General features: G+C 26.8%; 5 protein-coding genes and 1 long non-coding RNA gene across 8 annotated transcripts; 2 read left to right on the plus strand and 4 right to left on the minus strand.

Annotated features, from left to right (window-relative positions):
• Positions 1 to 30874: 30874 nt before the first annotated feature.
• Positions 30875 to 44413, minus strand: LOC135923438 (phosphorylase b kinase gamma catalytic chain, skeletal muscle/heart isoform-like). Its single transcript, XM_065458177.1, has 10 exons — positions 44184 to 44413; positions 43905 to 44080; positions 43750 to 43804; positions 43620 to 43682; positions 36401 to 36473; positions 35771 to 35864; positions 32474 to 32721; positions 32217 to 32300; positions 32114 to 32161; positions 30875 to 31605 (listed from the first exon to the last, which is right to left on the minus strand). Exons 1-10 carry the CDS (start codon positions 44318 to 44320, stop codon positions 31315 to 31317), a joined length of 1269 nt encoding a protein of 422 aa, XP_065314249.1. The 5' UTR covers positions 44321 to 44413; the 3' UTR covers positions 30875 to 31314.
• A 4651-nt stretch (positions 44414 to 49064) lies between these two features.
• LOC135924211 (uncharacterized) lies at positions 49065 to 49415 on the minus strand. Its single transcript, XM_065459258.1, has one exon. It carries the CDS (start codon positions 49413 to 49415, stop codon positions 49065 to 49067), a length of 351 nt encoding a protein of 116 aa, XP_065315330.1.
• A 3231-nt stretch (positions 49416 to 52646) lies between these two features.
• Positions 52647 to 56949, plus strand: LOC135924772 (uncharacterized). The gene is made up of 3 exons (XR_010571399.1): positions 52647 to 52739; positions 52794 to 52951; positions 56654 to 56949. It is a non-coding gene; the product is annotated as an uncharacterized LOC135924772 (long non-coding RNA).
• A 13223-nt stretch (positions 56950 to 70172) lies between these two features.
• Positions 70173 to 91157, plus strand: LOC135923694 (transcription termination factor 2-like). The gene is made up of 3 exons (XM_065458589.1): positions 70173 to 70600; positions 76857 to 77062; positions 88863 to 91157. Exons 1-3 carry the CDS (start codon positions 70234 to 70236, stop codon positions 91014 to 91016), a joined length of 2727 nt encoding a protein of 908 aa, XP_065314661.1. The 5' UTR covers positions 70173 to 70233; the 3' UTR covers positions 91017 to 91157.
• Positions 88135 to 100899, minus strand: LOC135923695 (low molecular weight phosphotyrosine protein phosphatase-like). 3 transcript variants are annotated; one of them, XM_065458591.1, is made up of 7 exons: positions 100819 to 100899; positions 100702 to 100772; positions 100547 to 100660; positions 100442 to 100503; positions 100302 to 100404; positions 91270 to 91341; positions 88135 to 88745 (listed from the first exon to the last, which is right to left on the minus strand). In XM_065458591.1, the coding sequence occupies exons 1-7, from the start codon at positions 100853 to 100855 to the stop codon at positions 88689 to 88691; spliced, it is 516 nt and encodes a 171-aa protein (XP_065314663.1). In that variant the 5' UTR covers positions 100856 to 100899; the 3' UTR covers positions 88135 to 88688. The 3 variants fall into 3 exon arrangements, with proteins under 3 accessions (XP_065314663.1, XP_065314662.1, XP_065314665.1); XM_065458590.1 differs by having other exon boundaries at positions 100544 to 100660; XM_065458593.1 differs by lacking the exons at positions 100302 to 100404; positions 100442 to 100503.
• A 20872-nt stretch (positions 100900 to 121771) lies between these two features.
• LOC135924212 (putative uncharacterized protein DDB_G0282133) lies at positions 121772 to 133850 on the minus strand. Its single transcript, XM_065459259.1, has 3 exons — positions 133771 to 133850; positions 131072 to 132887; positions 121772 to 121887 (listed from the first exon to the last, which is right to left on the minus strand). Exons 2-3 carry the CDS (start codon positions 132873 to 132875, stop codon positions 121772 to 121774), a joined length of 1920 nt encoding a protein of 639 aa, XP_065315331.1. The 5' UTR covers positions 132876 to 132887; positions 133771 to 133850.
• Positions 133851 to 144179: the final 10329 nt, after the last annotated feature.

The following is a 144179-nucleotide window of genomic DNA, read 5'->3' on the forward strand; positions in this document are numbered from 1 at the left end:
TTCCTTTTATTTTTGACGAACTTTGAACGTGAACGCGTTCCTTTTTTATAACGAATGCGTTAGAATTTAACGATCGTTCAATTTTAAAAATATTTTTATTTTTATTTATTTTAAAAATTTAATATTTCCGAATTTTTTTTAAAAAATGTATTATTTCTATCTTTTAATCGGCTGTGTATTTCCTTTTCACATTTCAAATTTTTTAACACATAGTTTATTAATTTGAATATTATTGTTTATATTTTAATTTAATAGATTAGCATAAGCAAGGATATTATTATTTAATCCTCATCATCTGATTCTGAAAATCCAAAATCAGATGAATTATCATTACTATACCCAAATATAATAAATGTTTTACATTGACATCCTATATTGAAGGAACTAATCCAATGCTTACCAAGTGTAAAATGTGGCCAAAAAGTATTATATTGTCAAAATCTTCAGGTTCAAATTTAAAACGACATTTGATTTTAATATTAATTATTGGATTTTATATGATATAACTAAGTTAAATCATTAAATTTGAAGAAATAATGCATTTGGGATATTTGACCCCAACAATAAGGATAGTTATTTTAAAATTAAAAAAATTAGTGGCCTCAAATATGGTCAACTATTGATAGACGCCGTATTAAATGGGATTAATAAAAGGTATTAAACCTATCACCCTCAATTACTTACATATATTTTATTTTTTTAAAGATTTGAACATATATATAAAGATCAATATGTTCTTTCTGCAATTATACATCCAGCATTCAAACTTCAATGGCCATAGATAAAACTTCCACAGAACGAACCTATTAAAAATAAACTTATTTTTTTTATTGAAAAAAATGCTTTGAAAACCCTGGAGAACTGTTAATTTCGAGATATCCTTTTTTTTGTCGAGAGTAGAGAATAGATTGGAGGAGGATAACTTATCTCAATTTTTTGCAAATAACAAAATACCATGTTTTTAATTAATTCTCCACGTTAAAAGAGCTGTTTTTTTAAGTATAATACCTCATTCCCCTCATCTGCCCCTGTAGAGCGCATTTTTAGGCTAATGCCGTATTAACTGCCAAGTGTTCCTGTCTATCAGATAAATATTTTGAAAACAATTGTTATTAAAATTTAATAAGAAAAATTTAAAAATATTTTTTTATTCGCTATATTATATTTTATTTATAATTATATTATCAATATAACTATTTAAAAAATATAAGTTTATTTATATTAAATTAAATTTTAAAAAAATTTATCATAAAATTTTGAACGGTTTTCTTAACGTGAACGCGTTCCTTTTTTTTGAATATGAACTTGAAGTGAAAGCGTTCGATTTTTGTCAATGAACGTTGAACGCGAACGCGTTCGATTTTTTAGAAATGTTTACAGCACTAAGATAAATTGATTGTTTCAAATATCTTACATCAGGCATAATATTTATAAATAAATATATAATATAATATAATAACAAATTTTCATCAGTATTTAATTTTCTAAAAGAAAAAAGGGAAAATTTAATATATCATAACAACTTTTTTTTTCCTTGAGATTTTTTTTCCCGCAGTTTTTTTTCCCGTCAGGTTTTTTTCTTCAGTATTTTTCAGTCGAGTTTCATAAATTTAAACTTTATCATTCTTTCTATATAAAATATTATGTTGAAATTTTATGATATGAAAGTAAAATATTTACCAATCTATTTTGCTTTAGGGTGGTAGGTGCAGAAATTAAAAGGTAAAATAAGTAATCGGAAAAAAAGCTTGTGGAAAATAATCTCTACTAAAAAAACTGAGGAATAAAATCTTAAGGTAAAAAACTTGACAGAAAAAAACTGCAGAAATAAAAATTGCGGAAAATATATATTAAGGATAAAAAAGATACAGTCCGCTGGCTATCCTGCCACTTTAGAACCCTCGGGTATTTTTATTGATGGGAGACGACCCGATGGAATTACACAAATTTCTTGGGAGAATGACCGATTTCTTGCGTGGGATTTCTCCTGCGTTGATACCCTCTCATCCTCCAACATCAATACGGGCATTTTAAAATACACAGAAGATTTTTAACGAACATATATGGATATTCCTGATGAATATAAATTCGTACCCGTTGTCACTACAACCCAGAGCCTTAAGAACTAAATCAGGAGACCCAAAAGAAGGGGTCTATTTACGTCAACGCATAAAAATTCAGATTATAAATTCTAATTTCATATGTTTTATGGGTTCATTCCCCGAGCAGCCGAAATAATCTAGACCTTTTTCCGCTTCCCTTATTATTTAGTATTTTTTTCTTCTTTCTCAAATTAAGAAATCTATGTAGCTTTTTTCTCCCCTCATACTCACGATTCTGATATATAAAAAATTTATTTTTTCCTTCCTCAATTACAAATTTCTGTATGAATTAAATTGATTTTTCCCGTAAATTTACCTATTATAATTCCTCAAAAAACGTCAATCAAATTTAACCAATAGAGTTCTTTTAAAAAATATTTGTCCAATAATCATCGTAGCAAGCCAATAGTAATTCCCATGTGATTTATAATATGGCGAATATACTCAACACAATATCCATATCAAATCTGCCACTGCAGGTAAAATATTCTTTTTTCAACAAATTTTATTTAGATAATATTAAAATATTTGTTGCTGAACACTAAAATAAACACTTTGTATTTCAGTTTATCCAAAGAATAGGCAAGTTTAAATTCTTCAATTATTTTATTTTTGATGTGTAAACTTTCATTAGAGTCTATGACATCTGGGCTGAATCAAGGAGAGTTGGCTTCAAAAATTATTTTATTTTTAATGAGATCACAAATACCAAGGTAAAAATTCATATATATATTAGAATGAATAAAAATTATTTATATAAAACCATACAATCAGTTAAAATAACTCTTAATTCCATTTACATAATACTTGAAAACGTTTTAAAGGATCATGCTGGGTGAATTAATTATTTTTTGTTAATGGAATAATATATTTTTATCAATAAGAAGAATTAGGGAGATAGAATAATCTAATATTAGCTATAATTTATTTTATAGGTTAAAATTCTAAGATTTTTTTAAATAGATTAATATATTCTTAAATAATCAATCTATCAGAAAAATTATTTGTGACAAAAATGGAAATATAACCTCTAATTCAGGTGACAAAATATTTTAATGATTGAAAATGGTTTAACATTTCAATCAGAGATCTTCATGGGGAGGCTTGCGGTCCTTGGGGTGCTAAGTATAATACATTTACTAATGTGCTTGGGCCAGGACTCGGTTTTTGATGAAAAGCCTAAAAATAATTTATTTAAATTAAGCCTATTAAACTGTGACTAACTTAAAAATATATTACATATTTTTTCTTCTAATGATAATAAATTTCAGTATTGCAAAACAAAGTGATTTCCTAAATACACTTAAATCTTGTTTATTTTCATTTAAAGCAATAAATTAAATTTTTGAATATGGGCTTGGGAGAAAAATTTTTAAAACTTATGATGGGCTTGGGTTTGAATTTTTATTAAATATTGAATGGGCCTGCAAATTATTTTTACTGCTGACCTGGGCTGGAGGCTGATAAATAAATCAAGGCCCGTGAAGGTCTCTAATTTCAATAACTGAATTATTTCATTTCCCATCTAACTTTATTTGAACTTAAAGGAATGGGCAAACCATAGATATGCCTCATTTAAATCATTTACAAAAATAATTGCTGGATTCAAGAAATTGTTGGACACAAGGAAATAAAGAAAGCCATTGTGAAATGTATGTATGGAGGAAATATGAATCCATTTTTTTAGCATAAATAACAAAAAAAATGCTTGTTGTGACCTTGCCTTAAATTAGGAGATATTTTAGTGATTTTTTAGAACCCGTTATCAAAAATATAAGTTACTAGCTGATAGCCCGTCAAGAATGACGGCAAAATTTTTTTCTTTATTCAATGATGGATGAATAATAAATTTTACATTTTACCATTTTTTGTTGATGAATGAATCAGAAATTTTCCTATCTTATGAGATGTGATTCAGAAATTTATATTTATTTAGATGAGGAGTTATTTTAAACCTAGATGATAACCCGTCAAGAATGATGGGGAATAAGAATTTTATTCAATGATGGATGAATAATAAATTTTACTTTAATTGATGATGAATGAATCAGAAATTTTCCTATCTTATTAGGTTCTAGCAAGAATATATTTTTTATATTATAAATTACAAATACAAATGAATAAAAATTTAGTTTAAAAGATTTTTTATTGTGCACCTGCACATAAATTAAAATTACTAACCATATACTTCATAAACATATTTTATAAAAAATAATGGAAAATTTAGAATAACCTCTCATCTAAATAAATATAAATTTCTGAATCACATCTCATAAGATAGGGAAATTTCTGATTCATTCACAACTAAATAAAGGTAAAATTTATTATTCATCCATCTTTGATTAAAGAAGAAAATTCTGATTCCCCGTCATTCTTGACGGGCTATCAGCTAGTAATTAATAATAATCATTATTTGTTTTCTTTTTCTCTGTTAATTTTTTAATTTATATTTTTGATTTGTAATATTTTTTATTTATTTTTAACAATTAATGTTCATTATTTCGTAATTAGAATGTAAATAAATTATCAATTGTAGTTACACAAATAATTAGTGAATAAATTATCATATCAATTAAAATAACACTATCTACAAGAAATAAATAATAATTTTTCTAACTGATTAACCTCCTAAAACTTATAGTACCTAATAGTATTAGAGCATTCATTTGGATAAATTTTAAAATGTTAAAATTTTCCTTAAAGTTTATAAAATTAATTAAATTAATTTAATATGGAAGTTGTATTTAGAATTAAACAGTATCTTATTTTCTTATATCTTACTTTACTTCCTTCTATTTTACTCTTTACTAAATCAAACTATTTACAAAAGATATGGGTAAGTTCCACTCGCTTGTTTAGTTTCATCAAAAATCGGCATAATTATATGAAGGGTAGGCCTTTATATAATTCACGTTCAATTATTTTGGGCAGGTCATAACCAACCTGCTAGATAAGATAAATATGCAAGTTTGTACTAGAATACATATATACAGTGGCCCCTACACTTTTTGAGCGAATGAAGCAGAATACCCCCATGAAAAGTACCCCCACATATAAATTTCAAAAATAATTTTTTTTTTAAATTAATAATTTAGATAAATTAGGGGAAGAGAAAGCGAAAGAATTTATAATTTCATCAGCATTTAATTGTTTAAATAAAAAAATTTCCATTGATAATTGGTTAAATTATTGAGAAAAGAATCTTTCATGGTACTGCGCAGTCTTGTTTTAATTAATTTAATTTTACTCATGACTCTTTCGGCAGTACATGAGGTTGTAGGAATGGTTAATAAATATTTATATAAAATTCTTAAATTAGGGAAAGCAGAAAAATTTAAAAGTAAACGATAAGGTAAAATAAATGAATAGTTTTTCCAATCTGTATCGTAAATTCCTGAATTATCATCATTATCAGAAGAAGCTAAATAATGTGTTGAAGTTATTAAAAAAAAAGATATATTTTTTTTATGTTATGATTTGAATATTTAAATGATAGATGAATATTAAAGTTATCTGTAATGAACTTACATTTATTTTAAATTTTGCATAAACAAATTTTTTTTTTGAACAAAACCCATTATTATTAACGAACGTCTATGTACGAATAATATTATAGATTATTGTTATTTTGCATAGAAAATGTTTTGTTTTTGCATAGCAAATATTTTATATATAAACTCGTAATTTTTTATAAAATACAATCAATCCGATAATCAATTCAATAATCAATCTGTATTACTGTGTGTATTTGAAAATAAATAACTTGTAATCTTTTAAAAGGTATTATTAAATTTATATTGAATATATTTATCTAACAATTATTTATACCAAAAACTTCAAAACACGACATAATGTATTGGTAAAAATATTTTAATTAAATAAATTTACAATTCTCAGAATCTGGCAAATCTTTATATTCTTGAACCTCTAGGTCATGAGTAATAATTACATTCCTATTTTGGCCATCTTATAAATATTTCTAAACTTCAACATTTCTTCGAAAATTTGACTTGAATTTAAATTGTAAAATTCACAGATATCCTCGATATCTTCTTTAATAACTGATTTTTCTACCATTCCCTTTGGCGTAAAAAATGATGTTTGATGTAAAAATTTCATTGAATCATCATTAAATATTTCGTTAAACTGCATAATAATTATATCGAGTGCAGCAAACACCTATTTTAAAACTAAAATAAATTTCTATATTTAATGATGAAAGTATATATACATCTCCTTTTTGGATTGTAATGTTTGAAGTCTAGAACTTTCAAAATCAAAAGGTAGATTTTTCTCCTTCATAAAATCTTGCGCCTTTGAAAAAACATCCAAAAATTCAGTGTTATTATCTATTAGATTAAAAAATAATTAAGACAATAATTTATATTATACTTCTCAAATTAATCAAGCAATCTTTTGCCAATTGAATTTGATTTATTGCATACCCTATATCCTTCGAAATGGTTTGCAATTTTGTACAAGCCAAACTTGTTATCAACAATATTTTATCCAAAACACAAAGTGATAAGATAAAATCAAATTTTTATATTCTAAAGACTATAGCACTAGCCATAGTGGAAGTGGCAGGATCTTCAGAATCCTTTAAATTTGTTAAAGCTGCCCTCAAAGCATCATAAGTTGAAAAAAATTTACAATAGCTTTTGACGATAGCCAGCTTCTAAATAAAAAAAAACATTTAAAATTTAAATAAATAAGGAACTATTACCGAGTGGTATTCTTGACGCGTAGAAATCGTTGCGATTTTTCAGATCATTACACTGATATTTTTTGAGTACCTCATATCTTTTTACACCATTAATATAGACATAAATCTCATCTAGTATTCCTAGAACATTTCGAAGTTCTTTAATTGATTGGCTTAATTGAACAACGATTAAATTTAATCGATGACAATAACACCAAATAAAAGCTACCTTTGGCTCCTCTGCTCTAATCAAGGCTTGCACACCATTAATACTTCCATTCATGGTTGAGGCGCCATCATAACTTAGCCCAACTAGATATTCAAGGGGTAAATTCATCGAGAAAAGTTTGGATATTATATTATGCTTTATATCGAGACCTGTGGTATTTCCCGTACAATATGTGTCAATCAGTCTTTCAACAGGCTTCGGCGTCTCACTATTTTCAACATATCTTATATCAAAGCTATTGCTTCTGATTTCGAAACATCTTATGTTGCCATCAACTATGATTGAAAAGCACCTGTTAAATGTAATCTCATTTTGAATATTTTTTATACATATTTTTCATGGTTTCAATGAGAATATTTATGTTATGATAATAGGTTTGAATATAATTTCGTTTTTAATCAATTATTTTTTTTATCCTTTTTTCTTTCTTCATTTTGCTGTATAAACATTTTTAGTATAGGTTCAGAATCTGCAATAAGCTTAATAAGGGCCATCATATTGCCTTCTTGTTGCCTGTTCCCCCAGAAGGCTTGGTTACGAGATATTAAATAAAATTTACTAAACATCGACCAAAATTTCCGTCAATATATTAAATTAAATATTAAGTGGTGGGGGGGGGGGTCTTATTATTACATTTATAAACCAGAAATCACATGATCATGATGGATATAAAAAAAAAGTACCCCCCGATAATTTTATTTAACTATAAATTAAAAAAGATTGAATATTAAATCTATTTTGTAAAATATAACTACGGATAAACAAATTTTATTAGTAAGATAAAATAGAAGCATACATATATAGTATTTATATACAATGTAGAAAAATCAATATAATATTCATATCATGTAGAAAACAAATCTGTCAACACAACAACCAATTTATTAAGCACAAAGATTTTCGGATTTTAAATCTTTTAACGACTATATTTGGTAACCATATGGGCTCCAACTAGAAAAGAGTCGATCACATGGGGTTGAAGATCGTTGTATTGATAATATGTCTCTCGTCATTTTAGATAAAACGGGAAAACAATCTCCGTGTAGTTTCCACCATTCTAATGGGTTTTTATTCGACGTGATTCTCGCTTCTTTAAATATGTTTCAACTACAGAAATTGGCAAAACATTCTGTTTAACCAAATTTGATTGTATTCATGTTAATTGATTGATACATCATAATTTATTTTATAATCATCGAACATTTTATTAAAATTATTTAAATAAATTATCCGCAAATTAATGATGTATTTTGTTAATGTTGTTAACATAAACTAAAAAATATATATAATATAAGTCAAAGTAATAATCTTTATAAATATTTATAAACTTGAAATACTATAGTGTAGTATTCATTAGTTAACTGAGAATGATTGGAATCAGATATTTATCCTTCATTTAATAATGGATAAATTACAAATTTGCCTATCTAATGAGAAATGAACCAAAAATTTATTTTTATTTTGATGAAAGGTGGTTACTAAATTTCCATTATTTAAAAATCGTTAATAGAGTATTAGTACCTTGTATATGAACAAATAATTGTAGGGAAATAATAAATCACCAATATGCAATCTAAAATAAGGTATGCAAAACTCACATCTAGCAATATTTTACAAATATTGTGGTAAAAATTTTAGGCAAAAAGTCAAATTTATGATTTCGACATCAAACGAAGGAGAAATATCTGGTTCACCCGTCATTCTTGACGGGATAGCTACTAGTTCATTATAATTATATATGTGTTATAAATTGCATATAAAAATAAATATTTTCTTTGTCCATCATAAAACAATTTCGGAAGTTAATTTTGTATGAAGTTATTCGAATAAAAATAGCCGTTATTAACAACAATTTTAGAAATATAAAATGTTTCTTCATTATTCCACTAGGGAATTTTATTAAATAGAAATAATTTGAATTCGATTCGAAAGTAATTGTGTTATTCGTATTCTTAAAATACGAATCGAATCAAATATTTTTATCGAAAATATATAGTAAAAGAAAGCATTAATAAAAACAATTTGTCAATAAAAAATATTTTTTATCCATTTATCTTACCCGATATATTATAATATACAATTACAATTTAAAAAAAAATACCTTAAAAAAAGATTCACTTGTCCATTTATTTTTTAAACATCTATCTTATCCGATATAATTATATAATACAATTACAATTATTTAAATAGTGTTTAATAAAGATTTACACATATTTTCATTTTTTGAGTTTTTAATTTTGCAAATTTTTTTCCTCTAGATTTTTAGTTTTTTTTCCGTCAGATTTTTTTCCCCTTTTCCATAGTCTTTTCGGTAGGGTTATTTTCTCCACGGATTTTTTTCCGGGATTTATTTTTGTTAGTATAGACTTAAAAGTAAAATAATACACTATAATATATAATTAGTTTAAATTAAAACTTATTTATAAATACATAAGAACAACAAAATTACGGGCCTTTCTGACCTCGGGCCTCGCATAACCAAATTCAAAATATATTTGTGTTTTTTATTTAAAATAAATTATCAAAATTTAAAATATTTTTACATCTAAAATGTTATTTATTACACACACAACACAATACCCTATAATTTTGACGCATTAATATATATTTGAAATTATATAAATAATTAGTATTATGACGATGTTTAAGTCCTAAATCAATTGAAAAATAATTCTAAAGTTTTTAAAAGGTACGCTCATAAAATATTTATAAAAGTAAGTGTTTACGAGAAACATTTAAATAACAAGTTTTCGATAAATTTAATAGTATTTTTAAAAATTATACATTATTATGTAGTATATAAACGAGATAAAAAATTAAATAAAATCAAGAAAATTTAAAATAATAAAAAAGATCTTATTGTTCATGAAATTTTAATTAGTTACAAATTACTTATTGAATTCCCAGATTCATGTAAAATATAATTGCGGGAATATAACTATCCATATATCTATTTTAATAAAAATTACCCCATTTTTCCCAGATCTCCTGAATAAGCTATGGCGATGACATATAATGAAATTTAGTCAATTTGAATTATAATATATTTTATAAAATTTATATTTTATCCTGTATAGATAGATAAACTACAGATAATAATATGCATGTTTCATAATGGATATATAATTTAAACTAATTATTCGATTTATTTCCGATCACTTAATTCATGCCCTTCACGCTTTATGAAATTATTTGTTAGGCTTAGGTTCCATAACTATTTTAGTCACTTTCAAATTCTAAACTGGCTATTTCTCTTTTACCTACCATGCATTTCTCCTATCAAACCTTTTTAACCCTTTTCCATACCTATTTCTGTCCCTTTCTCTTGTTTTTCCTAGAACTCGATATTAATAATGCCGGCCTACTAGTGGCATCATTTTTTACCATCCTAGGGGGGGGGGGCTCAAATAACAAATTTTTGTGGAGGGCCTTTCGGAGGGGTTTCTTTAAATATCTAATATTCTTTTTATATAGAGATCTGCATATCTCTAAATTTTCCTTATATGGCGTAAAAAGTTATTAATCTTTCCCCCTTATTTACTCATTTTTAAATATAATTCAAAAATTTGCCTTATTCATCCTTAATCGTGCCCATCTTCTTTTAATATCTACCCATCAACGAATTTTAACCATAAAGTTCTTTTAATTTCTTCTTTTACCTAGTTGAAATTTTGTCAATTTGCGTTTCTCTTCAGTTTTAAAGCCTTTCTATTTTATTTCAAATTTTTAAATTTTTTTTATTTATCTTTGCCTGTACTTAATAATTCTAACAACAGTGAATAAAAGAATTTTTTTATCATTTATATAAAAGTTAAACTGTTACATATCCACAAGCTGTAGAGCTTTCAAAGTTTTTATTTTTATCCAGAGAAAACACACCAGGAGCGGGAGCAGGAATTTTTTCCTTTTAGGGATGGAGTGAAGGAGCACCCATCGCTCTTTTAAATTTAATGTATAAATTAAATTATTTTTAAATATTATAAATTTATTTATTTATTAATTAAAATTCAATAAAATGATTTTATTTTATTTAAATTTATGCAATATTAAATGTTAAGCTGAGTTTTATATTGGTTTTTCATCTAATCAGTTAAAATATTAAACATCAAGTTTTTCTTTCTTTTTATATTTAAAATTTCTTGGAAAATCTTGTAAGTAATATTAATATTCATTTTATAGATGTATGATAAAAATAGTTTTTGATATTATGAATCCAGTCATCATAGAAGAAGAAATCGAAATAAAAAATAAATTATCTATTTAAATAACTTTATTGAAGATTTTCAAATGTTTATAATGATAAAAATATCATTGTTGCTCTTATCCATCCAGCCTTCAAATTAAATTGGGAATGGATAAAATGTGCACAGAATATGGAACTAAAATACAAATTAATTAATTTTTTAAGAAAACGAATTCCTGATGCAAAAATAGCTACTAGTTCATGGGAACCTGCAATAATTTGGAAGATTTGATCATCAGATTGGACAAATATTTTTATATAAAAAAATTACCATTTTTGATAAATTTCCAAAAAATATTTTTATAAAATGCAATACCCCGCTTCCTTCTAGTGCTCCTGCTGAGCGCCTGTTTAGTATTGCTAAACAAGTTTTCGGGGAGAAGCGGGGATGTATGTTAGATTCAAATTTAAAAAATTTATTACTTTTAAAAGCTAATAAAAGATTATATTTTGATATTTCATTTAATATAAATAAAACTTTTTTGATAAAAAAATATGATTTTGTTTCGTGTACTTTCTAAATTAAATAAAAATCAGGAGCGGCTATGGAGTGGCATTCCATTACTTAGAGCGGGAGCTAGCTCTTTTTGAGAAGGTAGGAGAGGAATCAAGCTACTTTAAAAAAAAAGCGTTAACAACTGTTTTTATCATTTAAAAAATCTATCATTTTTATTGAAACCATTTCAAATTAAAAATCAGAAAATTTGGTAAATAAAATAATTTTATTTCTTTATTTACACATGGATATGCCACAAGTTTATTTCTTAATATTATTCTTTTATTTATTACAATCTATGTCATAGAACCTAGACAAGAGAGATTGAGGCAAAACCTCCCTCTGCCCATATAAAATATGATTGGGTAAAAGACATCATAGCACTTTTATATTGGTATCTAGACGGAAGTTTTCATTTTTCTTAAACTGATAACACCCTTTCTTAATTTTCTAATTATAAAATCATCTTGGAAATTTCCTTCTATTAAAAAAGTATATGAATACCATAAATACATTTCATTTTAAAATCAAGTTTGCTGGTCAAATGAAATCTCTAAACATATATGCATGCTAATTAGATTTTTTAAATTATATATATATATTTTTTTTAAAAAAAAAATTTTTATCTATCATTATTTTTCTTTAGTTTATAAATTATCGTACTTTTTATAAAAATATTTTAATATTTAGTCAAAAACTGAATAAAATTTTTAAATATAAAAAAAAAATTCACATAAAAATTTATACAAATTATTCAAAACACTCCCCAAAAATTATAATTCTTATAAGATTGGCATTTGACCTTTTCTATTTTCAATTCTAGAAATAAAAGCGCACATATTGGTATTGCTTTACCAAACAATCGCTCAACATAAGCTCTTGCTTGAGGGTTAAAAAATCATGATCGTTTTTAATTTTAAAGTAATCAATCTATCTTATTTTGGTATCACCTTTTCAAAGTTGCCACAATTCGACTAATCGAGTCTAAAATTTTGCAATATGAAAAAAATCTTTTTTTATATAATGATAAGAATTTCTATTTTTTAGATATTTCTTTTATTAAATCTTTTTATAAAATGCTTTAGTGCTTCTAGATTCTTCATTGTATTTTGATATCAATTTTAGTAATTTTTATATTTTGCTAATAACATTTTTATTTAAAAAGTTTGCGATTGAAGATTAAACGAAATATATAGTATTTATTAAGCCTAAACTTTAGAGGTAGTGCTTTCAATAGTTTGAGAACAGGATTAGACTGAATCTTGATATGAGATTCAGATTCGTATCAAATTTTTGAAATTATACTCGATTCAAAATATAATTAATTAGATTTAAACTACATATCTATTAAATAAACTGAAAAGAGCAAATAATATCCATAAAGATCATGGAATCATAAGATTCAAAAATATTTTGACCGAGGAAAAAGAAACCTTAATGTATTTATATATAATAGATTTGAATTGCAATTTAAAATCTAAAATACTCGACCTTTATTTTTATTTCACTTATAATTGGTTTTTGTTTTGTTTATTGACTGTAAAAACTGGATGAGGAAAATGTAAGGGCTAATCAAGTTTTAGATTATGGTGCACTCAGATGTTCTGTATTTCTTTAATTTTCCTTCTAGCATGATCTTGACAATTTTTTTTATTTAGCCAAGAATGCTTTTTCTTTTAAACTATCTACCAAACGGGTTGAAGCACTAAAAGTACTAAATTTGTACTAATTTACTGTTATAAATAACAGAGTCAATGCTTCTAGAAGTTTAGCTTACTTCACGCTTAAGGCATGATATCATTTATTTTATCTGACTTGTAATTTGATTAATATATTTGTACTAGTGAAATTGATTGAGAATTAATAACCAAATATTAATGCACGCCGGATATTTAAAACTTCTATATTCTCCATTCTAGCATGATGCTAATCTTGATATTCCTTTACCAACTACCAAACATAATAAACAATAAGAATACTAATAAAACACTACTTAACGGTTTGGTATAAGTTTCAGATAGTGTTTGTAAAAGTTTGGTATATTTTGCGCTTAAAAGCGTGTCTTCATTGTTTTCATTTTGTTTATAACTCGGTTTCTTTTTTGTGCAAAATTGATCGAGGAATTAATAAAACCAGATAATTAGTTCTTATATATTTTTTATTCTAGCATAATTTGGCTATTTTTTTAATTTTGCTAATAACTTTTTTGCTTTATATTGTCTACCAAACAGATTAAAATTATATAAAATTAAGCATTAAACTATGATATTCAGAATAAACCTTTCAGTATCTATTTAAATGTAATGTTGACCATAATTTTGCTACTAACAAAGTTTTTTTGGTTCGCATTATGGGCACTAATAAAGTATAAAAAATTAGTGGAGGAGACTGGGGATCTTATGAGCCCGAGGTTCTTGCGAACTTTGGGGTTTTCTTCTAGAGTACTCAACTCCAATGGTTAATTTTTTAACCAAAAAAATATGCATATGCTGCTATAATTTATTTGATTATCAGATCACATTAAAATTTATACACAATATATGATTTATACCCTCAATAGCAACTTTTTTAAATCCTGTAATTTATCAAAAATCAAAAATGATAAAGATTTTCATTATTAAGTAACTATCTTATATAAAAGATTAAATCCTATTCTATATAAAATTATTTCTTATTTGAACAAAAAATATGTTTAAAAGTATAAAATTAAATTTTAAAGCTATTGAGAGGTTATTTTTCAGAAATCATACTAGCTTTTTGAGCTAAATTTTTAGAATTTAATTTTTCTTATTGAATATGGTAAGAAACTATATTAGAAAAAAGAAACAACTAACAAATGTTGAAATCATGAATATATTTAATTAAATCCATCCTTGCTAGTCGTTATGGAGAAAACAAACTTAAGTTAGGCAATAGTAAAAGTAAATCTAGATTATTGAAATAAAAAGATTTTAAGTTATCTATATCATGACAAATATTCAAGTAAATATTATAAATTGTCTAATAATCGCATCTAAAATATTTATGGGTCTTTGTTCCATGTAAATTAGGCACATGGATTCGTTGCAATTTTAATCCATTCTTTAATTGTTTAAATTGTGAAAAAATTTCATAAATTTTTTATAATTATTTTCCATTATGACTAATTTATCAATAAAGAAATTGTAATAATATATATCATTTTTATATTTTTTACAGCTCAAAGTGCCTCATGGGTAAGCTCATCCTTCTGGTGTAGCTCATCCTTCCCAAAAATAAATTTCGGATATGTATAGCATAAAAGTAAATAAGTGGAATAGAATGAGATATTATTTATTCAATATTATCAAGTGATTTTAATTTTATTGACGTTTGCTTTTAAGGCTCGTATGCTCCCCTGTCTTTCCTATAAATTTTAGAATTAGTGCTTCCAAATACTCAGTCAACTTTAACAAGTATCATAAAGATATTTAATATTTTAAAAAGCAAAATAAAAATAATCACTGGAAAATGAATAAATCTAATTATAATTTTTATATGAGCGAAGTCTCCCCACCCCTCCACCTCCCAAATTAATAACCCTCCTTCCCTTGGATTCTAAAAATATGCATTAAATGTATCCAAAAAATAATTAAAAATTGAATTTATTTGTCTTATGATATAAATTTAAAATATTGTGATATTTTATTAAGCATCTCTAGGAAATTGTTGCACTATAAGCATTGCATTATATCTTATTTAACTATGATAAGGTCTACTACGGCGTTTCCTGTTAGCAATGGATGATAAATTATGACTTCTCATATTTAATTGACTCTCGACTCTAATGTTAGTGCTACTTGGCCACCCTGCATATGTATCCAAACGCTTCTTTAATATCATTTGAAGATTTTATTTTATTTAAAATTCCAAAGTTTCCAATAATCTATAACGGGTGGGGAAGAAGCGCCTTAGGGTAAAAATGTATACATATTTATGACATATACAATATAAATTTCTAACTACATTTATCATAAATCAATATATAGCATTTACAAATATAAATTTATTTAATTAAACACTCCAGAAAATATAATATTTTAAATATTTTTGTAAATATTTAAAATGTATTGCCAGGTAATTAATTTATTTCGATTTTTTAAGTAAAAAACCAGGGCCACATTGGGCCAAATAACGTAGGTACATAGGATCACAGACAAGATCATGTAAAAATATATATTTCAACAATAAAGTATCCCCGTATTAATAATCATGTTCACGGGAACATTAAAAATCTAAAATTCTATGATATAATAAAAAAATATATATAAGATATTGCATTAAAAAGTTATATTATATTTTCATTTAAATTCTTTTATAAAAAAATTTGTAAAATAAAAAAAAAATTATATTAAAATGACAGGTTATATACATTATATAATTTATAAAGTAACTTGCAGCATAATTAGTTATTTTAAAATAATGTAGTAAAGTATCTAAAAATAACACTACTTATCTGGATTTAGATAGCAACTGATATAATTTAGCTGAGTTCACTCTAAATTTTTATATTTTTAAAAAGTCCTGTTACTATGCTCCGTCTTCCGATTAGCCTTGGTTATATATTTAACAATTACCTAGATTGCATTAAAACATATAATAAGCAATGAAATAATCATTGATAACTTGAGAAAAGATCTTTGAAACTTATTTAATCATAATTATAAAAAATCGTTTTAAATTAAAATAAAGGGTTAGGGTACAATAGTGAAAGGCGATTTAAAATTGATTTTAATCAAAGATTAACTAAAAAACTATATTTTAAATCTTATTTAAAAAAATCGTTGTCATAATATTAAATAATGAGCTATTATATTTATATGGTAAATTCAATGTATTAAAAATTAACCCGTCTTTTTAAGAGTTTGACCAGTTTTTTCAAAATATTCATTTTATCCACTACAAAGTATATAAAAATTAATCACATTAAATCTATGGTATAGTCATTTCAATTTAGCAGAAAAGTATAATAATTTTATACTTTGCATATAATAATATATTTTTTATATATAAATTTATGACACTAAAGTATAAATTATTCAAAAACTAAAAAAAAATAAATATATAGAATGTTATTAATCTTTCTAAATGCTTTTTTTAAAGAAATCTTATTATGTAAACGGATAAAAACTTTGATCACTAAAATGACGATTTGTAATGGCTCTTATATCCAATGTATTATATAAATACACTTTAATAGTCATTATTAATTTATTATTTCACATTGAAAAATGTATTTTTTGATACCTTATCAAATTACGACAACACTTTATACCTTTTTTTTAAAAAAAAAGATAGGGTTGACATTTTATACAGGATATTGTTTCATTTTAAGAGTGACGTCCCTATAATTTGTTTTTATAAATGAAATTCAAAATATTTTTAAAAAAATAATTCAATAAATAAAATTTATATTTATAAAAATAAGTTAGTTATATAAGCACCACCTTACTCCTCTTTTTAAATCGATAAATATTTATACTGCAATAGTTATTAGCGCATAAGTTAGGATATGTTAAAGGATTATGTCAATACAACTTTATTTTTAATTTTTCTATTAAGTTATGCGTGGGCTTACATTCCAAATTCAATGAAAATCCCAGATAGATATTCACAATCTTTCCTTAAAAAATCAACATTGGACAATTCCTTGGACATAGATTCACAATACCTAGATTACGATTCTATACGTCATAAATTTGATTCATACGTTACCGAGAACAACCCGAATAAAAACTTTGTAAAAAATTATGGCAGAATTTTTAGAAATGAGTACAAAGATTCGATAGATAAAGGATTATCTTATTCTGATTACGGTTATCTCAGATACGGTAAAAGTTTAAAGAATAAAGTTTATAACAGAATAGGTGATGCCTTAGTTTCACAGTCAAACAATTCTAACATAATTACGCTTTTTAAAAATGGAGAATATACGAACCCAGGTATAGTATCTAATGATAATAATATTAAATATTTACAAAGTTACCGTTTTTCCAAAAACGACCTGAAAGAAAATCTTTTAAAATATTATGAAAATATTCTACAACTTCAAGAACATTCAAATAAATTTAATGGTCTTAAAAATTATGCTAGTATAAAGATTCCAGCATCTTATGATAATGTTGTTATCCCATTTAATCAAGAATGGAATAATCAGCAACTTCGTTATCACAAATCGAATTCTATCGACAATGTTAACAAGGAGTTGGAAGATCAGGACGAAAATAGTGGAACATTGCTAAGAGATTCATACAATGGATACAATATAAGGGACAAAATTATTGAAATAAAAAAAAGAAATCAAAATCAATGGACAACTTCTTATTTGCATTCTTTAATAGCTGCAAAGCGATGGAAAGATGGTGTGTCTATTACGGAAACTCCAGATATCCTTTTCGGAGAGAATAGATTCGCTAACAAAGATGGCAAAAAGAATGATTTGCATCAAGGTTCGGTGGATTATGGGTTCATGAGATTTGGCTAAATTAAACTGTTATTCTAATTTCCATTATATACACTATTTATTTGTTTTTAAATATTGGATTTATTTCTTGGTTTATGAAAAACCATAAATAAACTGTGCGTAATTTGCCGATATTTAAGAATCTTTAAAATTTTTTTATAAAGGTTTAAGAAATTTGACACTTATACATACTAATTAATAAAAATCTATTAACATTAAATAAAATGGATCCTTTTTTTAATTCTGCCAATTTTTAGATTTTTAAAATAATTATTTTATTTTTTAAATTCAAAAAGGATTATTATTATATAAATTAAAATTTAAAAACATAAATTTTTAAAACTATTATTTATTATCTCATTATTACAAAGTAATAGATTTATAATAGTCAGCAGGTTTGATAATATTTTAATAACAAATTTATCGTAATTATTTACATTATATCCTAATTATATTTTAATAATCAATAACTTGCTCGCGAAAATCAAATCTTTGAAATTTTAAGTGATTAAATTATATAATTAAGGTAGGGGAACTATTAAAGAGATTATGAATGAAATATCAGAAATCTGCAAGCCAAAAAATCGGATAGGAATAAGGCTTGAAATGATATGGTTTTAAAAATTCAGGTCGAGTTTAAAAATAATTACAACCCTGATCCAACCTATAACTTTTTAATGCAAAACTACTAGCCAAGTCGAGCTTAATTATAAAAATTAAATTTAAATATATATCAACAAAAACCTGGATCTGGCTAAAAATATTTTTTGAATTAGGAACGTTATATCATTTAGAGCGCCAGATGGGTTATGTAAGAGGTCGCGGGCTTCATCTAATTGGTCATCCTTGCCATGTTAGATCACTTTTAGAATAGGTATGGTAGGAACCGAAAACAAAAATAACTAGAATTCGAAACACATCAATTGGTAGTTCTTTCTTTTATTTTCTATATCATAAAATAAGAATATTCAGGTAAATAGAAGTGAAAGTATTGCGATTTATATTACAAAATAATTTAATCCTCTCCTTTAATACCCTTCCAAATAAGGTATGTGTTCCTTTTTAACAATCAATCACATCGCATAAAAATTATATCGGGATGAATTATGTGTGCATTCTGTACTGCCAATCTGGAGGCTTAAAAATAGGCAGGCCTAAGACTGTTAAAAGCATCATTTGGGTAGATTTTTAAAAACGACCTGATTAAGAAAAGATTTTGGCTAAAATAATATTATGTATGCTGGAGATTTTACTCATAGGTAGCAAAAAGGTTTAGACTTCTATTTACCAGATCTCCAGGCTTACATAATATTATTTTGCTAAAATCTTAATCAGTTATTTTATAAAAATCGACCCGAATCGGGCTTTTTAACAACCCTAGGCGGGAGCTAAATGGTAAAAAAAATATCATTATGATGATAATATATTAATATCTTAATAACAAAAAACACCATTTCATTAAGCATGATAAACGTAAAGGATGTTTATCATAAAAAAATCACTTAGTTATTTAATAAAAAAAGGTTATTAAAATTGCTTTTAACAACAACACTTCAAAAAATATTTTCCCAGAATTTCGGGGAAAAAACACCGGAAATTCAATCCCGGAATAATACTCCCGGAAGGTAAACCCCTGGAAAAAACCCTCTGGAAAGATATATTCGGAAAATAAACCCCCTTAAGAAAAATTCCACGAAAAAGAATCAAATTATGAAAAAAAAAATGAAAATTGTCGTTGTAAACCGAATTTGTGAATATAAAAAATCTATATTTATTAACTTTTTCTTTTCTGGTTGAAAAAATATATTAAAGTACCACCTATCAAATATTGTTCAATGAGACCTGTTACATTTTAAATTGCAAAAAATTAATTATTTTTATCAAGGTTGTAAATATATCTAGGGATATTGTTTAACCCAAACTATATCTTGTTTGCTATTTGATCTATAAATTAAGCATCTGCAGGAAAAGGCTGGACCCGAAAAGTTTCTGTTAGGGCTGGGTCGGGCTTAATTATTTTTTTAAAAATCAGGCCGGGCTTAAATTTTAAAATATAATACAATTTAATTTTGTGAATAAAATTATTATATTTTAAAAATTTTGCAAACCCACAAGCCAGGTCTTAAATATACCCGGGCAGGGTAGAATATATTAAAACCGAATATTTTAAATCGCCATTATTATCTAATACTTTCTAAGGGAAACATTTATTTTAGATAAATATCATTTTATCTTTCTTTTTCTCTGTCCCAAATTTCAGGGTGAGAGCATAAAATGACTGATAAATATAAATGACTGGGAAATAAGTGAACTACCATTGACTAGTCCAATTGAAAGTGTAATGATTCAAACTTACTCCTTTTACGACAAATGGGGAGGTTAGATAATTTGAAAAGTTATTATATATTGATTTCATATTCGCTGAAAAATGATTCGTAAAATACCGAATTGTTTTTTTTAATTTATACACCATGGCTAAAAATTTTTTTTAAAGATCCAGGTAAAAAATCCTTCTTAAAATCCTGGCCGAACTAAATAAAAAAGTCCAGGCTGGGCATTTTGCCATGTAAAAATATTTCCTTCAAATAAATGTCATCCGAGGCATGAAAGGTAATTTTAGTACTCAAAGAAACACAAGATTACGAAAAAATTAAAAATTTTATTCAAATGTTAGGGAAGAGAAATATTCTTATGCTCATTTATATGAATATCGAAAATTCGGTTTTGAGAGCGGTTAAAACCATCATATGTGAGATTAATAATATTTTAATTATTTACATTTTATTTTTTTTAATTGGGGATCATATAATAATCAGAAGGTGATTTAACCATTTGTGTCAAAGTAAATATAAAAAAATTTAAAAGCTAGGCCTGGAAAGCTACAGGACCGAACTCTAAGCTTATTTTATAACATGATGGAGGGTGTAGCCTTGGTTTCATTTGATATTGCCAATGCAATTACATTCCTGAGAACGGTTAGTCTCACCAATGGAAAGCTCGACTATTTCGATAAGAAAGATATCATGGAGTATAAGAGGTAGCAAGGGGCAATTCTGTGTCCTAGGCACGTGAAATTTGAGCCTCTATTTTTATCAGTAGTGAATCAGAATACAACGTGAATGAGTGTACTCTATCTGATGAAGAACCATTACAATCAATTAATGATGAAATAACCATTTTTCTAATCTAGTTGGCAATAAACACTCATCAATATGGGTGTTGATTAAGAATATGAAAGGTGAGGTGGCTTCTGACGAAACAAAACAAGAACATGGCATGCTGATAGATGGACACCCAGTGTAAAAACATAATCCTATGCAAATACTCAATTTTGTCTAAAAAACTTTGCAAGAAATACAATGCGAAACCTGCGTGGTTTTATAATGCTATGCTTTTAATCCAACCAAAACGTCGATGCTCTCGCCCTTGTAAAAACCCGGATAATTACCAAATACAGTTTAGTTCCTTCTTTCTCATTCACACCCATTGCCTTTTCCATGCTCACCACCTCCGGTAGCAAGGCTCAATACTCTTTTAAAGAATTGGGCAGATGGATTTCTGAAATAACCGATCAGCCTAAGGAATCCATTTTCTTATGCCCCAAACTTTCTACCGCAATTATTCTATCTAACTATCTAAGTTTTATCTTTCATCAAATTCATTATGCTTTCTTTCTTCCCTTCTCCTTCCTAGTTTTTATTTACTATTTTCTTTTTAAACATCCTCTATTTAAATCCCTTATATTTTTCACCTTCACTAATTTTATCTTAGACAGAAAAAGTTATACATCATTACCTATTGATAATATATTATATCAGCCTATTCTAATAGATAATGACCAGTTAAAAAAAAGAAATTAATATTGATATTTATTTTTTATATTTATAAATTAAATATCTAATATATAAATCTCCATCTAATATATATAATCTCCATAATCATAACACAATCGTTTACGTATCTCCCTAATGTATTTTAAATTTTTATAAATTAAATATCTAATATATATAATCTCCATCTAATATATATAATCTCCATCTAATATATATAATCTCCATAATCATAACACGATCGTTTACGTATCTCCCTAATGTATTTTAAATTTAAGGAGACTATATAGTGGTTAATTTTATCTTGATAATCAAAACACGATCGTTTTCGTATCTCCCTAATATATTTTAAATTTAAGGAGACTACATAGTGTAATGTTAATTTTTTGCTATCTACGAGAATCGAACTAGAGTCTCCCGTTTTAAAGGCATATGCTTTACCGCATGCACCAACTTGAATATAAATAAATTTAAAATATTAATTATACATATATATTAAAGTTTCACGCATGCACCAATTTGAACATAATTAAATTTAAAATATTAATTATATAAATGTTGAAGAGTAATTATTTAGTTTGTGTGTATGGTATTAAATATACTTTATTAATAAATTTTATATAAATATTAAAATTTAAGAGTAAAAGAGGTAAAATTGTTATGTATACTGTAAGCATGTATTAGAAATATCAAAATTTAAAAATGTGATGGAAATCATATTAAATAAAATTTAAAATAGAGGTGCTTTAAGATTTTTGAATTTTAAATATGGGTTATAGATTGGGTCTGAAATTTTTTTTGCAGATATAGCCAGGCCTGATCAAAACAACTTTCATATTCTGATTGTATTTTTAAATGCATTGTGACTTTTTATATATTATTTCAGTCCTCAACTATCAAAATTATTATGGTCTTTTGCGGGTTTGAGAACACCAAGTGCGAGGACCTGGCTTGGGAATTTTTTTAATATTAGGCATAGGTGTAATATTTAACACAGAATATTTATATGGCCCTCAGGTAAAATCTAATTTAAATATATTTTTATTCAAAAAAATAGTATTCACTCTTAGTCTTAATGGGTTGGCCTTGGTTGGGGTGAGCTTGGTTAAAATAGACTAAAAAATAAATATGGTTTTTAGAGATTTACCTATCTCCAGGCTTGGAAAAAAAATTTAAATTACTATCGGTTGGCCAGGTTTGAGAAAATTTTTTTATAAAATTATTATGGGTTGGGCTGGGCTTGGAAAATATTTTTATAAATTATATTGGGCTGGGCTTGGGGAAAATTTTTCAAAATTATTATGAGCTTGGACGCTTGAGAATTTTTTTTATTATTAATTATAGGTCAGACATTGGCTCAAAACAAATTTTTTTGCAGCCTGGGCTTGACCTGATCAAAAAACCAAGGCCCATGAAAATCTGAATTTTGATTGTATTTTTAAATTCATTATGATTATTTAAATATTTTATTTCAGTTCTTAACCACCAAAATTATTATGATCTTTCATTGGGCTTGGAAGAATTTTTCATAATTAATATGGCTTTGGACTTTGCCTGGGAATTTTTTTTAATATTAAATATTAGGTATAAGTAATCAGTAATATTTAACAAATAATATTGGTATTATCAAGTAAATGCTTTAAATTTATTTTTACTCAAACCATAGCACTTAGTTTTAATGGATTAAACCTGAAGGGATGAGGGGGTAAGAAGAATAAAAATTGGATATTATTTTCAAATAAGATGTAACATGCATAAAAGTAAGAAGAAAATTTTCATTACCCGTCATTTTGACGGGCTATCTACTAGTTATTTTATAATGTGCAATAAAAATGAACGTTTATATATGTGTTTTTTATTTTAATGACGAAATAATAAAAATGTTCTTCCCTATACATAATTCGAACGTAGGTTTGTATAAAAGAGTGTTTAAACTAGTTTTTAGAGATTCGAACCGAACCTTGAACCATTATTTTTTATCCGAACCTGAACCGAACTATTTTTTTCAGGTTCGGATCCCTAGATTGGTGGAAAATATTCCTTTTTAAAATTGTAAAAATTGTTAAGAATATTTTTAAAATTATTCACTCGATTGACATTTCCTCGTTCCTTGAAGTATTTTTATTTTCTTCTTGTTTTTATATTTAATTGTTAAATTATTATCGGTTTGTTTTATCATAAATCCTTTTCGAGGATGTCAATTTATAATAAACCAATTACAATCGTTGAATTATCTCGGTAGGCATGCAATAAAACGGATGTATTTATTTTAAAGTTGACATAAAAAATTGCTTACATGCCACTACTTTTGTTTTTATAGTTAAAATATTAAAATTAACTAAATTTTTGCAAAAATTTAACACTAATTCCATGATTTTTACAATAACCCAAAAACTTAAACCCAATTTAAAAAGATTCAAAATTCTATACTAGTTTAATATATATAAAATAAAGAAACGTGGGAAGGATATAATATTTTTAGATTTTTATATTTTTTGGATATTACATTAATGTAGTCCGAAACGTTCAAAGCAATCTAATTGGTAAAAAAATGACAAAGTGATTACTTTTTTAAAATTCTAAAGTTAAACTTGGTGGCATCTATGAAAGGTTGCACTATTTCTAACATTAGGACATTATTTGGTCCTTTTAGAAGTGCTGATCCACGAATCTTTCACTTCAATAAACGATTACCTAAGAGTTTACATCAGAAATTCCAAATTTTCTATATGGGAGGGGGGGGGGTGAGTATACGAGCGGTTATATAATCTGTTCTTATAAATTAATCATTAGTATTAATAGGGTTAGCTAATAAGTTATTAGCCTAAACACTATGCAAAGGCTGCTAGACAATTATCTATATCAAGTACCCTTCCAATTTTCCACAACTAAGTACCCAACAGACACTACCTTTTGATTTTTGTTAGATTTTCTATATAAACTATATATCGTGATATTTCGTTAATTTTTCTCTGTTTATAAAAATAAGTTATAGTAATCTTTTTCATCTTTATTTAAACACGTAAACACTGCTAGTCAAAAATGCAATGCCATTCTCCTATTTCTATTGGATACTCTGATTTTAATAACAAATTAAAATAGGGAGGGGTTATCTTTTGGAATTAAAAATCACCATTTTGTTAAAATAGTTTATAATGTTTATTTCATGATAAAAAAAATATATTAATAATATGTTGAAATATCATTATTAAAAAAAATTAAATTTTTTGAAAGGGCCACCCTATTTATAAAAACTGGGAGGGTGTCTTAACTTTTTTAAATTTGTAAAGACACTGCGTGCCCCTCTTTCGGCTACAGCCCTGGGTGGGAGAGTCAAATGTCAGATTGACACTCCTTTAAATACGCCAATGTGTGATAATATATACTCATAAGTAATTTTATATAGTTATACCAAGATTGCTCTTGCTTGAATCATTGAATTACATTGAATTTGATCTAAAACTTTATGATATGGTGTAATACTGGCTGATTTGTAATAGAATCATCCTAATTTAAAAATTAGGATAAATAAATAAGATTAAGACATTAGATCTAAGAAGGATCAACAGGTAACCAAAAAACTAAGGAAAAATAGGAAACAAAAACCCTAATTTGAATCTAAAATCAACGGGATTGACTGAAAAACTCACAGGTCATGTAGAAAAGAGTTAATCGTAATATTCAAATTTACTTTATATATCTAAATAATTTATTTTTTTAAAGTAAATACAATGACAAATTTTAATATATTTGATGTTCATATCCATTATTATCGATATAGGGAGTAGTAAATATTTTGAGAATCGACGTTACCCCACCTCACAAGACATCCTATAAAAATTATGACTTATTAAAAACCATGGATAAGTTACTGATAAATTTGAAAGTTACGCATATACCATTATTATATATATAATATCATTTAAAATCCTATAAATCCCATACTAAATCTTTCTTTATAAATATATATGATTCAAAACATAGTGCTTAAAAATTGAGCACAGCTTAAATTTAAATATATATTAGTCAATATTAAAGATATCTTCTTAAAGAATAATTATATTTGTTAATAAATTTAATTAATTAAAATTATTCTTCAAAATTCAATTATAAAATATAAGATTGTAAAAAAAAATACTTATGTGTATAAAAATTTATTTTTGTTAATTAATATTGATAAGGAATTCTAATCCAAATGGGAACCATTTTAAGGATATATGTAAAAAATTGACAAAGAACGAATAATATATAAAACCTAGCACCAAAAATTTATTCTTAATAAGTAAAGTAATGTTGTAAAACAGCTCGATTTAAGCCAATTTTTAAAAACGTCTCCATCAATATTTTAGGCAGAAAAATATTGTCTAAACCTCATAATTTCGCAGGTGTCCAAAACCCTTGTGTCATCCATGAGCGAAATTGACAGGGTTGCATAATATCTTCTTAAATCGATTCAAATCGAACCGTTTAACATAATTATTAACAAGGGATAATTAGACTATAGTAAGGTAAAATCGTACAATTTGGCTTAATCTAAAGACATTGTCAACTAAGCATTGAGACGCGAGTTAATTTATTTTTGCTTTCTTCAAATTTGAATACTTTAAAAAAAATCTGAGACAGAGGTGATGATTTTCGGTTTAAAAAAATGGCTAAGAATAGAATTTCCCAACTAAATTAACAAACCATTTAAGTATATTATTTTATTATACATATAAATTCGCATGAATTTTATACTATTTGTAATAAATGTATTAGGAATCAAATAAATATACCAAAATAATTTATATAAAAGTTAATGCCAATAAACTTTTAACTTTTGATAATATAAAAATATGTTAGGAGCTATACATTTTTCATATGAACTCTAATAATATTAATATAATACACTTATATTTTATTCGAATTATAATCAATAATTAATATCCTTAGTTTAAATAATATATATATAATATTCATATTATAATAATATTAATGAAGTTTTAAGCCAAACTATTAACAAAATATAAAAAAATTACAAAATATATATTAGGTTTAAGCATTTAACGAAAATTCATTCAATATATTATAAGTAAATTATTAAGATAAGAATTATAATATAGAATGGAAGCATGGATCCAAGATATTTTATATCTTGAAGCTTGCTAAAAAGAAAATATGAAAGTTTTATTAAATTATATTAGAAAAATGTATCAAGCCTTTTCGTATATATAATATATATAATAGATCAGGACCAAGTCTTGTTATTTTTAATTTTATTTGATTCTACTATAAAAGAAGTATAGATGATACTATACAATTTCATTTTTTTTGAACAATCTGGGGGTTTAAGAGTAAGCTTATTCTGGAATAAATCAGTTTTGCAACTAATTATATATTATGAAAGAAGGAATATAAAATTATAAAGAAAGGATGTAAAGTTAATATCAAAAAAATGAAGACTTGGGAAAAATAATTTATATAAATTATTAAAAAATTGAAATTATGAGGGACTCAAGTAGTTTAAAGATAAGTAGAGGATAAATAAGTTGTTATATGTAGTGAGAAGATAAGCAAGATGGATTTATATTTAAATAAAAAATAAAAGTGACTTTCAAACGCTAAGATCACTTTTTTCCCAATTATATATCCGAAAGTTTTGATTATCCTATTGAAAGTTATTTTCACTCACGAATCGCTCACTTTTAAATATCCTTGCCATTGTTTCTATCATTATCATACTCATTTTTTTTAGATACCATTCATTGATAGTATTAATTTTAATGTTTTCATCGGTTTCGAAAATTCCCCACCTATTTTTTCTCTTTTACGATAGTATTTCCTTGTTATCCAACTTAATCATTATATAAAAAAATTAATTTTGTCAGGTGATGGTTTTGTAAGGCAATAAAAATCAAAAAAAATATAGGCAAAATCCTCACATAGCAAGAATAATTTTTTAGATCATAAATTGCATTGCATATGTTTAAATGAAAATTTAGATGAAATTTTTTATTTGGATGTAAACAATTATTTTGAAACACTATGTAATTGATATATGAATGATTTACTCTTCCAAATAATTTTCGTACTTTATCAATATAAACGAAAATTTCTGAATCATCTCATCAAAATATAGGTATACATTTTTTTTTATTCATACTTAATAAAATAAATAGGAAACTTCTAATTCACCCATCATCAAATAAATGGGAAATTTCTGATTAACCTATCATGACGGCTACATGCTAATAATTATAAAACAATTTTGTTTATTATAATTTAATATTAACATTATCATTTTTTTATATATTGGTTTATTTTGCTTTGGGCATAAATTTTCTCAATAATTTTGTACAATAAACAATCCAGATTATATAAAAAAATGTCTCAAGCGAAAATATGTTATTCATAAAAGGATCGTCAGGATAGATCGTTATTCGATCCTGTATCGTGCTCATTTTACTTTTCTTAGAATCATTTATAATTTTTTTTTGCAAGAGTTTTTTTAATTCGTCGCTAAATGTCATATTTTTTAATATATATGCGATTTTTATCATCTCAAAACAATATGTTAAATTTATTTATTTTTTAAATTGAGTTAAATAAATTTTCCTAAGTTGTTTGCAGTGCCAAGGTTAATGTGAAAATTTGATTTGCCCTTAAAATTAATTATAAATTTTCAGATATAAAATTACTGATTTAAATATTAGAGGAAATATTAATTATGCTTAAATAAAATTTTAATAATATATACATAGTATATCCGGAAAATTTAAAGACCATAAACATTCCGCAAGTGAATATAAAAAATTTTCATCAGAAATTTATTTTTATAATATTAAAATACTCATCTATTTAAACTAACTCCGAAGTGGAACTCACATAAAAATTAATTAAAATAAGAATAGGAATTATAAATGAAATTAAGAATTATAATAAATTATGTTCCTAATTACATGCCTGAAAAATGATAATTACTTATAATTACTAACACTTTTTTAAAGTGATTTAATTATAATTACTAATTTTTGCATAATATCGTTTTCTACTATTAATCTTAACTTAATGGGGATAAAACAAGAAAAAAGAACCCAATATGGTTGATTTTAAAAAAAAATGTTTTAATTTATAATGAAGCCATTTGGTTACATTTAGTTTAAGTTGATTTTTAAAGTTTAGTAAAGAAAAAGAATGCATATCTACTGATGGTGATACCTTTAATATTAATGAAGAGTAATGAGAAAAATCAAACTGATTACCTAAAGCATGATAAAGAATCTTTTTCTAGATAATTTAAGAATTAATTTTATCAGTGGAAAAGAATTAACTATATTTATGTTATAATTTGCCCTTATTTTCTTACATTAATTTATCGAAATCATATGATTAATTTAGTTTTCTTACAATTTTAATTTCACTTAAGCCCCTTCATTCCTTTTTTTCATATTTATATATTTTTTAAATATTTTATACTGTACTTCCAAACTCAGAGAAATTGTTTAAAAAATGTATGCATTTTATCATCATCTGTACAGTGGACAGGTAAGGCTAAAATTCGTAAAACTTTTATGAACCCAAATGTATCATTTGTCTGCAATATTATTTTCATAAATATTAAATTTAGAATTTCCAATTATATTTTATTTTTAATTATGCAATAAAAGGATATTTTTTAGGGGAAGGGGATGGGGGGGGGGGGGGAGGGTATATTTTGTTTAATACACTTAGGGGAGGATGGAAGGACATAGCAGCCAATATGTCTTAAAAATCCGGCTGGGCTTAAACATTAAAAGGATTAAAAATCCGTGTAAGTCATAAAAAAATAAATCAATTAATCAGTGGGAACGTGTTGGAAAATCTTATAATAGGGCGGTTTATATTTATTTGCTGCTCATATTTCCACCTTCCCTTTAAAAAAATAGCTAAAATTATTCAAAATAGCAAATTTAAAAATCCCAGGCCAGGCTGTAAAATGATCAAATATTAAAATCCAGACCGTCCAAAAAAATACGAGGTAGGATGGGCTTGAAAATAAATGGTTTAAATCAGGCCGGTTTGGGTTTGAAAATAAAAAGTTTTTAAATCCATGTCGAGCCATTTATACTTCTGTAGGTTTTGGATTCTAATGACGTTATTACATCACCCATGCTTCTGTAAAGGTTCCTGTTTTTATCTATAATCCTCCTTCAAGATTTCTATCAAAAACCGAAGCTAAACGCCTAACAATTATCATTTTTACAAAAACTAAAAGCTCATTCAGCCTATTCCTACCAGCAACTTTATTCTTTCTCTGCATAGTCTAACATAGAGGTTAAAGGGCCCCCGGGACTACTCATGTACTAACCAAAATCAAAAAGAACGCTGTTTTATATTTTGTCTCTTTTACTAATTTTTGCACGCAAAATTTTGTATGCAGTAAATATTGAGGTTTATATTACAATTATCATAACTTATAATATTGTTAAACAAAATAGAGCTGAATCACAAGAATTCCCTTTCTAAAACCCTTTGTGCTAATAAAATTTATTGTAAATAAGCCAAAAAGTAACTTCGAAGTAAAATTTTAAATAAAAAAAATAACCGATGAGGGCCCAAAACTTTATTAAAACTATTTCATATACCAAACAACTTTAATTCATTCTTGAAACAAAAGAATTCAAATTACATAAACAATATTAATAAATTTATTAATGAGGCTAAGGTAATTAATCATTTTACCAAATAATACATTAAAAAATTAAAACTATTAATTGATATGAATTCATTTTTATAAATAATAAATAAATACTATATAGCATAAGAGTTTATAGCGATTATTTTTTTAGAATTATGCTAAATAATTACTTGTCTTAAAAATTAAAAGAGCAACAAAATGTCGAATGCATTTTAAATTGAAATTCTTTAAAAATGTCATTTATTTTTTCGGAAGGAGAAGGCAGGGCAGTTTTCTATCCATTATATAAAAAATTTACTAAGAAAGATATAATTAAAATTAAATTATTTCCGAAATATTTTTCGGTGCATTTAGAAAAAAAAATGCAACAATGAAAACTGTGAATGATTTGATTGGAAAATTTATAATTATAGCGTAAGTAGATTAAGGTGCGAATATTATTGTTTTTTTTTATCTGTGACTATATTTAATTATAAAAAAAATTGTATTTGATCGTAACGCTAAAATAAAAACTGAGCAGGCGTTGAATTCTTGAATTTAATTACAAAACAACAGCTTTTAAAGACGACTTCTTAATATTTGGGAAAAAGTTCGGCTATATTTTCGCAACCTTTATCGGCCACTTCTTTCAGTTCCTTCTTGGGTCTATTCTCGAATAAGAGTGCTCTGTTCTGAAGAGTTCCCTTCTTAATCCAATGACCGTAAATGTGAAAGGCCAGTGTATCGATGTATTTGTGAACCGGTTTCGCCTTGTAAGGGTCCTCATTTAAGATAGTTTGAGTAACCACGAACTCCAAACCTTTAATCTTGGCCATTCTTAAGTTTTTAAGATTAACGATGGCTAAAACGACAATCATGGTTTTCTGATAATTATAAATTTAAATATTTGGTTTGTAAAATTAATTTCATTAAAATATAGAACAGTTTTAATTAAATATTAAAATTTAAATGACTATTGATATTAATAATGTTAAGTGATAAAATGTCGTTTTAGAATTAATTTAACCAAAAAGACAGTTTTTGACAAAGATGATAGACATCGATACTATCTTTTTAGCAGCTACTGATACCCACCCGATACTGATCGCCAAAAAGTGCCTAACTGTTTTTCTTAAATTTTAAATACATTTTTTTTTTAAAAAAATTTTATTATAAAAGAAGGTTAAAATAAAACTTGTAATATAAAATTATAATTTAAAAATATATGATTATTCACAAGAACAAAAAAATAAGATTCTTATTTTTTCATGAACAAATAATAGTTGAAAATTTTAGTTTTCAATTTTTTGATTGTTTTGCTTTCGATTTCTGGTCCCCTCGAGGATCGTTATTCAGCTGTTTTTATGATATTATTATTAATGAAAAATGTACCTTCAAGGTTTGCTTAGGAACAAATTTTCGACCCAGTGGAAGCTCAATCTTTTATGATATAATTTTTTAAATAAATAATTGTTTAATTATATTTAATCCCAACCTCGTGTATGAAAAAGAACGAATGTTTGAGAGCTTGTTCAGCTGTTAATCTTTTATCGGGATCTTTGATAAGCATGCCGTTCATCTACAAAATATAAATGGATTGGATATTAAACAAATAATAATCAGGCTGAGAAGAGGTAAAATAGAATTTATGAAGCCTATTTTTAAAATGTTGTATTCGCCCACTTATATGTCAAGTCTTTTATTATATAAGAGAAGAGATTTTAACCAAAAAATGTTTTGAATATAATAAACTAAATCCTTGGCAATATCGGAAATATCGGCACATTCGGGGCGTTCCTTAAGATTAAGTTCGCGATCCATTATGTTCCGAAACATGATCATTTGTTTTTTGTGCCAAAACGGGGTAGTGCCTACTAGCAGGGAATACATGAGAGCACCTGAAGACCAAATATCAGAAGGTCGCCCGTATCCTTTAGAATCGTTGAACATTCTGCAAGCCAATATCTCAGGAGCAAGATATGCGGGAGTCCCGCACAGATCTAAAATGATATAAAAATCTATATTATCGATATTGAGTCAAATAATTCATCCACATCACCTTGCCTAATTCAGGCAATAAAATGTTAATAATCCAGCTATTTTTTTTATTTTTTGAAATTTATTAGAATTTGAAAGTATCTATATTCAAAAAGCTTGTGTATTATTAGATTTGGCTCTTTTTATCAATCATGAATCAAATAATATTCTTTTATTAGATTCGCACACAATAATTATTTTATTAGTAACCAAATTGAAAAAAAAAGATTCCATCTGCCGCGGAGGAGCAGCCTAAATTAATCACCTATTCGTGGAAAATATGACAACCTTCATAAAAATTATGTTATAAAACTAAAATTTTATTTCTTTACTTCTTATATTTTATTAGAGAGTTCATTCAAAAATTTTAAGAAAAGGAGAGAGGCCAAATATCTGTAAACCAAAATACGCGAATATTTAGAATATGCAACAGAAAGTTTATCTACTCATTTTTGTAGCTCATAGTATTAGTAATGATAAAAGGACAAATTTGCAACTACGAACTCGAATCAAAGTAGTAAAAATCGTCCTTGGCTCGAAGTAGACAAAATTAGTATGCATAGGTTCTTATCGCAATCAATTTCGATCCGAGTGAACTTGATTTGTGAACTCATGAACCTACTCGGATTAATCAGATCTCCGAATCAAATCATACATAATAATATTATTACTAAATAAATATGTAGCTGAAATATTTCATCCAAAAATGAAGGCAATATGTAACTCTAAAATTATTACAGTTTTATATAGTACAATATTAATTTAGAGATTTATTATTGTTATGGCTAATATTTTCCACTAATTAGGTTCTATTTGAAATATCATGGCATATTTGTTTTATAAACAAAATTTTCTCAAATGTTTATCCTCTCTAGTATTTTTAATTAATTTTTTTAGTTTCCGAAATTATTTTCTTTTAAGTATTTTATGATTGCATATCTAATTATACAAATAGCCGATATTTTGCATTTTAGCAAAAAAATTCAAAACAAAACAGAACAAATTATACACATGTGTAGCTAGTGTTTGCAACGGTCCGGTCCGGTCTTATCAGACTTTTCGGTCCTAGGGACGGTCCCGTCCAACAACACGGTTCCACGGTCCGGTCCGACCGAAGACCGATTTAAGAATATAAAAGTTTACTATAAATTGCTTTATAGTTAATGTGTATGTACATGAACATATAAAATATGATTATTTAATGCCTAACACTTTATAATATCTAATTCATCGTTTACTTTTTATATTCTTCCGTTTCATTAAATTCAATATTCATAGTTTACTTTTTATATTCTCCCGTTTCATTTAATTAAATTCAATCGCCTTCAAGTATTTTAATTTAGTAGGGTAGGTAGTATTATATTTTATTTTTAGAAATGGATATTGAAAATGAAATCATAGAAGTTGATATTGAAATGCCACACTCTTCAAGGGGTGAAAGAATGACTATTATTGATGAAAATCAAAAAAATTCATCAAATTCTTTAAAAGATGTTAAAGAATTATACAATTATTTTAAAAAAGAGACTAGTTATAAGATTTGTAAAATCTGTTTACAATCATTTTCAAATACATCAAGCACAAGTAAATTAAGCATATATACTATTAGCTGGGAACTAATATTAAAAACCCAATATAAACAAAATATTGTATTGGTATTGGGTCTAAAATATTGATATTGGTTTAAACAATATTTTCTATTTCTTGTATCTTGTATTGGTTTATATTGTATTGGTTTAAATTCAAATAACTAATTAAAAAAATAGAAATAAATAGTGATTTCTAAAGCTAATGATAAAATAACTAGCAATAGAATGAATCCAAAGATGGTTCAATCTATGATGGCACTTGAATCATGGATAAAAAATGGAATTATTTTTGATTTTTTAGAAAATAATTAAATCATTTATATACAATTTATTTTATAACCAAATATATATATCAAAAAAATTAATTAAATATGTAGATCATATTCATATTGATATAATTTATATTAAATAAATTTGTATTTTAATATTCTTTTGATTAGGCCTTTGTGTATAATATAATAAAAATGAATTGATGATATAATTGAAATATTAATAGGGAGTTTAACTATTCATTTTTAATAAATTTAAATGCAGAATAAAACTTTTGTAGCTTTATAGAAAATTTTTTTTAGGTGGGACCGGACCGTTGCAAACACTATGTGTAGCCCATTCATTCGCCTATATTCTAACTTGAGTAGCTGGCATTATCAAATATAAATATACAAAAACATCCAAAGATTAAACTAAAATCTCCCACATTCTTAAATATTTTCAAAAATCTTGTTTTACCTTCCTTTCTATTTTTTAAGAATTATATATTATTTTTATTTTAGTAAATTATTGTCTTGCATTGTTATTTTTATTTCATACTTTCACTCAATACTAATGAACAAAAAATATTAAATATCGGTCTACAAGCCATAACTCCTAGAAAAATTATGAGATATTTAACTTTTTATGTGTTATTTGGACTTAAAAGAATGGAAATTACAAAAATTATTAGAGCTCTGTGTCTGAGTTCCATTATTAATGTTCCAATTATGAATTTGAAACGCTTCATGAACAATATATATAAGATCGGGTATTGCAAAACGCGTAATTATGTTTAATTAAATTTAAAAAATTTTCGTTTCGAGTTTCCATATGGTAGGAATAGTATAAATTTGAAACTAATTGATGTAGCGTTTATTTTAAATATTTATTTTTTTACATTATACTTTATACGAATTGAATAAATTAATTAAATAATGTGTTGCGTCATATTAATTAAGAGGAGACTTTTAGGGTTTAAATAAGACACCGGCGTTAGGTCTCATAAGTTAAGAGTATAAAAAAAAATTAGCAATAATTATCTGATTTGCAATGCAAATTGCACGTTCTAATTGAATATGTTTCTTAAAGTAATAGATAGATATTTTTGTAATTGAATCTGTAACAGATACCTGTTTAGTTCAAAAATTAATCATCATATAAAAAAAATTACCATGGAGACTACGATCATTTTCTACGTAAACTGAAAATCCTAAATCAGTAATCTTTATTGATAGGTTGTTATCAGAGACCAATATATTTTCAGGCTATTGATTTTAAGAAATATTTAAAATATATGTTTGACATTAAATTTATATATAAAATGTATATATCATGGGATCATTGCAAGACTTCGTAAACAGTTTGGAACTGATAATTCGAGATCTGCAAAAGTAGACCCTCGGGACGGGTCGGATCGGGCCTTGTAAATATTTTTAAATATATTTAAAAATAAAAATATTTTATTTTATTTATAGAACTAGACGCCATATAATATATGTCTTTTTTGAGTAATTATAAAGATTAATTTCTATATTTAAATAAGCAGAATAAATTTAAAAATAGCGAATACGTTAGAATTTATCTATCATAATAATAAAGCGTTGCGCGACAAACTAGTAAAGGGAATATATAATGAAAAAAGTTCCATGATATTAATTAACAATATAAAATATTTAAAAATAGGGGAGAGCACCTCAATACTCAAACGACGATATCTAATAAATAAAAAATTAAATATGTATTATTTCAAGATTATAATTACATTAAAAGTTTATAATTAAAAATAGTTGTAAACCATTACTTTTATGTCACGGTGCACCACAAAAAGTTTATGCATATGCATCAAAGCATTAAGTACTTGCCTCATTATATGTCTTATGTTTAATATTTTTTTAAATAAATATATGATGTATTTAGATTATTTCCAAAACTTTGAAAAAAATTGACAAAATTCAAGAACTTTGATGATTATAAAGAAATAAGAATTTGTTTCTATCAAAAAAAACATTTCAAAACATTTTTCTTCGAATTCATTTATTTGAAGGCCGTGATAACGAAATTCTTAAGGGAATTTTATTGGTCATGCTCTACTTTCTCTTAATTTTATTATTTATATATTTTTACAGACTTTTTAACTATACTTTTAAAATGTATAATAACTAGGGACCAGAAACAAGAGCATTTTTCAGTTCCACCTTTCGGAAAGTTCCTAGAAATATATCTAAGCATATTTTTAAAATCTACACATTTTAATTAATCTTTATTTAATCATTAAATGATTCAATTATTACATCGAAGTATTAATATATTTACTATAATACATTTTGGTTCTTTGAGTCTTAATATAAATTTGAGTGTCGAAAAACAACGTTCAACACTTACCTGGCTATATGGAGTTGCTAAAACGATTTGAGCCAATTCATACAGGATAGAACTTTTATTTTATTGGATTGTCAATATTCTAGCAAATTTTTTGATTTATCTAGATCGAATATTTCTTATAGTTGATAGAATATCATCCTTTTTGTAAGTTTGGTTATGTTTTTCTTCTTAATTCTTGAACCTTAGAAACATTGCTAATTCATCATTTTGTCCTTCTTCAGTGTATTATCCGAATTACGTATTACATTTAAATCTTAATCCTTAAAATTTTTAATACATTCAAATGTCGTCAATAAATGAATTATAGCTATATTATTTTTCTCTTCGCTTAAAAGAGATGTAAGCCTAGGATCTAAATATAAGGGAGAACAAAGTAACTAATTCATTAGCATTTTTTACTTTTGTTGAGAGCTGAAATCAAGTCTTGAGATAACAGGGAATTACTTTCTTGAAGCCTTTTATACATTTGGTCTTATTGACCTATAGTCACCTGAAAAAATGCTCTCATTTTGGAATAATAAGCTTCCTTCCTTTAACGGCTCTAATGAGGCCATCATTTTTCCAGTTTCCAATCTTCATTGGGGGAAAAAAATTACAGGGCGTACCATTTGTAAGGATTTAGAAAATAAAAAGAACTTAATATATGTACCTGTTAAAAGGATTAAAAAAATTTATTTATTTAATTATAGAAATAAATAAGAAATTTATATATAATTTTATGAAACTTCCAGGAATACACGTTCCGATTCCAAGTCCCTGATATTAACTGATATCGATAAGAATTCTAAAAAGGCCTGTCGATAGGGATACAAAAATATTTATGTATCCGATATATTTTGATTTCTTAGTATGATATTTTTATTATTATTAGCAATTATATATATCATAAGTCTCAATGCAAAACCATCTAACATTTCCAAACTTTCGTCTAGACAAAAAATAAACAAATCATTCAAAATTAAATTGAGGACTACTATAAAATAACCATTTTTATTTCCCTAGATACATTTTTATCTCACAATGAACGATTTATGATTTATCAAATGGCTCTATTCAATTTACAAATACCATAAACTTCCTCTGATCTAGGATATATTAAATCTTGATATTTAAAAAATTAAATAGTTAACTAAATTTTATTCAGAGGATATAGGTGTATATATATGAGGCCAATTAATTTCAGAATTTAAATCTTGAGAAATATTAATTTTAGTAGATAATCCTCCAAACGCATACTTTAAAATATATTTTGGAGTTTTTCCAAATATATATTAAAGTTAATGTATATCTTGGCAATGATATCAATTATTACAAGTACAAATGAGTGGACCTTTTCTTCATTACAGAGAATAAAAATTTATCTCAAAAGCAGGGATCCAAACCGAACCTGAACCCTAAAAACCGGTATTTTTATCGAACCTAAACCTCTAAATTTCTAGCCGAACCTGAATCGAACCGCTAAAATGCCTCTGAACCGGCTCGAGTCTCATAATTTTATGCTTATAAAATAATGTGTAAGTTATTACTAGTAGTATATTGCAAAAATTTTAATTATATTCAAATTGTTTTAAAAATTATTATCAATCACATTTGATTGATAAATGTCAGTCATAATTTTTATAAACTTTAGTATATTGCCATTTTACAACATTTTTTAAATATTTTAAGCTTATAAATTATAATGCTCAGAAAAAAATTAAATCGAATATATAAATTATTTACATATAGTATTATAAATGACACATCAAATCTGATGTCATATTGGCAATGCCAGCTACCCAAGTTAGTGTGGAAAGATGTTTTTCAACAATTAAATTTATATTATCTCCTTATAGATGTAATTTGAGTGAGACGAATTTTGAAAATATATTAATTGTGAGGCTTAATAAAGAAATTTTAAGTAATTGTTTATATTAAAATTATTCATTGATATATTTATTTGTTATATTTATAAATTAAATATTATTTTATAATGTGCAATTAATAAAAATGAAGGTTTTTATTTTAATTATGAAAAAAAAAAATCCTTATACATAATCCTAGAGTAGGTTTGAATACAAAAGTGTTCAAACCGGTTTTTAGAGGTTCGAACCGAACCGATATTTTTATTTTTTGCGAACCGAACCTGAACCTTGAACCGTTATTTAAATCCGAACCTGAACCGATATTCGTTTCGGTTTGGATCCCTGCTCAAAAGTGCATCTTAAAATCGATTGAATAGTCTTGTTTTACTTGATATACATCGATATCTAATCCCCAACATAACAAATTTTTGAAAAATCAATCACAAAGAAGATTAAATTTTTATTTATGAACGATATTTTGATTAACTTTTTAAATCATTATATAATGTATGATGATTTAATCAATGTAATTTACATATATAACAGTTTTTTACATGCATACAGGTTTAAAATTTATAATATTTTTTAATATGTATATTTTGCATTTTCCAATATATCATTATTTGTGTTCGAAATAATCATTTTTTTAAATATGATTGATTCTTAAATTTTATAGATTTTTAATTCAAACAAATTTTTACTACTCCAAAAATTCATTTTAACATGAAAAAAAAATGTCCTCCTATAGAAAATTCTTGGCTACGAGCCTATGATGGTAAAACATTTTATAGTTCTTAAATATTTTGTTTCATAATGTTCAGCTTTGAATAGGTCATCCACCACAAAAATTCAGTGATTGGGTCTTCAAGAAGAGTTTGCCATTCATGAGAATACATTAATTTGTTATTTATTAATCATCCAATAAATATTGCATAAAAAATTTTTAATCTAGGAACAGGGATCCCCAATTTTATAGCCTAAAGATTAAATGGATAATATTTAATAAGAGTCTTAAAATATTCGATTTTTAAGCCGTCTTTCAATCACACCATGGGCCGAATCCACCCCATCGGTTTATGGACCTATTCTAAGAAATTTTGAATACTAATACTTTCACTTGAGACCCTACATAACTACAATTTTACAATGACAATTAGTAAAAATAAAAGGCAAAATTTTATATTTGGAAATGTAAAAATTATTTCAATAAACCATATTTTTAAATGATAGATAAATATAATAATACTTAAAATTTAACAGAATAAATTTTAAATAATATTTTTTTATATAATTAGATATAAAGCTATTATTTTTTTAATTTTTATTTATTAAATAATATCTTAAATATATATTAAAATAAAAGTAAAACTATATAAAAAATATATAAGGGGTATTAATAGTTGCCTCGAAAGATGGAAATTTGAGTTGACTGTAATAATATAAAAGAGGATTCATGATCCCTATTAATTTGAGAAAATTTTTTACCTAAAATCTTTAAAAAAAATGATAGCATAGGGGACTTAGGGGCCCATTGGTAGAAATAACTATTAGGATAAAGTGAAAATATGATAAGTCATGGTACTTTCTAATTTTTGATCTTTCGGCTGTATTGATGGGATTATAATTTAATATTTTAGAAGCAGAATTATTCATTGAATAAAATTTTTATTAGCATAACGAAATATGTAAAATAAATAATAAAATAGATGTTTTTGATATTGGATAAATAAGGCGTCTATTTGATACTAGCTTATGAGCTTATAAGATTAGATAGAAAATATAAATAAACCCATAAGGGCAAAGAAACGTTTTGAAAATTTTGTTAGTTTGACAGTTTTGCAGTGAGACCGACGATAACACTACCATATCATATATGTAACATATTTAAAATGACAAACTGGAAAAAAGAATTTATTAAACTTTTTAAAAATAATATATTTTCAAATTTGATCAAGGATCCCTTCCCCCTATCAGTAAAAACATTTTGACGACACTAAATGCTAATGGTGTGCTCATAGTGTTATATTTTCAAAATAATTGTTTAATATTTCGAAAATTTCTAAGAAAAGTTAAACCTTTAGTCTATCTGGGAAAAATTGTCAAGGTTTAGTTTTACCTTTAAATTTTTATCATGTTGTAACACTGCTAATCAAAAAATAAGAGATAATTCATTTTTAAATTTTCCAGCAGCTTGAATATGGGAAACAGAGAAAGCTGATAGTTATGTAACTAACATTTGTATCATCTCTTCTCATTATATAGTGTTGAATCCCATTTCATTCAAGCTTGAAATATGGGTGGTGAATGAAAGTTATAAGACTATGATATATAAAAATTTTAAAAGTATAGCATAATAGACATTGTTGATACTATTCCATTAGAGACTTGTAAAGCCTGGCCTTCAGGCCAAACAAATTTTTTAAAATTATAATGGACCAGGTTGGGAATCTCTGACTTTTTAAAAAAAATGTTAGTAGGCCAACCTGAGCATTAAAATTTTGATATATTTTTTTGAATTTAAAGCTAATATTTTAATTTTGATTAATACAATTTGAAATAAAAATACACTATACTAATTTCTTAGTATTTAAGAGCTGACTAACTAAAATAGGAAATTTATAAATAAATAGTAAATACACAAAAATTTGAGATGTAGTGATACCACTTTTTAGACTGATCCGATACGATATTAAATTTATATAGGCCGATTATTGAACCAATATTAAAAATATGATTTTGTTTATTATACATACTTAATATATTTTGATTCATCTACTTTTAGTAAACCATCTTCAAGTATATTATAAAAGAAACGCGTTACTTTATACGTTTGAAAAAGATTACTGTTACTCATTACCTTGTGAAAAAAGGAACGCGTTAATGGCTATTCAAAAAAAGTAACGCATTACCTGTTACTTAAAAAATATTAAATATAAATTTTATTTTTATATATTTTTTATATCATAGATAATAAAAATATACAAAAATAATATATTATAAGATAAGCGTTTTGTAATAATTTTTTATTTATTTTTAACAATTAATTTTCAAAATTTTAATCAGATAAAAAAAGAGGGCTTAATACTAGACACCATTTTCGTCGCGGGGCTAAACACAAGTTCAACTGGCGTAAAGGGTGGGAGGGCTTTATTATATTTAATAAATAAAAATTTTAATTGAGAGAATTTATATAAAATATTTTAAAGAATGATCTTTATTTTTAAATCATCTTCACAAGAATGTTTATTCAGATCCTCGTCAAATTATTTTATTATCTTTGTCAAATTTAATCTGAATTCATATCTTAACCTCCATATATTTTTTGGGATTTGAGCAGCTGGACGTTGAGATTAAAATATTTGAATTAGAGCATAATCTACACTTACAAAGTGTATATTTTAGTACTCTTAATTTTCTTTATTTATTTTAAAAATGTTTCATACAGGGGCAAGATAGTGTTGTTAAAAGGCTCGATTTTGCCAATTTCAATTTACAATTTTAGCCAAAATAAAATTACGCAAGCCTCAAGATTCGGCTAATAGATGTCCAAAATGCTAATTTACATACTTGCATAATATTTTTTAACTAAAATATTGGACCAGTCGTTTTTTAACAACACAGGGCCAGAGCAGTCAAATCATCTTCACCTGAAGAAATAAATAATATTGACAGTATTCTTGATAAGATAAATATAATATTAGAGAACATAAATTAATATACTTTTGATTGATTCAATAATAATTATATTAACAATCTTAACTGTATAATTATCCCTTTTACCAGCTCATCAGGGTCTATTCTTAATGGCAAATGTTACATTCCAAAATTTTTATATGTACTTCGTTTTTAATCCTTCCCAAACAAAAATTCTATGGCTAAAATTCACAACAAATTCAAAATATTTGTTGAAAAAATTGTAAATATTGAATCATCATTATATATCTGGTCACCTGCCTAATTAACTACCAAATAGTTTAGTTTTAGCTTTGTTCCACATATCATCTTTCTTATCATTCGGATGCAACTCTTTTGATCTCAGACTTCATACCCTTCAATGCTTATTTATTGGATGATGCAACTAGTGTTGTTAAATAGCACTTTTGAACCAATTTTTAAAAATAGCATAAGGCTTCAAGATTTTGCTAATCTTAAATTTTTTTAAAACCATAGGCCTTAAAAATCAGACATTCCCTAACGAGGTTAGGGAATTCCTATTTATACAACATTAAATTCAATTTGAACTTAATTTCGACATAACTACGGCTCCTTTTTGGGAAAGCAAATAGTAGATATTTTTAATTAATTATAATATATATTCTTTAAATATATTTTTATAATTTTATATAAATAAAGATTGATTATAAAAAAAAAAAAATATAAAAAAATTTAACAATAAAATGAAATGATTGTAAAAATAAAAAATTTGTAATAAAATATTAATATTGTAGCAATAAAAAATTATGAGCCAGTCTGAAGTTTTTTTATGTATATATTTCCCAAATGACCCATTAAATTTATTGCCCAGCCCTTGACATTATAATTTTTATTTAAATTTGCCCATCCCAGACTTTGGGACAGGTCAGGCCAGACTTTGAAGATCTTTGTTTTACATATATTTTTATATATAATTTTTATTTATGCAAAGTATATTTTTTTAATATTAATCATTATGTTCAATAAAATGAAAACTATTTTTATTTATATTTAGTTAGATTAGTAAAAATTCTCAAATTTTGTCATATTTTTATGAAGTTTTGTAAAATTTGAAGAAAAAAAAATATATAAAGGCTAAACTTTGTTTTTTTTTCTGATAATGTCACCTCTTGAGATAAAAAATCATAAAGTTCAGCTTTACATCTAGAATATAAAATAAAAATGATTATTGCTTTATGTATTAATCTATTTAAAATTATATTTAACTTACAATTCAAGCACAAGGAAGATAAATGAGCTTGTTATAAAACTATCATGAATTTCAACTAAATATTAATGTAAAATTATATAAGGCTATAATTTACATAACTGATTTATTTTAGTAAAATCACACAAATATTTATCTCAGACCATCAAAAAATTTACTTATATTAGAATGTGGAGTCACTCTTTTAATAATATTAATTTCTTGTAAAGTTGAGGAGTATAATAAATCTTTTTCATCTTGACTAGAATATGTCCCACTAATATCTACAATTTTTACTGCATACTCTTTCCCAGTTTTTTTCTCTATGCATTTTCTAACAAAGCTGCTACCACCCCTTTAAGTATATTTGTATTTTTCAAATAAAAATTATTTATAGAGTGTAGTTAACTTTAATGGCTAAGTTTATAGATATATCAATCAATATTAAATTTATAAACTTTCCTAATAACTCCCGAGGTTCGTAATTAGAATAAAACTCCTTTCCAACACTTTCATCTGGCATACTGGGATCATCCGCAGCTTTGACAGAAGACTTTCGAACAGTCTTAATAATACCATTTGTATCTACAGTCATTTATAAAGCATTCTTGTTGAGATTAAATTTTGCTCGAGACGCCCGTATGTTTGCATTCGATTGTGGTCATAAGGCCCGGTAAAGAGTTTCGTGACTCTATATCAGCTGTTTTTGAAAATTATATAATATGATTCTAAAAAGATTTAGGATGTCCCCGCTATAATTTTCAAAAAAGTATGGAGAATGGCGTGCCCCTACCAAAAATTATATTTTTTTTTATAATAGTATTTAATCCATATAATAATGATTATAAAAATTAAAGATATGTTATGTAAGTATTTAATAAAGATTTGATAAGTAGCGTCACTAAAGGGGGTGGCGCTCAAGCCCCATGAATAGTAATTTTGAATTTTTTTAAATGTATTTTTTTAAGTTTTACCGTATTACATAGATAGAATTAATATACAACTCTCCACAGAAATAATATATAATCAACAAACTTTATTATTAAAATAATATCGCAAAAAAATATCAAATTCAACAAAATTTACAACTTTATAAAATCAAAAAAAATATAAACATTAAAAAAAATAATTAAAAATTAACAATCTAAAAATATCTTCTTTTACAATTATAAAGCACCTACTCATGCCTCAAATTTAAATTATAGGATAAAAATACATTTTTAGAAATTATAAATTATTGCATCATAATGACTTTACGATAATCAACTTTTATAAATCTAAAAATAAAATGTTAACACGATTAAAATAAAATTAAATAAAAATCATCATGATTCATGACTTACTACAATTTTACAAATATCTAAAAATATATAATCAACGCAATTATCTCACAACAATTATGACTCATCTAGAACATCTCCCCCTTTTACCAACTTTTGGAAAATCTAACATATACTCTTCCTCCCCTACCCGTAACTCGGGCACCTGGTCGGATATTTCCTGGCCACGGCTTCTCAATTCCTTTTTCCTTTTCTCCACCCGCTCCGTTCCTTGGGGTTGATCATAGCGCTCTCTTGGACACCATCTTCTAATATGTCCCGCTTTCCCGCATCCATAGCACAAATTCATATCCTTAGCCTTCCTCCATCATTCCCTTGTTTGACTCTCAGATCTCTTATGGCACTTTTGTCGCCTCGGGTTTTCTTTTTTTGGCCAAGGCCCTCCATTCGATGGCTAGGGGCTCCATGTCTTTGCTAATGATCGTAATTCGAACCAGATGGGTTCCTAGATTGACATATCTACGCATAGATTTGAAATTAAATACCCTTCATGTCTCCCCCCTTTTTTTTTCTTTAAAAAAATCTTTCTTGCCCCGTCCTACATACATATGACTAATAACGGACTTACGTTGTCACAATCGTCATAATAATACTAATTACTTTTGAAGGAAAATGTTTCTCTACACAAAATATAAATTCCGTTTGATAGAAAATGTTTCTCTACACAAAATATAATTTGTTTTTCTGTTTTTTTTCCTTAATTTATTAAATTTTTAATCATTTATTTCCAAAACTCTCTTATGTTAACCTATAAATCTAATACTAATTCCCTTGGAAAGAAAATGTTTCTCTACCCAAAATATAATTTTTATCTTTATTTTCTCTTAATATTTATTAAAATTTTCATCATTTGTTTCCATATAAATTATTCAGCTTTCTACCATTCCCAATTCTATCAATTCTTATTCCGCTTATCACTTATTATTCTTTTTTATTACTCTATTGCACAACTTTATTTCCCCGTTAATTCTCAATTATTATTATTTTTTTTTATAAAAACATAAAATAACATAATTTTGATAATGTTAGCTAAAAAAAACGTAATTTTAGATAATGTTAGTTTTAAAAAAAGAAAGTAACTTTGAAAGTAATTTTAAAAAAAAACTTTTTGGGCCTTTGAGATTATAAAAGTTAGTGTCGCCCCTGGATTTAATAAGTTTAAATGGATAAGATGTGAAATATAAAATCATTATAATTATAATTTATGAATTAACTACATAATTCTATTTTCGGATTTTTTATCCACATTTCTATCAATGATTATTCTTATACATCAAAAGAGAGTAGAAAACCGGTGTAGTAAGTTGTATATTACTATTCTTTGTTTACGGTAAAAGCTTTCATTTATATTTTTAATCTTCGATGTAATGCGATATCCTAGATCCTCAAGGAAGGGTTTAAGTGCCAAAAGAAAATAAAACCCTCAGGACGTTTACCATCTTTGTTAAAAAGTCCAGTCAGCTCAAGGGTTAAAGGAATTCCAGTAGATTTGAAGGCCCGAGATATAGTTAAATTAAATTTGTATGTCTATAAATCTTCCTCTATATCGCTTGCAATGTAGAGAGTGGCGACCTTTTGAGTCAACTGGAGTCTGACAAAGAGAACATGAGTAAGCTATAACCTTATCGGCCATTATGAGCTTATCATTTATAAGTAAGAAATTAAGATTACTCTAAGGGATAGCTTCAAGAAATGCATAATAGTTTTTCGACGAAGTTGAATAGATAAAGGAATATTCGAAGGCTTTCTTAATTTAAGAAATGCGACGGAGTTGTCAATCAAAGATAAATCTCAACCAGCAATGACATTGAAGGATGATCGGCTAGGGAAGAGGGCTTCCAAAGATCGATAGCTTGAGAGAGTAAGGGATCTGGGTGAGTTGCAATTTGCTATTTATGGGGCACATGATAACCGCAAAGATATGAAGACATCGATGGAGAGTTGATATGGTCATCCTATTCCACTTTGGTTGATAAGGTGGCCTGTAGCCTAGATAATTCTCCAATAAGATTGACTATTTGTTCGGCCAATATTTTGATCTCTTATTCGTAGGTAGCAAAAATTACAGGATATTAGAAAATACTTATTCGTAGGGTGTAAAGAATCTTTGGAATTACAAAGGAGTTGCAGTAAGATTCTATGCATAGATCTTTTGAAGTATCTGCGAATAATATAGTAAAGGAGTCTTTATTAGTGTTGTTAAACTTAAACGGCTAAGCCCAGAAGACCTATCTGCGATTCGAGCCCGGTTTCTAGTCGAAAACATGACTCCAACTCGAGTCGACTTAGTTGGCTCGCTTAATTGACTCCCGAGGCGATTTTATATATGAAAATAAAAATTTTATGAAATTATATATAAGAATTCAATATCTTTTTTTTTTCTTTAGCTTTCACCTTTTCTGGTGGTAAGCTCCTTCAACATCTCTCTCCACTTTATGTTATTCATACTATCTCTTTTATCTAATTTATACTTCTTTATATTGGCTCTAATTTTATGGCCCCATTGAAGTTTTGGCTTCCTCTTTTACGTTTGCCTATCACTTCTAAACTTTCAACCTTATTTCCTATGTACTTCTTTATATTGGCTCTAATTTTATGGCCCCATTGAAGTTTTGGCTTCCTCTTTTATGTTTGCCTATCACTTCTAAACTTTCAACCTTATTTCCTATGTAGTTCATAGGCCTTCTCAGTGTGTTCCCATATCACCTAAGTCTGTTTACCATTAACTTAGTCTAATGGGCACTACCATTAAACTACTTAGTATTCTTATACTGCGCACTTTATCCTTTCTTGTTACCCATCCTCAGCATTCTCATTTCCATAGTTAGTAGACTTCTCTCGTCTGATTTCTTGGTTGGCCATGTTTCCGAACTATATAGAATAGTTGGTTGTACTATGGAACTGTAAATTTTTCCTTTTAATTTGTATGGGATTCTTTTGTCAAATAGGACTCTAGATAAAGATCTCCACTTTAACCACCCTTGATTAATTTAACTCTTTATCTCTTTTTCTATTGTGCCGTTTGTTTGTATAGTGGAGCCCAAATATTTGCAGCTTTCATTTGCCGATATCTGCCATTCATTTATATCAATACTCTTTGTTTCATATCCTCCTATCACCATATATTCCGTCTTTACTTTTAGTCCGTGCTTTTCTAGGATATTTATCCAACTCACTAATTTTTCTTTCATTTCATCCTTGGATTCGGCAAGTTACACAATATCATCTGCAAATATCATATTCCACGGGACTATTTGAGGAATAGACTGTGCTAATACATCTATTACTGTAATGAAGAAAAGTGGGCTGAGAGCCGACCCTTGATGAACTCCTTCGGCTATTGTAAAGCCGTTGAATACCTGTTGTGCTACGGGCCCATATACATATCCTGTATTATTCTTATATATTTTCGGGAACCTTTTTGTGGCGTAGCGCCCACCAGATAAGTTTTCTTGGGATTCTATCGAAAGTTTTTCTAGATCGAGAAAGATCATGTGTAGTTTTTTGTTCTTTTCCTTCTATTTTTCACTCATTTGCCTAATTGCGTGGATAGCATCAGTTGTTGATCTTCCAGGCATAAAGCCAAACTGTGTCTCTCCTATTTCGATATGTCTCTTAATCTTTTTTCTATTATTTTTTCGTATAGTTTTAGACAGTGTGACATTAATTTTATGCCCCTGTAATTTTGACAATTGTGTGGATCCCCTTTATTTTTGAAGATAGGAACTAGATAGCTCTGCCTCCATTTTTGAGAAACCTTTCCAAGTATTTTAATGAATAGACTTGTGAGAAAATGTATTCCATCATCTCCCAGTGCTTTAAGGCTTTCTATTGGAATATCATCTGGACCTCTAGCTTTGTTGTTTTTTCATATGCTTGAGGCATGTGATTATTTCTTGTTCTGTTATAGGTTGTACAAGGTTTTGTCATGGGGAGTGTTCGTCTAGATGTAGTATGTGGGGATTAAAGTTGAGAAGCTCCTGAAAATATTCTTTCCATCTATTCATTATTTCTTTTTCCTTTATTATCAACCCATCTTTGTTTTTTGGCTAATCTGTATATTTTATTTTGCCCTTCTTTGGTATTTAGTTCTTCATACATGTCATTGTTTGCCATAACTTTGGCCCTAGCTACCGCCTTTGTAGCTATTCTCTTGGTTTTTTTGTAATTTGTCTTGTCATCTGGGTTTTTGGATTTGTACCATATTTTATAAAGGGCTTTTTTCTCCTGTATAGTGGTTTGTACCTTTTCATTCCACCACCATAGTTTTTTGTATGATTTGTTTCCCCTTGTCAAGCCGAGTGTTGATTTGGTAGTGTCTATTAATCTGGATGAAAAGTCTGTCCACATTTTTTCACTGACTTGTGAGGAATCAATTGTTTCAATTCAATGTTTGCATTGATTGCAAAGGCATCTGTCATTGTTTTTAATTTAACCCATTTGATGCATGGTTTCAGTTTTATCTTATTTTGAGTGGATTTGATGTGTAAATCCATGACTAGTAGCTTGTGTTGCGCGGCTATATCTTCTCCTGGGATGAATTTGCACTCTATTACATCTTTTAATCTTCTGCGAGAGATTAGCATGTAATCTATCCGTGTTTTCCTTGTACCACTTTTATATGTTATTAAATGACTGTCTTTTTTCCTATAGTAGGTGTTGGTTAAGGCAAGGTCGAAGGCTTGCGAAAATTTCAGTACATGCTCTCCTTCATCATTTCTTTCTCCGTATCAAAAACCACCATGATGTCTTTTTTAGCAATCTCTTGCTTTTCACACATGGGCATTTAAGTCACCACCTATTATGACTAGGTCATCCTTAGGGATTTCCAATACAGCTTCATCAAGGATAGATCTAAAGTCATCTTTCTCTTCTTCCTTACAACCCGTTTGAGGAGCATATACTGAAAGGATGTGTAGTATTGATTGACCAATGCAGAGTTTTATCTTCATTAGTCTATCAGAGATCCGACTTCTACTACTGAGGAGGTTAGTTCTTGACTGAGGATAATGCCGACACCGTTTCTATTGCTAACAATTCCATTATAGTACAATTTATACCCATCTCCAATCATTAAAGTCTTCTGACCTTTCCATTTCGTCTCTTGTATGCACGCTATATCAACTTTTCTCTTGTTCAACATTGATGCCAACTCTCTCGTCTTACCTTTAAGCGTCCCAAATTCAAACTTGCTAATCTTGTCTTCTTTGATTTGACCTTTACTTTACTCTTCACAGGATGAAGGTAGGCCTATTCAAAAACGAATTCGAATCGAATAGTGCATTATTCATATTCGATTCGTTTAAACGAATCGAATAATTTACTATTTGAATTTGTACGAATAATAAAATCTACTATTTGTATACGATTCGAATTATTCGAATAATTCGATTTAATTTTTTTAATAAAATAAATCATACTCAAATATATTGACAAATTTTTTTATTACAAATTTGATTTTAAACAGAAAAAATTATAATAATATGTAATCAATAATCTGATAATAAATAATATATAATCAAGTTATAAACAAAATTAAAATATATATTATTAATTTAATTTATAATTTAAGCCAATTTTTAAGGCAAAGAGTTTTTCTTATATTTTTTTCCTTATATGACATGCGGTTTTTTGACAATAAATTAGTTCCAACTGAGAAAAGCCTTTCACAAGCTGTTGATGTTCCTTGTATAGATCGATAATCCCTTGCCATTTTCGAGAGTATGGGGATCCGATATGCATTTGCCTTCCACCACATTAACGAGCCAGTAACACTCTTTGCTCTTGGTTCACTCAGATAAAAATCTATTTCACACAGTTGAATATTATTTTGTTTAAAAACAATGTCTAGCCTGTTTTGTTGAACTTTATCCTTATTTGTTTGACAGTTATAATTATGAGCTTATAAAATAAAATCATATTTAAATGAGGGTAAATTAAATACATGTATATCTATTGTAAATCTCTTTAAATTTGTCCATTAACTTGGAAATATCAATATCATAATCAACAGATATTGATTTAAAATATTCTACTTTAAGCCTGGGATATAATATTGTGGTTATTATTGAATCATCGGCAGTTAAATTATAATAGCCCAACAATTTATCACATGCTACTTTGAAACTATTGTTAAAGGATTTATGGAAACCAGGTTTTTCATTTTTTAGATGTTCACGAATTAGAATATAATAAGGTATAACCAAATTATAAGTAGGATAATTCTCCCCACATACCATATTTGTAGTTTCATATAAAGGCAATAGTATAGCTTTAATTTTTATAAGATTCTCCCATTCTTCCTATATGTTATCAAAGTATTATATTATTACATAATTATAAATTTTAGTTTACCTCTGATATTTGTTTTTCTTGAAGAATTTTAATGTTATTTATTACTTCATTAACTAATTTTGTTATAGCAGGCTTTAACAATAAGCCCCTTTCAATCATTTGATAGGTGCTATTCCACCTTATTTCACAATCCAATTTTGGTTTTAAAAAATTTAGGGGAGGATGTAGGGAACTTCATATATTTTTTAATAAATTTAATTTTTAAGGGGATTCTAATAATGTTTCTTAGTTTTAGAATTGAAGGGTCTAAAATTTTTAAAATTTCTTTGGATATTAAATTAATTACATGGGCAAAGCATCGAATGTGCCCTATTTTTATTAAAGGATATTTTAAAGAAAATTTATCAATAAATGTTTTATTATTAGTTGCATTATCTAAAGTTATATAAAAAAAATTTATTCTCTAAATTATAATTTTTAATTATTTTGACAAAGGCTTTAAATATATTTTCATCTGAATGTGTTTCATTTATTGGACTGACATCCAAAATTATGTTATTTATTTTAAAATTATCATCAATAAAATGGGCTGTTAGCCCTAAAAATGGAACCTGTGTTGGGCTAGTCCAAATGTCAGATGAAAAATTAATTTGACTTTTATTTTTAGATATTATTTCCTTTACCAATTGTTCTTTTTCTGCAAATGTATTATACATGTGCAATTTAGTATTGGAGCATATTGATTTTACAGAACAATCAAGATCACTTATAAAATTTTTAAAATCATTAGAATTAATAATTTTAAAAGGAATATTATGATTTATAAATAATTTTAATAAATTATCCTTAAAATTAATTTTTTTTTTGAAGAATTTGGTGTAGACTTTAAAAAAATGTCAATTTTATTATTTTTTTTACTAAGGTGTGAATGAAACCTATTATAATGATTAATATGAGGAGATGTTGTTTTGCCTTTACATTTTATAATACTCTTGCAATGATTGCAAGCAGCCTTTTCACTATCTTTAAGGATTTGATATTGATCCCATATGATTGCTCTCTTTTGTGAGGAAATTTTCTCATCTTCAACATCAAGCATAATTTAATCAGAAGCATTCTCCTCTAAAATAATTAGGCTAGCTAACAATAATTATTGTAGAAATGTAATATATTTTTATGTACCTCTGGTTTGTGTAATTTTTAATATAAATTATTATGAGATTCAAAAAATAAACTTTTCGTGAGATTCAAAAAATGTGGCAAATAAAAATTTAAATTTTCACTTCAGAAATTTTTAAATTCATTCATTCATTCATTACCACGCCAGAAATTGCACGAAGTGCAATTTCATCACCCACCAGGAGTTGTAGCGTGCACCAAGTATATTCACTACTATATAGATCCTATACATGATGTATACCCGTTTTATTATAGTGGACGGTACCACTATGTAGTCAGCTAGCATAGTAAAGAAGAGAGGAGTAAGAAAGAGGAGATCTATTAGTTCCGTTACCGGCAAGATAGTGTTAAGAAGTTGTAACCAAATATAAATAATAATGTACCTGACGCCTGATTTTAGAGATGGAAAAAAAGTAATTCTTATGTTAGGTATGTATATCCTTGTAAGATAACGTTATGTCCCTAAAAGAGCTTACTATCTTTGTCTGATATTTTCCTTCTTTTTACCTTCAATTATTCTCGTCATTCTAGAGTCAATAGTGTGTGCATAAATCCTTGTTTGTAGTAAGCAAGCAATGCTCAGGATCCTCATTATTTACCACATTATCATTATTATAGTGAGCCCAGAATCGTTATCATTATTATTCATGGACTTGAGATAATCATTACCATACCAATTTTTTTTTTTCATAGTTTCTAGTTAAAATTAAATGTCAATTAGCTAATCCCAAATTATCAATTCATCAGTTATGGTATAACAAATGAAAATTCAAACCTGAAAGACAGACAGTGCTATATTATAATAGACAAATATTGTTGATTAATATTAAAGAAATGTATTTAACATGAATTAGTTTTTACATTTATCATAAACTATATAATTAATAAATTTTTATAATTCTATCTTATGGGATTTATCAGATATATTTGATTCACAGTTCGATAAAATTTCTTTGATATTTTGTTTATCTGAATCATTTAAAAAAGGGTTGCAATAGTATCAAAATCTTTTAATATTGCTCAAATGTTCTAAATAACCAAGAACATCAATTGGAAAATTATTTGTACTTTGATTCTTTGAGAGTTGACTATATTTTAAAATTTTAATTATAAATTCTAAGGATTTTCCAATTTTATCTGGATAATTAGTTGGATTGATATTTGAGATATATTTAAAGAGCAAAATTTGATCATTTATATTTTTAATCTGTAATTTAGATAAGAATGACATATCTTTAAGAAATTGATATAAATTTTTAGGTGCATTCTGAGTTGTTAGAAGAGAATGGTGGTAATATTAATCATTTCTACATTAGCAAGTGTTGGTTCTCCACTATTTGCTACTTCAAAAAAATTTTTGATAATTTTGCAATATTGCTTAATTTGTGCTAGAATTTTTATAAACACAAACACATCACCTGTCCGATTGGCAGGTCAACAAATAGAAATGACAAATTAGATTTATTAAACAATTTATTAAATATTAAGAATAATTCGTTTTATTCGAATCGAATAAATGATTATTCGTATTCAGATAAAACAAATAATTTATTATTCGTATTCGTAATTATTCGATTAGATTCGAATTATTCAAATCGAATCGAATATTCGAATTATTTTTGAATAGGCCTAGATGGAGGTCTACACCCTGCACGTCGCTTGGAGGGAACGCCCTAGCTTTCATATTCATATTTTCATTTGTTTCCTTCATTTTGTTTATTGGACAAGTATCCTTAGCACCCGGCTGCCCAGGCCTGTCGGTGATCGGGGTGTCATCTCTAAGCTCCGAAATTTATCTTACCATATGTCTTTACACATCAGTCATCGAAGAAAAACCTGAAAGTTTTTATGCTCCTTACCAGGATTGAACTTGAGTCCTCTGCGCACTTCTGTTTCCAATCATACATCTAAACCATTAGTCATAACTTTTTAATATATATATCAGACATGCATAGGTACGATTCATTAAAAAATAAAATCATTCTTTTTCATTAAATCTCTTAATCTTATAACTTTCCATTCATTATATGCCTTATTTTCATAATATTTACTTTTTAGACATTCTCTTTATAAATCCCTTATTTTGGCCTTTTAATTATTAATTATACCCTTTTTGATCATTTATATCAGAGATATTTTATTATAACAAATAAAAAAAATAATCTATAAAATAAAATTGAAATTTTCTGATGCTAGTCAGTCGGCAAAAAAGGAAGAAAAATTATTATTATTATTTTATTAGTTAAAAAAAATATAAATAAAAACATGATATCTAACTTTTACATACTTGTTTTAAAAATCTTGTTACATAAAATATAACATCTTAAGTATGAGCACATAGAAAAATATTTTATTGTTTTATTTATATTATATTTAAAAATACATGATTTTTATAAATTCTATATTTATATTTCCTTTTCTTTCTCCCCTGCCCTGGCTTGAAGAAAGAAAAATATATTATTTAATTTTCTTTTTCGGGTAAAAAGATTAATTTCTATATTTTATTTATAAAATTAATTTAGTTATCTTAATAATGTATTTCGATTTTCTAATACGGTAGGTTGATATTAAATTTTTAACAACGATGATTAAATTTAATTAATTTAAATAGACTAGGTTGCCTAGGTGTTGGAAATGGATATCGAAGATTTGACTTCATTGAATACTCCTGAAAATTTTAATTTTAAAACTAATTTCCTAGATAATCCAAAAAAAACAGGAAATGTAGGTTTTGTGGAAAAATCTACCGCATGAGTATAATGACAAGTATATTTTTTTAAAATAATTATTCATAATTTTTACCCATATTTTATATATATCAATTAATATAATACCGATATATACCCAAATTTATTTTATATTTTTAGGAAAATTTAAGAAGGCCTATGAAGCCTATGCATCTGGAATCATTATGCAATAAATGTATTTAAGTGCCAGGTTTATTGTTTTGAGCCAGAAAAATAAACTGCTACCAAAAATCTTCATATGAATTAATTAGTTATAAGATGTCTAATAAAACAAATATCAATTAATATTTTAGACAGAGAAACATTTATATATATATTCAAATATGCAAACAAAAATATCAAAATTGTTTGCAGAGAAACTGTGAAAAAATATATTCGATATAATATATATCGAATATATTTTTCAGCGCGAAAGATAGTATGATAAAAATTTTAAAAAATGTCCAGGACTTAGTCTTTTTAACAAGTGATATTTGGTCACAAAATTCTATTTCATATTGTTATCACGGTACATTGCATTTTTTAGAATTTCCATACCCTCACAAAGGTGAGGATATTTTTGAACTAATTTTATCTTCAGTTGAAGACTTTAAAATCGGAATTTTTTTTTATCCATCACCCATGATGATGGCGCGAATATAAAAGCTCAGATATGCTTAATGAATATTACCTAATAAAATATAACAAATGTTTTAATGGTCATGGATGCCTTGCACATATTATAAATATTATTGTTAAGGAGTGGCTATATATAATTAAAAATTTTATTAAAATACTACATAGGAGTCCTAAATGTTTGCAAGAATTTATCAATATACGTGGACGTATTCCAATGGATGTTGCAACAAGGTGGAATAGTAAATTCATAATGCATTCTTAATAAAAAGTATTATTATAATAATAGCATATGAGGCTGTCAAGTTTTTGGGCAAGAAATATTTTGGAAGAACATTTTTCTTTTTCCGAATTTTTTTGTTCCCAAAGATCTACAATTGGTATGGCAATTTTATAAAATTCGTAGAACCTTAGATAGGCATGCTGCTTATCATCAAATTGAGGCTATTAAAGAGGTTTCGAAGAATATGTTTGATAAATGCGTTATTTATATATAGCATATAATTAAATTCGAAAACTGCCTAGGTAGCTTTCTAGATCCAAGTATCCAAAAAAATTTTCCGCCTAGTTTTATTAATATCGTGGGATATTATAAAGTTTAAAAAATTTATTTCGTGGTTATGAATTTTCTGGCATTCGAATTCGAGGCGAAACTAATTTGATGTCAGTTAGCATATTAGATGAGCTAAGAGGGTAAATGTAAAAATTAATTCTAAATATTATTATATAATTTTTCATATATTATATTTAAAGATTCTTATATTAGCCCAAATCCTGCTATAGAAGAGATTGAGGATTATTTGGCGGATCCAGTGGAACAAACAAAAGTGGATGTTCTTAGCTGGTGGTCTGGAAAGTCTGGAAATGACAAGTGATTTCCAAAGTATTCAACTATGGCCAGAGATTATTTAGGGCAACAAGCAACATCGTTTGCCCGTGAAAGATTTTTTTTCAATCCAATACCCTCACGAAAATACGAAATAGGATGTCGGCTATGACTCTCAAGCATGCCAATCGATCAATTCTTAGGATATTCATATTTTAAATTTAAAATTTTTGGAAATAAATATTGTAATATTGTAATATTTTTATTTTTGTATATATCATTTGTATATTATATAATAAAAATAGTTTGTTGATAATTCATGATAATAAAGAATATATACATTTATTTAGTAAAAAACAATGCGTCCTATCGATAAAAGAAATTTATAAAAATTAATCGATAAAAAATTTTTTACAAATACTAATCGATAAGAATTTTATAAAAATATAGCAATATCACAATAATAATATTGAATGCAGAGGAGTCAATATTAATTTCAACTCTCTAGAAATATTGGGAATATCATCAGTAACTAAAATAAATGTAATCTAAAATGTAAGAAAGTATAAGAAGAACATTTATGCATTTTTAGTATATATATGATTAACTGTATTTATTGTTGGTACATTTTGTTGGGTTTCACGATCTCTGGAACGTTTATTTTGTTGATTAACCTGCCATCTTTTTTTAAAATTAATGACAGCTAAATCAGTATCTGTACAATCATTAAGAGAGGTTAAGATTGGGCCTGTTATACAAAAGAATAATTCACTGAACCCCAAAGTAGTCACTATTAGATGTGCCTTTCTAGTTGATAGCTAAAATACATATATATAATTTCATGTGTGACCCATTAGTTCTAATTTTAATTCAATATTATATTTTACTTCAAATCTGCACAACATTGTAATTAAAATTTTATGTGACCCATTAGAATTGAATTTACTTGAATACTGTTATGTTGAATTTAGACTGGAATGATTTGAAGAAAAACTATGCATACTTTATAAGGATATTGGAAAACTGAAAATCACAAATATATAATTGAATTAATTTGAATACTGTTGAATTTAGAATAGAGATTTGAAGGAATACTGTGCATACAAAACACATGATAAAATATTTATTTTTATTTTTTTGAATATTTTTAAATAAAAATAAATAAATAAGTAAAGTACCAATGACATGACATCACGATGACATGACGTAGCGAGGACATTCAAAAATTATAATATTGATTTATTCAAAATTTTCAGAAATCTTTTTTTATTTCCAACAAAGAACAATTATTTGTAGAATTAATATTTTAAAATAATATATTATTTTTTGAAAAAAATCTGGATCCCCATTTCAAATGTCTTTTAATCCTATAAATATAAAACTTTTTGATAAATTAATGTTATCCAAGTCAGCTATAAATTAAATATTTTAACAAGCTCCATACTTAATATTCAATCTATTTATTTATATCATTTAATAATATAATTGTCTATAAAAATTAAATATGTAACACAATTTAATATAAAATATTTTCATAAATAAATTTAATACAATATAAATATTTAATAATTTATAAAAATTTTTATATTTGTCTCTAGTAATTTTTGTTTCCATTGAAGTAGAATTATTTTCTCTGCTAGGTAAGAAAGGTATTGTAGTGAGGTTTATCATTGTTGTATCTAATTTGGATGATGATAAAGCAGGCAGATCAAGTGTATGGTTACCAATTATTAATATATTTTTAAGATATAATAAAATTATTATAATGTAACCTCTATATAAAGAGCTATTTATAAATACTCTACCATCACTCTGCTTTTTATATGCTCCCACATCTATATAAACAAATTTCCTGTTAATGTCTTTTAGGGTTAACAGGTTAATTGAAAATCTATGCTTGCAGTTAAAAAATTGTGAGCCACTATCTATGCTTGCAGTTAAAAAATTGTGAGCCACTATTAAGAGTCTTGATATAGATGTTTTCCATCTATAGCCCCAAAACAATTTGGAGATTCTGATTGTAGCAGGAATTCCTGGGAAAACTAAAGATAAGTAAATATTAATCTTGATTTATTATAATAAATTTACTCTTTCCCAATCATTTTTATTAGGCCTAGGCATGTGAATATGTACAGCAGCATTCCAAATTGCTGTGCACACTGATTTCACAATATAAGCTATATAGGATTTTGAAATCTTTGAGCTATAAGCAAGTTGTGCAAATTATACACCATAAATATCTATTATATAAATAATTAATAATGAATTAAATTTATTTTACCTCATCTTGTATAATTATAAAATTGAGAATGTGTTAAATCGCCTTTATTATTAATATATTCAGAAAAAAAAGATTTCTTTTAATATATATTTAAGATGTCTTTATCCTCTTCCTTTCTTTTTTTTTAAGGAAATATAAGGCAAGTAATTTTTATTTTTTAGATTTCATATTAAAATTAAACTTAACGCATCAATTTAAACAAGGCTGCGTTTACGTTTTTATATATGCGTTTTGAAACGTTGCAACGTTCAATTTGTGCGCACTATAACACCTACTTTAAAAATATTCATTTAAAAAAAAAGACTATGGAATATGGATATTAAAAAATCGGAATCAGCTATAAAAAATTAACATAAAAAAAAGGATTGATTTATTTTTTATATATTTTATTTATTATTATATTGAATTTGTTTATTTATTTTTTTTACTTTATACATTTACTTTTATATCATATTAAAATAAATAATCATTATAATAATAAGATATTATTACATTATTAGTAAAATAATTTAATAAAATAAAATAACATAGATTAAGTATACATTAATATAAATTTAGCGATAACATTATAATAATATGCAACAAAATGGCCAAAGTCTATACTATGAATAGGATGTTCATTTACGGCGTTTCGGATATTGAAAAAATAAAGCTGAGATAATTGTATTTTACTATGTTTATGGCTAATCGTTGGCATAGGTAGAATCCCTCGTTGGGATCCTCGGTCCTAGCAGAGATCCGTTTTCCTAGCTCTTTAAAGAAGTTTTGGGCATGAGAGCCGAACGACGTTAAGGTAGTGGCGATTAATGGTAGGAATGTATAATTGACGGGAAGAGATGGCGAATATTTAGCTAATTTATTCGCCTCGGCATCTAGTGTGGCATCTCTATTTATATTGGAGCAAGAGGATTGATGCATGAGAAATCCCAAGTTAGGAATTCCCCCCTCTTCCAAGGGATCATAGTCGAACCATCGGGCTGCTTACCATCTGAATTGTAAAGGCCAGTAGGTTCGAGGGTTGATGGGATGCCGGCGGATTTTAAGGCCCTGGCAATGGTATCATTGCATTTTGAATGCCTAATGAATCTGCCTTTACAGCGCTTGCAGTGTAGAGAGTGACGGCCTTTGGAGTTGACCGACGTTTGACAGAGGATACAGTTATAAGGTATTACCATATCGAAAATTTTATAAATTATTATTTTATATTATTTATGCTTTATAATACCCATGCTATAAATGGAAAAAACACAAATTTAGAATTTGTAAATAAATTATACACCTCATATATATTTTTAATAATATTTTATTTTTTTGTTTTTAAATTTTATTTGTACATGTTATTTTATTTTATAGGTATATAAATTAAAAAGCTAAAGATGTTTTTAGATAAATAATCTTTCATTAACTCAACATTTTATTTCTTTATTTTTTCATAGAATTTGATGTAAATATAATTAATTTTTTTTAAACATTTTTAAAGGTGGTTTATATTAATATTAAGTATTATTTATGAATTTTTAAATGTGGTTTTTTTAATATTAATATCAGATAGCTGCAGAGGTAATTTGCATGACCCGAATTTTTAAAATAGAAAAATTTCCTCCAGGATTCTATTTTCAAAAAAAAAAATTAGGCCTGGCAAGGATTTTTTTAAAAATATTTAGACATAGTCCGTGATTTATATACTCAGGGTCGGCCCGTCCCGGACTTTTTTAGTGTTATTTTTGGTATAACCACCATCTTTCAATCGCTTAAGTTGTTATTGATATTTCTATCTTCAATATCAACAAAGATTTTACCTTATATATTATATATATATTTTGTTGAACATATTTTGATTTGATAAATTTTTAAATAAATCATTTTTGAGGAATTCTTTTATGTTATTATAAATAAACAATCTTTTAACTAAATCTATTATAATTTTTTTAATCATCTTTGTAAAATATACTATTTTTCTAGTATATTAATGGATGTGGTTTTTTCTAAATAATTATTTAAAATATTTATATCTTTTTTATGTTATTTTATATGATCTTTTTAACGAAAATATTTTAATGTGACAATTAACATATTCGTTATTTTTGAAACTTCTTGACATAAAGGCTAAAATAATATTTATATTGCAAAGATGTTAAATTATAAATTCAATGAAGATGTTCCTTGGAAAACTGGCAATTATCATAATCAATATTTTTAAACATATTATATTTTTTTTGACGCTAATGGACAAAAATATGTATTTTTAATATGCTAAATTAAAATTTCAATTAAGATGTAACATATAAATGTGGTAATTGTTATAATCGTTGTTTTTAAAGTTTTTAAATTTTTTTAATGTAAATGGACTAAAATAAGTATTGCTAAAATGTTTAAATAAAACTTCAGTGAAGATGTACCCTAGATAAGTGACAATTGTCATAATCGTTATTTTTAAAGTTTATTGAATTCTTTTTGACGCAAATGGGTATAAATATAGGTTGTAAATTGTCACTTTCCTACATCTTATGAAATATAAATTTGACATTTTTACAATATATTTTAACCCATTTGGGTCAAAAAAATTCAAAAGACTTTAAAAATAACTATTATGACAATTGCATCTATACATCTTCGACTGAAGTTTTATTTTAATATGTACGCAATCTATATTTTTGCCCATTTGCGTCAAAAAATTCGAAAAACTTATAATAACGATTACGACAATTGTTACTTTTCCATGGTACATCTTCATGAAATTTTAATTTAATATGTTTACAATCTATATTTTAACCCATTCGTCAAAAAAATTCACAAAAACCTTAAAAATAACAATTATGACAATTGTCACTTTTATATGCTACATCTTCAGAAAATTTTAATTGAACATCTTTACAATATATATTTTTACACATTTGCGTTAAAAAAATTCAAAAAACTTTAAAAATAACGATTATGACAATTGTCACTTCTATAGTACATCTTCATGAAATTTTAATTTAACATATTTAAAATATATATTTTTACCCATATGCATTAATTTCCCCATTTGCGTTAAAAAAATTTAAAAAACTTTAAAAATAACGATTATGACAATTATCACTTATCTATAGTACATCTTCACTGAAATTTTTATTTAACATGTTTACAACCTATATTTATACCCATTTGCGTCAAAAAAATTAAATAAACTTCAAAAATAACGATTATGACAATTGTCACTTATCTAGAGTACATCTTTACTGAAGTTTTATTTAAACATGTTAGCAATACTTATTTTAGCCCATTTACATCAAAAAAAATTTAAAAACTTTAAAAATAACGATTATGACAATTGTCACTTATCTATAGTACATCTTCATGAAATTTTAATTTAACATATTTATAATATATATTTTTACAAATTTGCGTTATTTTCCGATTTGCGTTAAAAAATTCAAAAATTTTTAAAAATAACGATAATGACAATTGTCACTTATCTATAGCACATCTTCACTGAAATTTCAATTTAACATGTTTACAACCTATATTTATATCCATTTGCGACAAAAAAATTCAATAAACTCAAGAATAACGATTATGACAATTGTCACTCTTATCTAGGGTACATCTTCACTGAAGTTTTATTTAAACATGTTAGGAAATAAATATTTTTAAAAAAGTAATTTAGAAAAAACCAATTATTTTAATATACCTAAAAATAGATAATTTTACAAAGATGATAAAAAAAACTATAAAAGATTGTTTATTTATAATAAAATTCTCAAAAAATTTCCTCAAATACAAAGAAAATATAAAATTTTTATCAAATGTTCAAAAATCTTTTTCAAACAATTTTTTTTTGCTTTTTGGGCATGACATGAAAATCACTAATAAATTGTAACAAAAATAATATTACAATAGCAGCATATCATTTTTTTTATTAAAAAAAACATCAAATAAATATATCTATTTTCATAATATAATATAAATTATTATGTTTTATTAATACAGGCGCGTACGCAGGAATTTAGTGAGGGGGGGGGGGGGATAATAAATTTTTTTAAGAAATATTATTGTTTTTTGAAAAATATCAAGCATAAATTTATTAGGACTAATAACTATTTCTAATACACAATTTTAAATTTATGTGAATTATAAAAAAATTATATGTAAAGAATCACTTAAATGACCCAAAATAGAAATTTGAATTTTTTGAGCCTTTACACAAAAAGTTTCTTAGGAATAATTGCATTTTATATGTTATATATTTACAATGTAAAATCCAATCTTTGTTGTGATTGAGCTAATTTTTCAATTATCTCACCCTTGCTTGTCGTCAAATGCCTATGAATATTCAACCTTTCAATCTATTTCAGATGTTGTACTTCTTGGTATGTTTTTCAGAGACCTGCAGGCGCGGCCCCCGGGCTGGACAGTATTTTAATTTTTTTAAATATACCCGGGCCGGGTCCGAATTTTTTTTAAAAAAACACCGAAGCCGGGCCTGAAAATTTTATTTAAAAAAAAACCCAGGCCGGGACATAAAAAATCTTTAAAAAAAATCAAGCCCGTGCCCTGCAAATGGTACTTCTGCAGGTCTCTGTTATTCTTCTTAAAAAAGAGAATGTTCTCCCATTAGTTTACTAATGGTAAGAATTTATAAACCCTTTTAATACATTGGGAATTTAATCTAAAAATGTGTTTGAAATAATGCAGAGCATCCATAGATTATCAACCATTGTTAATCTTATAAACATAGTTATTCAGCTAGTAAGGCATCATAAGATACTTTAACATCTTCATAATAAAAATCTAACAAATATTTTTTTTTCTATCACCATCTGAAAAAGGTTGGGAAGGCTTTTGTGGAAGTAATATTTGCAGATTAGTAAGTGCTGCATGATGAATTAAAAATTCATTTATTTGGGTTATAAATGTATCTGTATTTAAGATATACTCTTCTACTGATCTTATATTAATGTTTTAACGATGAGCTTGCCTTGCTACAAGTCGAGGAAGACAAATATTAAACAAGTATAGCTCTGCTTTTGACTCAACAATAAAATATGAAATTCTTTATCAACATTAGCCCTAATTTCCTTGAGTTCTGATAAAATGTTCCTATTCTTATCTTCTTAATCAAGTCAATGTCATGTTTTTGAAAAGTATTACTTAAAATAGTTGTATAAATTATACATTCTAATGAGAAATAAAATATGGAATAAGCATTTATTCCAATAATTTTCTTGTTTCTGAGAAATATTTCTTTCAGGCCATTGTATATTTCAGTAATAGCAAATAATTGGCTCTTCTAACTCCTTAAAAGCTGTTACTGCTTGATGGCAGAGACTCTATCTCGTTGGACAAGGTTGCAATTTCTTTTTCCCTGTTGAACAAGAAGTTTCAGAAATAATAATTATTTGACTAGAAATTTGAAAATGGTAGATAAATATTACGCCACTAAAAATTTGAAAATAATAAGTAAATATTACGCCGGAAAACTTGAAATCGAAATTAATTGATAAAATAACTTAGTAGATAAATGCGATAATAAATGTAATTAAATATATATTTAATATGAGATACGAATAAATATTAACAAATATAAATTTAAACAATAATATTTTTGAAAAATATATCCGGCATCTGCATTTTTTGGCTTTGGGAGGGATTTGTTTCCCTGCCCCTTCCCGCTGCGTACGCCAATGTATTAATATAATAATATAAATTATTATGTTTAAAAAAAATTTAAAAACAAAAAATATTTATTATGTTAATTGAGATTGATTTTTTTATATGTATTTAAATTCGTTTAACTTTAATTGCTATTATTTGAACATAACCTATTAAATATATTCGCCTGTAATTTCGCTTAAATTGTTTTTTTATAATATATATACCTTATTTTATATTTAATTTTTTAGTTATTTTTAGTTAGTATATTTTATAAAAGTAAATTTAAAATAAAGAAATTTTATTTAACGTTTTCTAATCTTTTCCACCATATTAACATGGTGGCAGCTAGGGATCCGACACTACTTATAGTTAGGAACCAAATAATAAATTTAAAGAAAGATGTAAAATATTAAATTTAAATTAACTTCGTAAAAAAAAAAATTCAATTCAATAAATCAGTCTGCAGATCCTATCTAAAAATATATAAAATCAACATGCTGGCTTCTCAATAAAAAAAAAAGAAAGTTAACACTAAACCAGATACTTAATATTCGGAGGACAAACTAAAAGATGAACTCGAGATAAAAGGCATCTCAGATACCAGGAAAACGTCAGATGACAAACAATTGATACCATATGATAACAACTATGTTCAGCAGTGGGCTCCACAACCATATTTTGATACACAAAGATTTCATAGCCAAAACTACAACTTCACACCACGTTACCAAAACTACAACAGATGCAACAATCAAAGCAAATTCAACACTTATTACAGACCTTATTATCATGATCATTAAAGGCACAAAATAAATTATGATAATTTCAATCAATATAGCCATGGAAAATTCAGCAACAACAATAGACAAACAACTCACGATGATCGAAACAATTATTATGTCAAAACAATCATTATAAAAGTGGTAACTTTAACAACAACAGCAGACAAACTTGTGACAATCAAAACGGTTATTGAAATAATAATTTTAACATCAACAACAGTCCAGAATACATCAATCGAAACAAGATTCGACAACAGAGACAACTGCGTACATAACAACTACAATACCCACAGATATAATAATAACAAATTATACACCAAACGTCAGCAAGATAAACAGTGTCAATTTCGTTTTATCATAATCAATATATTTTATAGGCATTTTCAACTGAGCACTTTATAGCTTTAGAATTAATGGCAAACTTATCAGTAGTTATGCCAAAATGTGCATTCAATCACTACTTAACTTATAATGTTTTGCTTCTGGACTGGTATTTTTCATAGGATAAGGTTTCATAAGATTTTTTAAGGTGAAGGCTAGATCAGACAATGATATTATTTGATATAGGTTTTTCTAATTCTAAAATAATTAAAAATTATTTATTAATATTAAAAATTTACTTTGATATAAAGTACTATTTCTAAAAGTGCCACCCTCATTTTGTTTTCCAGATATGTGCTTACCATCTAATGAACCAAGGCAGTTTGAAAATCCATGTTTCTCAAAATATTTTTGTGCAATCTAAAAATATATTAATACCTAAATTTATAATATCTTCTCCCAATGTTCTCTAGTTGGAACTGGATTAATATCTTTTAAAGTTTTCCTATAGCATCATATACCTCTAGAATGATGGTAACAATGCATTTTGTTTATTCTGCTTTTTAACTTGGTTTGTTTTTTCTTATTTTGGTAGTTGGGTTTTGTTGAAGAATCTAATTTATAAAAAATAATATAATTATAAAAAAACTGAAAAAATTATACTTGGTTGTTGGATACCATTGCTTTGATATGTGAAGTGAATGAAATGGTAGGTATATCAATGTTTTAATTTGGTATGATATTACCATTGACCCGAATAAGCTATAATGATTTTTATTGGACAAATATTTTTTAAAAGAATGCTATTGGCTAAATTTTAGTGATGTTAAAAGTTACTTTTGAAACATAACTAGTTACAGTTACTAGTTACATTGGCAAAAACATAACTAGTTACAGTTACTAGTTACATTTTTACAAAAGTAACTAGTTATTAGTTACAGTTATTTTCAAAAGTAACTAGTTACTTACTTTATACATCCTTCATATGCGCATTATTTATTTATTGAATGCATTTATTTAATATAAAAAAAATTAGGATAAACAAAGTATAATCAGTTATTTAAAATAATATACAATTTATTTATATAATAAAATATAGCAAAATTGAATATTTACATCGAATATAAAAATATATATTTGCATTGAAAAAAAAACATTTATTTTTCTAGAATCTAATAAATGTTTATTTGCTTTTAACAACAAATTAATTTCAAAGTTAATATCTAGGAGATGTGCTTGTTTATCTCCAAAAATAAGCTTACCTAGACTGAATAAGCGCTCTACGGGAGCACTTGATGTTAGAACAACATTATATTTAATAAAGAGTAATTTTAACTTTGGAAAATCGTTATATAAATAAAAAGTGTTGTTATTAGATTTGATAAATTTTTCTATAAGTTCATTATCCAGTATATTTTGGCGCTTTAGGTCAAAAAATCCAACTACATACAGGGAAGGGTTAAATCTTCTTCATCTGAAGAAGTAAGTACTATGGACATAATATTCTTTTAAAATAAATTATGAATTAATTCTTAATATCATTATATTTACTTTGAATTTTGATTGAATATTAATTTCGACTGATAATTTAACAACGAGAAATAAAAAAAAATGTTGGAAGTGGTTGATATGAATTAAAACTCGGTTTAAATTATTAATATTAAGAATTAAAAAATAAATAAAAGTAATTTTATAAAACAATAAATAATGTTTTTTTTATTGATATTTTTTAAGAAAAAATATAATGTAACGAGTAAAGTAACGTTTTGCGTTACCGTTACTCAAAAAAAAGAAACGCGTTACCGTTACTCGTTACCTTTAGATGAAGGTAACGAATGGCGTTCCTTTTCTTCAAAAAAGTAAAGTCGTTAGTAACGACGATACTTTTTTGACGTTACTTCACAGAACTACTAAATAATATAATATATCAAATATAATTTTTTATAAAGTGAGTAATTTTAATTTATTTATTTTAATAATAGTAAAATATAATTATAAAACTATTGATAAAATTAAATCATAAATTAAGTAAAAAAAAATAAAGCACAATACAAACAGTGGAATATTATATGTCGTAGATTTACAGTATATCTAATTTTATCAATTATCATAATAGCAAATTATATATTTTAGAGAAAACTATAAAATATAGATAAGGACATCAGAAAATATCTTTTAAAGACATTGTGAGATAAATAATATGAAGATTAATTTTTAATATCATTTTTACTTTATAAATAGATGGCGTTAAATAATCGAATGCAAATTGTTGCTATATTTATTATCAAGAGCATTGATTAGTAAATTTGTTAAAATTTTTAAATGTAATATATTCTCTAACTGTCAAATATGTTTGTAAAAGTGGAATTTTACCTAGTATTTTATAACCAATTCTATATAATATAGGAATATCAACTATATATCTATTTACTTTTTATAAATAAATTCTTATACTTGTTTGGTATAAATTATTACCATGCTTTTATATTAATGTATATACAAGTAATTTTTTATATTTTTTATATAAACTAAAAATATATTTCATATTTGTTCCGGGCTTATTTTTTTTTATTAAAATTAACTTCCGATCTTGTAAAAATATTTTATGACTATATATAAACTAAGGTAACCCGGCCGCCCTCAGAAAATTTTTAAACCCCCCCCCCTCCCTCCTTAGGAAAATTCTGGCTACGCCTATGATCCAAAATTATTGAAGATTCCCAGATTATATTTTCTTCTTTCAATGATCAATCCAAATAGAGTGGCTCAAACAGCTTTTCATTTGCTTATTGATTATTAGAAAGAATTAGAGATTTAATTGTTTTATCTAGCCTAAATAGGCCTGAAAAAATATAATTTTTTTTTTGTGAGATTATAAATCGGTTTAAAGATTCTATTATAGCATCGTGGTTTGGTGAATATCGCGACCGAAGGCCTTATTTTTTAAGGGGATAGAAGGAGGGATGAGGTAGGGGTAGATTTTGTAAAGGGGGGGGGGTTGCTTCCAACAAATTTTCTCCCATGTAGACGCTGGTAGGGAACAGTTTGCTTCCAATTATTTTAAAGGGGGGGGGGTAGGGGAGGTGGGCTAAATTTATTGAGGGGTTCTCTATTAAATTTTAAATAAAATAGGGAAAAATATATTGCTGCAAATATTATTTAATATAATATATTACGGGTCGCAGCGTCCACATGACAGGATTTTCACTGGATGCAAACCCCCTTCAAAAACCTTTGCCTACCCCCCTAAAAAAAATTTCTAAAGGATTTATTTTTTAGATAATAAATAAAATTAAATCCTCCATTATTTACAATGAATATATTATTATAACTTTATGAGCTTGCTGAAATATCTACCTTTTAAATGTATTAAAAGGATAGCAGAAAGTTTTATTTGGAAAACAATATGTATAATTGTTTGCAATATATAGATTTAACTTATGAATTGTATTAGATTAGTTCTATTATAAAAGTATTAATTTTTACAGCAATAAATTTTGTCCTATTTCATCTCAAAATTCAATAGATAATACCCAAAAAATTTATCCTACCCCCATTAAAGCCGCCTACCCTTACCCCCTCAAAAAAATAGGATGCAAACTGTTCCTACCCCTCCCGCTCATGTAGACGCTGACGGGTCGTATTATTAGCATATATTATATATACATAATTTTACCCAAGAAGTTTAAGATGTAGAACATAATTATCTTTTATCATTTTCTCGTAAATAGGTAATGAATCTTGTTATTTTTGTTTTTAAATTTAATAAAAGATTTTTCATTTCCAGTATTCATTTGAAGGAATTTACTAGGTATCTATGTAAAATTATTATAAATCCTATTGAGATGCGCCTAGAAAAAGATAGTTATTAATAAATATGTAATTTACCTATTTATGCAACAATTCTAACATTTTAGGTTTAACAGCCAAAGGAATATCTCTTTTTACGGTTGAAAATGCTAATTAATATGTTCAAATATAACTCTGGGGCCTTTTTGGGAACCCATTTTTAAAATAGTTGACCAGATATTTTATCCGTCTGTTTAAATACAATTTTAAATGAATAATTATTATAAATTTTATTTTATTTTATCAATGATTGTATTACTATATGTTTATTGGTTAGATATTATATAAATAGTTTTTATAATGTTATGTTGCACTATATTTTTTTCAAGTTAGAATTTTATTAGTTATCTTATAGAAAGAGGTTACTAATTTTTTAAAAAAGGTCATGTAAAGCCAATGACATATAGTTGTGTAAAAATAAGCAAAATTTTTGCAAAGCAATCATCTATTCATTTTTTTCGCCAAATTTTAAAATATTGTTTATGATCAATTTACATTTGAAATAATATAAATGATGTCTATTCCACCAAATGCAAATAAGAATGAAAAGATTGATAAATCTCCTCTAAAAATTATAACGAATGCTAAAATTACAGCATCTAATAACAGCAGTAATGAGATTAAGAATAAAAAGCTGATGTACCATAATGTTATATTATCCGAAGAATCATTCACAGAAATAAGTAAGGAAAATTTTAAATCTAATATTGATAAATATTTTGGCGAAAAAGTTAATGTTAATAAAATTGATCTTATTGATTTGACTCATTGCAATCATTCAAATTCCCTAAAAGATATTTCGGTTATAAATCTATCATGTTCCTCAGTAGATGAACCTATAAATCTAGAATCATTTGATAACAATTTAACAGATTCTTTGGATAATGGAAAAGATATAGGATATAAAGATGAAATAAAAATTTATCCTACTAAAAATAACACTGCTAAAGACATTTTGAAACAAACAACTGCAAATCCATCATATAATCAATTAACATCAAATAGTGAGTTATTTTAAAAATATACTAAACAACATTTAGTCTAACCAAATTGGGAGTGAATTACTACTAAATTTTTATTGGTCAATTATAATTAGGCCTATCAGATGATTTTGAGACATGTAAACATATGTCTAGTATCAATTTTCTATTGATTTGTCCTTTTTTTAAAAAAATATTTTTTTTTACATATGAGTGTATTTTTACAATTACTTCATAAGTTTTGTTTGTTTATTTTTTTCATCATTTTTTTTATGTATATATACTTTTATTTATACTTATATAAGCTATAATATAACTTATTTGTAATTTTAAATTGAACAAAAACTCAAAAAATAGGCTATTATTGAAAATACAATGATGATTACAAAAAAATGTCTTATGATTGGAAGCCAAAGAAAAGAGTGTTGTACATTGTCTATCCCCATATGTTTCATTTTCAATCAGCAATAATGGTAAATTTGATATAGAACAGCTACTGATAAACACCAACAAAAGATCAAGGATGTATCTAATAACCAACAAAAGAATAAGGATGTATCTAATAACCAACAAAAGATCAAGGATGTATCTAATAACTAACAAAAGATCAAGGGTGCATCTATTTGTGTAAAATAATGCAATACTTTATACCCACAAAAGGCTAGATGATCAGTTTATGTAGCAGATTGTACTTTAGAATTTCATGCTGTGTAACACCATTTTAGTTTTCAACAGATTGTAATTGAAAATCTTTTAAATATAATTTCCTGATTAGACTTTCTTTAGATCATGTTTTAGACAATATTTCAAAAACAAATTATATTTCTATTTCTACAAAAATTAACCATGGAAACCTAAAAATATTTCCTAATACAGTATTTTAACAAAGAAATTGACATCATTGTTAAAATTATTGACATTTAATCACTTAAAAATGAAATGTCAGATAGTGTTTTCTGCAAACTAAAAAATTATGTATTAAAGAATATAATTGGAATGGGTTGTCCTGCCTATATATTACAGAATAACATTCATTTTAGACTTGATAGCCTGCTAATAGATTGGAGAGTTTTGTTATGAAAGTTTACAATTACTTTTCATTATATAGTGTTAAAATTAAAGAAACTAAAGAGTTTTGTGAATTCATTGCGCCTAGTTATAAACCACTTTTTTATCACACAAAAACAATGGTTTTTTTTATAAATGAGTCATAGTTGTTTGACCAATTTTGCAACCTTAAATTGCTTATTTCCAATAAAATGAGTTATGTTGAATATACAAAACTATGTTAACAAAAATTTGTTCCAATCCTTGAACAACACAATGAACTACTAATTATAGCAAGTTTTATTGGACTATACCAGCTCATGTTAGTTGAATGAATCTTTTCTTTTCAATAGTCAATGGATAAATGAGAGAAGACTTATCAATTTATTGAAAGATACTTAAAATCCACAAATAAAATTTTGACTTATGAGTTTATTACATGATATTTTAAATATTGAAGCAAAACACATATATGATTCATAGCATATAACAGAATAAAAATATTGTAAAAATAAAACAAAATGCATCTTCTACTCATATATTTATTTAAATAGTTCTTTCTATCAGTATTTGCTATCTTAATCTGCATTTTGTCCTTCTGAGTTTTCAACATCAATTAAAATTGTTAATTTGATTTTAAAAAAATAAAAAATGTTTTAAGATTAATTTTACTTTATTTATTTCTTGTAGAACTGAGAAAAAATATGATTTATTCTTTTCAATCTGATATCACTTATAAAAAATTATAATAAACAAGTTAGAAATAGTAGTTCATTTGTAGAAAATTAACTGTTATTGTAATTATGAGTGCAAAGCGTGATCCAATTTGGCTCATTTTTGCACAAGTTATCCATCCTGATCCTAATAATTTTTGCTAGGCCTGGTATAATTTGAAAAAAATTTGCTCGGCAGTTATAATTTTTTAAAAAATTTGCCTGACTCATTTTACAAACAGTCTGACCCTCCCCATTAAAGTTATATGAAATGTCAGGCCCTGTTTCTGGATCTTTCTACAGCAACTGTTTTATAAATCTAGTATCTGTATTGATTTGTAATTGTATCATATCAAATAATTGTTTACTTTTTGTTAATTTACTATATTATTTATAGATATAGTATTTTAATTAGACAATTCTTAAAATACGAGGAAATAAGCATATTTTAATTTATTTTCAAATAGTAATTAGCTTGAAATTCAAAAAAAATTTAATGCCCAAACTATTTATTGAAACTTACTAAAAATCAAAGATTTGGGGGCCCTGATATTTTATAAATTGTCCAACTTGCCCTTTAAACTTTTATGCACAATGCCTCTCCTGGCCCTTTACATTTTTTGCCTGGCTTATAATTTTTTAAAAAAAATCCTGGCCCAGTCCCTTTCTTTTTTGAAAAAGTTTTGGGTGGGCTGGGCTTTGCAGATTTATAATTGTAGTATATGCTATTTAAACTATCAAAATTGAGAAGTTATAAAATTATATTTTGTTCTGTTATTTTCGACCAATGAAAATTAATTAATAATTCTCTTCCTTCAAATGTGTATCACAAAGTATAGCAACTATAGCTTAACCCAATTATTTTACTATTATTTATCTCAATTTCGTTAAAACATACTAAAGTAATAATTTTTTTTATAGGATAACTAGCATATGTTTTTAAAATAAATCAGAAATTTAGAAGTTGTTTTTTATTTTGATATCATTCATAATAAAATTAATTGTCAAGGTAAAATTTTTCTTTTAACTTAATTTAAAAAATATATGGATTGGTTAACCATTTAGTTAAGATTTATTACATATATTGGGATATGGAATTCATAGGGATTAGGAATCTCATTCTTACTAGTGTTGTTAATTAGTTGACTAATTTAGTAGATCTGCTTATAATTTTACTTATATTATATTTATTTTAATTTTGAATTTGTTAATTCTTAGTGCCTGGCTCCACCAAATTTAATATTTTATATATTTTTTAAAAAATATTTTATTAATACAAAATTAGGTAGATTTTTTATTAAAAATTTTAATAAAATAAATATAATAAAAATAAATAATTTTGGTCTCAGTCGAATAATTTAGTGGCTAAAGTTTTTAGTCGAATTTTTCGACTATAACTATTAGATAGTCGGCTAAATTTAGTCGATTAACAACACTACTTAATTCATTTACTAAGGGCGATTTTTAACTTTAAAAATCTGATATAACTGGCAATATATTACAGCCTAGAGTACCTACACGGTGAATTTCAGACAATTTTGCCGCTAACCTTTAAACTATATTAATTTTAAAGGAATTTAAAAAAAATACACAAATGTTTACGGCAAAATTGTCTGAAATTCACAATGTGAATACTTACACATTCTGGAATACATTTTCAATAAAATTAGATGTAAAATCGCCCTTAATAATTGACTTAAAGCTGAAAAATTCTGAATCCCCATGAATTCATAAAAATATTTCAATAATAAAAAAAATATATATATTTTAGAAATTTAGTTCTGTTTTTATTAGTTTGTCAACTATGCTATTTAAATCATAATTATTTATTACCCCCTTTTAATATCTTGTAATCAAAGAAATCTGTCATTGCTTGTAACATCTTATATTCTCGTGAATATGAATTACTGATAAACATTAACTATTATTTTATCTCAAATTTATATTATTTTGTTCAAACTTTCTTTTGTCTGTGATCTTCACTTGAACTTTTTTAGGATATAGGTCAAGACTAAACAATGACATTCTTTCTAAAATATTAATTATATGAACTAAATCCTGTTGAAGTATTAAATTATTGTAATTTTAGAAGTACTCAGTACTAGAAGTCTGCAAGAGGAGGGTTGAGCCCGCTCGTCAGTCTAAGCGGGCGGGTAGAAAAATTTCAAAACATGAGCGGGCGAGTTAAATATTTTTAAAACATTTGGCCGGTGAATTTAAAATATATTTCTGGCGAAATGAGCAGATTCCAACTTCTATTTATTAAAGATTATTTTCTTATTTCATAATATTGCATATTTCAAAGATTTAAAAAAAATATAGAGCCAAATCAACCAAGAAACTAATTTCTAAACATTGGGCGAACGGGTGGGTTAAAATTTTTTTTAAAAAATTGCAGACCTCTACTAAGCACCCCCCTCTGACGTCAATATATTATTACATTTTATAATAAATGTGATAGTCTCTCTATTTTCATGTCATATGAAATATTCTCATTGTAGCCCATTAAATTTGGCTCTGTTGCTAGAATTTGCTGAATTTTTGAAATTCTTAGGCCTCATAGTTATTCCAAAATGCTTTAACAGTACGAAGACTGCTAGACGCCCATTGTGGCTATATAAACTATATATTGTGTCAATAAATGCTTTAGAGCGATTAACGCCGTTATCACTGTAATTTAATCCGATACCGCTAATTCTAAAAGGTTATTTGAACAATGCCCAGGTATTATCGTTGGATGTAGTTCTATAGGTGCTTTGCTACTCAGATTTATTCCCAATCATGTCACTGTCGCCATCGTTAACAAAAGAAATCGAATTTTTACAAAATATTTTAGAAAACGCAGCGCATTTATAAAAATTCAGTAAGGTATGAACTATCTCCTTTGTATCTTTCGATTCCAGTTAAATTGGATTTAAAAATTTAAATGGGTCATAGGAGGACACCAATGTCGATTTTCGTAAATAACCAAGGCGAGTTTACTTGACAACGTAGTATATTCATCTACCAAGATAGAAAATTTTGATTGTAAATATATTAATTACAATTACAGTTTTTATTTGCATTTCCCTAGCAATAAATTATTAATAAGGCAGAATGTCTAAATGCACCATATCTAAACTATTGTGCTTTTGTCAATCTATTAACGATTCAAAATCCACAAATGAACTATTTGATCACGATAGTATGGCCATCTTCACATCCTTGCTAAAAAATGTATTTTGAGCCTTTACCATCAATCAATGTAGCTTTTCCTTTCCATCATGTCATTTGCACATTGCATACATCTACCATCCTTCTATTTAACGTTTCCACTATCTCACCAGTTCTATCTGTCATGCATACCAATATTCAATATTACATTGGTTTGTTTATCAATATGCATAACTATTTTTAATACACGCTCTGGTAATTTGTAATATTGTTCATTTATATTTAAATGTACAAGGCTAGAAAACTGAATTGGATACTCTTTTTAAGCCATAAAATAGGAAAGGGTTCGTTTTTGAATTAAAATTGTACAAATATGTTATACTACCATTTTGTTTATATATTTTATAGTGCTTACCTCATGATAAAAAATATTAATATACTAAAATACCATTATAAAAAAATCATATTTTTTAGAAGAGGTGCGGCTTTTATTAAATTTTAGGTGGGAACATGTTTAATTTTTTTTTAATCGGCGGGGACACTGCATCCCTCCCCCGACTACTGCCAGAGGATATATATATATGTTGGGTTCGGGTTCTAAGAAGAAAAAATTAAAGATTCAAGTTATAATATTTAATTTTTTAAAGCCATAGATTCATAAACCTTTAAGAAAGTTTTAGTAATTATTATTTTTTACACAGGGTAGGGTAACCTATATAAATAATTTTCTTATTTTGTGATAAACATAGAAGAATAAAACAACTTAAAGTTATCCCAGAAACTATACCTTTATAGTAAAAAAATTTTTGTGATGAAAAAATAATAAATTAGCATTCTGGATTCATTAATTGCGGACTTGCCCAGCTCGTAAAAATATTTTAAGGATAAAATTTTTTATGATTTGTTTTTGGTTAACCCCAATTATGGTATTGGTCAGTTTCGATATTGGCCGATATTTTCAATTTACCCCATAATGATAATTAACTTTCATAAATTTAATTTTTTAGCCTACATCATTTATGAATTTATAATATTCCATTTCTTTTTACTTATAATTTTAATAAAATTAAAGATAAATAAAAAAATAAGAATATTCATTCAGGAAATAACTATATATTATTTTATTTAAATTGGTAAAAAGAAGATTTCGGCGCATCTCTGATTATTATTAAGGATTTTAAATCTTATATTATAAGTGATATCCAAACAAAAGACAACTTAGAATTTTTTGTTTATTTTTAAAAAAAATGTCATCCTATAACTGTATACAGATGTTTAAAAAATATATTTAAACATTTTTTATCTATTTATTTGCCTACTATACAACCTAACCAAATAAAATTTACATTATTATATTGTTATAATAGATTTTAAATCCGTAAACACACTTTTAAACGAGGACTTAAAAGACGTACAAATTCTAATTGAAAAAATAATCAAAATTTTATCAATTTCTAATTTGTCACTACCTGATAAAGGATCCAAACTTAAAATAAAGTTGGCGGAAATGAGAAACAAAGAAAAAAATTTAAAAGAAAAGATTAGTAACCAAATAACTCAAAATATGGACAACGTAAGTGTAAAAATTATTGTAAATTATAATAATTTTTTGCTTAATTTTATCTATATTGATTCCGCACTATCATTCATGTCAAATATTTATGTGATAATTGACCGATCTAATCAGTCAAATTTATCGATCCAACCCTAATTTAAATATAATAATTGGATTGTATAAAATATTTTGTCATATATAATCGGCGGTTGTCATAGACGTTTCCCAAACCCGTGGAAATTCATCACCGTAAAAAATTAAGTTTTCGTAAATATCATTTTAAGGTAATAAAAATTATCTCCTCTATACTCCTTACCCCTTTTCCTCAAAAAATTAATACAATATGCTGTTATAGACATTAATTTAAAAATAATGAAGTTAATAGTTTTTTTTACTATAATTGAAATTTATGAGAAAAAAATAATTTCAAAAAAGGTGTAAAACCAAAATAATTTTTCTAAAAATGTAATCCGATCAAAAGTTGGTGACCAAAGTCCTCCAATAATTTAAAAAAATAAAAAGTAGGGCTGCATCAATCCACAATTTTTTCACCTATCCAGTTCGATATTTATTTCAAACGGTACCAATGTTTACATTGGTTTTTTCAGAGATGTGAACCCGAACCCGGACTAGTACCCTGGACCCTCCTATACCCTCGTATTTTGGCTGTACCTGAACCCGGACCCTTTTTAAAAGTGAAGGATTCTAGGTGTCATAAAAAATTTTTAAAAATAATATAAAAATAATTTTTTAAAAAATAATATAAAAATATTTTTTTAAATTTTATTCACTTTTTTTCGTGGAATCATTTATCTTCTCTTCGCGTTTTTCTTTCCATTTTCTTTCTGAACTTCCATTTAATTTAGAGATTGATATCATAAATTATTTTCTAGTATAGGTAATAATATTTACTCTACAATTGGCTATTAATGACTAAAAAATAATCACCTTAAAACATCATTGATAAAGCAAGGGATGTTGCAAAATATTTAAGAACTCCCAAAATTGTAAGAATATTAAAATCAATGGCAATATTAGATTGCACAACACGTTGGTCCTCAATTTATATGGTCGAGAACGATTATTAAGTTTAAAAGATTTCTGTAATGATTTTATTATAGGAGCTTGTGAAGTCATTTTGTCGGAAGATGATTGGTGCTAAATTAAGGACCATACTAGTGTATTAGTTCTTTTAAAAATAACAACATTAAATCAAAATAATTATGTTTATCTGATTTTTATGGCATATGGATTAGATGCCAATTAGATTAGAAAGATTTACTAGTCCTTTTTCATACAGAATATTAAAAAACATGAGAATTTGAGAGCAACAATATTTGCAAAATAGGTTATATACGCTTCTATATATTTAGACCCTCGATATCGTTTTATTGAGTATTGAGCAAATATAAATGGCTAAAGACCATCTTAAGGATTTATTGCATACGCAAAACTCCATTATTTGCAATATATTGGGGCTACGACAATACCTACTGGTTGTGATAATAATGATAGCAACATTGAAGATCTTGAAATTTTACTTTTAGATAGAGAAAATAATATCAAATTATCATTAGACAGAAAGGAGGATCAAAAATGCCTATTGCATCTTTAATAGAAAAGTTCTCAGAAGTTAAGAGAATAAGTAAGCATACAAATATTTTAAAATTCTGGGAAGAAAATTCTTCAATATATCCAGAATTATATATCTTGTCTAGAATCGTCATGGCTGTACCGGCGACACAAGTACAATAATTTATGCGTTATAAAGATAACTAGCTATTTTAGGTAAACGTAGAACGTGGATTTTCATATTTGAAATATATATTGCCTAATTTATGTGGAAATCTCAAGGATGATATTTTAAAAGATATTATAATTGTGCGATTGAATAAAACATTTAAAATATAAATTATTTTATTTTAAAATTTTTATTTGTAAATTATGAATGTGTATATATTGAAGTATAATAATAAATGAATGAAAAAAAGTTTTATTTTGAGTCATCTGAACTCAGACCCTTTTTAAATTTTATTACTGAACCCACATCCCTGTGAGCCTCAAGTTTATGTGATAATAAGTTTCTCCTATAAGGGTTATCTATATCTAGTTTTGTTAAGCGGCTCTGAACCGATTTTTAAAAACGGCTCGATTAAGATTTTATGCAAAATAATTGCAAGCTTCAAGATTTTGCAAATAGAGGTCTAAACCTTTCTGCCACCTATGAGCACGCAGGCTTACATATATTATTTTGGCTAAAATTTTAATCGGGCCGTTTTTAAATTTAGATCCAAATAGGGATTTTAAACTAAATTAGAAACCAGTTCATAAATCAATAAAAATATGCATAATATCGGTATCGATTAAATTTTTAATAGGATACAATATTTTGCTAACACCATCTATAAAAATTTAGATTAAATGTTTACAAAGGCTATCTTCGCAAGCAATTTGTTTCATATCAATAAAAATCAGGGATGTGAATTGTGAACCCTTCGACAAAAAATATGGTCCGGGTTCAGGAATAAAATTTAAAAAACGGCCAGGCTTGAGGGTTTGGGAAACATAAAAAAATATTGACTCAAAATAACATAATTTTTTTAATATTTATTTTTATACTCCGTATACATACATAATTAAAAATAATTTTGGGTTTTCACTTTTTTTATAAAAATCCTTTTATCTAAAAATCTTAAATTATAGTCGTTATTTTAAAAAGTTATTAATTTTTTCTAATTTTCTTTCAAATTCTTCCTTAGTGATATATTGTATACATATTTCGGAGAGTAGGTAATAATATATTAGTATAAATGATAATGTATTAATATGATAGGACGTTGCTTATCTTTTTATATCAATTTAGAAAGTGAAACAATGGGAATTTTGAAGCAGGCGCGTTACCAAAAGTGGGGAAATCCCCCCTTCCCATCTTAAATTTGCCTGTTCTCGAATATCATATTAAGTTAATAATCTCTCTTACACAACCCTCTCCAAAAATATAAACAATACATCACTAAAGATAGTGTTGTTAAACGGCTCATTTTGAGCCGGTTTTTAAAAACGGCTAACTCAATATTTTGGCCTGAAAAATATAGCCTAAGCCTTGAGATTTTGCTAATAGATGTCCAAGCCTTTGTTCCTTCTACAAACAAAATCGTCAGGCTTGAGTTATATTATTCTGGATGAAATAGTGAGTTAGCCGTTTTTAAAAATCGGCTCAAAACGAGCCGTTTAACAACACTAACTAAAGAATTTGAAGAAAAAATTAGTGAAGGTTAACCTTTTAAAATAATGATTGTAATTCATAATATTTAGAGAAAAAATTATTTTTATAAAAATTTAATAAAGTTTTACAATAAATGGATATAAAGATTTCCAATAAAATTTATGAAAAAAAACCCACCATATAGTGCTCCACCCTCTTAACAAAATCCCTGATACGCTTATGTTTTTGTAGTGTAGGTAATAATATTATCATAATGGTTATGCGATAAAATAAAACATTTAAATTATAAATTAATTTTTTAAGCAAATGTGAAGAGAAAAGAAATGATTCCACAAAAAAATTAAAAAAAAAAGATATTTAGAAATTTTTATATTTGTTTTACATCTAGAGCCCTCCACTTTTAAAAAAGGTCCGAGTTTGGGTCCAGCAAAAATATGGGGATTCCGGGTCCGGGTTCACACCCTGATAAAAATCTTATTAATAAGAAGTTTTTAAAGGAATAAGCGCTATTAATAACTTACCCATTCGAATACGTGGCAAGACACTTCTGGATAAATTTTAGAAATTAACGGGTAGTCCGTCCTATCAGTTTAAAAAAATTGCCAGGTGCTGCATTTTCTTACTATATAAATCAACACGCTATCATTTCCATTATTACTATTAGCTAAAGGTGGGTGGGTATCTTCATAATATGCTGCAACAACTACTGTAAACATCTTAGCATTATATTAGGGCTTTGCCGATATTAAATATTTACCGTTTAAAAAAATCGGATTGGGCCAATGTTTCCAAAAAACTGATCCAATATTATTATTGTTTTGGGTTATTATTTAATTGTTACACATTTCCTAAAATAATAAATCAAGGAACCAAAATTTAATTTTTTACAATGTTTAAAAAGAAAGAATAAAAATTTGATATTATTTTTATAATATATTTGCAACAAGAAAAGAATTTAAAAATATATAAGGAGTCATATTAAGCCATAAGCATCCTATATTTTAAACGAGATGATTAACTTTTGGGGAAAAAAAACAAAAAATTGTTTCTTGTTCTGTCCATATATCATAGTATTTTTCGCAAAGAAATATCGATTTTTTATGACATTGGCTAAAAGATAGATGATAAATAAAAATCAATTTAAATATCAAATCGAGTTTGTGTGAATATCGGGTCTGTAAAAAAGTTGATTTTGATATAAAAACACTCATTATTTTCATTTGCAATATTTTTTTTAAATATTTAAAGTGTTTGTTAATTATTTTATATATAAATCATTTGCAAAATATATTTTTAGCAAGGATGTGAACCCGGACCCTGAACCCTCGTATTTTGGCTGAACCCAAACCCGGACCCTTTTAAAAAGTAAAGGGTTCAGGGTAAAAAATTTTTAACATAAAATATTTTTTTAAAAAAATAATGTAAAAATATTATTTTTAATAAATAATATAAAATTTTATTAATTTTTTTCGTGGAATTATTTATTTAATCTTCTCGTTTTTCTTCCTGAACTTCATTTCATTTTATCTAGAGATTGATATTGATACCATGAATTATTTTCTAGTGTAAGTAATAATATTTTATGATGAATCGATAAAAATACAAGCAAAAATAATAAAAGAAACAAAAAACAAATTAATTTCATTAAAAATCGATTCCGCCCAAAGATTAGGGAGAAATATTCTAGGAATAAATATACAGTATATAAAAGGAAATAATATAATATTAAGAAATTTAGCTATGAAGGAGATTAAAGAAAGTTCAACTTCTGAAAATATAAAAAAAATGATATTAGATACATTAAATAAATTTCATATTCCTATAAGAAACGTTTACATATACTACGGATAATGGTGCTAATCTAATAAAATCAATCAAATTATTAAATGAATGTTCACTGGAAGAAATGGATGATATAGATGATAATTATGAGGACATAAGTGAAATTGATTTATAGGAAATAATAAAAGATTTCTCCACAAAAATATACTGTATCAGATGTGCAGCCCATACGCTACAATTGGCTATTAATGATTCCCTAAAAAATAATCACTTTAAAACTATAATTGATAAAGCAAGGGATGTTTTAAAATATTTAAGAACTCCCACAATTGTAAGAATATTAAAATCTATGAAAAGGCTATTCGCACTATTAGATTGCACAACACGTTGGTCCTCTATTTGTATGATGCTAGAGCGATTAATAAGTTTGAAAGATTTCTGTAATGATTTTATTATAGGAGCATGTGAAGTTATTTTGTCGGAAGATGATTGGAATTAAATAAAAGACCTTACTAGTTTGTTGGTTCCTTTAAAAATAACTACATTAAGATTGCAAGCAGAACAGTTATGTTTATCGGATTTTTATGGCATATGGATAAGATGTCGATTAGAGTTAGAAAGATTTACAAGTTCTTTTTCATATGAAGTATTAGAAAATATGAAAATTAGATAGCAAAAATATTTACAAAATAGTGTTGTATATGCCTCAAAATATTTAGACAAGTTTTATTAAGTATTGAGCAAAAACAAATGGCTATAGACCATCTTGAGGATTTATGGTATACCCTAATCTCTATTATTTACAATATATTGGAGGCTACGACAATATCTACTTGTAGCGATAACAATGATAATGATAACAACATTGATGATCTAGAAATTTTACTATAGGATAGAGAAAAAAAAATCAAATTATCATCAGATAGAAAGGAGCAAAAAATATCTATTGTACCTTTAATAGAAAAGTTCTCAGAAGTTAAGAGAATAAATAGTAAAATTCTGGGAGGAAAGTTCTTCAATATATCCAGAATTATATACCTGTCGTATTTGTATATACGAATATATTTGTTTATTACGCGAAATGCCAATCAACCGATTTAAATAAGGTTGATTGGATATAAAAATTACATGTGATGATATATTTTTTCTGATAATCATTATTTTTTTTGTATGAAAATGAATATTGTTTTTTTAATAAAAGATTTGGAAAACTATTTTTGTATAATAAAAAATTGCCAGGTTATTTAGATTGTGAATTTTCAGTAAGTATATCTTTTATTTGTGGATCTTGGCCAATTTAGTTATTTTTTTTCCTTTATATTGTTCACGGTTTCTACTTTTCTGATTTTGTTTTCTGGTTTTGTTTTAGTACGGTTTCAACAATTTTGATATTGTTTTAGTGGTGCTCGTGACGCAGATCGGAAGATTTGGAGTGATTCGGTTTTAAAGGTAAAACAAAATTTTTATTGATATACATTTTATCTGATAAATTTTTGGCAACGCAATAGTACTAACACTAAATACGGATTTAATTGGGATTTTTTTTTTGGTAATAATTTCCATATATTCTTTATATAAACATTTTTATTTAATTTAAAGTAAATGGGCGGTAATTTTAATTAAAAATTTATGAGCAAATGGTTTATTTTTTTAGGCATAGTGGGGAGCATAGTTTTGGGAATAAGGTTCTCTTTTATAAGGATTTGGGTTATAAAGTTATGTATAAAAACTTTAATGAATTGGATTTAGGTAAACAGTTGATTACTGAGGGAATATTGGTAATGATGTATTTATTGAAATTTTTGGTGAAAAGGGGTACTGCGGTACTGGCAGAAATGTATGGTAATTTTAAAAGGGACACTGCGGTGTTGGCTAATTTTGTTGAAAAGGCAGACTTGGAAAGTAGTCTAAAAGATGTTTTAGATGAAATCAAGGCTGGGAATGATTTGGAGAGGTTCGGTGAGATTTTCCGGGAAGTGAAGGAAATAAGGAAGTCATCAATGCGTTGATGAGGTTGAGCAGAAATTCTGGGAAGTGCCTTAAATGTGAACAAAGTAGTAATAATGGTAAAAATAGTTACAAGGAGAATAATGGGGTGTCATTAAATAAAAAATTTGAGGAAATTATAATTGGCCAACGTTGCGGATGGAGAGGACATAAAAGGGATACCTGTGTGGTCCCAGAGCATAGGTTTAAAGATGGATTTCCGTTAAAGAAATCTGAAATAGGAAGTGCTAATGTAAAAATGGTTAGTTTAAACGGGGCCAGATTATGTTTTAAATGTAAAAGGCCGGGACAGGTGGCTGTGGACTGCATGGAAGTATCTCAAAATTCGTGTTGACTATATGATTGCAAGGTAAATCTTATAGGAATCGGGGCCCCGAGAGGTCGGAAAAATTTGTATAATAAAACATTTAATATTGTTAATCGAGATAATGGGAATGATAAAATAAAAATAAGAAGTCATTCTCGTAATTTCCCTGAGAGGGGGGTTAGTCGATTTAAGTGGGAACAATATCCGAGGAATATTGTCCGTGATTCTCTTAGAAATGATGTTAGGAATTTTATTTGGGAAAGATGTCCCACAAATCTTGTTAAAAGAAATGTAATTGTCAGTAATAAGAATTTAAATTCCGAGTTGAATTTAAGGGGCAATGTGAATGCCAATGAAATTATTATTTTAGATAAAATAAACGCTGATTCTCCGATTAAAACATATGATATTTTAATGACGGAAAGATTAGATGGACCATGTATGTGTCCGAGGGTTAGTTTGAAAATTGACCATAGGAATATAGAGATGCTATTTGACACCGGGGCTAGTATCTCTCTAATGTCGCAGGAGAGTTTTTATAACTATTGGCCTGGGGGTAAACTTGAAAAGGAGGCGATGTGCGTTAGGCAATTTGATGGGTCTGAAGTTGCCGTTGTGGGCAGAGCCAAATTGGGAGTTAATCTTAATGATGTAATGTTCTTCCTGGATTTATGGGTGGTGAAGGAAAACGTGGAGACCATTATGGGTTGGGATTGGATTACGCAGCTGGGTCCTCGGAATAATTATTGGAATGTTCTTAACATAAAAAGTAATGTAATAGGTGATGTTGAACGAGAAGAAATTTCAGAAAATTCTGATAACAAAATTGGTGAAATTGCGGAAGAAGTAATGGATAGATCAAGTGAATCAAGGATTAATGTGAATAATAATGAGGATCAAATTATGGCCGGGGAAATAAATGAATGGGATACCGTGAACACTGCTATTCCCATTTTAGTTAGACAATATGGTATAATTTTTGTGGAAAAATTGGGATGCTTAAATGATTATCAGGTGGATGTTCAACTTAGAGAGGGTTTTTCGCCGATTTTTTTGGCTTGTAGGAGGGTTCCTTTTGAATGGAGGAGAGAGATTGATGAGAAATTGGATAGATGGGTAGAAGATGGTATCATCATTCCGGTGGAATATAGTGATTGGACTCTCCTTTGGTTCCGGTTAAAAAATCAAATGGTAAATTGAGGCTCTGCGCTGATTTCAGAGTAACAGTAAATCGATGGGTAGTGGAGGTAAAATATCCGTTGCCTCGGATTGAAGAGATTTTGGCTCAGTTAAAGGGGGCTAAATATTTTTCAAAGGTTGATTTTTCTTCAGCGTATTTACAGTTACCATTGATAGAAAAAATTCGTAAATTATTGACGATAACGACGCCAAAGGGGTTATTTGCTTTTTGTAGATTACCGTTTGGATTGAGTGTATCGGCGCTGATTTTTCAACGGACCATGGCGTCAGTTTTTCAAGGATTGGAAGGAGTATTTTATTATATGGATGATGTGTTAATTACCGGCGTGACGCCGGAGCAGCATAATCAACGTTTGGAAGAAGTGTTTATGAGAATTCGTGACAAGGGCTTGAGAGCCAGTAAGGAGAAAAGTGTTCTGGGGGTAATGGAGGTTGAATATTTGGGTCATCGAATTAATGGAATTGAGGTGAAACCCTTGGATAAAAATTTGTGAAATATATCGAACATGAAACGGCCCAACAATAAGGCTGAGTTGCAATCTTTTTTGGGTATGGTCAATTATTACCACAGGTTCGTGGAGGATTTTGCAAAGGTCGCAGCGCCGTTATATGATTTATTAAAAAAAGGAATTCATTTTGAATGGAAAGATGCGCAGCAAATTGCTTTTGAAATTTTAAAGGAAAAAATTGGAAAGGAGCCTGTTTTGGTGTGTTTTGATAATGAATTGGAAATTGTTTTGGCGGTGGATGCTTCAAATAAAGGAGTTGGAGGGGCGTTATTACAGGTAATAGAGGGCTTGGAGAGACCCGTGTTGTTTTTTTCGCGTGTTTTTCGTGAGGTAGAGACTAGGTATTCTGTGATTGAACAGGAGGCCCTGGCAGTGATTTTCGGTTTGACAAAATGCCGTGAGTATTTGATTGGTAAAAGATTTGTAATATTTACTGATCACAAACCGTTAATTCACTTATTCCGGAAGAACAATCGGGAGTTAATGATGTCTCCCCGGTTACAACGTTGGTTGTTGTTGGTGGGCAGCTTTAACATGGAGATCCGATATCGTCGTGGTAAAGAGAATTGTTTGCCTGATATTTTGTCCCGATTAGGATTGAATGAAAGAAATGATGAAGAGAATAAGGATAAGGTTCAGGACAACGAGAAAGCATTAGTGTGTTCGCTTTCGCATATGCTCCGAGGAGGTCCTACCAACTGGGAAGAACTTAAAGTTAGTACTTTAAAAGATAAAGAGCTGAGTCAAATAAAATTATATTTAACGGGGGAAAAACCGTGGGAAAATAATGGTAAAAATTTTAAAAAAATTGAAAGGGAATTGTCAATTGTTGATGATTGTGTAATGAGGGCAAATAGAGCGGCAATTCCTTATAAATTACGTGGCAAAATTTTGAATTTATTACATGCGGGGCATCAGGGTCGGGAAAGGATGAAATCTTGGGCGAGGGAGTATGTTTGGTGGCCAGGTATGGGCAATGATATCGAAAAAATTACAAGGAGATGCGTTCCTTGTAATACTTGTGCAGCTATGCCCCGTAAGGAGGTAGGTCAGGTTTGGCCCCGGGCAAAGAAACCTTGGGAGCGTCTTCACATAGATTTCTTTGATCTGGATAAAAGGGCGTATTTTTAATTGGTTGATTCGTATTCAAAATGGGTGGAATACACCGAGGTTAATGGGTATACCACCAGAATAGTGATTAGGAAATAAAAAATGAATGAAAAAAGTCTTATTTTGAGTCATTATTTTTATGTTCCCTTAACCCGAACCCGGGTCTTTTTTAAATTTATTACTGGACCCGAATCCTTTTTTTTGTCGAAGGGTTCACATCCCTGATTCTTACCATGGAATTTTTCATCGATAAAAAAATGTTTTTTATTTTAAGATTATTTTGGTGAAGACAGGGACTCGGAATAAAATTACTAAAAGGAGCTTGGTACAGCCCTAATTAAAACCAAATTTTGAAATATATAATCATTAAAAAAATTGTATCTCTTTTTTAATTTTAGTATTTAAAGAAAAAAACATTTTTCAACATATAATATTTTTGCTTTTTTAAAGAATCTACTGATGATACCCCGATTTTATCGCATCGAATCGATTATTAATCTTTTCTTAAATGATTATGGACCGATATTATTAAATTTTTCGACCCGATAAAAATGGTATAGTTTAAAACTTTTTCACCATTCATATTAGATAATATTTATATTATAAATAAAATAAGATAAAATTAAGAACAATAATTGAGTGATATATCAAAATTTTAAAAAATAACTAAGTAAGAAAAGATGTTAAATAAAATACATAATTCATAAGGATATTTATGCTAAATAAGAAATTAAAAAAAAAATTCAACAATTTATAGTGATCATGAATAGGTCGATGGATTCCACTTTCTACAAGACAGAAATACTTTTGGGACAAAAATATTACAATATTATATTGTACTATTATTATATAAATATATAATTTATCAATAAAAATATTTCATATACTTTTATATTCATTATAACCGAATAAATAAGCTTATAATGATAGGTTAATTAAAATTTGACAGTAGTAAGTTTTTAAATGGCTTATGTGATTGTATAATCATAAATTTTATACAATATAATAAAAAAGAAGATATATTGAAGAACACAATAAGATTAGTGATATAGGATAGGTTTAATATCAGTAATCTGCAATAGGCGAGTTTTTAGCCTGCCACTCGCCCATATTTCGGGCGGGCATGGTTAGGTTTTCAAAATATTTTCAACATTGGGCTGGTGGCGGGAGGGTTAAAAAAATTTAAGTAGTGGGCGGGTGGATTTTTAATATTTTTCAGGCGAAATGAGCAGAACAGACTTCAATTTATAATAGTTTTTAATATTGCTTATAAATACCTTTAAATAAATAAAGAGCCAAACCAGCCATAAATCATTTTTAAACATTAGATCGGGTTAAACAAAATTTATAAAAGGGCGGGTGGGTAAACTTTAAAAAAATTATAAGCAAGCGGGTGGGCGGGTTAAAAAAATCAAAACAACTAGTGGACGGGCTTTTTAACTAAAACCTCCCATTGCAGGCCTCTATTCCATATATCTCTAGCATTTGGCAGCTATAGACTTATCATTTCCACATGGTCACGTCAAGAGATCCAGAATAGTAGAACCCATAGCAAAAAGTCTAGTAACAAAGCAAATTGGAATAAAAAAAATGAACCAATAATTTTAAATTTACTGCAAACTGATAAATAAAATTATTTCATAGTAAATATTAAATTTAAAACTATTTTATTTTTAGATGAACCACTTTGGAAATAAAATAAAAACGATGGAAATCGTAAAGTCAGAAAATAGTAATTTATTCAAAAATCCTTCTTTAGAATCTGCAAACTTTTTAATACAACTCTCTGATCATGATTTTAATATCGAGTTACAAGCTATCAATGAAAATGAAAGATCTGCTTTTGAGCGCTTGATGACTTGCCTAAAAATGGAAAAAACTATTTTAAATGAGAAGGGACAAGATGAAAATAGTAATAATTGTGACGTTAAATCAGCAGTCAAAGAAATATGTTCTAAATTAATTAAAGTTCCTTTAAAACCTCATCAAATAACAGCCCTAATTTGGATGCTCAATCGAGAAAAAGTTTGTCTAAATCCAAAGACTGAATCTGGGACAGGGGGAATTTTAGCTGATGATATGGGGTTGGGTAAGACATTGACCACTATAGCATTAATTCTTGTCTCGCATTATATAGCAATCAACAATATTGATATTTTAAATTATAATGCGCGTAACAATTTATATGAAGACCCTTCAGGATTTCTAGAATCCAAATGCCAAGGTAAAAATAGGTCTGATCCGACGTTAGTAGTTTGTCCAGCCTCCTTAATACACCAATGGGATGAAGAGATCAAAAAATATTGTGTAAATCAATTAAAGGTTTTAATATATCACGGCAATAATAGAACTCAAAGGGTCCATCATATTGTTAACCACGACATAATTATTACAACTTTTAGTTTGGCAGGGAGAGAAACATCATCTCCATCTGTATTATCCTCAATTTCCTGGCAAAGATTGATATTAGACGAAGCCCATGTTATTAAAAATCCTAAATCTCAAACAACTCAAAGTCTTTATATTATAAACTCCCGTTTCCGATGGGCATTAACAGGTACACCTATCCATAACAAACTCACCGATATTTACTCCTTAATTAGATTTTTACGTGTAATACCGTTTGATAAATTTAGCACTTGGAAACACTTATTTGGAGAAAATACTGATAATAAATCCAATCGCAACAATTATTTGAGCAATATTACCTCTAAAAATATCGAACGACAAAAATCTCGGTTACATTTGTTATTGAAAGTCATATGCTTGAGGAGAATAAAAAATCAAAAAAATGAATTAGGCGAAGAAATAATCCATTTGCCAACAAAATCCTATGAGATATACAAACTCGAATTGTCGCCAATAGAAAGTAAAATTTATGCCAAGATTTTGCTTCTCTCCCGACGTATTTATGAACAAATGATACGTGACAATTTAAACAAGGCTCAACCTTTATCTACTCGTCGAAGAAATCAAACAAATGTTTTAGTGCATTTACTTAGAATGAGACAATGTTGTTGTCATCCTTCTTTACTCAAAAACACTTTGCAAGAGGCTGATTTAGAGACCGAAGGATTATCACCCATTTCAAAATCAGAAAAGAGTGACGTTGACTCAAACTCCCTTTTTACCATAGACAATTTAGAGAAGGCACTGGGAACCTTGTCATTTTGCGATAAAGCTGCTAACAATTATATAACTCCAAATATAATTAAATTGGAAGATAATTTTGATTGCGCGCTTGATCCATCATTTATAAGTACAAAAATCGGTGCTATATTAAATTTAACTCACTCATTAATTAAAAAGACCATGTCTATTAAGAACAAGTGCGTAATAGTTTCTCAGTGGACGTCGTTTTTAAATCTCCTAGCAAATAATTTTAAATCCAATGGCGAGAAAATTTCTTATCACATACTGACAGGTAATAGCACCCCTTTAGAGAGAATACGAATGGTCCGCGACTTTAATGAAAATCCATACGGCTCGCCTATTCTACTTCTATCGCTAAAGGCCGGGGGAGTTGGTCTAAATTTAATCGGCGGTAATCATGTTATATTTACCGATCCCCATTGGAACCCAGCCCTAGAAAATCAAGCTTGTGATCGAATTCACAGAATGGGACAGTGCCGCCCCGTATTTGCTCATAGATTTGTGTGCCGCAACACTGTCGAAGAACGAATCATTGATTTACAGAACGATAAATTAAGGTTGGCCAAAAGTACTCTCGATACTCCTCAAGGTAATCATAGAGATACACTCGAAATAAATATTGGTGAAAATAGAGGGTCCAAACTAGGAATGGATGATATTAAAAAGTTGTTATGTTGAAATTATTTTTATTACCAGCCAGCTTATTTGTGATGTTCCAAACACTATGCCTACTATTTTTTATATTGGTCTTCATTTAAATCAAAATATATAAATTTATACAAAATTAAAAAATATTTATTCTACAACTAGGGTAATAAAAATAAATGATTATAACTATTTATAAATATCGTCATAACAAGTTTTATACTGTGATTTAGAATTTAATAAAGTATATGAAATCAATTGATATCACAAATCAGACATTACTTACATCTTTAAAAAAATTTGTACAATAATATATGCATTGTTGATAGACATCTTCAAAGCTTTCTTGATCTTTATCCTATTTATATAGTTTTTTTAAAAAAATGTAATTATTATGCTTAAATACATTTAATAACGATTAGTTTACAAAAATATAACATCACCTACCAATGGAGTTATTAGATATCTTATATGATGAAAATTTAAAATTTTTAACAATATGGACAAAATATCAGACCTGCCTGCAGATGCCCCCGTATATTTTTAATATTAAGCCCCGTTTTTAAATATATATTTGATCATTTTAAGACTTGTAGAATTTTCAAAAAATTTTGAATAATTTTGTAGATTGTTTTTAAAGGGGAATTGAAAATATGAATAATGGAGATAAAATGATTGGTATTTTTCATTTTTATCATAAAATTTTGAAACGTAAACAAAATACTGGTACGTTGCCAAATCCCTCCAAAATAAAATAAAGTGTAACTATCTACGTATACTATTTAATGAGCTATGATTAATTATATGAAGTATACCATTTTCGCAATTTTACCCCATACCCAGGGCAAAATGGCTATCAAGAGTAAAGTGGTCAAAATAAAATTGTACTTACCTTTATTGTTTTATTGACAAAATATTGCAATTTTGATATCTATTCATTACTTTAAATATAAACTAATTATTACAATACGGGAATGTAATTTCTTTAATAGTACATTTTGAGTGTGCCCGTTTAAGGTACAGTATATTTCAATTGTACTTCACCTTTGCGACTATTTTAAAAATTTTATTACAAATAACACACCTATTTATTAATGTTCCTTTTTGCTCAAAATATCTTTATAATATATTATTTATCCTTTTACAGCTTTAACCAGACGGAATATTTAACCGTTTTACCCATAACAACTTTACCCAAGTATTATATAAATCGTTATTGCATGACTTCTGGAGATATAAACTTCCGATAAATTTTATTTTATAGATATGACTTTAAGAAACATGTATACAAATTTTTAAATTATGAGCCTTAGCACACTAAAAAAAATAAAATAGAGGGTAATTTTTATTTTTGTGTAAAAAACGATTTCGGCATATGTCAAACCAGGAAAGTTTTTCAAGAGATAAAAAATTAGATATAAAGATACATCTTCGCATCAAATTTAAGGTCTTTATGCTCAAGGTAAAAACGTTATTTACGTTAACATTGTTACCCCTTTAATCGCTTTACTCCGGCCACCCCTATTAAACGTTCCATTATATGACTTTCCCCATCAATTGATATAATTTAAATCAGGATTCTGAACAGAACCCATATTTGGGCATGGGACACTTTTTCCTAAACCTGTACCCAAAAGTATTCAGGTTTCTTAATCCAGACCGAACCCAATTTTTTTCTAAATCCAGGTCCAGATCAGGTTTAGGAATTATAATCATTTTATAATTGATTTCCAACAAAAATAAAAAAATATTGAGTTACGTCCAAATTTTGGTTTTGTTTTTACTCTAACGCATTAAGATACAACTGTCCTAACTTGATAATCGTTTTTCAATTTTTTTTACCAAATACTTTTAGAATAATAAAAATAGTTATTGAAAGCTTTTTTTACGATAAACTTACATTCCTCATTTATTCTATTCGATCAATTGTTTGGAGAATTTATTAGTAATTTCTAGGGATGCACCGATATTTTTTATCGGATCGGGCCGATATTTCACCCATTTTAACGGTTATCGGCCAATATTAAGAAAATTTCCGATCCGATATAAAATGACCTTTTTAACAAAAATAAAATGTAAAATTTATAAAAATGTTAATCTAAAATCATTTATTTTTATAAATAAGATCGAAATCCATTTTTATGTATATTTTTTTAATAATAATAATTAATTAATAAACATTCTGCCATTCTTATTTTTTTGGGCATTCTGTTTATAAATGTGTGCGATAATCTCTTCAGAATCAGTTTTTAGTGAAGCTAGTGATATTGACAGTTACCATCGCCGCAGGCTGACCTCTGATAAATTGGAAATTTTGGTATTTCTAAAAAAAAATCTTCGATATATTAATATTAAATATTTATTTCAAATTTCATATAAATTTGTTTATTACTTATTATGTATATAGATTAATGTATTACTTGTTATATAAAAGTGATTTAACAATAAAAATATTTTATATACTTTTAGAATTACAATTGAATTGAATATAAACTATACTGATCATTATAATATATTTAAATGACATAAGTTATGGTATAATTAAATTATATATGTTATACTAATAAAAAGTATATTAAAAATTAAAACCATTGATATCTTTACAGAATATAAAATTAGATATGATATCGGATCTGTAATCGGCCGATACCAATTTAATATTGGAAATATCGGATCGGCCTCCAAAAAGTGGTATTGGTACACCCCTAATTTCTATTTATACCGGACCTACAAACTTGGCTTGAGTTATCTGCTGAAACTAAACTTAACCCCGCTTTAAAAAATTCTAGTCTGAACCAGTATTAAGCACAATTTTTAAAAAAAATAGAACCTGGACCCATACCGAACAAAGCAAAAATTTTATCGGGTCCAGAACCACGATTTATATTAATTCCTAAAAAATGGCCTAGCCTGAATATTTTATTTTTCTGTCAGTTCGGGGTTTGCAAAATATACTTGAAAATTCATTATAAATTAATATTTTGTAATTAGCTAATGTATGTGTTTCACTGACTTTTATAGTAGGGCAAATTAGACAGCCAGCTTTTTTATTGATATATTTTTAGATTCTAGTAGGTTTCTCCTTCTTTATTTGTATATCTGCATATACAGGGTTTCCTAATCAAAAAAGGAAAAGTGTCAAATAAAAAAGAAAAAGTCCCAAAGGTTTAGGAAAAAGTCCGATCAAAAAAGGAAAAGGTTCAATTAAAAAAGGAAAAGTGTCAAACAAAAAAGTAAAATTGTAATTTTTAATCACTTTTCTTTTTTGAAGTAGGGCAAATTGGACAGCCAGCTTTTTTATTGATATATTTTTAGATTCTAGTAGGTTTCTTCTTCTTTATTTGTATATCTGCATATACAGGGTTTCCTAATCAAAAAAGGAAAAGTGTCAAATAAAAAAGAAAAAGTCCCAAAGGTTTAGGAAAAAGTCCGATCAAAAAAGGAAAAGGTTCAATTAAAAAAGGAAAAGGTTCAATTAAAAAAGGAAAAGTGTCAAACAAAAAAGTAAAATTGTAATTTTTAATCACTTTTCTTTTTTGAATGGAAAACCCTGTATATTCAAATAATGGTATTGGAAGAAAAGAGGAAAATTGATAATTACATTTTCAAGCAGTTAATTGGGTTGGAACTGGATTTTTACGAATATTATTTAAGTCTTTCTTCTCAAAGCAGTTGGTTGGAAAAGAATTTAATTTTATCTTTTATTGATTTTTTCAGTGCGTGTAGAGAATTGTAAAAACTTTTGGAGTTTGACTCCTTGGGAAGGAGACTTCAGGTGATGTAGTTCCATTTGTGTATAGCAATTAAGAGCCATTGATTATAAAATGCTATGCCATTATATACCAATACCAATATCAATTTGAATTATATTTTATTAATTTTAATATTCAAATTTAAAAAATAATAATTTAATATATAAATATATTATTTTTAGCGAGTTTGGCGATGCTCATCTCAATCAGCGGCTTCTCCCAAGTGGAAAAAATTTTGTGCAAACGTCTAGAGATGTCTTCTATTTTAACAAATAAAAAGGTATCTCTTAAGTTGAAAAAAAGGTTCATATAAACGATGTGAAAAGCTGTACAAAACTTAAGCAGCATATGAAGTTAAATTGGAAATAATGGGGATGTGAATGTTGACAGAGAAAAAATTGAGAGGTTTAAATACGTTAAACGAAAGATGATTGGATTGGATGAAGAGATATACTCCATTGGAAATAATAGGATCAAGGTCACGAGGAGCAGCAACAGAAATAAGTAAAAATAGTCAAGATCAACCATCCCATCCAATAAGCTCAAAGACTAGACCAACTTTTAGAAAACGGGATTTTTGTACAAACTGTTAAAAAATAATAAATGTGAAATATTTTAATTTAAGATTCAATTTTTGTAATTACTAATATTTTTATTTATAAAATTAAGTTTAAATAGGATAATTAAAAAATAAATGCCTTATTATTTCCTTAATAATGACCAAACCTCTAACTTCATAAAGTGGCCAATTAATGGTAGTAGGACTAGAGAAAAAATAAGACAAAGGCACATATATAAAGCAAAAAGTAAAACAAAAGAATAGTGCACTTTTTAAAAAACGAATAAAATTAAGTTAAGTTTTTTTTGTCCCCAAGTCTTTATGGGGGCATTGCAATATTAAAAAAAATTGGTTGCCTTTATTTTAAATTTTCAGCTCAGTCTTTTTATTTCAGCAAGGTCTTTGACCTTCACTAGGGGTAATTTCATACCAAATCGATAACTTTTCAGCCTGACCTTTTTAATTTCGATAAAATTTTGTATACTAAAAGAATATCATTAGAAAGCATCGAATCCAAAATTTAAGCCTCCTAATACTCATAGTTCCTGAGATATCAATGGTCAAAAGTGCCCAAAATAATCTTTTTTCGAAAAATACGATTTTTTAAAATTGAGATAAGTTAAAAAAATAATGATTTAAAAATATAAGTTATATGTCATTTTGTTTACTGAATATTAAGGATTTTTTTAAAATAATATTTTTGCGGTTTTTATTTACGTTAGAAATTTTAAACATGAAAACTCCAGGTGTTTAGTTTTCCAAATTTTTTGAATTTAATATTTTCTTATTCTCTAACCTTATATCTATTCATAAAAAATTTAAACTTGGGACAGCCATGAATTTTTTAGTTATTTCGATTTAAAAAATAAATATTTTTTTAAAAAATAGATGGCGCTCCTATATAAAATAATGCGTTTTGCTAATATTATTTTTTTTAAACATTAATAACAAGATTTTCTAGCATTAATATCACGAAATGAGATTATTTAGCTGCGGTTATAATCATTTTTTTATTGTAAAAAAATTTTAATTTTCATATTATTTAATAAATTTTGTAAATATAATAGACAAATTAAAATTCATAAAGGATATTACCTACTTTCGGTTTTTCATTATTTAGACGCCATGAAAATTTCGTTTTGCGGATATATTATATGTACGTCCAGTAGCCGTTGATGGGCTAACTATTGTTAAAATATTTTTTTTGGTATGAAAAGGATATCTTGTGCCGCAAAAGAATTTGCTGGTCCTTTAGGGTGAATAAAATTAATTTTTACTTCATCTCTAATTACACTTCTTGTACAAATCCTAACTACCAATCGTTTTCATATTCACATGTTACATATCCTATAATCTCAAACGGATCCTCACGTGGATATACTATATCTCCACAATAAATGTCTGCGAATTAGAATATAGTTTAGTGTTGAGTTTAGTTAAACCAATCGGAAACACTGCAATTTTTTGTGTCCCAGGTATTGAGAAAGATTTACTAAATCTCTCACTTAGCCTTATCTCTTCTTCCTCATACTCTGGTATGATGGCATAAAAAAAATTCATACCTTTTATATGCTCTTCCGCATATTTATAAAATCGTAAAGATGTAATTATTTGATCAGTATAAGGTTTTTATAAGCTTGCCATGGCAACTAATCTTTTTACTGTGCCGCCTACCGTAGCAGGCACTTTTACCATGTGCCGTAGGAAAAAAATGTCATTCTGCTTGAACATCAAAATCGATTTATTGGTAGAACATTGATGAAGTTTTTCTTATTTTTTTATTGCGCTGCTGAACCATCAGAAAAGTAGTAATTTTTCTGGTGGAGTGTCGAATTTATTTTTTAAAAAATGAATCAAATACGATTGGAATAAATGGACAGTATTATTAATTAAGGATTCTGATATTACCACAAAAGTTAGGTTGTTTATTTGATCTCCTATTTCATAATAAATTGAAAATGGATGCAACGTAACTTGCGAAGTTATCCAATGATAACCCTGAACTTCGTCTTGGACAATAAAGGAATAATTTTATAAAAAGTCACAAATAATTAAGAGTGTATTTTCTAAACTATTTTTAAGGTTATTGTGAAATGAACTTTGTTGTTTACAAATAAATGGATGGCGTATGAGGATATTCATTTTATGGAAAAAATAATGAATAAATTCGTCTGCCGATTGAGAAATAGTCTCTAGAGTTGTTCTATCTACCAAAACCCACTGTTTAAACGTAACAAGAGTTATATCATTTTTTATAAATAATTTTTCGGTGCGTTCTTTTAAAAGTGCCGAGCCATGACACTCGTTGCAGTCACCAAAATAAAAGGTAACGGGGGATTGCAAATCATTCTGCCTATAACATCTCTATATGTATCTTCACCATTTTTAGTCAATGTTTCTAATTCACAGCCTAAAATCATAAATTAAATATTCTGGTGTATGCCACAAACGCATACACCATGTGTTCCACTAGCCCCTGCTAATAATTTCGAAAATCCAATTGTTATGTTTGAATTACTAGCCTTAAAATGATTATATAATTCTTAATTTATTAAGAACTAACCTTTTTTGCTCGTTCCCCCTTTTTAATGATAGATATGCAATCTTTTTTTTTCTGGTAATACCCTACTAACTTCATCACTGCAAAAAAAAATTTAAAACAATATCAACTGTTTTTTGATTGAGATATTTTGCAAGATTTCGATTTGGAGTTGAAAGAATCCCCTTTTCTTCTAAAATGATTTTGGAATTATATGCCATATGATATGCAGTGTTGAATGTCGTTTAATTTTATTTGCGCTCCAATTAGGAGGCAAAATGGTCAGCAATTGATATTTTTTATTTTTAGATAAATTAGGATATTGTAATTTCATATTATTGAGTATACCATTATTGTCTTTTGTATCCGATTCTAGATTGTTAATTTTTATATCTGAAATAGCTTTTGATATTTTCGCTACCTTTTTTGGATAATTTTTTTTGGTTTGTTTTTTATTCTTAATAGGAGATATTCCAATTTTGTTTAAAGTTATATTGATTGTATCTATTGATGTGGATGCTTTTTTAAATATTATCTACATATTCGCTATCAGAATTTATATTTTCAATATTTTTTTGTGATAATCGTTTACGACATTTATCGGTTAATGATGCTTACTACCTTAAGGTACTACCTATCAAATTTGTATTTTGTTTATTTTTCATTTGGATAGGCACTACCAAATATATTTATAATATATATTTGAAAAATCATGATTTTTGAAAAACCTCTGTGGCCTAGTCGGCAAGAGCTTCGCTTACTTATCCCATAATCATGGGTTCGAATCCCGGGAATGGTCATGTTTTTTTTCTTAATCTAACTTGGTGGTTCCATCCTTGCGGGGATGATATATTGGAGGCCGGACTCGACCACGTGATTCCGTTATAATATTAAATAATAAGGATCTCTATATTTTAATAAATTTTGGTCGGTATTTAGCAAAGCATCATTAACCACATTTATCACAATATACTGTTCCGCCTCAATGTTTGGAAATTGTGTCATCCACGTCATGACTTTGTGCAAGTTTTTTTCATAATTACAGTGTTTAGATTCTTTAAAAGGATTTTTATACATTATAAATAATTTTAACAAAAAAATTAATATCTAAATTTTTGTAAAATAAAAATTAATTAATATAGGGCAAGTGCATGAAAACTTGCTTTTATCTTTCAACAATTTCTAGTATATATCAGATCAGAATCTAATTTATCTTTTTAAGAAAATAATCATTTATTATAAAAACAACTAATTTTTTACAGGTTATCAATATAGTAATAATAAGTACTAAGAAAATAATCAATTATTATAAAAACAATTAATTTTTACAAGTTATTAATATAGTAGTAATAATAAGTAAGCCTATCAAACTATCTATATAATATTATTTCATGATATGAATGCTGGAAAATCTTATTATTTATGTTTAAAAATGAAAAAAAGTTAAAAAAATAAAAATCTTAACAAAACGCGTTATTTTATAAAGGAGCGCCATCTATTTTTTAAAAAGATATTTATTTTTTGTTTTTTATATCGTAGTAACTAAAAAACTTATGGCTGCTCCAAGTTTAAATTTTTTATGAATAGATATAATGTTAGAGAATAAGAAAATATTAAATTCAAAAATATTTGGAAAACGAAACACTTGGAGTTTTCATGTTTAAAATTTATAACGTAAATAAAAACCGCAACAATATTATTTTTTCTTTAATAGAGTTACAAAATGACATATAACTTATATTTTTAAAATCCTTATTTTTTAACTTATCTTAATTTTAAAAAATCGTATTTTTCGAAAAACATCATTTTTGGCACTTTTGACTATTGATATCTCAGGAACTATGAGTACTAGGAGGCTAAAATTTTGAATTCGATGCTTTATAATGACTCTCAAAATGCAAAATTTTATCGAAATTAAAAAGGTTGGGCCAAAAAGTTATCAATTTGGTATAATATTACTCCTAGATGAAAGTGACAATAGATGACAAGAGAATAATGGATTTTATAAATAATGATGCCAACTATAAAAAGCGGGGAGAAGGGATTAGGGAAAAAATTCGCCTTACTAAACATAAAATACCACCATTAAATGATAAGATCTTCCCATTCCAATTAAAAAATAAAAATAGGCCTGGTCTTTCCAAATTAGGATTGGTGATTAAGAGAGGTCTCTAATTAAGATTAGAATGTAATTTATATTTTCTTGCTTTTCATTTTTTAATGGGGAAAAATCATTATTATATCAAGCAATTAATAATTTAACCTAAAAAATGCTTTATAATTAAGAAAATAGTAAAGGCAAAAGTTTTATGCTATTTAATTTTCATTAACATAAAAATTTAATTGAACTCTCAATCTTTACTATAGTAATAAATTATTACAGATGTCTCATTGTTGTAAATTTATATTGAACAATAAATTCCAAATGTTAAAAAAAATATTTAATAATCAAATTTATAAATTAGTACATAATATGGATCACGGACGTTTTTATTTGGAAATTTATAGTCCCATTTTCCTAGCAATTCAATTTTTGCCTTTGATTTTAAAGGGCGTAATGCTTTTACATTTCTTTATAAATTTAAAACAACATTTTATTTATTTGTACTCAATGTTGGACTGATCCATGCATAATATATAATCAAAATTGTAAAAATCTTCTTGTACAAGCTCATATTATAATATATTTTTTAATATTATATCTATATACTACCTGTCTAGCTTTATGGCTAAAATTTATATCATGATTTTTTAATATAGCCATAGCTCGATGATCAGGAGATTTACCTAAATGATAATCGCCTGTACCTGCACTATCTACTTTCCACTAAAAAAAATTTATAATTCATTTAAATGAGAAATATTCACATTTGTAATATAACTTTCTTCTAAAATTTTTCTTAGACAAGCTTCTGCAATAGGCGATCTACAAATGTTGCCTAAATACGTCATTAATGCAATTATTTTAAATTATTTTTTAAATACCCAAACATACCATAAGCACAGATTTTGGTTCAGTCATGAAAATATAATAGAGAAAAGTAGATAAATTTAATAAGGATTGACATCCAATCAATCAACACAAAAACTTAAGTTGTATATTAACGAGGAAGGTGAGTGGGCATATTTTTTAAACAAATAAATGTTTCTTCCAATATTTTCACCTCCCACACCCCTGAAACAAATTATCTTTAAAAAAGTTGTGAGCCTAAATTTATTTAAATAAATATAATCTGGCCATGAAGCGAGGCTAAAGTCATTTTTAGGGGTAGAGGGGGAGAGTTAATAATTGATAATATTTAAGTGAAATTTGTTTAAGTTAGCACATGATATTTAAAATATAGTTGGTCTGAATTGGTGTGTAGGCAAGATTTTACTAGTGAGTCACTATTAGATTGAATAACTTAAACTTTATTGAAGTTCTTTAGATCCACTTACTTTGGGCCATTGGCTATGTAACTTTTGTCTAAATAATTTTCTTTCCCACTTTTTTGACAAAAATACCTTTTTGATAACAATAAAAATCAGAGTCCATAGTTTGTTTATATAATGACCAATGCTATAGATCATTACCCTGTTTTTAAATTGTTTATATATAATGACCAATGCTAGAGATCATTACCCTGTTTTTAAAACTTAGAATTACATAACACATTTAAAATACTTTTCTCTTCTATTTATTTAAAAAAAAATAAGCAACGTTAACTTTGCTTTCTCATAATTTCCCAATAGAGTAAATAGTAATTTTTTAACATAAAAAAATTAGTATTAATTATATATTTGATAAATTTTTAAGAAAAATTATGGTTCCCTTGTTTCTGTATACGCTACTCTAATGCATATAAACTTATAATTTAATACTTTGAAATAGGCATTATCGGCTAATATAAAGCCGATTAATGACGAATCCCAATGAAAGGCTAGCTAAGTCGGATGATTTAAAAAAATTCTGATCGCAAAAAAGATCCCAGCAATCCTCGCAAAATATTTTGAGGAGAGATTGATTGATATTAATCTCGGATTTAGGATTTTTTAAACATTTTTTCTAATATTTTGGCGCTAGCTTCGAAAGCTGGAACGTTAAAATATCTATAAAATAAATAATTTTTTAAAATATTATATTAAATAATAAAATAATAAACCACTTATTATAAAAAGTTTTACAAACTTAAAAATAAACATAACTTTTTGTGGAAACAAGTAATAATACTGATTTTTTAAATTAATATAAAACCTGCTTTCTTTGACATCTGAATTTAAATGATAAAAATAATTTTTTTTATAAAATTTTATTTGAGTATTTATATTTATTTCTTCACTATAAATTCTAGGAAACTTTAATATAGGCGCTCTTCAAAAAGCGGCTAAATCAAGAGATTTCGTATTTTAAATGGCAGAAAGGTTTGAATTAGGCTTAGTTAATATTTTTGGCTAAAATCTTGATTTAGCAGTTTTCTTAGAAATCGCTTATATTGAAGTTTTCAAAAATACTATTCAAGCTTAACTAATTCACAAAGCTTTATTTACCTCTAATCAGACGCGTAGTCAGAAATCTTTAAGGGGGAGGAGGGGTTTATTTTTTTTATTGAAATGATTGTATGTTGAAGCATTAAAAATTTATTAAAAAACTAATCATCATATAAAACTTATTAGAACTAATTATATTTGAAAATTTGATAATTTGAAAACAAATAATAAAATATTGTAAAATACAAAATATTTAAGAGTGAAAATAATACTATTAAAAGATATTATAGCTATATAAACCGGTATTTAAATCATAATAAAATATAAAATTAAACATTTTATAATGATTTAAAAGGTTAATTAAAATATCGTTCATAAATTAAAATTTAATCTTCTTTATGATTGCGCCAAATTTTTAATAATTTGTTCTGTGATTAGAATTAGATTTCGATGTATATTAAGTAAAACTAGTCCAATCAATCGATTTTAATATGTCATACCTTTGAGAGGTTTTTATTCTCTGTAATAGAGTAAAGGTCCCCTCATTTGTATTTGTACTAATTGTTACCATTGCCAAAATATTCAATAATTTAAATATATTTGGAAAAATTCATAAAATATATTTTAAATGATTGGGAGGGGTAATTGCGGAAATTTTTTTGCATATTCTGATTATCATTTTCCGTTGTTTGATGTTGATTAACTTTATCTTCTCTTCAGTTAGGACTGCTCCTAATTTTAAAGTCAAAAAGCAATATAAGTATATTAAAAAAAATATTAATTGAAGCATACAACACAATTAATTACTAGACCAAGACTAAAAATCTGAACCCTTCGAACTCAAGATTTTACTGACTCTTTTTTAAATCTAGATTTTAGGGTTCAAGAATTTTTTTTTATTTTCAGCATTAAAAACATTTTTTTATGTAAATCTTCTCTGAGGAATCATTTTTATTATATTTTATGTAAAAATTTTACAGCCACTTTTGTATATTTTTTTATCATAGATAAATATAATAACTTTTATTTAAAAAAATCTATTGTTTGTTGGATTTTTTTTTAATCCCAAAAATAAAGAAGAAATAAAGCATAAAACGGAGAAGAGGAAGAGTAAGTTTAGTTGAAAAAGAATAAAGTTTACCGTAGGAAGTTATGGTAGTGGAAATGATTGGAATAAAAAAGACCAATGAAAAGAACATAATCACAAGGTAAAATAGATTTATTAAATGCAAGCTGTAGCACTGTCAAAGTTAGATCATAAAAATCTATATTTTAATTTAACATCTAGATTTTGAAAGGATATCATGATAATTCTCGCTTAAATATTATTTAAAAAAATAAATGGAATATTATTTTTTAAATTGTTTTGCATTGTATTATTTTAATTGCAATTGTGATGATAAATTATTTTTACGGTAAATGTGAAATCAGATAAATAACTATTTTTTATATGATAAACTTCCTAAAAACTGATGTTTGGTTATTTTTACTAAATATTATAAGTCTTATCTTTTGCATCTTTTATTTTAGAACGAGGGCTCACAGCCCTGTTTGTTACTTATTGTTCGTTGCATTCTCATCATTTTTAAAATGGGGAATAAGCAGGTCGGAATACAAATTAAGGCTATAAATTAATATAACAAATTCTATTTCTTATAACAAAATATAAACAATTGGTATGACAAAATTAGGTAATATTTATGATTATTTATGTGATATTAAGCATAAGTTATCTAATATTAGGGATGATTTATCTGATATTTTATATATTTAAAATTTCAATTCACTTCTAAGCAGGTACCAGGAGCGAACAAAGCCTTATACCAGAATCAACATAATTTTCTAAACCGTAACCGAACCTTGGTACCAAATCGTTAAAAAAATCACCAAGCCTATATAATTTTTCGGAAGCCTTTTTTATATATATAAATTGTAATTTGGGACAATAATATATATCTGCTTTGTCTGAGGAGTTTTACTATATTTATAAAAATAATATTTCACTTTTTAATTTTAAACAGTGAACCATAACCGTCAGGAATCTTGATAATTTTCAGCCTTTGAACCGTAACAGGGAACCTTTATAGATAACGGTTCATACCCCTGCTTCTAAGTGTATAAAAATAGCAAAAACGAAAAATCTATACATTGTTTTGAAGGGCTTAAAAATTATATAGAGGCCTGGTTTAATATTCTCTCACATAGTGAAACCTCCTGTAGTAATTATAAAACCCTTTATATGAGTTTCAATAATTCAAATGGATTGAACAACTGTTCAAAATTTAAGATATGTACACCCTATTAGAAAACTGTGAATTATTAATAAATCTAACCTTTGTACATGATGTTCTTAATTATTTAATTTATCTTTATACAATTAAGCGATTGTTTCGTGTTTTACAATCGCTTAATAATATTTCTCCGATAGGTTCTAAATTTATTTTATGATTCAGGGATGCTCTGTTTAATTAATTAACGAATGCCTTAATTGACAATAAAAAAACCAGTTAACCTTGCCTTGAGTGGCAATGTAGGAAAAATATAACCCAATTGATTAGGTAGGGCATAGATCAGTAATCACCTGAGGCTCGAAAAAACATGCTTTCTTTTAAATTTATATATATATTTATTGTAAATGATAAATTTTTAAAATATAGCCTTGCCTTTTAATGGTATATCAGAACAGGGATTAGGCAGGTATAATTAATCTATGATTAAAAACACACTTTGATTATATATAGATCAAAAAATATTTTCTTATCTTACAAGTAGAAAAGTTTTAATATAGATTTATTTTAATCTATTAAATATTTAATTCTTAAATTAAATAAAACGAGGGGCTAAGAATTTCCATGGGATGGGGGCAACTGTTGATTTGGGAGGGTCTATATTTTTTGAAATAAAACAAATAGTTAGGCATTAGGACAAGGTTTTTGATTTATAAATTTTAACATAAATGAATTAGAAGATAAATTTAGGGTTATTTTTTTTTCATATGCCATCGAAACTTGTTAATCGAGATTGACTTTTTAAATTTGTTTAACTTAAATTGTTTTTATTTTAAACATGTTAGCCTTTAACTATGTATTTCGTTTAAATTGTTTTTATTTTAAACATGTTAGCCTTTAACTATGTATTTCGTTTAAATTGTTTTTTTTATAATACATATATATATACCTTATTTTATATTTATTTTTAGTATCATTTTTAGTTTTAGAATAAATTTATTATAAATAAAAATCACCACCGTTATTTCTATCACCACCGTTATCTCTATATAACATGGTGCCCCGCTTTGTATGGTAACTCACGCACAATGATATATAAAAAAATCTCATATATATTGTGTATATGCATAAATATAAAAAATAAAAAATTTACTTTTGGAATTATGTAATAAATTATAAAAATTATTCGATATAAAGGACACACACAAATTAAAAAAAATTTTTTATATGACTTTAGAACGACAATATATATCTTTACGCTAATGTAAATAAAGTTTTAAAATAAAAATTTTCAATTTGGATAAAACAAAAGTTACATAATTATATGACTTCATGACAATATATATCTTTATGCTAATTTAAATAAAGTTTTAAAATAAAAATTTGCAATTTGGATAAAAAAAAAATTGAATACATAATAGTGACAATATTTATCTTTGCTAATTTAAATAAAGTTTTAAAATAAAAATCTGCATTATGGATGATAAAATTAACATATCTTCCAACAGGGAAGTTAAGTTCCCAAAGTTGGAGGGATGCTTGACGGACATATATTTGGAGAGACTTGACGATTATTTCTCTCAAATAATTTTATCCGACTCAGTAAAAATTGAAACATTGATGAGCAATTTATCTGATGACCTATACGATAAAATTAAGTCATTATGTACTAAGGAAGATATTAAAGATTATAAAATTATTATTAGAAAATTATAATTTTTATTACCCAATCAAGATGTTTGGATATTGACTGGGAAGTTTAACCTTGCTTTTATTAATGATGATCGCATAAAAGGAAAATTGAGAACATCTAGTTTAAATGACAATAAAAAATAAATTAAATAAAAATATTAACTACGCATTAGACGAAATGATTGAAATAAGAAGAAAATTAGATAGTATTAACATTAAATCAGAAAGTGACAATGTTAATTATGTTTTTAGTAGAGATAAAAAAATAATGACAATAATAGAAATAATGATAAGAATTTAGATATCCAAAGTATTTCTAATAGAAATGAGATTAATAGTAACTATAATAGATCTAATTATTATTCGAGGCAAAATTTTGACAGTAGGAATAGAAATTATGGTGATAACAATTTTAGTAATGTTAACGACAACAGGAATAGGAATTTTAGTAACGTTGGAAACAATAACAATTATAATAATAACAACTATAGAAATAATCAGTATAATGATAGTAACTATCAAAATTAAAATTATCGGTATAACAATAGCAACAGAAACTTTCATAATAATAATCATTAATCTTATAACAACAACTATGGTAGGAATAACGCCTGGTTTAATTATAATCAGAGGAGGCAGATTCAATGTGGCGATCAAAATCATAATAATTACCGATCTTATAACAACAATTTAAATAATTATGAAGGAAACAACAGGTGGCATAATAATGATAACCAAAGAAAACAAATCGAATATGACGATCGTAATCGGTGGAAGGATTTTAATCAAAGAAAACATCCAGTATGATAATCAAAACTTCTACGATAGCAATAATTGTAATATGAACATTGAAGAAGTTGGGGAAAATAAAGTTGGCACTGCCAAAGACTATAATGAGAATGATTTCCATGTCAACAACCTGGCTGAAAATATAGACAAAGGTGATGACAGTGCTTTTATGACTACTTTGAAATTAAATAATGTTACTACTACTATGCAGGTTGACACTGGATCAAAGTATACCATCATACCTCATGATATGGCTAAAAAAATTGGTATAAGAGAAATGAAGAAATCCAGTTTGCGGCTTACAGCCTACGACGGAAACTTGATTAAAATCATCGGGACAACTCAAGTTAAAGTAAGTTATGAAGGAATCACTAAATATTTACTAGCAGTAGTTGTAGAGTCGAGAAAGAACGCGTTATTAGGAAGAATCTAGATCAATGCCTTTAAAAATATTTTAAATAAATTCATAGGAAATGTCGACACCAATTATGAAGACGAAATCAATAAACTTATTAAAGATTGTGAATCCAAATTGACTAGCGAACCAATTAACAAAGTAGATGTCAAATTACATTTAAGATGTGACGCCCAACCTAAAATAATACCACCAAGACGTATACTGTATTCAAAGATTGATCTTGTGGGCGAAGAACTGAATAGATGGATACACGAAAAAATTATTGAGCCTGTAAATAATCATGTGCGATGGGCGAGTCCTATAACCGCCGTATACAAAGATGATGGGAGCATCAGGCTTTGCGCAGATTTTAAAGACACTATTAACCCAGCTCTCGAAGACTTTAGCCCACTTTCACGAATAAATGATCTTATAGCTAAACTTTCAGAAGGAAAAAAATTCACCAAAATCGATTTCAAAAATGCTTTTCTACAATCGATAAAAATAGCAGAAATTTTTTGACTATATCTACACATAAGGGATACTACCAATTTACCAGACTTCCTTTTGGGTTGAAAACTTCATCTGCTATATTCCAACAAATCATGAATCAGATTTTCGGTGATATGAAGGATGTCATATTTTATATTGATGACTTATTAATAACTGGAAATAACGATGAAGCACATTTAAACAACATCAAAAAGGACTTTGAGAGAATATTATCGTACGGGTTAGTACCTAACTTCGCCAAAAGTTTATTTTTCAAAAACAAAGTTAGGTTCCTGGGTCACGATATAGATGACAAGGGGATTCATGCATACCACGACTCTCCTAAGAAGGGCGGAAGTGTGGACAAAAATGTTAAAACTAATGATAAAAATATTGTAACACCAACTCCTAGACCGATACGAAGTAGACAAAAACCTGTTTATCTAAAAGATTATATATAAAATATTAAAATATGTAAAAAATAAATTAAATACTAAAACACGAAAAATTAAATCAAATACTAAAACGCTAAATAAAAATAAAATAAAAACTCTAAAAATATCATATAAAAAATAAAAACGCTAAAAATATTATCTAACAATCTTGTTGATTTATCATCCTTTTATTATTCTAACATCCAAATTTGATCAATTCTCTAATTATTCATGTATTCCGAAATCCTATTTAATAATGATAAATTTACAACTGGTGAGGTGATAATAACAATTTTGTAAAATTAACAATGATAACGACGGAGAATGACGACAAGCTTACATACTCGGAACGATATTATCAAGCCAACAATTAAGACGACATATGCAACAACTTGACAATCAAAATGATAAATCATTTGGACGACAAGCTTGCTATGAGAGCTCAGCTGGATTATGGGAAGGCTTTTCAGAAGAAGGGGAATGTTAATCGAGATTGACTTTTTAAATTTGTTTAACTTAAATTGTTTTTATTTTAAACATGTTAGCTATTAACTATGTATTTCGTTTAAATTGTTTTTTTATAATACATATATATATATATGTATATACCTTATTTTATATTTATTTTTAGTATCATTTTTAGTATCATTTTTAGTTTTAGAATAAATTTATTATAAATACACCGTTATTTCTATCATCACCGTTATCTTTATATAACAAAACTAAATTTTGTTTTCGCCTATCTACTCACTAAACAATTAGAAGTACAACATTAAGAATGAAAATATTGAATAACTTACTTTATACTTAAATTTTATGGGTCAAATAAGTAATTATAATGTAAGGTTTCTGCCTGAGTACTTCCCGGTGCCTGGAAGTGGGTCAGTTACACTACACTACAAAAATTGATATTTTGAAAGAATTTTCGTTTTCTTCATAACAAAATGTTCATCTTCTTTAAATCTTTTATATATTATTTTAATATTTTATATGGTATTGATCTATATAATTAATGTTTAAGGATAATGGCGTGATAGGCAGAAAGCAGTTTGCCATTTTTAATATCTATATTCCTTACACCACTCTGCCATCAAGTTATCCGTTTGAAAGACTTTTTTGCACAAAATATCTTTATACATAAATGGTGCTCTAATGATAAAAAGTTTGAGAATATTTTATTATTAAAATCTAATAATAATCATATAATCAGACTAGGATCGAATCACGATCTTTTCAAAAAATATGGATCGATATCCAGGATCGAAATTTGTTTAAAAAAGAATCACTATCACTATTCATTTTTTTCAATGAAACCTTTTTCCTATAATCTGGATTACTTATATAAAATTCAGAGGTTTTATGCCTGATGCAAAATTATCTAATAAAAAAAATTAATTATATAGTATTATTTTTGTAAATAATATTTTATAATTATATGAAAACTGTATTGTGGCATAGTGTAATTTATCCAAGGGAGAACATATTTTAATAATTAGTGCTTATTACATTTTAGTGCTTTAACTCGGTTGGTAGATAGGTTAAGGTAAAACGCATTATTGGCAAAATAATAAAAAATTTCTGAAATGGCATCATACTAGAACAAAGATTAGAGAATTTCTGAATATAGTATGCCATAATGCTTGATTAGTAAACTCAATTAGTTCCAAAAAATAAAGAGAAACTAGTTGTAAGAGAAATTAAAACTATAACGACCGTAGCTTGATTCTTAAATATCGAATTTTGAATTGAGATTCAAAAATCATATATGTCTAAATGAATCAAGGTGTATTTTTCGCCGATTCAAAATATTTATGAATCTTATGATTCTACTATCTTTGTAAATATTATTTTTACTTTTCGGTTTATTTAGTAGATAAAGATAGTAAAGTCTTATTATATTTTGAATCGTCAAAAATTTGATATGAATCTCATATTAAGCTGTCTTAAGTATTAAACTTTTGAAGGTAAATTTTAAAGCAGCTTAGGTCATTATATAATGCTTAGCTAATATACATTTTAGTTTATTATTTCAATCAGCTAGTAAACAGTTTATTACAAAGTTATTAATAAAAATAAATAAAAATCTAAAATTGGCATCGAAATTCAAGATAGAAAGAAAAACTTTGAAACACTAAAATAATTATAATAAAGAACATTAAATAAACGAAATAATATAAAAACTAATTTAAAAAAAATCCCTACACACCCTCAAATATTTATTAATAATTTGAAATTATGACCATAATTTAAAAAAGTGAAAACTCATAATAATTTTTATTAAAATCGAATATAGCCATATGTCAATAATAAGTAAACCTAAAGACCCCCAATAAAAATTATGGCGGAAAAACCAACCTAATGGTGCTCTTCCCTTATCAAAATCATCCTGGATATGCCTATGATCGGGCAATTTGCCAAAATAAAGATCGAATCCAGGATTATCAATCCTTTGATCACGATCCTAAACAACTCTGGATATTGTTAATATGTAGTTCATATATGTAATATTAAAATTTAACATTTATTATTTATCATTTAATTATATATTGTATGTAAATGAGATATCAATTCAATAAAATTTTTTTAGCTAACTTCAAAATTTGAATTTTAACAAAAGAATTTTCTAAATTAGGCATTATGCACACCTTACATAATTATAATGAAAATGTATCTTATGGAAAATAATTTGTAAAAAGTGTATCTAGATACTGATATATTTTAGATGATGTATCAATATCTAGATACATTTGAAAAGTATCTTTAAACAATTCTAATATTAAATAACTTATTTAATGAATGGGTAATAGATAATTTGGATTTATTGCTATGAATTCTATAAAAATTTTAGTTATAATAAAAAATAATAAAATGAGTATATAGAAAATTATTATTGTTGCATAAGGCGTTACAAAATGGCAGCATTACTAAGGTCGTTTGTTACTTTTCCCCTAAAATAGTAAGCAGCAACGGCTTTAATTAGCGAGTTAATATTTAAGTTACTTGTTACTTTTTTATCTTATTATTGAAATATTTTTAAAACTTTATAAAAATATTAAAACAAAGTTACATGAATATCTGATTTCATTCCTCTTGCAGCTTACATTTTAATAATTTACTAAATGTCATCAATTATGTCAGAGTTTCTTAGCATTTATGGGACTGGTGTTCAGCAGAAAATGCTGAGATATAACCAAGGATCCAAACCGAACCTGAACCGAACCGTTAAACCGCTAAAAACCGTATTTTTTATCAAACCTAAACCGAACCTAAACCGTTAAAAAATTTCTAGCCGAACCTGAACCGAACCGATAAAATGCCTCTGAACCGGTTCGAGCCTCAGGATCTTATGCCTATAAAATAATACATAAGTTATTACTAGTATATTGCAAAAATTTTAATTATATTCGAATTGTTTTAAAGATTATTATCAATTACATTTGATTGATAAGTGTCAGTCATAATTTTTATAAACTTTAGTATATTGCCATTTTACATCATTTTTTAAATATTTTAAGTTTATAAATTATAATGCCTAGAGAAAATTAAATCCAATATAAAAATTTTACATATAGTATTATAAATGACACATCAAAATGTAATATTACTGATTGTCAAATAAATATGAAAGGCCATCTTAAATCTTGAGCGTCACATAAAAAGAAACCACCATCTAGAATTCATAAAATTAACAAAATATTACAAAAAAAAGCCTAATAAAGCAAAAAGGATTAAGATGTCATCAAGTCAACAGACTCTAGAAGAAGCATTAATAGAACAAACAATATCAGTAAAACTAAATAAAAAAAAAAATAATTGATGCTTGTATTGAGTTGGTCACTTTTAGTTTTAATGGCAGACCATTATAATTAATCGATGATAGCGATTTTAAAAAAATTCTTGATCCTATATTAAAAGACGTGAGTAAAATTATAATTATTTCTCAAAATATTCAATCTAGTGGCAGAACAAGCCTTAAGTATTTGGCAAAATATAATCAAAGAAATAAATATTATAGTTAATTTTTGTAAAGAACCCATGTTAAATAAAACTATGAATATTTTAAACTATTGGAGAAATCAGAGTAATCGATGCTCAGTATTATGTAAATTGTTCGATATCATACTGGCAGTGCCAGCTACCCAAGTTAGTGTGGAAAGATGTTTTTCAACAATTAAATTTATATTATCTTTTTATAGATGTAATTTGAGTGAGACGAATCTTGAAAATATATTAATTGTGCGGCTTAATAAAAAATTTTAAAGTAAATAAAGTTAAATATTGTTCATTTTAAAATTAATTATTGATATTTATTAGTATTTTATAATTTAAATATTATTTTATAATGTGCAATTAATAAAAATGAAGGTTTTATGTATATGTTTTTTATTTTAATGATGAAATAAAAAAAATATACCTCCCATACATAATTCGAATGTAGATTTGAATATAAAAATGTTCAACCCGGTTTTTAGAGGTTCGAATCGAACCGATATATTTATTTTTTACGAACCGAACCTGAACATTGAACCGTTATTTTTATCCGAACCTGACCTGAACCGAACCGATATTTGTTCTTGTTTATCAAGTGATAAATTCGGGTAACATTTATTAAAAATTAATAAAAAAATTTTAAAAAAAGTTTATAATAATTTTAAAAAAATTATAAAAAAATTTACATATTTTTTAAGGGGTATGAAAAATACTCATTGCTAAACTGTATTGCTTGAATTGTTAAAAAGCAATTAATCATAGTCAATTAAAATTTGATTATACTATTTTTCAGAGTTGTTAAAAGATACTTTTTAAATGGATCAAGATACAGATACATCGTCTAAAATAATATCTAGATACATCAAAAATCTATCTAGATACAGATACAGATACCACATTTTTATATCTAGAAGATACCACATTTTTATATCTAGATACAGGATCTAGATACTTGTATCTAGATCCTTTAACAACTCTGCTATTTTTTATTAAATAAAAAATTGAGATTGAATATCAAATAATTTATAATTCTATTTTTACTTAATATTATTGGGAAAAAATATATTTACTAGTTTATAACAACTCAAATTTTATTTTTCATTTTTAAAATTTAACAAATATATATCCACATTCAGGCGTTAAATGCATAAATAGGAAAATATCATCTTAAGAAACCAGAATGATTATTAGTTAGCGCTTTTTTATATTTGGGTGTAAATACATATGAAAAACCTAAAAATTTTTTTAAAAAGATAGGTTTCTTTGACATTTAATTAATGAGTAGGTTTAGAATCGAAAAATAATGGAAAACTTGTTAGGCACATATTGCTGGCGTTATTCATCAAAATCTCTTCACTTTTGGTTTATACCTGTACATTTAGGTGTTAAGCATTATTCTAATAATATTTCGAAAATATATGATTTGACCGAATGCCGAGCACAAAACCGACCACTTACTAATTATTCGATCGACCAAATTTGCTAGTAATATTAATTGAAAAATGTTCATTTTTGTTTTATAAATCTATAAATACGTGTAAACCAATCAGATATTTTTAAAACAAAAATATGATTTATAATTATATAATAATTTTAAATTTTAACAGGTAATATTTAAAATTATTTATTTTTTATATTTTTACGTACACATTCACTTTTCATTTTATTTTTAGGAAAATTCCAAAATAATTTTTAAAAGATTTTTAATTTTTATTTAAATTGTAAAATATAAGGCAGCCAGGAATTTTCAACTTAGGTGGGGTGGGGGGGGGTGGGTGGGGTGGGGATAGTTTTTTTAATATTAAATCATCTTATTTGGTAAAATTGATTAGAACCAATAATATTTAGTAAGTGTTCGGTTTTGAGCCCGGCAGTCGGTCAAATCATAATATTTTCAAAATATTTTTTAGGATAATGCTTAACACCTAATTGTACACATATAAACCAAATAAATAATTTTCAAATAAGGCCAGCAATGCAGTTTTCGGTTTCAAATCGGTTATCGGTCAAATCTCGATATTTTTAAAATATTTTTTGGAATAATGTTTTACACGTATTTATAGATATATATAACAAAAATTGATATCACTAGCAAATTTGGTCGATCGAATATTTAGTAAGTGGTCAGTTTTGTGCTCGGCATTCGGTCAAATCTTATATTTTCAAAAGGATAATTCTTAGCACCTAAATGTACACGTATTAACCAAAAATAAAGAATTTCCCATAAATAATGCCAGCAATGGAGTATTTCGGTTTCAAATCTGTTATCGGTTAAATCAAGATATTTTTAAAATATTTTTGGAATAATGTTTTACACGTATTTATAGATATATAAAACAAAAATGAAAAATTTTCAATTATTATTACTAGCAAATTTGATAGATCGAATATTTAGTAATTGTCGGTTTTGAGCTCGGCATTCGGTCAAATCATAATATTTTTTAGGATAATGCTTAACACGTTAATGTACACGTATAAACCAAAAATAAAAAATTTTCTTCAGATAACTCCAGCAATGCACTATTTAGTCGTTGGGCCGGTTTCAAATCGGTTATCGGTCAAATCACGATATTTTTAAGATATTTTTTTGGAATAATGTTTTCCACATATTTATAGATATATATAAAAGAAAAATGAATTTTTAATTAATATTACTAGCAAATTTGGTCGATCGAATATTTAATAAGTGGTCAGTTTAGAGCTCGGCATTCAGTCAAATCATATTATTTTCAAAATAGTTTTCAGGATAATGCTTAATACCTAAATGTACACGTATAAACCTAAAATGAAGAGATTTTGATCAAGCCAGCAATATGTGCCTTACAAGTTTTCCATTATTTTTCGATTCTAAACCTACTCATTAATTAAATGACAAAGAAACCTATCTTTTTTAAATTTTTTTTAGGTTTTTCACATGTATTTACGCCCAATAGAAAAAAAGCGCCAACCAATAATCATTCTGGTTTCCTAAGATGATTTTTCATATTTATGCATTTAACGCCCTCTTATGGATTATATGTTAAATTTTAAAAATGAAAAATAAAATTTGAGTTGTAATTTTTTTCTTCTTCTCTTTAGCTTTCACCTTTTCTGGTGGTACTTCAACATCTCTCCACTTTATGTTATTTATACAATCTCTTTTATTTAATTTATACTTCTTTATATTGGCTCTAACATTATGGTCCCATTGATGTTTTGGCTTCCTCTTTTACGTTTGCCCATCACATCCAAAGTCTCAACCTTATTTCCTATGTAGTTCATAGGCCTTCTCATTGTGTGCCCATACCACCTAAGTCTGTTTACCATTAACTTAGTCTTAATGGGCACTACCTTTAAACTACAGTATTCTTGTACTGGGCACCATTATCCTTTCTTGTTACCCCAGCAATCATCCTCAGCATTCTCATCTCCATAGTTTGTAGACTTCTCTCGTCTGATTCTTTGGTTGGCCATGTTTCCGAACTATATAGAATAGTTGGTTGTACTATGGAACTGTAAATTTTTCCATTTAATTTGTGTGGGATTCTTTTGTCAAATAGCACTCCAGATAAAGATCTCCACTTTAACCACCCTTGATTAATTTTACTTTTTATCTCTTTCTCTATTGTGCCGTTTGTTTGTATAGTGGAGCCCAAATATTTTCAGCTTTCAATTGCCGATATCTGCCATTCATTTATATCAATACTCTCTGTTTCATCTCCTCCTATCACCATATACTTCGTCTTTTCTCTATTTACTTTTAGTCCTTGCTTTTCTAGGATATTTATCCAACTCACTAATCTTTCTCTCATTTCATCCTTGGATTCGGCAAGTATCACAATATCATCTGCAAATATCATATTCCACGGGACTGTTTGAGGTATAGACTGTGCTAATACATCTATTACTGTAATGAAAAGAAGTGGGCTGAGAGCTGACCTTTGATGAACTCCTTCGGCTATTGTATAACCTGCTGAAATACCTGTTGTGCTACAGACCATTGTTGTATGACCCATATACATATCCTGTATCATTCTTATATATTTTTCGGGAATATTTTTGTAGCGTAGCGCCCACCAGATAAGTTTTCTTGTGATTCTATCAAAGGCCTTTTCTAGATCGAGAAAGACCATATGTAGCTTTTTGTTCTTTTCCCTGTATTTTTCACTCATTTGCCTAATTGCGTGGATAGCATCTGTTGTTGATCTTCCAGGCATAAAGCCAAACCGAGTCTCTCCTATTCCGATTATATCTCTTAATCTTTTTTCTATTATTTTTTCGTATAGTTTTAGACAGTGTGACATTAGTTTTATGCCCCTGTAATTTTGACAATTGTGTGGATCCCCTTTATTTTTGAAGATAGGAACTAGATAGCTCTGCCTCCATTTTTGGGGAACCTCTTCATTTCCAAGTATTTTATTGTACAGATTTCTGAGGAGATGTATTCCATCATCTCCTAGTGCTTTAAGGCTTTCTATTGGAATATCGTTTGGATCCCTAGCTTTGTTGTTTTTCATATGCTTGAGGCATTTGATTATTTCTTGTTCTGTTATAGGTTGTACAAGGTTTTGACATGGGGAGTGTTCGTCTAGATGTAGTATGTGGGGATTAAAGTTGAGAATCTCCTGAAAATATTCTTTCCATCTATTCATTATTTCTTTTTCCTTTATTATCAATTTCCCATTTTTATTCTTGATTACTTTCGGAGCTCCGTTTATATCCCTATAATTCTTTTCTCGTTGTTTGGCTAATCTGTATATTTTATTTTGCCCATCTTTGGTATGTAGTTCTTCATACATGTCATCGTATGCCATAGCTTTGGCCCTAGCCACCGCCTTTATAGCTATATTCTCTTGGATTTTTTGTAATTTGTCTTGTCATCTGGGTTTTGGGATTTGTACCATATTTTATATAGGGCTTTTTCTCCTTTATAGTGGTTTGTACCTCTTCATTCCACCACTATAGTTCTATGTGTGATTTGTTGCCTCCCCTTGTCAAGCCTAGTGTCAATTTGGCAGTGTCTATGAATCTGTATGAAAGGTCTGTCCACATTTTTTCACTGACTTGTGAGGAATCTATTGTTTCAATGTTTGCATTGATTGCAAAGGCATCTGTCATTGTTTTTAATTTGCCCCATTTAATGCATGGTTCCAGTTTTATCTTGTTTTGAGTGGATTTATTTGAGATGTGTAAATTCATGACTTGTAGCTTGAGTTGCGAAGCGATATCTTCTCCTGGGATGACTTTGCAGTCTATTACATCTTTTAATCTTCTGAGAGAGATTAGCATGTAATCTATCTGTGTTTTCCTTGTACCACTTTCATATGTTATTAGATGACTGTCTTTTTCCCTATAGTAGGTGTTGGTTAAGGCAAGGTCGAAGGCTTGCGATTTCAGTACATGCTCTCCTTCATCATTTCTTTCTCCATATCCAAAACCACCATGATGCCTTTTGTAGCTATCTCTTGCTTTCCCCACATGCGCATTTGAGTCATCACCAACTATGTCATCCTTAGGGATTTCCATTACAGCTACATCAAGGATAGCTCTAAAGTCATCTTTCTCTTCTTCCTTGCAACCCGTTTGAGGAGCATATACTGAAAGGATGTGTAGTATTGATTGACCAATGCAGAGTTTTATCTTCATTAGTCTATCAGAAATCCTGTTGACTTCTACTACTGAGGTTAGATCTTGATTGAGGATGATGCCGACACCGTTCCTATTGCTAACAATTCTATTATAGTACAATTTATACCCATCTCCAATTATTAAAGCCTTCTGATCTTTCCATTTCGTCTCTTGTATTCACGCTATATCAACTTTTCCCTTATTCAACATTAGTGCCAATTCTCTCGTCTTACCTTTAAGCGTCCCAATATTCAAACTTGCTAATCTTGTCTTCTTTGCTTTGACCTTTACTTTACTTTTCACAGGATGGAGGTCTACCAGTGGCGTAGCTAGAAATTTTCCTTAGAGGGGGTCCATACATATAAAATCCTGGGGGGGGGGGCTTCACCTCCCAGACCCCTTTAACGGGCCTTCGGCCCTTTTGTCCGGCCTTCGGCCGGGTTTATCTTAAAAATCATAACCATATCTTCGATAATATATAATAAATATATTTTTTAAATGCATCAATAATATGTTTTTATAATTTAGTAGATTATTCTCAATGACTTTATAATAATACTACCCAGAATAATTTCAATAGTAATATATTATCCTTTCACAAACATCAAAACCAAAAAATATAAATATTAATGGTATTTATTTGATATAAAGTCAATTTTAAGTCTTTTGAACGTATAATCTAAAAAATTTGCTCTGGGAGGGGTCCAAACCCGAAAACCACCCCCGTAGCTACGCCACTGAGGTCTACACCCTGACCGTCGCTTGGAGGGAACGCCCTAGCTATCATATTCATATTTGCATTTGTTTCCTTCATTTTGTTTATTGGGCAGGTATCCTTAGCACCTGGCTGTCCAGGCCTGTCGGTGACCGGGGCGTCATCTCTAAGCTCCGAAATTCATCTTACCATATGTCTTTAACATCAGTCATCGAAGAAAAACTTGAAAGTTTTTATGCTCCTTACCAGGATTGAACCTGTGTCCTTCTTCGTCCTTCTGTTTCTAAGCATACATCTAACCCATTAGGCCACCCTGGAGTTGTAATAAACTAGTAAATATATTTTTTCCCAATAATATTAGAATTATAAAATATTTGATATTTAATCTCAATTTTTTATTTAATAAAAAAATAGATTTATGTATATAAAAAAGAATGTTTCTGAAAATTATTTAAAAAAAAATATTATATAATTAAATTTTGATTGATTATTGTTAATTGCTTTACCAATTAGCAATACAATTTTTTAAGTACAAATATTTCTATTTTTAATTTTATTATTTGTATACATAGTAACGAAATAATCGCGTTACATTAAAAAAAGGTATATAAGCGTAACTCCGTTATTATTTTTTACAGCACAGGTCAAAATTTAACATTGTTACTTTTTCAGAGTAACAAAATGTCTCTATAAATTATAGGGATTATAAAGGAAAGGTATTATGTTTTAAATAAATCTAATTCAGTTTATTTGGTAGGTCCAATAATTAATTTAAGTTTGATTCTTTACTATATCTAATAAAATAAAACACTTGTTCCTTAATTCATTTAATCACATTCCACAAAAATTCATAAAATATAATTATAACGGACCAGAACCAAAGGTATAGCGGTCCTGTTTAATTCCTGTTCCATTCCCATTTTGTCCAAAAAAATATATTCCATTCTCGTTTCGTTCCAAGTTTCTTCAGGTTCCAGAATGGGTTCCCTAAAAAAATTACTAATTTTATTCATTCATTTGTGTAATACAAAAATTATTACATCTAAGATTTAATAAATGATATATTCTCTAAAAGATTAATATTTATATTCCTACGGCATGTTATTATAAATCTATTAAAAAAATCCTTCAAAACCAACTTGGTAACAGAATTGTTTAAAGAAAATTAAAACATTCATTATTAGTTTTATAACATAAGATAAAATATTCTAAATTTGATTTGAAAAAAAGTTTTATAATCATAATCACATATAAATAGATAGATATAATATAATACTAATAATATTGTTTTGTGAAGTAAAATGCAATTAAAAAATGCAAAATGAATATTTATGACTATAATTAAATTAAAATTTTCATATTATTTTTCGGAACATTCAGGAAATGTTTTGGGGTTCCATTCATATTCCATAAATATATTAAGAATTCCGTTCCCAATGTTCCGAAAGGTTACTTTCCAGTTTCCTGGATTATAATAATTACTTGAACATTAAAATAATATGTAGATAATGTTATTTATTATGTTACCATATTATTAACTTTATAATATATATTATTTATTAATATTGATTATTTAAACGAAGATACCGATCAATATAATAATCTTAAACTATAACTATGATAAATTCTTCTATATTTAATATATTATACTAACTCAAGATTATAAATAAAAAATCGGAGTTAACCAAAATGACACATTTAATGAAGATTTCTAAAATAAGTTCATTATGTGATCACAAGCTAAAAAAATTATTAATTGTATTATTAAACATAGACCTTTTCCCATCAAATATAATGAAAAAAGGCATTTATATCAGTGATCGTTATAAGAAGAGGACCAAGCTATCCTGAAAATATATAAGGTTCCCTAAAAATTTATTTTTTAGATATAATTTTTTGCAATTAATTAACTCTTATTTGCTAATTTAGGACAGTTTTAAAAATTGTGCTCTTCAAGTTGAAAAGAGCTAGCGACGCCACTGATTTATATCAATTTAATATATAACCATTGGTATCGCTAAATTAGTTTCAGGCATAGTCAATGAAACTTTTTAGTCAGTATCTTAAGGGGACATAAATTTAATCTCGGTTTGCTGAACACTAGTTTTTTTCCTCTCTTACGACGTCACATATAACTCGAAACCAATTTATATTATATTATATATTAATTTACTGTATACAATCCATTATTGGTCATAATTTATTTTTAGGTTTTTAATACGCTAATGACTAGAGACCTCCAAAGACAAATTATTTCGACCAACCTGACTTGACTCGCTAGAAGAAAAGCTTTATCTCAACTTGAAAATTTTTTTAAACAAAAATTTCTGACCGAACCCAACCCGTATATGAAATTAATTCCATAATCCCTACCAATTCAATTTGAAAATCAGAAGATTTTAAAAAAATTACCCGAATTTTATTTTTTAATATATATGTATAAGAAATAATATAAAATGAACAAAAGTGTAAAATAATATAATCGTGGCTGATTAAATTCAAATAACAAGAAATTTCCAAACCTGACTCAACCGCATCTAAAAAAAAATTCCTAGATATGACCTATTATAAATTTGTTTAATGATGGGTTAATTTTCCGATTGTATTAATAATTTCTATATCTTATTTATTCTACTAATTATAGGTTATATTTTAATGATATCTTTTATATAAAAAAAAAACTTAAATATTAGAGAATGAGTTTAAAAATCAAGTTATAAAATAAAAATATATTATTTAATATTATTGCAAATGATATTTCTAACCTTAACGTTATTATTGATTTACTAATGAAGTTGAAATTATATTCATACGTTTATCTCTTTTTTTTACAAATAGGAGGACAATATTGAAAATATATCTTATTTCGAATTTTATTTAATTAATACTTTGTACCTGTATCATGGGAGGAGGGAGGTGGTAGCTTTCTACATATATGTATAATATTCCAAAAAAAATAAAATGATATCCAATTTAGCTTTCATAAAATATATTTATATAACTTGTATTTTCATTTTTGTGTATATTTTATAAAATATTATAAATTAAATATATAATATTAATACTCATATAAATGGATATAATATATTTCAATGTTTACAAGGATGATGAATTATCATTATTCTTTTTATCCAACAAAAGAAGCCTTGTTCAACCGATGACCTAATGATGTTAATGAATTAAATCTTGGGGATTTGACTTTACACATAAACTTTAAAGAGTTAAAATTCAATTCTTTATTACCTTTATAGTATATATAAATGAAAAATTTAAATAATAATATGTAATACCAATTGATTTTCCTTATTTGCCTAAATTTAAATTACACAGTGGATGTTAATCTGGGTAAAAAAGTTAAACTTTTGAAATAAAATGTAAATTCCAGCATTAATTTATTTATAAGTTGGCAAATCACATTTGGCTAATCTTATCCAACAACTCATTTTAGTCTATACCTTTTTAATTTGATCATTTGCTAGTAAGAAAAATTAATTATTCAGTTTTTCATAATTCATATAATAGATTCTTGGAGTATTATATTAAATATGTTCCGGGGTTCAATCATAAGTGGAAGATGTGCTAGAATCATTTATTCTAGTGATTTAGAGATTAAGCATCATGGGGTAAAATGGAAAATTTTAAAATAAATGTTCTGCTCATAAAATATGTGTGAAGTTATTAAAAAACAACTCTTAAGCTAAAAATATATTAAATAAGTGTTAAATTCTAAATATCATAGCAGGTTATTACTAATTAAGGGAATATATTATTGCAATTATAGATTTTCTTTGCTACTTAAAAAGGAAAAAAAAAATCATAAACACCAAAAGAACCCTGTGAGCTTCTTTTTTTACTGGACTTAAAAAAATAGTATCAAGATTCTCTGTTATTTATATTTAAAGATTCGTGGTCTTCACCTTCGGAAGATACTGATTAGTTCCATTTATTTTAATTAATTATTATTTTATTTTTTTCCATATGCTTTATGTAGTGAGTAGAGTCCTACAAAGTATTTTTTTGCGGCCCGAATAAGACTTCTTGAATAAAAAAATTTCTCTGTACAAACCCTCCCAAAGCACAAATTTTTCCAGCCCGACCTGAATAAAATTATTTTGGAATTCGAGTTTAAATATTATAATATATAATGATGAATAACGGTTAAATTACCATTGCCTCCTAGTAAAGTTACGTTCCGTTGTTTAAAACGTGTTAATGTTACAAAATCTCTAATTGAAAATATGAAAATTTATTGATTTATTTCTCTATAAAGTCTAAAATAATGGAAACTAGTTTATTAATATCTTATCGTTTAATTTATTATAATAACAATTAAAAAGATTGTTATTTTAAGCATTTGATAATAGACTAATTTATCAAATAAAACATCATTATTGTTTCCTGATCGTTAATTTAATTTGCAAATGAGAATATTACATTTCTTTGATTTTGGATATTTACAGGTATATTGGGTAAACTCACTGAATCACGGGGAAATTTTTAATATATTTATTTATTTTTTTATAATATTTTTTTAAATATTAAAAAACAAATTATTTTTATAAAAAATAATAAATATAAGATCGTTTGAATATTTTCTTGGTGTAATTTTACAATAAAAACGGAGTAAATTTTAAAGTTTAAAAATTGAGTATATTCAAATTGAATTTTGGTGTATTTTTACAATAAAAAAGTATTTAAAAATTTAAAAAAAGGACTGTATTTAAAAATTTTAACAAACGAAGTATATTTAAGAATTTAAAAAAACGGAGTATATTTAATAATTAAAAAAAACGGATTATATTTAAGAATTCAAAAAAACAGAGTATATTTAAGAATTTAAAAAAACGGAGTATTTTATTTGTGAAAATTTTCATAATTATTACAATTTACTATTAAATCAAATACTAGATAATTAATCAATTTATTTGAATAAACATAATTGTTATATTTGAATGTTTATATATATTTTAAAAGGTTACTCTATTTGAATTATATATTTCTTACATTTTATATTATCTTATGGAGGTCAATGTAATTGCATATTAGTAGTAGTTAAATGACATAATTATAAAAGACTATATATAGGAAACAATTTTATAATAAAGAATCTATTGTTTTGACTATAAAAAATGGCGACGAGATAAAAAAAAAATTTAAGTCGCGCGGTTTTCGCTCTTCGGTCAAGTTTAATAATATATAGAATTATAAAAAAAATTTCTGTTTAAAAAAAAATTATTATATATATTTAGAAATTATGGATAAAATTATTCTCCAGGACTTTAAAAAGGAAGATTGTTCTATCGAGGACTACGTTGATTATATCTAATATATACTAAATGTGAAAAATATTCCTCAAACTGAAGCCACTTTAAAAAAATTATTTATAGCTTATGGAAACATTATAACTGATATCAAAAAATTACTCTATCCTAGGAATATAGAGGAGGTAGGATGGATTGACATATATAAAATAGCAAAACAACTATATAAAGATGAAAGAACTATTTGGCATCAAGAATTGATTTCATTAGATTAACTCGCGGGGCTACTGAATCCGTAATGAGCTATTTAAAAAATATAAAGGAGCTAGCCCGAAGATGCGAATTTGAAGACAATGTAGAACTGAGAATTCGAGATCAATTAATCACCGGACTAAAGATGTCACAACTGGATAAAGAACTACGATTAAGATATCCAGATACTAAAGACGAAGACCAACCGTTAAGCTTAAACAAAGTGGTAGAATTGGCTTTAGCGATGGAATGAGCCGACTTAATACTGCTAAAATGGTATATAAAATCAAAGAGCCGAATAAACATGATAATAATAATCGGATAAATCAACATGATAAAAATAATCGGCAGTATAATAATTATGATAATGATAAACGGCACCTAAAATGATAATAAAGCATATGTAAAAAGAGAACTAGTGCCCGGGTATAATAACTACCATACCAATAATAATAGTAATTGGAGAAAACCATGCTATTTCTGTGATCGGTTTCATGCTATTAGAAATTGTCCCGCCTACGGAAAATTGTGCAGTAAATGTAGGAAACCAAACCACTTCGCCGTATGTTGTAAAGCTAAAGAAAAGATTTACGGAACAAATTACAATAATAAAGAAGACGATTCGGATGTCTCAATAAGAAAAATATACAAATATGGGCAACATCCAACAATTGAGGTATTAATAAACAACCAAAAAATTAAAATGGAATATGATACTGGCTCGGCAGTAACCATTATTAATGAAATAATATGGAATAAAATCGGAAGGCCAAAACTTAGAAGGGCTCAACTACATATGGAAATAATAGAATAGAAATTATGGGCGAAGCTGATTTAAAAGTACAATTAAATAATAACATAAAATGGCTTCCATTATTAGTCACACAAACAAATGATGCAGCTCTATTATAATTTCCATGGATTATCGAATTTGATTAAGCGTTACCAAAAAATGTAAAAATCAATATGATCAACAATAGATATAAATACAATGATAGGTAACGTAAATATTGACAAACTATATAAATAAAGAATTTGCTACGGTGTTTGATAATAAATTAGGATTAATAAAAAATGTCGAACCAGTAAAACTACAATTGGAAGAAAATACAAAACCAATTGCACTGCCAGACCGTTGCCTTTAAAAGTAGAAATCGAAAATGAACTGAAGCGTTTGGGAAAAAATAATATAATCAAGAAAATAGATCCATCAACAACAAGAGTAACCTGGAGTACTCCAATGGTAGTGGTACGTAAAACTTCAAGCGAACTACGATTATGTGGAGATTTTAAAGTACCGTTAAATAAATTTCTACTAAAAGACTATCACATTCTACCAACGTTTGAAGAATTAATAGCAAAAATAGCGAATGGAAATAAATATACAACATTAGATCTCAAAGATGCATACCTACAAATGAGCATTGACGATGAATCGCAAGAATTATTAACATTGGTAACACCAAATGGATACTACCGCTATTTACGATTACCTTTTGGTATAGCTACAGCACCAATAATATTTCAACGATATATGGACGATTTACTGGCTGATTGTAAAGATACAGCAGTTTATTTAGATGATATTATAATCACAGGAAATAATGATACTGAACTATTGAGAATATAAAACATGTCCTTAAAAAATTACAAAATGCGGGATTAAAAGTCAAAACAAGCAAAATAAATTTTATGAAAGAAAAAGTATCATATTTAGGATACTGGAATACACCTGGATAAAAATAAAATAATAGCAATACAAAAATATCCAACGCCAAAAGATAGACATGACATAAAATCATTTTTAGGTATATTAAACTATTATACACGGTTCATACCAAACTTACATGGAATCATAGCCAATTAAATAATAAAACTAGTAAAAATGTTAAATGGAATTGGACTAAAAAAGATGATGCATTATTTGAAAAAGCAAAAGGAATAGTAACAGAACACAATACTATACAATTTTATAAACCGGATCTTGAGTTAATACTAGAAACAGATGCATCAAACCAAGGATTTGGAGCTGTACTCCTGCAAAAATATGATAATGGTAATGAATACTATATAGCTTACAAATCGAGAACTTTACAAGATGCTGAAAAGAATTATTCAACAATCGACAAAGAAGCCAAAGCTATAGTAAACGGCGTAGAAAAATTTCATAACTATTTGTATGGACGAAAATTTAAAATACGAAATAAACCTTTAATAAAAATATATGGGGATAACAGAGATTTAAACGCTTTAACAAACCAAAGATTGTTACGTTGGGCTTATAAATTATCAGCATATGATTATGAAATAATGTATAAGAATGGCGCAACTAATATAATTGCAGATGCTTTATCGCGAAACCCAATAGAGAAAAATGATAATAAAATAACAAGTGAAAATAAAACAGTGAAATATATTCGAAATCTTACTTATGACACATTAACTTTATCAAGAAAAGAACTTAGAGATGAAACTGCGAAAGATCCAATTTTAAGAAGAGTAAAAATATTATTAAATGGTATAAAAATACAAAATCAAGCACCAGAATTACAAGCTTTTAGAACAAGAATAAATGAAATAGAAAATGATGACGGTATCCTATTTTGGAATGGTCGCTTAATAATTCCATATTCACTACAAAAACGAGTTTTACAGATATTACATACAGGTCATCTTGGTATTACATCGATGAAATCCATTATGAGACATTATATATGGTGGGAAAAATTAGATAAAGATGTCGAAAAATTAGTCAACCGCTGTATCGGGTGTCAAAAACATCGCAGAGATATACCAGAAGTTGTCGTATACCCATGGAATCCGCCAGCACAACCCTGGGAAAGGGTACATTTAGATTTTGCCGGACCACTAGACGGATTTTATTGGCTGGTAGGAATCGATGCATATTCAAAATGGATAGAGATCGATAGAATCAAAGATACCACAAGTAAAAATTTAATAAATAGATTAGAAAAATGGCTAACACAATATGGTGTTCCACGTCAAATTGTCACAGACAATGGTCCACAATTCATATCAAATGAATTTTACAAATGGTGCAAAAATAAGAATATACAACACATAAAAACTACACCATACCATCCGAGAAGTAACGGATTAGTTGAAAGATGCATACAAACTATAAAAAATCAGTACTTTGCTAATAGAGAACAATCAAATGATGGGGAAAAATGCCTTAATGAAGTATTAGTTACATATAGAAATTCCGAACATTCCTCAACGGGCCGAATACCTGCCAAACTATTTATGGGGAGAAGACTAAATACTTTATTAGACTGGGTGAAACCATCAATTACTGAAAAATTAGAAACCTCTGTAGTAAAACACGATCAGTTAAACAAAGGCATACATAGATTTTGGAAAAGAATTAGTTTGGATAAAAAATCCACTTGAAAAAGGATGGCATGAAGGAAAAAGAATAAATCAACAAGCAAAATTCTCGTATAACGTAGAAGAAAAAGATAAAATAGTACGAAAACACGCAGATCAACTACGAATAAGGGAAGAACCAGACGAAACCAAATCAATAATACCAATTGAACCAAGTCAAAAAGGAAGGCAACCGCGTTATCCAACAAGGGAACGAAAGCCAACAAAAATATTTGAATGTTTATATATATTTTAAAAGGTTACGCTATTTGAATTATATATTTCTTACATTTTATATTATCTTATGAAGGTCAATGTAATTGCATATTAGTAGTAGTTAAATGACATAATTATAAAAGACTATATATAGGAAACAATTTTATAATAAAGAATCTATTGTTTTGACTATAAAAATAAACAATGATAATATAGATATATATTTTTAAGGAAAAACAAAAATAGTTCTATATAAATTTATATTTTAAAAATATAATTAATTTATTCAAATTTGACATATTTCTAATATTACGAAAATAGGAATATTTACATATATATAAATGAAAGGAAGATTTTCTTCCATTTCTGGGGATGCTTACCTTAAGATCCCTCTAAAAACGCTCAATACGTTGAGTATGGGTCGGTATGGTCTATAAAGTTTCTTGACCTAGTAATGATCATATCAATTTTCATTAAGATTATTATAAACTTGAAAAAATATTAAATTTTAAGATTTGTGTAATCAACTTTGAATTATTATTAAATCAAAAAATTTCTACCAAAATCCAGACGATCTTATATTTATTATTTTTTTTAAAAAAATATTAAAAAAAAATAAATATATTAAAAAAAAATTAAAAATAAATAAATAAAAAAAAAATAATATTAAAAATTTCCCCGTGATTCAGTGAGTTACCGTATATCTATTTCAAAGGATGAGTAGTAAGATATGAGATTACTTAAATTTTAACGTCATTCTAATTGCTTCAACACCAAGGAAATAGAAAAGAAATTACTTTTACCGGGTTATCTTGGGGGCTAAACCTAAAATTCGGTATAGGAGATCTTACCTTCAAAGTTACTGCAGCTTACATTAAAGGGTATTGTATTTTTTTTATCGAAGATAATAATCTACAGCGTAATATATTAAACAGATGGAGCTAAGAACGCTATACTAGCTTCTGACCAGAGTTGTTAAACCCTACTTTTAAAAGTAGCGCGCTATTGCTATCGCTACCCATATAAAAAGTAGCGCGCTAAGCTACTATTTTTTAACTACTATTTTTTAAAAGTAGCTTTGGCTACTATTTAGACAACTTTTTATAAAAAAAAATTAGAAATAAATTTGTTTTATTTTTTGCTTATAATATAAAATTGTATAGTATATAATACATAAAAATCAACATTTATAAATATTTAAATATAGTTAGTTTTGATAATAAAAAAATTTATGTTAAAAGACTATATTGTAATAAAAATATCTATTCATTATTCATCATGGTAATATTCATTTTTTTATTTATTTTGCTGCATTTTAATATAAAAATTATTTATACACTATCATTCCCAAGTCTAGAGCGACAATTAGAAAGTATAAGTTTCGCCTAACTAAATAGTCTCTCATACACTAGCACTTGAGGGCAAGGCAGTATTTAATTTTATATACATATTTTTAATATAAGAAATTATAAAATACTCATTTGAGTATTTTTAGATTTATTAAACGTGTCTCTATTATTGTAGTATCCTTTATTTCAAAAATATTATCAGTGAAAGTCGTTTTTATGGTTGTAACTAGGGCATCTGTTTGGTATGAGACTATTCAGCTTTACCATGAGCCTATCACGTTGATCTTTAGCATCATCGAAATGATATATGACCAGTTTAATTTAAAATTGGGATGAATGATAAAATTTATTTGCAAGTACATCCTATGTCTGGCATCCTATATCCTTTTGAGACAGCTAATGCTACAGATCTCCTTTTTAAAGTCTTAGGGTCTAGCCAATGACCTGTGATTCTCAAATAAGCTCTAAAAATATTAATATCAGATCAATTTATAAATGTAAATAAGTTACCTTCTGTTGTGTCCAAATACCTGCCGTGGTACATATATAGGATATCTCTGACAACTCTGTTATTAGAACATCTTTCATCACTTCAAAGTTATCTGCTATCTCAATCTAGTGTCTGGTGACATAAAATTGTTGTACCAGGGAATAGAGCTTAAATCATCATGATCAATGATGGATTATCAACCAAGGACAGTGGGTGAGTTGTATCAATTACAAAATCGTCAATAACTATATCAGCCAATATCTGAGAAATTGGCATGTGCAATATTATTAATCAATTTAGCTTGAATTGAATTGATTTTGGATGTAGTTTCCCCTAAATTAAAATTATTACGATGTTTTTTGGCATGAACATTTTTATAAAATAAATACTATTATAATTCAAAAATGACAATTACCTTAGGTCTTTTTTGAAGTTATAGCCACTAGATTTATTTGAGGATATATTTTTTTTTACATTTTAAACAAATAAATTTGTAGCCAACTTTTGTTTTTACATTAATTTGAAAATATTTTGGGAAATGGAAATGTGTATTATTGTTATCAAGAACATTTCTTCCAAGGTACCTTCCACTTCATTAATATTATAATTGTCTGACTCATTTACATCGATTTCGATATTCATTTTCGAAGACATTTTGAATAATTTACACCAGATGAGATGATTTAGGTTTATAATACAAATTGAAAATATTAATTTCAATTTCAAAATAAGTAATAAATCATAAAAATTATAATTAATTATATTATATTTAAATTTTCATACTTATAAGTTATATTCATTATATTTTTATTAATAATTTGGGAAAAAGTAGCATGCAATTAGCTATCGCTACCAAAAAAGATAGCGCGCTACTTTAACAACTCTGCTTCTGACAAGTTGAAGCTAAATATTTGATCACACCTATTTTCAAGTCTATTTAAAGATAAAATTATATTAAAATCTTTCCATTGGACTCCTATTTCATTTATTTTTATTTAAAATATTATCTTAAATATTAATGTACTTTTTTTAACTAACGAAAAATGGTTAAGTTATGTTACACACACAAATCAGGTTACAAAACTCTTCGTTACATTTTCAAGATAAAAGTAGCACAAGAGAGTTATGTAATGTAATGTTATCTACACCGTAAAGCGATTTATAAATTTTTTGCCCAACCCTGGGGAATGGAGTAAAATGCTATAATTTCCAATTAAGGCCTACATTACCATCGATAATAAATTCTGATTTTGTAATCATAAACATAAAAATTTTGTCACAAAATAGCAAAATATTTACCATCCTACCCCGGCGCCTTATATCTTTTTATAGAGGTTAAAAGCTCATTTGCATTATCAAATCGAAGATGTTTATATTCCGATTCATAATTTCTTAATATAAAAATTTATACAATTTTTCTCTAATATTGTCTATAAAAATTATATTGAATGTTAAAAAGTTCAATGTACCTATATTAGCGACAGTTGGAGAGAGAGCGTTAGGGAGAGATGGAGTGGTTAACAATAAGATATCAGTTGGATCGGTGGCAATATCAGGTGCCCCGGCTGCTCCAACTTTAATCACAGATTTCAATATTTCAGCAAAGATGGCCGAAATTTGCCAGTCTTTCTTAGCTGAACATTGTTCAACATAAGAATATTTCCATGTTTTCCTAACTAAATGTGCAACCGCTTTTCTGGCAGCTTTACGCTGTTTGGTGATGTTGGCTGAATGACCAAAATTCCCGATTGTATATTGATCCAAATAGTCCTTTTGAATCATATTTGAAACTTCGTCATGTTTGTCCTTCGACCTTTGAAGGTCTAAAACAGGTTTGACTAAAGGTACCACATAGAAATGTTTTAAAGGTGTCAAAATGGCTGTAGGAACATCTTGGCCTCTTTCATGATCAAATTGAAAATCCTGTTTTTTATAAGTGGGAGAACCTTGAGACTGTGTTTTTGAGATATCCTCAGTGAGCAAATCAGTTTTATTTGCCACTATAACTATGGCAAATTTGTTGCAATGATATTTGGAAGAATGAGATGTTATAGAGAAATTTCGATTTACTTGCACATGATTTGAATTTGCATTATTATTCTGAGTGTTGACGTTTCCTAAATTCAAAATATTGGAAAACTTTTTGGAAGAAAATGACAAATTGTTATCATTTAGATTTAAGTTTGAAGAGAATAGGGTTAATGCATTACTTTTTGCGTTAGATTTATAATTTAAACAATTGTTATTAGATTTTGGAATGAGAATATTATAACTTTCGGAACAAGGCTTCGCTAAATTTTTTATATCGTCAATATTAAATGTTGCTTCATTATTTATACCTTCAATATTATCATGCAGCACATTTATGGATGGTGAATATATAGGCGACAACGTATTATTTCTGGGAGGTATTTCGTTAACTTTATCAGCATTTTGTTGTTTGTTTCTTTTTATACGAGTTAACTTCTTATGACTTAAATTTGTTTTATCGTTTTCCACTTGAATATCCTTTAAATTAAGTAACTCGAAAGATTTTTTATATGGTTTTATTGACTTCGATTTTTTTCCGATTAAAATATTATTTTTCAAGTGATGATCATTAAAAAACCATTTTCTAGAACTTTTTAAACCTGAGGATTTCAGAGAACTATTAGAATATTCCAGAGCTTTTTGATGACTATTTATATCTTCAGGAAGGGTAAAAGAATGACTGCAAGTGGTTCCTGATGAATTTAAAATATTTGGCACCAGAAAGGAGGACGAAGATACTCTATTTATGTCCATTCCAGCATATTTAGGCGCAGTGTGTGAAGTTTTGAGAACGTCTTTGAAACACTTACTATTATTGGGTTTATAAGTGAGGGTTAGATTTTGAGCTAGATTGTTAAGTTCCCGATGATCGCCCAATTGATTGAATGATTTTCCCAAATTTGCTCGTACACGGACTATTTTGTCCCTTACAGATCTGATATATCTAAAGGTATCTAAGGAGTTAATATCAAAGACCATGAGATAGGCGTCAGCAGTCAATAGACCGTAGTGCCGGTAATGTGTCCATTCATCCAAAGAATCACTGGGAAAATTGGGAATGGAGGGTAGGTCGTTTATGCGCAAGTGGTAAGCCCTATCATTGACTATCATTGTAACGTAATAAGTCTCTTTGCAAAGAGTTGGTTTGTAGACCCCTGTAAATTCCCCTGACGTAAACCTTTCGACCAACGCACTTTTTCCTACACCCGGAGCTCCTAAGAGTACTATCTTTATCAGGTTCATGAAATTTATAGCCTATAAATTTAATTTTTCAATTATTTTGATCCTTTTTTATAATATTTTTTTCCGATTAATTTTCTCTTATTTTTATTTAGAAAATAAAAATTAACTAAATTAAATGATAAATATTTAAGTATCTTAGTTAATGGATTATTCTCGAGAATAAAAGAATATATATACTCTAGATATAATGTTTTAAATCAACTTCCTTATTTTATTTTGGATCTAATAAAAATCATATAATACAATTTGATAATAACGATTAAAGGAGAAAATTGGAGTGCTTTTATAAAATTAAAAGTTTCAAGGGTAATTATAAAAAGCTCAAATTTCATAATATTATTATTATTATAACCAATGTTAATTTGATGCAATAATATTGTCGTTATTAATTAATATAAGATTAAAAAAAGGATTAATTTATAAAACTTAAATTTTTTGTATTCTACTAGAGTTAAATTAAAAATGATTTCAACATTCATATAACAAAAAGGAGAATATAGTTGCGACGACTTTTATAAATTGTTAAATAAATTGTAAAAATAACAATTGAGACTAATTTTGCTAATATTCGCAAATAAGCATCAATGATAATCAATATCCTACTACCCTTTTCGAGTAAAACTTCCAATCATCAGGGGTTTAATAACTTAGAGTTTTAAAATAATCCACTAATATCAGAATGTTCAAACTCAGGCGGGTGTGAGTATTAGGCGAAATTTTCCAGCTTCAAATGACAATTAAAAATTATATAAATACTAAACTTTTTTAGAAAAAATAAATAAACGTCTTTCAATATTAGTGGGTAACTTAGGTAATTTTGTAATATAAAAATAATAAAATTTGTTTTATCGAATAAAAAGTGGTTTTTCAAAAAAGAATTTATAGAATTACATACCTAATAACTTGTGTTACATAGACATTAATATGATGTGAATATTTATAAAATCATTTTAAATGGATCTATAAAAGATTTAATTAAGTTTCACAACGAAAAATTTAAAGAATTTTTTAATAATAAAAATAAATTTTATATTTTATTTTAAAAATCGATAAAAATAAATAATGTTTTAATAATAAATATAATATATATTTATAATAATTTTTGTCACAAGTTTTATTTGCCGCGCATTGATCCTAGACATCGGCGAAGATTATAAGAAAAATCATCAAGTCGGCCCCTTAAAAATAAAACTAATCTTATTATGGCTTGAAAAATAATGGAAATGATCATTTTTATAGATTGAGGTATATAAAGAATTACTTTTTAAAAAGTGAGGAAATATCGGGGGAAAAATGTAGAAGCCTTGCTGGTAGATGGAAAACGGAAAAAAAGGTGTAACAAGAATATTTAGATTAAGACCTCGATACAAATATTACATTCGATTAGACATAATAAAATGAAGGAAAATATCGTCGTGATAGAATGAAACTTAAATAAATAAATCTATGGACCACCGCCCCATTCCACTTCCTTTTTTTTGCCTGCCAAGTGACCAAATTTAACAATTATCGGCAAGGAGTGAGAGAATTCAATTTCGCTATTATTGTATAGTAATTATTAAAAATAACATGTATACTCTCAAAACAACATATATAAAAAGTATATTACATTAAAAACCCATATAAAAACTAATAAGACGGAAAAAATGAATTTAAACTAAAAGAAAACCATCAATGAGATAGTTGCCTTGGAATGCAACTATTTGAGTTGATCAAAAATTTGAAAAGAGGATCCACGATCCTCATTTGGCCTCAGAACATGTAGGTAAAAATGGCTATTGGCAAAATAAAAATCTTAGTACTTTTGATTTTTAACCTTTTGACTTTCTGTTATAATAGGGTTAATGTTTGGGTTAAAAGACACAGATGAAATCCCAAATAAAAGGGTTTCCTCTAAACGAAGGGATATTTGTAAGGTCATCTGGTCTTTTGTTACAGGACAGGGATAAGTAAATGGGTTCCATTTGGATATTTAGCAAAACTATTTATTCGACTGTATAATTAATTTCTCTGTGACGACTGAATTACCCTTTAGAATACAAACAAACAAGATAAAGAGAATAACCAATTTGACGAATCTTGTGATAAATCAGAATTGCAGAGATTTTCAAATAATGACAAGTGCTAGGTGAATATTGTATGGCTAGTGTTCAGGCGCGTACGCAGGAATTTGGTCTGGGGGGGGATAATAAATTTTTTTAAGAAATATTATTGTTTTTTAAAATATCAAGCATAAATTTATTAGGACTAATAACTATTTCTAATACACAATTTTAAATTTATGTGAATTATAAAAAAATTATATGTAAAGAATCACTTAAATGACCCAAAATAGAAATTTGATTTTTTTGAGCCTTTACACAAAAAATTTCTTAGGAATAATTGCATTTTGTATGTTATATATTTAAAATGTAAAATCCAATCTTCGTTGTGATTGAGCTAATTTTTCAATTATCTCATCCTTGCTTGTCGTCAAATGCCTATGAATATTCAAACCTTTCCATCTACTTTCAGATGTTGTACTTCTTGGTATGTTTTTCAGAGACCTGTAGGCCCGGCCCCCGGCTGGGGAGTATTTTAATTTTTTAAATATACCCGGGCTGGGCCCGAAATTTAAAAAAAAACACCCAAGCCGGGCCTGAATTATTTTAAAAAAACACCCAATCCGGGCTGTATTTTTTAAAACAGCCTATATTTGAAATCGTTATTATTAGCTATAATCAAAAATAAATAAAATTTATTTTAAAAAAATCCGAGCCGGGCCTGAAAATTTTTAAAAAAAAACCCAGGCCAGGCCGTAAAAAATTTTTAAAAAAAATCCGGACCGTGCCCTGCAAATGGTACTTCTGCAGGCCTCTGTTATTCTTCTTAAAAAAGAGAATGTTCTCTCATTAGTTTACTAATGGGAAGAGTTTGTAAACCCTTTTAATACATTGGGAATTTAATCTAAATGTGTTTGAAATAATGCAGAGCATCCATAGCATTTTGGGACTATATCAACCATAGTTAATCTTATAAACATAGTTATTCAGCTAGTAAGGCATCATAAGATACTTTAACAACTTCATAATAAAAATCTAACAAATATTTTTTTTCCATCACCATCTGAAAAAGGTTGGGAAGACTTTTGTGGAATTAATATTTGCAGATTTGTAAGTGCTGCATGATGAATTAAAAATTCATTTATTTGGGTTATAAATGTATCTGTATTTAAGATATACTCTTCTACTGATCCTATATTAATGTTTTAACGATGAGCTTGCCTTGCTATAAGTCGTGGGAGACAAATATTAAACACGTATAGCTCTGCTTTTGACTCAACAATAAAATATGAAATTCTTCATCAACTTTAGCCCTAATTTCCTTGAGTTCTGATAAAATGCTCTCCGCTATTCTCATCTTCTTAATCAAGTCAATGTCATGTTTTTGAAAAGTAATACATAATATAGTTGTATAATTCAATAATACATTCTAATGAGAAATAAAATTTAGAATAAGTATTGAATCCAATAATTTTCTTGCTTCTGAGGAAATATTTCTTTCAGGTCATTGTGATATTTCAGTAATAGAATTAATAATCGGCTCTTCTAACTCAAATATATATATGAGATAGGAATAAATATTAACAAATATAAATTAATATAAACAATAATATTTTTGAAAAATATATCCGGCATCTGCATTTTTTGGCTTTGGGGGGGGGGATTTGTCCCCCTGCCCCCCCCCCCCCCACCCCACTGCATACGCCAATGATAGTGTTAATTTAAAAATATGATATGTATATATATTATTTATATATTATGGAACCTATTTCTACGGCTCTTTCGATTTTAGAATATTTGGGGTATCTACTCCCACGCTAACTATTTATAATATTAAAACTTAAAAAAATTGCTTTAAATAATTTCAAGTTTTGTAAGCCACTTATTAATGCAATCCTGCAAGACATAGATAAAAGGTATACAATTGAAATATTGTTTACAATTTATATTTCGATTATTTTAATTTTCAATAAATTCGAACACATCTATAAGGATGAATATATACTATCAGCAATAATTCACCCACTATTTAAATTATAGCCCTGGATAAAATTATAGGTTAACGAAGGTCGAAAGCTTGAACTTATTTCCATTTGAGAAAATATCTTGACCAAGAAAAAGCAGACTTTGATTCCTTTAAAAAACAACACACATACCAATTTATTTTCTGATAAATATTTAAAAAATTTTGATGAGGATCGGAAAGCCTTTTTTCAAAATAAGGATTATTCTTTAATATTTAATAAATTCCCCCAATTAAAATTTTTGTTTATTAAATATAATACAACCCTCCCATCCTCTACACCAGTTGATGAGTGTTTATCACGGCAAAAGATGTGTTGAGCACTTTCTTGTTTATCTGATCAAAATTTTGAAAAGCAATTGTTAAAAATTAATAAAATTATTAAAATATCTTTTCTTATAATATATTATTTTTATATAATTTTATTTATATTATATATAGGAAAATAAAGATCTCATCATATAATATAACATTTTTGTATTTTATTTATATTATATATAGGAAATCTTTATATATAATATTTCATTTTTCAAGTAATGCTTTTTCTCCCAAGGTAACGAGTAACGGTAATGTGCTCCTTTTTTAACGTATAACTCGTTTATTTTTTGAAGTAACGTTTACAATATTATAGATTTCCAATTAGTGATCTGCATCAGGCCTAATTTTTCAAGCCCGGCCCGGCCTCCGAAATTTTTTTTAAAAAAGTTTTGCCGGCTCGGCCCTATTTTATTTAAATATGTAAATTAATTTTCATAATTACTCAAAATAAAAGACATATGTTATATGGGGTCTAGTTCTATAAATAAAATCAAATATTTCTATTTTACATAAAAAATTCAATATAAAATTGATAAATCTAAATATATTTCAAGGTCCGACCCGGTCCGATTTTTTTTAGCCCCACCAGGCCCGAAATCAATATTTTTTAAAGTTAGGCCCCGGGCTCGGACCGAGCCTACTTTTGCAGATCTCTATTACCAATTACTAATCTTCAGGTATATTATATAAATAATCTTGTTTTTTATATATTATATTAGATAATTTTGAAGATTCTCCAAGAAATAGTAAACTGCAAGAAAGTTGTTCATTCAAATCAAATAATATATATAAAGATTAGCGCATAAAGATTCATCCAATCGTCAGACTAAGAAAAAGATATCTTGAATCAACTAGAACATAGGTGATGTTAAACATAACTTTCAAAACTTTCAATTTTACCTAGAAATATTATGTATCACAGCTATAATCACTTCCAGTTAACGTGTATTTTCAGTATCTGGACTCACTTTAACTCAAGTGAAAATTCATGTTATTCTCTTCAAATTAAATAAAATTTGTAATTGATTTACATGATAATTATAATTTATAAAATTTGAATTTCTAATATTTAAATTTCAAATAAATTCAATCTTTTTTAAAACGAATAAGAAAATTATAGAAAACACTTTTTCAAGTTAAGAAATTGTGGCGCACCACAGTTTGCTGATTTTAAAGTAAAACGCAGCCGCGGATAAATTTCTTATCGGATTACAAGTCTAACTATACTTAAATAAAAATTTATTATTTTAATGCTCTGTATATAATTCATAGAAAAAATCTACAACTTATTTAGTAACAATAAATGAAAGTGATAAAAAAACAATGTTATAGTCTAAAACCGTTAATTGTAACTTCTCTATTTCAAATTTTCTTTGAAGACCTTAGCTCATAAAATTTGAATCTAAACATTGGATAAGACAAAAACAAATAGAAATTTTTAAATATAAATACTCCTCTGTTCTTGAGACTTGATTGTTTTTCTTAATTATTCGCCCCCCTCTACAACAAATTTTTTTAATATACATTTCTGTAGATATTATAAATTTATGACTTCAAATAGATTGGCAGTTTTTTTAGATTTTAGGCATCAAACATTAACTTGTAATATCTTTTTTATAATTTGAGAAAGAATTTCCCATATATCTAAATAAATATTTATTTATTTCTAGCCCAAAACATTCAAAGATTCAACAAAATCAGGACTAGTAAGTAAATTGTTCTATAAATTAAAAAGGTCGAGTAAAGGTAAAAAAAACATGGATGCCCAGTAGGGTTAATATATATAAGGAGCGAATAATATCACAACTTCAAGTTTAATTGAAAATTATTTACCATGTGGTCAGCTTCAAAAATTTAAGGTCATTTTAGATTTATAAAACATATTGTAAATTTATTGCTTCAAATTTTTTGGGGCCATATTTAAATTTTAATATTAAGTAATGAAATGACCACTGCTAACTTTCTAACATTTTTCTATAGCCAATAATTCTGTTTTAAAGAAAATTACCCTTTTAAATATCTTTAAAGAAAATAAGATTTTTTCTAAAATGTCCATGTTTCTTGATATAAAGAACGATATCTCTAGTGCAAATGATAGTTGAACGTTATTAATGTTTATTTACATATGTGTTTTTAAATTATTATAAATAATGAATATAAATATCGTTTGAGTAATTTGATCTCCGTTCCCTTCTTCTCGTAGTCAGAGTTTTGATTTGGAATTTGTAAAAAAAACTTTACTCAGAAGCTTAGATATTATTATTAGACAACAAGAAGATTTTGTTTTGTAATAATCCAATCACAATTTACGGTCATACATCTTTGCACCTTCATTAATTGCGATAAACCGCCTGGCCAATTAAGATACCCTTGCCTGCATTATAAAATAGGGGAACCATCATAGAATTGAAAGGATTGTAATTGTTTAAGTTATCCTTGTTTACACATTAGCACAAATTATGCTCTGACCGGTATTTGCAATATGCTAACTTAAGATAGAAATATTTAACTTTAATTGATAAAAAAAAGGTCCCAAAAATGGGTCCTTCCGAAAATTGAATCCCCTCTAAACATGGTATATCAGAGATAGCAGTAGCGTACGCAGGAATTTGGTGGGGGGGGGGGGATAATTAAAATTTTTTTAAATAAAATTATTGTTATTTAAAAATATCAAGCATAAATTTATTAGGACTAATAACTATTTCTAATATACAAATTTAAATTAATATGAATTATAAAAAATTAAATATATAAACCGATATATAAAAATAAATTTGATTTAAAAAATATTAAACGAATATAACCGGCGGCATATAAATACTTTAAATAAATCTGAATTATAAAATATTAAGTGGATATAACCAGGATATGATGACTATAAAATAAATAATCCATAATAGAAATTTAAATTTTTTTGAGCTTTTAAAATTTATATATAAAGTATAAAAAATCTAAATGTTGGAAATATGAATAATTATATTTTTTATGTAAAAGAAAAATATATGACATTAAAAAATGATAGCACAAAAAATATTATAGAAACATTATATTTTTATAATGTAAAATCCAATCTTCGTTGGGAGGGAGCTAATTATTCAATTATCTCATCCGTGTTTGGCGTCAAATGCCTATGAATATTCAAAAGGGCCAGACCATTCAACCTACTTTCAGAAGTTGTACTTCTTAGGTACGTTTTTAATCTTCTTAAAGAAGAGAATGTTCTCTCATTAGTTGCAGTACTAATGGGAAGAGTTGCTAATATATATAATAATTTCAATTTATTGGGAAAATAATCTAAAAGATGTTTGAAATGATGCAAAGCATCATAGCATTTTTTGGGACTATATCAACCATAGTTAATCTTTTATACCATAGTTGGAATTCAGCTAATAAAGCATCATGAGATACATTAATGTCTTCATGATAAAAATCTTCCAAATATTTTATTTTTTTTCTATCACCATCTGAAAAAGGTTCAGAGGGCTTTTGCGTAAGTAATATCTGCAGATTGATAAGTGTTTCTTGATAAATTAAAAACCTTTCATTTACTTGGGTTATAAATGTATCCAAAAGAGGTATAAAGACATTTATTTTATAATATTCTTCTATTGACCCTATATTAATATTTGGACGATAAGTTTGCCTTACTGTAAGTCGAGGGAGACAAATATAGAACTCGTATAGCTCTGCTTTTGATTCAACATTAACATATAAAATATGAAATTCCTCATCAGCATTAGCTCTAATTTCTTTGAGTTCTAATAAAATTGTCTCTGCTATTCTCATCATCTCAATCAAATCAATATCAGGTTTTTGAAAAGTATTACATAAAATAGTTGTATAATTAAATAATTTATTAATACATTCTAATGCGAAAAAAAAATTTGGTATAAGTATTGAATCCAGTAACTTGCTTGCTTCTGAAGAAATATCTTTTTCAGACATTGTGATATTTCTATAAGAGCATTAATAATCGGCTCTTCTAACTCGATAAAAGCTGTTACTGCTTGATGTCGAAGACTCCATCTTGTTGGACAAGCTTTTTGCAATTTTTTTCTCTTTGTTGGGCAAGGAGTTTCAGATATAATTCTGTTCAAAATATTTTGACGCTTTGGGTATCTAAACATCTCATAGATGCTAGATATTTTACCTGATATAAATATAAAAAATTTAATTTAATAATTAAAAACCTAAGCAATTTGATATCAATGGTAAAGAACATGAATCCGATATTGCTAAGTTGAGTGAATGGGCAGCACAGTGGACATATATAGCTGTTGGGCATTTTTTTTTAAGCCCATTGAATTGTCCACTCTTTGCACGTGCTCCATCATACCCTTGCCCACGTATCATATTTATATTTAGCTATATTTTTTAAAATAATTATATAATAAGATTAATTATTACTTTTAATTTTTTAAGATTCACAAATATTACATCAGCTAAAGCAGACCCAGTCATGTTTGAAACAGGAATAAATTGGAGAAACATTTCCTTGATAATGTTTTTATGAGTATCTACATATCGTGCACACAACGACATCTGCTCAATGCCAGCAATGTCCGTGGTCTCATCTGCCAAAATTGAGAAGCATGGGGCAGAATTGATTTCAACAATCAATTTTTCTAGAATGATATTGTTGCAAATATCAATTATCTCATTTTATATCCTAGGGCTGAGATAAATAGCATTTTTATTGGTACTAATGAGGCTCTCCAATAATACGGGATCTCCTAATGCTTTAAATTTTAAAAGTCCACGGAAATTACCTTCGTTATCATTATTATTAAAATTTAAGCTTCCTGAATCCTTGTGGCCACGAAGTGCTAGGCCTTGCAAGCCACAATATAAAATAGCCTCAATAGTTAGTTTTATCTTGCCTCTATTTTCTTTTGCAATTTTAACCCTATTTTTATCAATTATTGATGAAATGGGAATCATATCCCCCTTTTGAATTGATTCTTTTGAGGAAATCATCAGTTCACAGCTTTTGTTTATTAAATTATCATACTATACTTTTTTGCTTTTTGGCATGATTTTCACCTGCATTTTTTAAAAAAAGTCTAATATCCATGACTAGAAATTTGAAAATTATAATACCGGGAAATTTAAAAATAATAGATAAATATTACGCCACAAAGAAAACTTGAAAATGAAATTAATTGATATAGTAAATTAGTAAATGAAAAAGGTATTAATATAAAAATTTAAAAAGAAATAGATATGAATAATTATAATAAAATATGTCCGGCATCTGCATCTTGGCTTTGGGGGGGGGGGGAATTAGTCCCCCTGTCTCCCCTCCTCGCTGCGTACGCCAATGAGAGATAGACATAATTACTTTAAAAAATGCAATTAATTCCTAATTAAAATTACATACTAATGTAATTAGTTATTTGTTAATTTATTTCCTAAAAACGGTAATCAATTGCTAATTACATGTAATCGTGATTTATGTAAATTTATAGTAGAATTCGTTGAAAAATAATGAGAAATTTATTCATATAATATAATTAAGATATACACTTATATTAATATCGTTAAAATTTAGAATACAATAGACATTTGTATAATTTATTATCAGAATTTTAAATAAAATCTTAAAAAAACTTGAAAAATATTTTACGCATAAAAATTATAAAAGATTTCGCCATTTTTAGATAAAATTTGATCAAAAATATTTGTTCTTCAAAATAATCTTCGAAGATTTTTGCTCAAAAAATAAGATTTTTTCAAACTCTGATTATTATAAATATTTTATTTACACACTTGATGTTAACAGTTGAAAATCAAATTCTGTGTTAAAAATGGTATTCTTAATGATGCCTAAATAGGCATTATAGGCATACGAAGTACCATTTGAAGAGATTTTCCTATCCTAATCAACGAATGATATTAAAGAATTTATTCACTGATATTTTAAAAAACTGTTAATTTTTTTAAAATATCAATCTTTTAAACCGGTCGTTATTTAAAATGAGTCTATTATACTCTCTCTGCGATGTTCCAAACTAAATAGTCTTTTTACAAGTCTTATAAAGATAACAACATGCTATACTCCAAAAACACCCTTTTAATTGTTAATATTTCTAGTATACTAAATAATCCTATCTCTTTCATCTTTTAGAAATTAAAAATAAACAATACCTGTACTTTTAATTTTAGTTAGCATTATTTATTTAAACAGCTCCAGATATTATTAATAATTTTAAATCATTTTGTTTAGATATTAGTTCAACTTGTCTAAGCTTCAATTATGGGTGTAAATTAATAGCCAAAAAGTGTCTTCTTCCTTTACAATCAAACTCTAAAAAATTATAAAATTTTCTATTAAATCAGATAATTAGAGCCTTTAAAAGGTGTACACAAGGACACAGGGAAGAGTTTTGTAGTTCTAATAAAATTTATCTCGTCTTCAATTATATCCAAAGGCTTTAGATTTTTAATTACATAATTGATAATCAACTCATTAGTCTGATGACTTATAGTATTTGTGAATGTTTTAAAAAATCATTGAGTTAATTGTTAGTTTGATGATTTACTAGATTTATTTTTAGGTAATAAATTGTGTTAACACAGAAGATACCTTTGTCTAAAAGAATATGATTATAAACTAATAGTTCATATAGATTACTTTCTGAACTATTATGAAACAATGAAGGATTTTATTATATTTTTTTTATTTAACTTCTTCAGTTTATAAATCTTTTACAATTAATCATATTACAAACCGCATTTATTTTCAAGGTTAATTGATTCTCTCTCCTTTTTGGGCTTTCGATTTGGAACGGTATTAATTGTTTTCTCATTCGTTTTGGATAACTTTTGTTCCCTACTGCGGGTTGATCCGTATTATCGATTTCAATCTTTTCATTTATGATGGTGTCTTTGGTTATCGAGTCTTGTATAAGATCAATGTCT

The sequence above is a fragment of the Gordionus sp. m RMFG-2023 genome, chromosome 2 (assembly GCF_954871325.1).
Source record: "Gordionus sp. m RMFG-2023 chromosome 2, tfGorSpeb1-WG-v2, whole genome shotgun sequence".
In the NCBI taxonomy this organism is placed as follows: Eukaryota; Metazoa; Nematomorpha; class Gordioida; order Chordodea; family Parachordodidae; genus Gordionus; species Gordionus sp. m RMFG-2023.

Coding starts and splice junctions, on each gene's coding strand:
- LOC135923695 (XM_065458590.1), bottom strand. CDS start 100,855: ATGACTGAACCAAAATCTGTGCTTATGGTATGTTTGG. Junction 100,504..100,543: donor GCCATAAAGCTAGACAGGTA/GTATATAGATAT, acceptor TTATAATATGAG/CTTGTACAAGAAGATTTTTA. Junction 88,746..91,269: donor GTACAAATTTTTTTAAAGAT/GTAAGTAATGTC, acceptor CTTTGTTACTAG/ACTTTTTGCTATGGGTTCTA.
- LOC135923438 (XM_065458177.1), bottom strand. CDS start 44,320: ATGACTGTAGATACAAATGGTATTATTAAGACTGTTCGAAAGTCTTCT. Junction 32,722..35,770: donor AAATGATCGTAGTCTCCATG/GTAATTTTTTTT, acceptor ATATCATTTTAG/ATCTGTGCGGGACTCCCGCA. Junction 32,301..32,473: donor CCGATATTGCCAAGGATTTA/GTTTATTATATT, acceptor TATATTTTGTAG/ATGAACGGCATGCTTATCAA.
- LOC135924212 (XM_065459259.1), bottom strand. CDS start 132,875: ATGAACCTGATAAAGATAGTACTCTTAGGAGCTCCGGGTGTAGGAAAA. Junction 121,888..131,071: donor TCCAACTGTCGCTAATATAG/GTACATTGAACT, acceptor TATACTATAAAG/GTAATAAAGAATTGAATTTT.
- LOC135923694 (XM_065458589.1), top strand. CDS start 70,234: ATGTACCATAATGTTATATTATCCGAAGAATCATTCACAGAAATAAGT. Junction 70,601..76,856: donor TAATCAATTAACATCAAATA/GTGAGTTATTTT, acceptor TTGTTATAATAG/ATTTTAAATCCGTAAACACA. Junction 77,063..88,862: donor TAACTCAAAATATGGACAAC/GTAAGTGTAAAA, acceptor TTTTATTTTTAG/ATGAACCACTTTGGAAATAA.
- LOC135924211 (XM_065459258.1), bottom strand. CDS start 49,415: ATGTGGACAGACTTTTCATCCAGATTAATAGACACTACCAAATCAACA.